This window comes from Microtus oregoni, unplaced genomic scaffold (assembly GCF_018167655.1).
Source record: "Microtus oregoni isolate MIOR12 unplaced genomic scaffold, Mior012 000008F_ref0000371, whole genome shotgun sequence".
NCBI classification, from domain to species: Eukaryota; Metazoa; Chordata; class Mammalia; order Rodentia; family Cricetidae; genus Microtus; species Microtus oregoni.
This window is the reverse complement of record NW_024543067.1, coordinates 17,414,174-17,558,352: the sequence shown is the minus strand read 5'-3', so window position 1 is coordinate 17,558,352 and position 144,179 is coordinate 17,414,174. Positions and strand designations below refer to the sequence as shown.

General features: G+C 43.1%; 3 protein-coding genes across 8 annotated transcripts; 2 read left to right on the top strand and 1 right to left on the bottom strand.

Moving 5' to 3' along the window:
* Nucleotides 1-64,567: 64,567 nt before the first annotated feature.
* Cibar1 (CBY1 interacting BAR domain containing 1) lies at nucleotides 64,568-81,717 on the top strand. Of its 2 annotated transcripts, XM_041657851.1 has the most exons (9): nucleotides 64,568-64,839; nucleotides 65,254-65,488; nucleotides 67,427-67,495; nucleotides 68,562-68,663; nucleotides 70,890-70,895; nucleotides 72,443-72,547; nucleotides 77,333-77,446; nucleotides 79,875-79,994; nucleotides 81,059-81,717. In XM_041657851.1, the coding sequence occupies exons 1-9, from the start codon at nucleotides 64,607-64,609 to the stop codon at nucleotides 81,140-81,142; spliced, it is 1,068 nt and encodes a 355-aa protein (XP_041513785.1). In that variant the 5' UTR covers nucleotides 64,568-64,606; the 3' UTR covers nucleotides 81,143-81,717. The 2 variants fall into 2 exon arrangements, with proteins under 2 accessions (XP_041513785.1, XP_041513786.1); XM_041657852.1 differs by lacking the exons at nucleotides 67,427-67,495; nucleotides 68,562-68,663; nucleotides 70,890-70,895.
* Nucleotides 81,718-84,817: 3,100 nt separating this feature from the next.
* Rbm12b (RNA binding motif protein 12B) lies at nucleotides 84,818-91,342 on the bottom strand. Of its 2 annotated transcripts, XM_041657850.1 has the most exons (3): nucleotides 91,226-91,342; nucleotides 88,410-88,459; nucleotides 84,818-87,892 (listed from the first exon to the last, which is right to left on the bottom strand). In XM_041657850.1, the coding sequence occupies exon 3, from the start codon at nucleotides 87,862-87,864 to the stop codon at nucleotides 85,390-85,392; it is 2,475 nt and encodes an 824-aa protein (XP_041513784.1). In that variant the 5' UTR covers nucleotides 87,865-87,892; nucleotides 88,410-88,459; nucleotides 91,226-91,342; the 3' UTR covers nucleotides 84,818-85,389. The 2 variants fall into 2 exon arrangements, with proteins under 2 accessions (XP_041513784.1, XP_041513783.1); XM_041657849.1 differs by having other exon boundaries at nucleotides 84,818-88,459.
* Nucleotides 91,343-101,087: 9,745 nt separating this feature from the next.
* Nucleotides 101,088-138,115, top strand: Tmem67 (transmembrane protein 67). 4 transcript variants are annotated; one of them, XR_005974741.1, is made up of 29 exons: nucleotides 101,088-101,330; nucleotides 102,764-102,852; nucleotides 104,145-104,238; nucleotides 105,475-105,574; nucleotides 107,202-107,271; nucleotides 107,365-107,439; nucleotides 110,630-110,692; nucleotides 112,816-112,970; nucleotides 113,083-113,191; nucleotides 113,925-114,002; nucleotides 114,624-114,689; nucleotides 116,180-116,336; nucleotides 117,135-117,258; nucleotides 118,290-118,395; nucleotides 120,026-120,082; nucleotides 121,733-121,831; nucleotides 124,129-124,227; nucleotides 124,455-124,541; nucleotides 125,469-125,568; nucleotides 125,657-125,796; nucleotides 126,800-126,940; nucleotides 130,567-130,647; nucleotides 131,817-131,933; nucleotides 132,331-132,447; nucleotides 132,573-132,677; nucleotides 133,231-133,333; nucleotides 134,975-135,117; nucleotides 136,356-137,334; nucleotides 138,034-138,115. XR_005974741.1 is itself a non-coding variant. In XM_041657248.1 (28 exons), the coding sequence occupies exons 1-28, from the start codon at nucleotides 101,096-101,098 to the stop codon at nucleotides 136,434-136,436; spliced, it is 2,991 nt and encodes a 996-aa protein (XP_041513182.1). In that variant the 5' UTR covers nucleotides 101,088-101,095; the 3' UTR covers nucleotides 136,437-137,695. The 4 variants fall into 4 exon arrangements, 3 of the variants coding, with proteins under 3 accessions (XP_041513182.1, XP_041513183.1, XP_041513184.1); XM_041657248.1 differs by lacking the exon at nucleotides 138,034-138,115 and having other exon boundaries at nucleotides 136,356-137,695; XM_041657249.1 differs by lacking the exons at nucleotides 130,567-130,647; nucleotides 138,034-138,115 and having other exon boundaries at nucleotides 136,356-137,695.
* Nucleotides 138,116-144,179: the final 6,064 nt, after the last annotated feature.

The following is a 144,179-nucleotide window of genomic DNA, read 5'->3' as shown; positions in this document are numbered from 1 at the left end:
CATCAGTTCAGAGATTAGAAAAATGGGGACGCTGGAGGGGCTGAAACTAGGAGAGAGAGAGAACGATAATATAGAATTGCATCTGCTTTTCATTACAGCGATTGAGCTTCAGAGATCCAAGGACATTCCTTGTGATTTTTGGAGAATGCTGGCTTCTCAGAGGTTAAATGTTGAGGTCATTTTGTTCTTAGTTCCCCATAGTCATTAGATGAAGAAAGTGGACTAAGATGATGAAGATGACAATAACGACAGGTAATACAGTTAAATGCATATCAGCATGTGTAAATTAAGAATTGTATTGCTATCTCATATAATAGAAACTGTAACATAAAGAACTTAATTAATTTGCCTATGGTTCATAATTGATTATTAGCTAATTCCAGAGCCAATGCTGCTAACCTCTCCATAGGGATGCTCCTGGGCTTCAGTTAGAGATTAAAGGAAGGAGCCAGACCAAAGGTCAAAGAAGTGTTCACCTTCAACAACTCCAGCTGACTGGCAGATTATAAAAACATAACTGGAAGACAAAGGACAAAGCTGACGAGGTGAGCCCTCCAATATGGGTAAGTCACCATCACCATACTACATTCTTTACATAAGCTGCAGTGTGATTGTTAATGATAACCAGTGGCTGGGATAAGGAAAGTCACTCTGCACTAGCGATTGCCTTTCAGTCTGAAATGCCCATTCTCTGCCGCTCAGTGTGGGGCGCGACTCTCTAGGCTGCATTTCCATGTTACCCATAACTCTAGGTTGGGCTCCAACAACTGGAACACCAGAGAAAGACTGCAGGCTCGAGGAGGAAGAAGAGTTTGGCCCTCCTTACGTCTACTCAGCTTCTCCGTGGGACTGTTTATTAGCCGTGGACGCCGCAGGTTTTTCCCGCTTACCACATCAGTTTTCCTAACTCTCCGAAGCTGTGGTTGCTCTGATAGAGTCAGCCCATCGTGCTGTGCTCAGAGAGTCCAGCCCCCTCTGCAGAAGACTGCCCCTCACCTCTACAGAGCCTTACCTCCAGTCTTCTTGGTCTCAATCACTGCCATCTTTTGTTTCCCTGGTGAGGGGGTGGTAGCTGCTCCTGGTGCATTTCCATGGCATTGAGTTATTTGTTTGATTTTTAAGCATTTCCCTCTTACCTGTTTTGGGGAAATTTTATATAAATTAATGTTTTGTAATGCTAAACTCTGTTGATATAACTTGTGTGGCTGCTATTTCCTGGCTGCAATTCCAGCAGCACAGCCCCCCATTCAGCGATGAGGGTGGGTCATTCACATTCATTCCTGAGCCAATAAGAGGCAATGCGGCTGGGCAGAGAGAGGAATATAAGGCAAGAGGAGACAAGAGCTCAGGGCAGTTTGAAGCAGTCAGTCTGAGAATGCAGCCTGGGGATTGACAGAGACAGGATCGCCCCTTCAGTCTGAGCATTGGTAGAGGTAAAAGGTCTCTCTAGTGGCTGGCTATGCTGTTCTCTGATCTCTCAGCTTTCACCCCCTAGTATCTGACTCAGAGTCTTTATTATCAAGAACGAATAGAATTCATGCTACATCGTGTTGCCCATATGAACCCATCTGAAAACACACAATGAGTGCACTCACATTTGCTGGGCAGCTCAAAAGAAGTGACAGGACATTAAGAATTTGACCGAGCTACTGACCTAAACCACAGAGAAAGGTAGAGTGGAGGAGTACAGAGAAAAACACTCTTCTTCCTCTCTTGTAATGCTTCATTCTAAATAAGCGCCCTTGGCGGCACAGAGCCCAATGTCACACACCCAAAAGATGCCCAGTAAATACTGCCTGCCTTTGCTAACAATGACAGAACACAAAGGCATTATAATGAAGAGTGGGTGATAAAATTATATATAGGTAATAGCTCAGTACTGGTTGTGTCTTTATACAGCAGTTTAGAGCAATAAAGCCTGTTATTTATTGTACTACATAATATATATATATATATATATATATAGATAACATTAAATGTGAAAACTATGACTGCCTTGTCTTATGTCACCCCAGAAGAATAGAGCTAGGAAGACAGCATGCAATTCCTTTCAGCTCCATTTAAAAAGTCACTGTGTTCAAGTGTCTATGTGCTGATTTGGCGACAAGGACTGAGAACATACAGCCAATGGAACTGAGAGTACGGAATTCAGTATTTAAGAGATTAGTAAGCTTAGTGGTGGGAAGACCTGCAGTGCCAATGCCCGATGCTAAGGGCGAGAATGTGAGAAGCACAAGGCACACCTTGGGGCTGAGAATATGGCTCAGGTGGTAACCACACAAGCGTTAGAACCCGAGTTCAAATCCCTGCCCCCATGTTAAAAGCTAGGCATGGAGGAACACCGTCATCCCAACACGGAGGATGTAGAGACGAGTGGATTTCCAGAGCTTGATGGACAGTTCGTCCTGCTAAATCAGTGAGCTCCAGGCTCAGTCTCAAAATGAGAAGGTGGAAAGTCTCTGGGGTCATGGACTATTTATAGGCTCATTGTCCTTTGCTTTACAGCTAGTATCTACTTATGAGTGAGTACATACCATATTCATCTTTCTCTGTCCCAGTTACCTCTCTACTTCCACCCATTTGCCTGCAAATTTCAAGTTGTCATTGTTTTTTACTGCTGAGAAGTACTCCATTGTGTGTAAATGTACCACATTTTCTTTATCCATTCTTCAGTCGAGGGCCATCTAGGCTGTTTCCAGGTTCTGGGTATTACGGATAATGCTACTATGAACATAGTTAAACAAATGTCCTTCTTTTATGATTGAGCATCCTTTGGGTATATGCCTAAGAGTGGTATTGCTGGATCCTGACATAGGTTGATTCCCAATTTTCTGAAAGACCACCATACTGATTTCCAGAGTGGTTTAACAAGCTTACATTTCCACCAGCAGTGAAGGAGTGTTCCCCTTACTCTGCATCCTCTCCAGCACAAGCTATTATTGGTGTTTTTGATCTTAACTATTCTGATTGGTGTAAGATGGTATCTCAGAGTCATTTTGATTTGCATTTCCCCGATGGCTAAGGATATTGAACATTTTCTTAAGTGTCTTTCAGTCATTTGAAATTTTTCTGTTGAGAGATCTCTGTTTAGATCTGTACCCTATTTTTTATTTAGATTATTTGATATTTTGATGTCTAATTTCTTGAATTCTTTATATATAATATTTTAGAGATCAGTCCTATATAGATCCCCTAGGAAGGGGAAATAGATAAAATCTCCTGTCAAAATTGGGAATAGCTGGGCAGTGGTGGCACATGCCTTCAATCCCAGCACTTGGGAGGCAGAGGCAGGTGGATCTCTGAGAGTTCGAGGCCAGCCTGGTCTACAAGAGCTAGTTCCAGGACGGGCACCAAAGCTACAGAGAAACCTTGTCTCGAAACCGCCCCCCCCAAAAAAAATTGGGAACAAAGGGATTGGGGGAAAAGGGAAGGTGGAAGTGGAAGAGGAGGAAAGGGGAGGGGGAGGAGAACTTGATTGAAGGGTTAGTCGAGATGGGGAAAGGACAGAGACGGAGGACAAGGAAAGAGTTACCTTGATTGAGGGAGCCATTATGGGACTAGCAAGAAACCTAGCACTAGAAAAATTCCCAGGAATCCACAAGGATGAACCCAGCTAAGACCCTAAGCAACAGAGGAGAGGATGCCCGAACTGGCCTTGCCCTGTAGTCAGATTGATGACTACCTTAAATGTCACCATAGAACCTTCATCCAGCAGCTGATGGAGACAGGGGAAGAGACCTGCACTGGAGCACTGGGCAGATCTCCCAAAGTACTGTTGAAGAGTGGGAGGAGTAAAAATACTAGCAAAGAGGTCAAGACCATCATGAGGACACCCACTGAAACAGTTTACCTTGAGATATTGGGAGCTCACCAACTGCAGCCGGACTGGGAAGGAACAAGCATAGGACCAGGCTAAACCCTCTGAATGTGGGTGACAGTTACATGACTGGGGCAGACTGCAGGGCCACTGGCAGTGAGACCAGGATTTGTCCCTGCTGCTTGTACTGGCTTGTTGGAACCGATTCTCTTTGTATGGATATCTTACTCAGTGTGGATATAGTGAGGAGCCTTGGTCCTTCCTCAGAGCAATGTGCCTTACCCTCTTTGGGGAGCGGATGGGGAGGGGAAGGTAGAGGGAATGGGAGAAGAGGAGGAAGTGGGAACTTGGATTGGTATGTAAAATGAAGAAATATAGTTTTTTTTTTCTTTCAAAAGAAAAAGAAAAAAGTATCATTAAGCTTAATACATAAGAAACTTAAAATTCAATAAAGGAGATTTAAATGTTCACATAGGAAAAAACAAGCAAACGTCATAAAGAAGCAGATAATAGTGGACGAATATGGATGAGGAGGCTGGAGAGTTGGCTCAGTAGTTAGGAGCCACAGTTGTTCTTCCAGAGGGCCCGGGTTTGATTCCTAGCTCCCACACAATGGTTGACATCATCCATCAATCCAGTCCCCGGGAATCTGATATCCTCTTCTAGATTCTGAAGATTGCCACGGTGTATAGATAGACACAGAGAGAAAACACCCATACACAAAGTAAATTAAATCTGTTTAAAAACAATATGAATCATATACAAGTTAACACAGAAAAGCTATTAAATATTATAAACAATAAATGAAATCAGAATAGAAAATTTGTGATCTTTCAATACAGCAGATTAATAGATCTTTTACAAATATCCGAAGCCTAATTCTGGCCAGAACCTCTGAGAAAAGTCATTTCCACACACTAATGATGTAGAGAACTGATTTTACATCCTTAGTTGAAAGTTTGACTAGAATATCAGCTTACACGAGAAAAGTATTTCCTAATATAGTTAATCAAACACAAAGCAACATTGTCGAAGAATTCACCACAGACATTTGTTTTAAAAGCAAAATTGTAGAAACAAACTAAAAGTCAAGCAATAGAAAATGGCCAAGTCATGGACAACCTTTATAACTAGGTGCTGTGTGCTGTTCAAACACTGCGAGCTGAGGGCTGGAGATGCGGCTCGGCAGGTGAAACTTTCTCAGTCAGGTGAAGCTCCTGAGGTCCTCAGGCAGCTCACAGCACCTGCCACCCCAGCCCCGGATCGAGCGTCCTTCTCCGGCCTCGGTGGGCACGACTCTCCAAGGCACAAACCCTTAGAGACATACATTTACATATACCATTTAAAGATATTTGCATATGATCAATATGTTTTACATAAAATTATGACAGCATAGCCAAGTGAAAGTCACAGGTGATGAAACTGTATAAATGTGATTGTCCTGTCGTTATAAAACTGTACGTATGTACAGCAGTTTGCATCTGTGTATGCAGCAGTATGGAAAACTGTAGGCCAAGATATTAACAATTGTCATTGAATAGTCTCATTACAATTCAGAGGTGCTCTTTTGTTTTTTTTAAGAATATTTTGTATTAAACATATTTCACTTTCATCACTGAAATGATAGACAAGAAGGATAATACTTTACAAAATGACTTTCTCATCTCCTGAGATTGTTTTCAATTAGTGCTTTTGTTACATTAGTACGTCAATTGTCTGCCCACCAAAATTCAGTAAATGTTCTCAGGGGCTGGGAAGCCTTTGCCATCGGCTGTACCCAGGGTAGAGTTGGAGCTCTAAGGTACTGGAAGTTTTCAGACGCATCCCAAGATGTCACCTGAATGAACTCATGTTTTTCTGGCCATGAAAACTCAAAGGGGCCATCATTCTGCCTTTGCATATTTTCCATCTGCCTCTACGTTATTGATTGCCGGGTGGGTTATCAGTAACAATTGTGTTGTTCAAGAAAAGTGGAAGGTGGATTTACAAGGCTCTTCTTACATCGTGGTATCTCATATTTGGAATAAAAAAAAATGAAAAATAAAAACATTTTGTGACTCTCCCAACTGCCACTAGCTACCTACCTGGTTTACCCAAATATCACTGTGTATGCCCACAGCCTTGTTGTCTCCCTTTCGGTGGTCTCAAGCAGAAAAGCCAGAAATGGCCACTGCACTCTCTGGGGCTGGATGGGGTGACCCATTCTTCCCTTAAGATCTTCGCTATCCAGCAGCTGCCCCACACCCTCCTATTGTGGTGAGGTAAGAGAGCTCCTCACACAGCCTGGCAACAGCTGTCTGAGCATCTCTTCTGCAGTCTATGAAAATGCCAAGGAAAGCTCCCGACTGTGAAGCCAGGATGATCGGGAACAAACAAAGACAATGATTAACACTTGGTTTAAAACCTTTGATCTAGCCGGGCAGTGGTGGCGCACGCCTTTAATCCCAGCACTCGGGAGGCAGAGGCAGGCGGATCTCTGTGAGTTCTAGGCCAGCCTGGTCTACAAGAGCTAGTGCCAGGACAGGCTCCAAAGCTACAGAGAAACCCTGTCTTGAAAAAAAAAAAAAAAAAAAAAAAAAACCTTTGATCTATTTTCTGTGTTTGATAGTATGATCAATCTAAAAAATAAATAGTTATATATGACTTAGTTTCCCTTTAACCTGGATATATATGCACATATATATTCAGTTTACATACCCACCAAAGTTGATTTCTCTAATATGTACTATTTATAATCTAGCTTCTTTTTATCAAATATTCCTGAGTATTTTATTATTTTGGGGTGTGTAAGTGTGTGTTGACCACAAAGTCTAGAAGAAGATACTTGAATCTGAAGTTTCAGTGAGCAGTGAGCCATCCAACCCCAGCGCTGGGAACCTAACTCAGATCTTCTGTAAAAGCAAGGACTCTTTACCCAAAGGCCTCTCTCCAGCCCATATACATAAGTATTTTAATATAGTAGAATATTCTAGATTTTTCATCACCATCAAAACTGTTTTATACATCAATGTACAAGTTACAGATTAAAGTTTTCAAGCTAAAAAAGCAAGATCAAGACATTTTGTAACATAATTCAGTTCCGGAATTAATTTTATTTTTAAAATGTCAGTTAAAAGAAAAGAAGGTTCTCTGCAATGATATCAGTGTGTCAGCTGAGGGCAGCTGAAGAGTTCAACACTCTGGGGGAGCCTGTGCATGCAAGCCATTCCCAGAGGGAAACTTCCAGGAGGCCGGCTGTTGGCTAAGAGTCTGAAGATGGCATCAATAGCAATAGAGGAAGTGCACACAAGGCCCTGCACAATGTAACAGATGATTCCTTTGTGCACAGCAGCTAAAGAGGAGAGAAAGCCTGAGAAAATGGCAGTCATTAGACTCTCTCTGCCAGCCAAGGCTGGGCAAAACCAACAGAGGTGTCAAGAACCCGGCCTTGAGACTGGGCCAGGACTGTGGGAAGGAGATCTGCGGGAATTGGAGGAATTAAACTGAAAGGAGTCTACCTGTCGTGACAGTTACCAGATTCTAATGTCCAAGGGAAGACATCTTGCTAGCTGAAAAAAGAAACTGAGTCAAAGAAGAAGGACTGACAAGGGATCCACCATTGGGATGGTGTTTTAATCTAAGAAGGGACTGACAAGGGATCCACCATCGGGATGGTGTTTTAATCTAAGAAGGGACTGACAAGGGATCCACCATCGGGATGGTGTTTTAATCTAAGAAGGGACTGACAAGGGATCCACCATCGGGATGGTGTTTTAATCTAAGAAGGGACTGACAAGGGATCCACCATCGGGATGGTGTTTTAATCTAAGAAGGGACTGACAAGGGATCCACCATCGGGATGGTGTTTAAAGCCCAAACCACCAGCTTCACGTTCTGCTTCTTTTGTGTTTTATTTGTAAATGGACCTTTAATGTCTTAATTTTCCTAGTCTGAGCCACATAATGGGATACCAATGATGACAACTCAGAGGGAAAAAACCAAACCTGTATCCTTTCTGTAGAATGGAGCATTAAAGGAATGCAACAATGAAGAAACACAATCAAAGAACTTCTGCTCACATTTTAGCAAGAAAGGCTCATGAGTAACAGTGGCAAGAATGAGAAAAGAGAACTGTTCCTGCTTAACAAGTTGAAACAGATCATCCTGAAACTCAGTTGCAGGATAATTTGGGGTGTATCAGTTTGTTTCAAATGTCTTACTGCCACAACCTCCTTTGAGAAGTCACGAAAGACTAATGACTTCAGAAAGTTCTGTCACATCTTATAAAGCCACAGGCTCTTAAAATACAACCTGAAATTGAATTGCTGGGTGTTTACCCCAGAGAGAGCAAACTTATGTTCAAACAAAAGCCTATCAATTAATGCTCATAGCAGCTTTGTTCATAATAGCTCCAAACTCAAAGCAGCCTGGATGTCCGTCAGTGGGTAAGGACTGATCAAGCAGAGTTGCCTTCCTTCCACCGGGGGATGCTACTCAATGATAAATAGAGTGAGCTACTAGGACGCTCAGCAACAACCTGGGCAACTCTGCAGAGATTTCTGCTGGAGGGAAACAAATCTCAAAATTCAACAAACAGCATGATTTCATTTCTATACCATGCCTTATATCACACAATTGCAGAGACAAAGACCTGAACAATAGCTCTCAGGGTTTAGGGGAAGAAGAGAAGTGGGTGTGGTTAAAGAACATGTAACAGGAAGGATCATGTACTTCTGAGAGTGGTTACACACATTTGCCTATGGCACAACTTCATAGAACAAACACAACACATACATACACATGCATATACACACATATGCACGCGCATGCACACATGCACCAGAATATGAAGTCTGTTTTACTAATGGTGCCGGTGTTGATTTCTTGAGTTCCATGTTGTTCCACAGTTACACAAAATGTTACAGGCAGAGGGAACACCAAATCCCCATCCAAACTGTTGTTTATGTTTTACAACCTTCCTATGCTGGCCACATGTGTGCAGTCACAGCCGCCGTGAGTTCAGTTGAACAATGCCCCTGTCACACCCAGCAAACACACTTCACTGAAGGTGTCCACCACCTCCAGCTCCTATAATTTCTCCACTTCTTCCATGCTGATCTGTGAGCCTTAGGGAAAAGCCTCTTAATCAATGACGATTTCAAAATCAAGTTTCTTAAAAGGCAGGTCAGCACATACATTCTGATATGGAAATACACACTGACGGTATTAAAGTCAAATAAAATTATGGTCTGATCCCCTGAGGGTGGAAGAAGAGAAAGGTGAAGAAAAGAGAATTCTTTTTCCTCGATATATTTCCATTCAATTGTGATTTCCACTTGATATGCTTCTATACATTTCAGATTTTAGAGAATGAATACGGCACTTTTGTCATTTAAAAAAGCAAATGAATATAAAATTATTTTCTCCGAGTCTGTGGGCCCGCTCTCCCCAGTTTATATACAGTTTTATGCAGACCTTTAGACACCTCATGGGTCTAAGGCTCTTCATCCATGGGTCTCTTGAAGTCTGTGTGCCAGCTGGTCAGGAGCCCCAGCCCTGAAAATCAGGATGCCTACACACATGGAGAAAAGTGGACTCGGGAGACTTACTAAACATGCTCAGTAATCACCCCGGTCTCTGTTCTCTGTGACTCCTAGTTGTCCTCACGTGGGAAATAAAGATCCTGTCCTTTGTTGTTTGGAAGTGACTGGATGGGACCTCTGCACTGAAACTTTAGGAGCCACACCAAGGGTGATCTCAACAAACATGAAGGAATACATTAACATATAAATGACTTATTACTAAGAGTGCTTAGAACAACATGAGGCGAGAGAATGATCCTCTGACCATGTGTTTACTAGCTACATTCCCAGGCAACACACCAGACTTTGGAAACAAGGCAGTGGGAAAGCAGACTTGTTTTCCATGCAGACACTGCACGAAGTGTGCCTGGCCTGCTTACCGGAGAGCGCCCCATCTTGCTGGAAAACTTCCAGGAGGGAACTACAAGCATAAAGTGTTCGCAAGAAGTATTGACTCAATGCCTTCAGAGATCAGTCCTTAAGGAAAATAGAACAAACAAATGTATGAAGAAATATTCGATGCACACGTGTGACTGTAGCATGTTATGTACATTTATCATACATTCATACACAATCACTCAACTGGAGCACTTTTCTACAAGACACTATATCCAATCTTCTGAACCAAACGTGGCAAGGAGAGCTAAAAGACTCACTAATCCAGCCAAATGACTCCTCTTTGTTCTTTTTGGCTGTAGGAATTCCTACAGTCAGTAGCGTTTAAATTACCCGCCCAGTTGGGCGTGGCCTCTTATAGTACACATGCCTATGTTAAGTGCGCATCCAGCCTCTCTTCTGGTGGTATGATTTGGTTCCTGTTACCCGTTGGTGCAGAGGATTGTGATCTGTGAGTCTACCCCTAAATAAATAACCCTTTATTATACTCAATTCTGAACTAGTATGGGATTTCTTTTTAGCGTTCTTCTTCACTTTTTAATGGACATCTTTATGGGAAAACTACAAGGGGACATTAGTAGCACTAATAGGAACAAGTCTAGTAAGAAAACACATGAAATATTCAAAATATTAAAATTGAGAAGCAAGAAAGCACATAACACATGCTGATAATAATACTGACTCCTAACTGACTTGGATCTGGAATCTGCCGTTTGGTAACTGTATGAACAAGGGTGTTGCCCAAGTCTCTGGAGGCTCTGTCTTCTCGCCTGTATAACTGGTGTATGATTGAGCTGAAATACAGAATGAATGAATTAAAGCATCATAAAATGTATATGAAGTTTTAGTGAGCATTTTATATTAGCCAAAGTCCTCCAGAGAGTCAGATAGAAGCAATATGATAAATAGAAAACAATGAATTTATTATGAAAAATGGTTCAGATCACTTATAGGGACTGGAAATCCAGTGGGCTGTCATCTTCAAGCTGAGACACCCAGGAACTCTGGTGGTGAACTCAGTCTCAGTTGGGAGTCCTGTGTGCCATGGAGCCAATGTGTAAGTTTCAACCCAGGGGCAGAAGACCCATGTCTTAGGTGAGTGGTCAGACAAAACAAGAGAACCCAGCCTCATGCATCTTTCAGTTGTTTTCAGGCCTTAAATAGGTTGTAATGTTCTCAGTTACGCTGAGGAGGGACATAGCCTGGTCAAACTGTTCATCTCCTCCCAAAGCTGCTCTGTAGACACACCAAGAAGTGAGGATTAGCCAGAAAGCCAGCCGTGGTGGCACACGCCTTTAATTCCATTACCAGTTATCATGGCACACGCCTTTAATTCCGTTACCAGTTATCACGGCACACGCCTTTAATCCCATTACCAGTTATCATGGCACACGCCTTTAATCCCAGTATTGGAAAGATGTAGACTAAGACTAGCTGCCCAGACCAGAATAATCAAATAGAAACCATATTAATTACAACACTGCTTGGCCTATTAGCTCAGGCTTCTTATTAACTAACTCTTACATCTTAAAGTAACCCATTTCTATTAATCCATGTATCAACACAAGGCTGTTGCTTACTGGTAAGGAACTGACGTCTGTCTCCTTTGGCAGCTACATGGCGTTTCTGACTCTTCCTACTTTCTCTCTATATTTCTGTTTGGATTTCCAGCCTGGCTTTATTCTGCCCTGCCATAGGCCCAAAGCAGCTTCTTTATTAACCAATGGTAATAAAAACATATTCACAGCATACAGAGGGGAATCTCACATCAGAAAGGCAGAGGCAGATACCAGCCTGGTATATAGACTGTGTTTCGGGACAGCCCCAGCTACCCTGGGAAGCCTTGTCTCAAAAAACTAAAATAAAATATAAAATAAAAGTATTAGCCAGATATCTGGGCATCCCACACCCAGTCAAATAGACACATGAAAATAGCTGTCACATATTTTTTGGGTTGAAGTCAAATACTATGGTATTTAGAGGAACTTTGCTTTGTTTTCTGACAGAAGAAATAGATAATAATCTACCAAATGGTAAAATCTCTCCCTTTCTCCCCATGCCACGAGAATCCAGAGGTCAAGGCACAGAGAGAAGGCAAGGCTAGGGCACAGAGCTGACGTCCGGCCCAGCTGCTTACAGACTTGTGCTTGTGCCTTAAGACAAATACCAAATTAGATCCAAGACTCGGTAAATGAGACAGCCTGCCAGCGGGGAGGTCGGACTTCACAGATAAACCCTGCTGTGCCTGTGAGGGGCTCTCAATAAAGAAGACTCATAACCAGTGCTGGGCTTTCAGAAGAATATCAGCCTGCCCCATCAGTACTCTGTGGAAAGGACTGAGGTGACAATCCTGAACCTATTGTACAGAAAGGGGCCATGATAACCAAGGCAAGGAAGGCAAAACATCATGAGCCATAACAGAGTAAGGAGACCACAGAAATGACAGGGCCATTATAAAATAAACTATGAAAATAAACATGAGAAACTATTACACATAAAATATAGTAGGCATGTTCCCTAAGTTGCTTTTATATTTGATAGGCCAAACAATCATGCAAATATATTTGTGAAAACTGTCTATCCCACAAGAAACTGAAGATCAAAGAAGTAAACCTCTTTTTAAAAAAATAAACTTACAAATCAAACATAGCGGCAGCTGCCTGTATACCCAGAACTAGAAAACATAGTATGTTCACAGCTATCTTGAGCGGGAGAGGGGACTGCATTCAGGATGTATTGTATGAGAGAAGAATAAGAAATAATAATACCGAGGACTGAGATATAACCAGCACTTGCTTAGCAATGAACAAAACGTAAAGTTTGATTTTACAAAAGCAGAAAAGAAGGAAAAGAGGGGCAGATGGGTAGAGGGACAGAGATAAAGAGTGAAATTATATGCCTGCATTACACAGTCAAAAGGGCAGGATTTGAACCCACATCTCCCTGACCACAAAGTTTATGGTCACCTCCTTAGACAACTGTGGTTGGCATGGGAGATGGCGTCTTCCTTTCTGGACACATCGGGAGGCCTCCACCCGAGCCTGTTCAAGGAGTACAAGGCACACTAAAGTTGGGCCAGGGCGTCAGCGTTAGAAAGTGGAACCTGGAAGTTTTCTGGGGGTTTTGTAAGGCTTGAGTGAAGGATCAATAACAGATCATTTCTCCTTACTGACTCTCACACTTGTGTGCTGGGATGTAGCCACGTCTGTCTGAAGAGCCAGCACAGCACTTTAAAAAGGATGCACAAACAGAAGAACGCTGCTGTTCTCTCTAGTAAGCAATATTTCCGTGGCAAAGCACCCCGTGAATGGTTTGCGAGTACAAAGCAGCCAGCGTGTGAATAGCTTGTTACAATATCACCCGCGCCTTCCACTTGGGAAGGAAGCACAATGCTACCATAAGCAGATACTAAGAGAGCACAGATGCAGGCGCTGATGTCTGCTTAAATGCTGTCCCACACCCTCCCCCCAAAAACTCCCAAAGCACTGTGCCTGCATAAATCGCGTATTTTATGAATCGCTGCCGTTCTAGCAACCTCGCAGTGAAAGCGCAAGCCTCTGATGTGAATGGATCTTTCTAAAGAGTTTCTTTCCTCTCAGATAGTCATTTATACTTGGCTGTGCATCACAGCCAAACGGGGCTTCGCTTCCCAGACTGCCCCAATGGCAGCCTGTGTTCGCTGCGGCTGAAGTCCAACTGTAATCCTGCGGGGTGGAGGGGGGTGAGGAGGCCTCCGTCGCCACACTGCGAGCATCCAGCCCCACATTCAACACTTCCACTTCCACAGCGGTTTTCTAGAGCCAACAAATATATCCAGCTATACGATTCTATGCTTTGTAAAAGGTGACCTATACTTTCTTTACAAATGCAGTTTCTCTAATGAAAATATTGTAATGTCAGTCCATGCAAAGCAAATGCATATTAATATGCGTTTACATCTGTCTCCTATTAATATTCATGCCTGAATCCACATCCCTACACAAAGCCAATTTTCTGACCATCTGTGTGATGGCTGGTGGATGCAATGAATAAATTTTATTTGTGAGGAGAGCGATAAATCATGTATCTTCAGTTTTTCACCCACAATCTTTCTTCTTAGGTGCAAGTGTTTTAATCATATTTTGGAATATTTCAGCAAATGAAACCAATTAACCCTTTAACATTCCTACAGACACTGGCAATTTTGTAAAGGTCAAAAACTGCAATCTCAATAACGCTTGCCCAAAATGCACAATGGAAGCTACAGATTTGCCCGTGTCCCTGGCTCCTCAGTGAGTTCTAACCCTTTGCAATAATTTTGTCTTGTTTAAAATGTACTCTAGCTCAGTTTTGAAATATTGCACAGATTAAAAACAAGAGCACGGCAAAAAAGTATTTTCCTGAACAGAATACTCCCAGCACCAAGTATCTTTCACGAAAACTGGCGGGGATGGAGAGATGGCTCAGCACTTGAGAGCATTGGCTACTCTTCCAAAGGACCTGGGTTTGAAACCCAGCACCCACACGGCAGCTCACAGACCTCTGTAACTGTAGTCCAAGAGATCTGATGCCTTCGCACAGCTTCTGCAGACACTACGTGGACATGGCACACAGACTTACATACATGCAGGCAAAACACCCAAACACATACAAAGAAGGGAGAGAATGAAGAGCGGCAGTCACAGGGAGGTTTTGAACAGGAAACGTCTTCCAAGGGGACCTTCTTCGTGTACTTGAACTCAGGGCTTTCCATTTTACCCAAGTGAGATGATCAGCACCTTAGCAGCCACCGCCTGTTTGCAGATTTGGTGATCTATTGGGAATATTGCGTCCAAATCTTAAAAACAATACCTTTCAGGATTTAAGACAAATGCCGTCATATAAACTGACCAACAGAGCCCACTGTAAAGACAAACTGAAGAGCTATCCCATGCTGAAAACCACACTCCCGAACACAAGAGTGCGGCCTGATGAAGATTGAGGACTGACCGGTGGGATCAAGAGTTTCTCGTCCTCTCCCAGTAATGGCTTCTATGAACTCTAGATGATTGAGCTACCAAATGGAATCCAAACTCAGACTTTCAACTTAATTTACCTTCTCCGTGTTCAGGTTTTCTGAGGTTGCCAAGGGCACTCACAGTTTCAAAAAGCATAAACCATAACTTCCAGGTCAACGCAAAAGTAAATTGGAACCTGTTGTTCTCACTCCCAATCTGCTAAGGTTTCTACTTGCTGTCATGACACCAAACTGAGTGACAAAGTCAGATGAGAACGTATGGGGCTGTTACTGCCAAAGACAGCCTGTTAGCCGAGCAGGTGGCTGTAGCAAAGTCAGGGAATTTTCATCTCAAATAAGTTTTAATTATTTACTAAATACCTGTGACTGACAAAGACTCATCCAGAGAAAGAAATCCATGGACCATACTGACCTCAGAAATAATGTCGGATTCCCCTCTGTATGCTGTGAATACCATTGGTTAATAAAGAAGTTGCTTTGGGCCTGTTGCAATGCAGAATAGGGCAAGGCAGGAATTCCAAGCAGAGAGAGGAGGCAAGAGTAGGCAGGGACGAGGAGAAGCCACATGTCTACCAAAGGGGAAAGGCACTCACAGGAGCCTGCCGGAACATTGCCTGTAAGCCACTACCTCGTGGAGATGCACAGATTAATAGAGATGAGATCATTTAAGATGTAAAAGCCAGCTAGAAATATGCATAAACTAATAGGCCAAACAGTGTTGTAATCAATACAGTTTCTGGGTGATTATTTCAGGTCTGGGCGACTGGGAATGAACAAGCTGCCTCCACCTACATAGAAACATTACCACTTACCACCTCCCACAAGAAACTTCACAAGCACTAAGTTGGTATGTGATAACTATGCACTGAGAGCCAGAAAGGCAGTATAAAACTGATGATTCTCACAGCCTTGGAAGTCAAGGAACCTCTCCAAGAGGAAGTTAGGATCAGTCATTAGGATTAGAGTGGTTCAGATAATCCAGAGAGGGTCCTATCAGATGGGAGAGGCTTTACAAAGGCTCAGGGAAAAATACTTCACAGGAAAGAATAGTAAGAAATTAGTGGATAAAACTCACTGGTTGCAGCTGTGCACTGATGCCCAAAACTAAAGGAGTGAAGAGAATTGATCTGGGGACATGCAGGTGTAGGTATCAAATCACTACTAATTGCATAGTCAGAAAAGTAGTTAGTTACTTAGTAACTTAATTGACTTGTGAAGGCAATCTGTTTGTTATCCTGTATCTTAAACATCATTGCAATACTCGCTATGCTCCTTTTCTATGTTAAAGATTTGGTTTTAAATTATGTGTATATTGTGTATCTGTGCATGATATGTGCATGAGAGTGCAGATGCCCTCAGAGACCAGAGGTGTCTGATCCCCTGAAGCTGATGGTAGGCCGCTGTGAACCACCTAACCTGGATACTGGGACCGGAGTTGGGTCCTTTGCATAAGCAGTTCATGCTATCAAACCCTTAACTATTTCTCCAGACCCAGGTCCCCTTTCTCAACTAAAGATAAAGCCAGATTTGAAATTCAAAGTCTACCATCTAAACTTGTAATACTATTTGGCTACCTGGGTTTATTGTTAGTCCTATATTTATTTTATACAAAGTAACACTCACTGCTCTTCCCTTTGTGGGGAGATGTATTCTAAACAGTTTGAATTATCTGTTTTACTGTTAGAAGGAATTAGTTTTAGTTTTACATAATACAGTAAGGTAAATTTTGGTTAGAACAATCTGGAATGTAATTTAAAATAAATGGAGGAGTATGGGAGTTACCAACAGAAATGTTTGTTTAAAGGGATACAAATGATTGTGGCCCTGATTTCACCTTTATACCTTATATACTTAGATCAAGTTATCATGCTGTGCTACTTAAAGATACTCAAATATATGTCTCAATCTAAAGACCAGAGGGAACAAATGTGTAGCCCCTCCTCTTCATCACAGAAGCTCCTTTTTTAAATAGATGGGGACTATTACAGAGATCTACAACTCGTCAAAATGTAGACATTGGACACCTAGCCTCAATCATTACATCCACAACTTAAGCTGGATGCCAAAGGTTCAGAGAAAATCGTAGAAGAGAGGGCTGAAAACCTGTAGGAGCCAGAAGACCAGAAAGCCTGATATGAAATAGTGTCCCCTAGACATGACAGGGAAGCTGTATCCATGGCATCTCTACAATCTTCAGGTATCATGGTACCTAAACAAGACCCTGATAAAGGCAACACCAGTTAGCATCCCAATATGGATGAGAGAAATTTTATATGGGCTTACCCAAGAGCTCCATGGCCATTGAGAGAAGGGGAATCAGTTTCCTCCAGAGACAAGCTCCTGGATAGATTATCTGATCCCAAGGGGCCAGTCCTAAACATGTGGACATATGAACTATACTAAATTGACTCAGTAGGTTAACATGAGTGTGTGTGTGTGTGTGTGTGTGTGTGTGTGTGAAGCAATAATAATTAAAGAATAAGAGGTCATGAATTTGAGAGGGAGATGGGTTTGACAAGGGAGGAGCTGGAGGTGACAGAACGAGGGGTAGAAATGATGTAAATGCAACACTCATATATGCAATCTTCAAAAAATAAAAATTTACGGGAAAAATAAAGGGAATAATAATATCAATAATTCTTTTAACAAAACAAGCAGATATCATCTTACAGGGAATATATATATACATATATATATTAGAATATGTATATTAGAAATTGTGAACGTGACAAGCCAACAACTTAAGGTGGAAAAACTCTAACATGACATAGAAATCGCTAGGATAAAAATCATTTTGAGCCTTGACCAGAAATACCTCAGTTTAGAAACTGAATAGGTTAAAGCCCAGTCTGGGATGTAGATTCAACCCGATAACTCTGAGTCTATGTATCCTCAAATGTGCGATCCTGAGGTCAATGTTTGTAAAATCTCTTTCAGGCCTCAAATTTAAAATAAATCTGTGTCCAAGACAATTTCATTTAAGCAAAAGGAGCATTATTGAAATTGCCACGAGGCGGAGAAAACAAATATAGTTTAGGTCACCCAAGTCCTGTACCTCAGTTACCATAAAATATATAAGCATAAAGTCATCCAGCAGGAGCAAAAGATATTACTTTCATCAGGTTGCTGAGGATTGCATGCCATACCCTCACTGTTCCTTAGCATAATATGGATGCTTGTTTATCCTCTCTCCTGCCTACTTCCCGGTGATGTTGGAAGGATTCCTGACGTAATGTTTCTAAAGACTGCTCAGCCCCTAGAAGAAAATGCATGCTGTAAAATCAAGGTGATAGTAATAGTAGTCATCTCTGCATTTTCAGACCTGGGCTCTGTGTTCATGGAGATGGGAATTAGGCTGCAGGCTAAAGCTCAGGCTTATCAGCTGGCTGGAACACAAAGACTGAGCATGGGATAATCATGATGCTTCTACAACTTCTCCATGTTGGCCTGGGGTCTGAGTTGATGCGATTTGCAACCCTGGTCAGACGCTGCTGCCTCGGCTCTGAGGCCACACTTTGAGACCTCCCCGCTCTTTCAGAGGCAAATCTAAAATATTTGTCACTCACTGTCAGAGGACTTCAGGAACTGTCTGAACGTGTCTTCACGAATCTGTCACCACCCCTGATGCCTTGCCCATGTGTGCAGTCCTCATTCTTGGTATTCTATTTCCGTTGTCCAATCTGAAATCCACATGAAGGGGATTTCTCTCATTGTCACCAAACCCCATTCCTGCCCCAGTATTAGGTCTAACCTCTGTTAAACACAGAAACCATTCTAGAAATTGACCATATGGTATGCAATTAGTTTATACTCAGAAGTATTTATTTTAGAATTCTTTGTAAAATCATAAAGTGGAAAAAGCGTGCTTCTGGTAAAATAGTTAATAACATGGAGTATGTTCATGATTCAACACTGGATTAAAAGGAAAACTAGGCCTGGAATATAGCTACGTCAGTAAAGCGTTTGCTTCACAAAACTGAGGGTCTGGGATCTATCTCCATAACCCCCATAAAAATGCTGGTTATCACTGGTGTCCGCAGGAGCCATGCCCATCTGAGTGGTCAACATGGCCACTGGGGGACAGAGTGACAACCTGGGCTGCTGTCAAAGACCATGTCTGGGTCCATGGTTCTGCCACAGCCAGGGTCTCTGCTGATGTCTGCAGAGGCATTTCATTGTATTTTAATAAAGCTTGTTTGAGGACCACAGAGTAAAACAGCCCCACTGGTCAGCCTTACAGACCAGGCAGTGGTGACACACACTTTTAATCCCAGTAGCCACTCTAGTTGCCATAGAAACCGGGTGATGCATGCCTTTAATCCCAGTGCCTTTAATCTCAGCCCTAGAGAGGATTATAAAACAGGAGACAGCTCTCAGACACTTTCATTCTGAGATTCCTGGTGGCTGTGGTCAAGGTAAGAATCAATTGCTGGCTGTTTTGCTTTGCTGACCTTCAGGTTGAACCCCAATTTTTCTCTCTGAGTTTTTATTAATTGTGCTTCACTTGGCACTCAACATGGGACTTTTTTATTCTCCAATCTTCAGGCAAGCTTTATTTATTAAAATACAAATGAAATACTGCTACCTATGCCCCGGTCCATTCTGCTGCCAAGACTTCGTGGATCCCCAGGGTCTGAGCCACAGCATGTGGCCATGCTGGTGTCTGAGGGCTATGTTGCTACCAGTGACAAGCTGATTTGCGATGTCAGTGCTGTTAACTGGGATCATAGTATTGTCTAGACCAAGACTGTGGCCGAGGGCCGTGTGTGGGTCCATGACCCTGCTGCAGATGTCTGAGGCTCCTGAGACCTCCACCACTATCTGAGAAGTACACATAATACTCATAACACTCATAGACAGGACCACAGCTAGCATGCACCCGCCCTCTTCTGTTCTGTATATATCAAGCCTTCCCGCCTGGCTGTGCTCATAAAAGAGCTGTGCTGGGAACATGGGCTGAAAGAAAAGCAAGCCCTTTCATAGCAAAGAAGGATTGTTTACGGTCTCAGAGAATATAGTACTGGCTCTGCAAGCGTGGGGACCGGAGTTCAGATCCCCAGAACATGTGTAAGTAGTCGGTGGGTACTTGGAAGGGGGAGATCAGGGGATCCCCAGAGCTGGTTCGTTAAACAAGCCAATCAGCAAGCTCTGATTAACTGAGAGACCTGGCCTCAGTAAGCCAAAGCAGAGAGCAAACAAACACACTTCACTTCATTTGGGGGTCCACACCTACGTGTGCACACTTGTGCGCAGTCAAAAACATACGTATGAGCCCATACATATGCAAACATGCGTACACACACACACACACACACACACACACACTTGTCTTCTCCATATATGTGCCCCTAACACTGAAAATGTGTGCAGTAGAATGTACCACATGCTGTAGTACTGGCAGGCTGTGCCCATGCCACCAATGGAACATGGCAAGTCTATAATCATGACTGGGAGCCTTCTCCTGGCTGCCTGCACTGAGTTCTGGGGAGGCCATAGTGATAGAATGAAACCAAGACAAGCTCCTTCCCTCTGATGTTTCCAGTCTATGAAGAACAGACAGATTTAAACTGCCGTCTAAAAAAGGAGGCAGTAGAGGAAACAGACCAGAAGGAGTAGTCAGGCTCCGTTGTGCTTAGCTCATCAAGGTCAGCACAGTGTGAGATGAGCAGGCATCAGACAAGCAAGGGTGAGAGGAAAATCTAGGGAAGACTCTGCTCATCTTTTCTAGTTATTAATTCATTAGGAGTAAAGTTCTGATATCCTAATGCCTTGGCCAAAGCACAGGAACCTCTGTTTACAATCTACATAACTCCCAGCAATTCATAAATACCATTTCTTTTCTTTTTACATAAATGGGGATGATGACCCTACATTTGATAGTTTTGCTGTGAGAGTCAGTGAACAGGACAAAATGCATAGCACATAATCTCATGCAAAGAAAATCTCAGAATACAGTTCTCTGTACTGTATTTATTAATATTATTTATACAGACAAGAGTGGGCATGATTTTCACAGGCTAGGCACCCTGCTAACCATGACATACAAAGAGGAGGGGATGGAATTCAGGCTCTGGGAGGAAATGTACAGGTGAGAGAATTCTACCCACATCAGTCAGTCACAGAAGGTGGTCTGAATGCTGACATCACTACTGTTGGGAGCAGTAGTAACACACGCGGGCAATAAAGTGTCTCTGTAGCTAGGATAACTATGAAGTAAAGACGCTATCTGGTTATGTCTTCCAGTTCTACCTGCTCCAAAGGCTCTGGTGCAGCAGCCTCCTCGTTCCTTCTCTGTCTTCGCTCCAGGTGCCCCTAGGATGTCTTTCTTTTTCCCTGAGCCAGCTACAATAGTTGACATCAAAGCCTCATCTTGTCCTGAATCCCACATAAGACCTACCTTCTACTCCAAACCTCTCTAGGTTTACTCTCACTACTCTTACTTAGTACTGAACAAGAAGGGCTCACAGAATGCACTAAATTTTCATGAGTGGGGATAGAAAGATATAGCTCTTTAAGTGTACATCATGAAGTAGAGAAGAAAATGGGTCTATGAACCCATTCCAAGCAATCAAAGAAATTATGAAGAATTCCTGTATCAAAACTGTCAATGGATCACATGGCATGAGTCCCTTTAGTGCAGTTAACTCTCCATCCTTTCTGTTTGTTAAACTAAACTTTCTCCATTCATGCCTTCACCGTTAGACCTGTTAAAAGGTGGTATCCATGGGTAAAACATGAGAACCTCTTTATAATGTGCTCCCCAGGGGATAATTAGTGAAGATGGGATAGGGGGTCCTCTGGACAAAGGATACATCCTTTCTCTTCAGCATCCTTCTCCTTAGTGATGAAAGATATACCCTTCCTCTCCTCTCAATGAAGGGAAATATATCCTTCCTCTCAGTGATGGGAGATACATCCTTTGTCCCATGGCAGGAATATCAGGATGTGGGGCCAAATATTTCAACTGCCATCTCTTGTTACAGATTTTTGTTCTTGTTGTTCACCTTATGATATATATATATAATCAAAAACCCACAAATATATAGATATATTTGATCAAGGCTATGATTCCTTAGAAGCCATCAATAGTCCTAAATGATGCCAAAACACAACACCTTCAACCTGAAAATGACCCTTTTTAATCCACCCTCTCTTCAAACCTCTTCAAGAAGATTTTAAAACCTCAATAATGTTACCATCATCATTTTAATTCACATAAAACTAACAATTAAAATCATAGTACACAGGTTACAAACTATGCCTTTGCCTCTGATATTTCCTACTTTCGGTCATTCAAAATGCTGTGATCCAAAGCCTGGAAGAGATTAAAGGAAGCATTTCCACCCGAATTCATCATGCACATATATACAATTCCTTCGGCTGGCGCCTGCCTTGTTTATGCGTTGGGACATGTTTTATTCATGTCTCTGTGTATAATTGTCCACACTTATGTCACACAATCCATTCAAATGCCTAAACATTATAAATACTCATACGATTTTACACTACTCGGGATTACATAGAAATCAGATGTGTCAAGGCTTTGTGTATTTTGATGATATGACACTGAAATAGTTAGGTCTGTGAGTTCGAATTTCGAAGCATATTAATCACTTTGTTACAGTGAAGTGCACAGATGCAGCCGAATAATAGCAGTCTGCAATTGCTCGAGCAACTTCTATTAGAAATGTGTGTGTTTTCCCCTCAAAGCCATCTTCATTTCTTTTTCTTTCCATATAAAATGGGCTCTGAGGAGGGAGGGAAAGGCTGAGATGCACTCTCGCGTTGTCAAGAATCACACTATCTAACGTGAGACGTTTTATCACATTAGTAATCATATTCAGAGAAGAAGGAGTTTTTTCTAATGTGAAATTTTCAATTCAGCTCAATGGTTACATACAACTACATCAGTGCACTGTGGCAAACACAAGCACATAGGCCCAATCACATAGTAATAGCGTTCCACACGGCTCCTCTAATTTGATACTGCTGCCCAATTTAAATTACAGAGGAATTTGAAAGAAGACTGTATAGTTGCTTTTGAATATCGCGTGTATTTTCTTCTAATTACATTCTGATCACATTTCACAGAAGAAAATACATCTGGCCCATCAGTGTTATAAAATGGTATTTCCTCGGGGGTGTTTAAAGTGCATATAAATCTCATCTCCTGCCTGAGGTTTGCACAGATTCTAATGCACAGGTCACTTGCATGCTGATTTTTCTTTGTGGTTTGGGAGCAATGCCTGTGCTCTCGGTGGTGTAATGAGACCATGGGCAGTTTGCCTTATATGCATAAAGCCCTAACCCTCTGGAATGCAGTCCCTCTGCCCTGGACATTAGATTTATGCTCTGCCTTAATAAACCACCCTCCTGTCTATTTGAGAAAAGAAAATAAAAGCACTATTTTCTTTAGTTTACTCAAATTAAAGAAAAAAATGTATATAGTTATGAGTAACATCAGTGGTCTTAAATAAATACATCATAGGGACTCTTATTTTTAATGACTCATTTTTTTTCCCCGTTTGATTGCCTTCACCAATAAAAATGTAGTCTGTGGAAAAGCACCCTTCTGGATAATCCATTGTCTCATTTTAACTCATCTTTATCAGGGAATTCCCCTTGCAGCCATCCCCACTGCCAGCCATTAGCTGTGCACATCTGCCTGCAGTAATGTCCACTCCTGTATCCATACCTGACCGCCGTCTTATTTAGACTTAGCCCGCAGGACATTAATACAACGTCTCCAGGGCTAGCTAAACTCTAGACTGTTGGTACATCACGGTTATCACTTCATTTACTCTTTGGAAATGAGTGAAGAGCACCTGAGGCCATTAATAGGTCAAATGCTTATGTCTCGGGCTTTACCTGAATCCAGTCTCATGTATGCTCGGGCAAGATGTAAGTTTTAACACAGCCTCAGATCTCTGTTGCAGTTCTGGCCAAAAGAAAATTAATTTTGATCCTTTTCCTTCCCTTGTGAAAATGCCAAATATCATGGGCATGACAATATGATCACAAAGAAATATGTATCTTATATCAAATGGAAAAATCATATACTTCATCAAAATTTCCTATACATCAATCTTATTTCTCTTTGTTTTTGTTTTGGGGCTCTTTTGTTTCTTGTTTTTTTTCTGTTTTTTTTTTGTTTTTTATTTCTTTGACTATGTACCAATTTGGGGTGGGGGAGGGATCATTTAAAACAGAGCCATGGAAATTAGAAAGCTGATTTTATCTTTTTTACTTTTTTATTTTATAAAAAACTATCTTTTCTCATTTACATATCAATCCCAGTTCCCACTCCCTTCCCTCCTTCCACTCCCTCCACCTCCCCCTACCACCACAGCCCCCACTCACTCCTCAGAGAGGGTAAGGCTTCCCATGGGACATCAACAATGTCTAGCACACTGCTTTAAGGCAGGACCAAGGTCCTCCCCCCTATATCTAGACTGAGCAAAGTATCCCTTCAAAGAGAATGGGTTCCAAAAAGCCAGTACAAGCAGTACGGATAAATCCTGGTGCCACTGCCCCAAAATATGTCCCAGCCGTACAACTGTCACCCACATTCTGAGGGCCTAGTTTTGTTCTATGCTGGTTCCTTCACTGTCAGGTCAGAGTTGGTGAGCTCCCATTAGCTCATGTAAGCTCTACTGTGAATCTCTGCCTCTGCTTCCATCAGTTGCTGGATGAAGGTTCTATGATGACATTTGAGATACTCATCAATCTGACTACAGGGCAAGGCCAGTTCAGGCACCCTCTCTACTATTGCTTAGGGTCTTAGCTGGGGTCATCTTTTGAATTCCTGGGAATTTCTCTAGTGCCAGGTTTCCTGCTAGCCCCATAATGGCTCCTTTAATCAATATATCTCTTTCCTTGCTCTCCCTCTCTGTCCTTCTCCCATCTCAACCATCCCGTTCCCTCAAGTTCTCTTCCTCCTACCCTTCTCCCTTCCTGTTCCCCTTCTCCCCTCCTTTCTCTCCTCACCCCCATGCTCCCAATTTTCTCAGGAGATCTGGACTATAGACTTGTTATCCTTTGCTCTAGAGCTAGTATCCTCTTATAGTGAGTACATACCATGCTCATCTTTCTTGGTCTGGGTTTGTAGTAATAAGGGCAGCGGGGCTGCGTCCCCAGCACCCTGGCTGCCTGGCTAGCTTATGCCCGAAATAACAACACACAAACTGTATTCATTTAATCACTGCTTGGCCCATTTCTATCTAGCCTCTTCTAGGCTAATTCTCACATATTAATTTAGCCCATTTCTAATCATCTGTGTAGCACCCCTAGGTGCGCTTACCGGGAAGATTCTAGCCTATGTCCATCCTGGGTCGGAGCTTCATCACATGCATCTGCCTGGGAGCTGGGAGCATGGCGTCTCTCTGAGGCGTCTGCTCCCGAGAGGAGAGCTGCGGAGTCTGAGCTCACTTCCTCTTCCTCCCAGCGTTCTGTTCTGTTTACTCCTCCCACCTATCTTCTAACCAATGAGAGCCAAGCAGTTTCTTTTTATTTAACCAATGACCTTCATCCATCACTAGTCCTCCGTAAGGACAGCAAGTATAGCATGAATAATAAAAAACCCAGAGTCAGATACTGAAGTTCAAGCTGAAGATCAGAAAAGCAAAGCGGCCAATAACAAGCTCTTACCTCTTCCTTTGATCAAAATAAGTGATCCTGCCTCCATGAATCCTCAGACTTCTGGAGGCATCATCATCCCTGACTTCAAACTCTATTATAGAGCTACAATAATGAAAACAGCTTGATATTATCATAAGAACAGACAGGAGGACCAATGGAATCAAATCAAAAACTTGGATATTAATCCATACACTTATGACAAAGAAGCTAAAATTATACAATGAATAAAAGAAAACATCTTTAACAAATAGTGTTGGCGTAACTGGATGTCAGCATGTAGAAGAATGCAAATAGACCCATATCTATCCCCATGCGCAAAGCTCAAGCCCAAATAGATTAAAGACCTCAATATAAATCCAACCACACTGAACCTGACAGAAGAGAAAGTGGGAGGTAGCCTTCAATGCACGGGCATAGGAGACCACTCCCAGTAGCACAGACACTGAGAGCAACAATAAATTAATGGGACCTCCTGAAACTGAAAAGTTTCTGTAAAGCAAAGCATTGTTTGTGCAAGTACAGGTGCTTAGGAACCTTGACCAGTGTGTGCAAAAACTGGCAGCTGAGGCTTCTGCTGCCCAGATGTTTCCCACCAAGACCAGCAACAGCTGCCCCTGTTCTGCACCTACTCAACAGGCTGCGCTTCCGGGCTGCTGCGGTAGATGGCGCCACCTGACCCCACATTTTCAGTCCACATTTCTGTGTGTCTGATTTCTGTATTCCCTCACTAGCCCATGTCAGTTCAGGTCCCAGTCCCACAAGACACAGTGAGCAGGTGTGTGACATGCTCCATGGTCATCATGCTCCCCCCTAGAGTTCACTTTCTCCCAGTTCAAAGTGCTGCCCCACACTTGATTCTAAATTGGGTGTATAAAGAAAGGTGGTTCAAAACCCCAAATTCCTCTAGTCTTGTTTCTGAACACCTAGCGCCCCCCCCATGCACCTTGACACATACCTGTTTATTAATATTCATGTCCACAAGCCTTGGAAGCCACCCCCAGCCTCCCAGTTGCTGGTTTGAACTAAGCAGTATTTGCTCAGCTTCCTCCACAGGCCTTATTATCTCTTTAACTTGACATGTATATAAACAAATATTGGGTCTTCACATCTTCCTTGGCTCAAGCCATTCTCTCCATGTCCCCGATTAGTTTGTCACAGCTGTGGGCACTCCCTGCAACGAGGCTATACTGTCCTTGCAGACAAAATCCAGCAGCTCCTTGCTGCCAGAGGCCGCCCTGAATCTCTGGCTTAGCTCGGCTGTCACTTTACTGATGATCAGTCTGTCAGCTGTCATTTCTCTTTTCCATCAGGATGACTTTGGCTTGCAACCTCCTCTGCCCTCTTCCAGTGTGCAACCCCTTAGCTGCCCTGGGCTGGAAGGTATGACAACTGGAGGTGCTGAGAACAGAAGATGAAACAGCAATCACTGGAGACCTCAGGATGGGTCAGGGAGCTGGCTTCACCCAGGCACAAGGAGTCTCCTACTCCACTCATTTTATCGTTCATGAGCTGTGTTCTCGGCTGGCCTCTGTATGTCCTGGAGGCATCATATGTATATAGTGTTTTCTTAAAGCAAAATAAACTCCAGCTTTTCTTGTGATACTGGCATGACCATTCAAACTACAGTGAAGTTAGAATTCACTGTTCCTAAGAATTCAGAGGTGGGAATCTGTCCTAATATATGTTTCATGCTGTATTAGCAAAATACACTCCTAAAATTTATATAAGCTGCCACAGTTTGTAAACTTCTGTTCTTCCTAAAGCCTTTGTGGTGGGAAGTAGTCCTAATTCACAAGGAACAATACAAACCAATCCAGTAGAACTGATGCCCACCTTCCAGAGGCCCCAAATTCCTGAAATCCAGAGAAAAGTTAAAAAAGCAAAAATCTATCCAGCTAATTCCCCAGGAGTGCCCCGTCTCCAAGACAGAGAGAAGTGTTTAGAAACTGCTCCATCTGTACCAATGGTCCTCATTTCCATTATAAGCCACAAATGGCAAAATCAATGGAGAGCGATGAAGCTCGAATATAAAAGACCCAAAACTGCCACAATTGCCTCACTGCCCTGGGAGGCGTGCGTAGAAATTCCTACGAGAGTCTCTCTGCAAAGGGCTCTGCTGTTCTGCAGAAGCATAAGCTTCTCCTGGGGGACTCTGTTCCCAAGTGGACAAAGAGGTTCTCGGGGCCTCCTCACCCTCCCAGGGGAGGAAGAGTCTGCAAAGTCATCCCCATCAGGACCCCATGCACAGCAGGAGAAAGCATAGCACGGACCATTATGAAGGGTTGCTTTACATGATATGGAAATCCTAGAACCTTCTGAAGAAACGGAAAAGTCAGTGGAATGGTTCCAGTTCAAGGCCAGATGACTGAGAACAAGGAAGCCGGTGGCATTAATCTCAGTTCAAACCAAAAGACCAAACAGCCAGGAATGCCATTGTCCAAAAGGTGGATGGAAGGGATGTGGGCAGCCCAGCTCAGGCAGAGGGAACGAATCACCCTCTGTCTTTAAATAAACCTGATTATTTTGTATTTATTTTGTGTGTGCATAGAGGGTACCAGAGGCTACCTTGTAGGAGCCGGTTCTCTTCTTCCACCATGTGGCTCCTGGCAGTGCAACTCCGGTCATAAAGCTTGTGCTTTTACCAGATAAGCCATCTTGTTAGCCCTTTCTCTGCCTTTCTATTATGATCCTGAATTGAGTGGACCATGCCTGCTCATCCAGGTAAGGGCAACCTCTACCCAGTCTGCCAATCAGCCTTGAATTCCCTTCCAGAAACATCCTCACAAACACACTCAAAAATAATGTTTACTCACTGCTCCGCCCACTCAAGTTGGCACATAAAATCAATCATCATTCCTCATCTCAACAAAGAAATCAGATCAGCACCTCTGTTGGGACTCTTGTGAACGCTAAAGAAGAGATCGGTGCATGCGCCACACCCAGCACGGTGCATGCGCCACACTCAGCACAGTGCATGCGCCACACCCAGCACGGTGCATGTGCAACACTCAGCACAGTGCATGTGCCACACCCAGCACGGTGCATGTGCAACACCCAGCACAGTGCATGCGTCACACCCAGCACGGTGCATGTGCAACACCCAGCACGGTGCATGCACCACACCCAGCACGGTGCATGTGCAACACTCAGCACAGTGCATGTGTCATACCCAGCACGGTGTCCGGGCACACATAGTTTATATCATTTTCTCACTGAATACAGATAATGAGATTATGCCAAGTGGATCAGAAAGCCAAAGCTATGACAAACAATTTATTGCTGGCTACCAGCCTTTCTTAAAGCAATGAAAAAAGACTTCTATAAACCTCCCCCCCAAAAAAGCACCAAAAGAAAGGAGAATAAAGACATCTTTTAGGCCACAGTAAATATTGGATATTTTCCCATTGCAATTGCATGTGTATAATCTCATTTTTGTTTCTTTTTGTAGCTTGCAAGATATGGAACGATAATTTAGCTAACAGAGAGCGTTGTATGAATCTCCAGCCTCCAGATTCAGAAGTTTGAGGGACAGAGTTTCCAACAGCCGCATTCTCCTCAGAAGGCTTAGTGAGGGCAGAACTATCCAGATTGCTGGTACCTAGTGGTTTCTGTCGCAGGTATGTGATGGAGGAGGGTCATCTTTCTATCTGTTGATTTCATTGGTTAAGCAATAAAGAAATTGCTTGGCCTTCATAGGTTAAAACATAGGTGGGAGGAGTAAACAGAACAGAATGCTGGGAGAAAGAAGCTGAGTCAAGGAGTCGCCATGATTCTCCCACTCCAGGCAGATGCAGGTTAAGATCATTCCTGGTAAGCCAGCTCTTGGGCTACATAGATTATAAGAAATGGGCTAGTCCGGGTGCGAGAGTTAGCCGAGAAAAGGCTAGATATAATGGGCCAAGCGGTGTTTAAAAGAATACAGTTTCCGTGTAATTATTTCGGGTAAAGCTAGCCGTGCAGGCGGCTGGGTGCCAGGGACGCAGCCCACCGCTCTTATTTCAACAGGTATGCAGCTAAGCGTGCCAGCAATGGAGAAGATTGCATGGTGGGCGTAAGTAAAGCATGCTCTGGCCAGCTGCAGTCCACACATGCTAATGTTGCACACCACTGCATCTGTGCCATGTTCTTGGCAAAGTTTCCAGATGTTCTGAACTTGTGTGACCCGAAGGCCTGTTGCGAAACCCAATGAAAAGTTGTTTAAGAAAAAAAGAATTTAAAATATCAAATACTTTACAACTTGAAGTGTTTCTGTTTAGCGAACATAATTTAAAGTAAAAACAAAGGCCTTTTCCCTTCACTGTGACAGGCCCTGGGGAAATTTTCAAGCAGAAAATATAAAGCAACCCCAAGTAAAAATCTAAAAGGAAACGGAGGCCGTGGAAACACTGGCCAGAAGGTGAAGGGAGAGAGAACCTTGAAAGACCAGCAGTGAGATTTTTAAATGGCCTTATTTGGAAGAAAGCTGTTTGAAACCCTTTGTTATGTCTTTCTATGATAACAATTTTAAAATGCACCTATTACATTCCTAGGATTATCTTGAAGATCTTGGAGACCCAACCTTGTGGCGCAGACGGTAGACAAGCGGTTCTAAGGCAGAAGAAAATCGTGCACTAAGGAAAGTGAAAATCACCTAATGTTTGAGTTGAGGAGGGTGTCTGTCTGTGTGCAGTCAGAGGAGGACGAAGATTAGCCTGGGAAAGTGGGTGACCAAGAAGAACAGCAGGCACCTCCAGCCGCGCGCCCATTTATTGGCAGGCATTCGCCCGAGGCAAACCCCGCCCCCTAAAGGGGCTGTCTTAACCCTACAGGAGGGTGTCTGTCTGTGTGCAGTCAGAGGAGGAGGAAGATTAGCCTGGGAAAGTAGGTGACCAAGAAGAACAGCAGGCACCTCCTGAACCAGGTGTGGTCACGCCTTACCACCAGGACCTGGAGAAAGCCAATTCTCCATCCTTAAAGAATGGCCTTGGACCGTGTTGTGCCGCTAGAGAGCAAATGCTCATCCTCGTCTGCTCTCATTCTTCATGCTTCACTTCCAGTCTGTGCTGTAAATGTCTTCTGGTGCAGGTTCTGTCCGCCTCTGACTCCCGCTGTCTATCCTTACAGGGCCAGGGACTACATCACTTCTCATCTGGATAGAATCGATGGCCTCCTAGCGTGCCTCCTTCTGTCCTCCACTCTCAGTCCGAGAGAGTGGCCCTTCACAGGATAGATTTGCCAATCTCTGTGCCAGACCACCGCAGTGCCAGACCCAGAAGACGGCAAGGTTTCCTCTCAGGCATGCACCACCATCTCACCAACGCTTACTCTGCACCAGGTCCACAACAGGCACCGAATGTGCAGCAACAGCTGCAGCAGCTGACAGAAAGCACCACCTGCAGGACACTTACCTAAACCATCGCTTACTTTTGTAAAGCTCACAGTAACCTGATGATAGAACCTAGTCCTGATTCTGTACACGGAAAAACAAACGCAAAGAGATTAAGCTGCCGGTTGGCAGATTGGAAAACACTGAGACCCAGCACCCTAGCCACTCAGTACACCAGCTTAACCCCTTCTGCCAACTGCCTCTCAGTTAGCCAGTCGCTCTTTTTCTCATCCGTGTTTTCTCCATGGGCCTGGCTGAGAGAAGGACCTATGGATTTCTTTTTATGAGAACCATTGAGTTCAATCTAACTCAACTATTTTCCAGTTTAGCGGTCTAAAATCTGTTTCTAGTAAGAAACACTTTTTTACTAGAACGCTTTAAAACACAAAGGTGGTTTTTTTTGGGGGGTGGGGGTTCTTTTTAAGAAAAAAATGCCACCTGAATCGGTGACATTCTCCTTTTCACGTCCCAAAAGACTAAAGACGGCCTTACCCAAGTTCACTCCAACTGCAAGCAACAGGGAAGCTAATTGCTTCTGCGAGAAAGAGTAACAAAGACTCAAGTGTCTTTCTGTCTGTTTGTGCTCCCCCAAAACAGGGTAGAGCTGAACCAAAGACCTCAGAGTCTTATTTCACTTTTAATTCTCCGCTGGCTGCAAGTGTGCGGGCTGAGCTGGACAGACACACAGCACCTGTAGAATCCCAAACACCAAATCTCCAGCTAGCACAACCTCAGACAGGGTGAAATCCACTCCAAAGCCACAGCGCCCGTCCCTGGCTCCTCTGATTTTTCAGCGTGTGAGCACTCACTTTCCAGCATGGGGATATCAATAAGTCAGGCGGAGGATAATCTCAGGCCATTAATTAAACCCTGTGTACAGGCGTGCACACGATATTATCACACGTAGCATACGGAGCCACGAATGCTACGTGAAACCAGCAACTATAAATCAGGGCCATATAATCCCCTTGAGTTTCATAAACCATAAAAATGAAACTCAAGTGGTTTGTGTAGTCATTGCAGTCCCAGAAGGAAACACAGCGTTGTGATTCAAAAGTTGCTTATTGTTTATTTCTCAGTAATGGATAGATCCTACTTCTCAATTCACGAGTGCCTGCCTCCCAGTGGGGCTGTCCATCTACACACTGCAGTCCCCCATCAGCCAGCCCCTCTCCACCTGACTCCCGGCAAAGCTTTCCCCTCCAACAAGAACCCCCTCCCCTCTCCTGGCAGTGACACAAACAGGGGCGTGTTAGAACTTCGTCTTGTTTTGTTAGCAAATTGCAATCATTCACAAGAGCAGTGTAATTCTCATGAGCACTCAAATTTTTAACATATAATGGAGCATGTTTTAACAGGCTTCCCATGTAGTATAACAGTCTTACAGATTCAAAACAAAGAGATGGTAACTAGGCACTAGTACTTTTCACTAAAATTCTGTTTTCTGTTGTTTCTTTGCTTTTGAGACAATGTTGCTATGCTGCCCGTGCTGGCCCCAAGCTAACTTTGTAGCCAGGCTTGTCTTTGCTCTCACTGGAAGCTCTCCTACCCTATTGCTGTTGGTGCTATTGCTGAGGCATTACTTTGCAGATATGAGAAGCCAGCTTCTTGAAGCTTCCTATATGGACTGAAAAACACTAACTCTCCAAGAATCCTCCAGGCTCCCAATTGTTGGAAGCACAGCCGGAAGGTCCTTGTGCCCACAGATCTCCAGTGAGACCAAGAATGCCAAGCATAGAAGATTGTCTTTCCAAGGGAAAAGACTTAAAACTTATTCTTACACACAGAAAGTTGGGAACTGGAAGTGATTAACAGCCTGATGGTTTGCTTTGTCTATTGGTCCAGGCTGTATCAAGTTCCTACAACCAGGGCTGGAGGTAGCTAGTAACCTAAAGGAGTCTAAGACAGGAGCACCCCCAAGCTCCCACAACCAGTCCCAAAAGACCTCTACAATATCTGTATGGCTGAGACCAGGCCAGGTCCTTCCCCAGACCCTTAGGCTAGCACAGGAAGCCCATCTCTAGAACCCATCTTCTTGGGAGAAATAACTTGTACCCTGAGTTGAGTTTCAGTGCAATCACGATTATATTACACCAGAAAACCTTTTTCCAAAGTATTCTGGGTTTATATATTCTGGCAATAAACCAGCCGGCATCAGACCCCCAGAAGTTAATAAACACCTTTTAATGTGTATTTATCCTATCAATTGCATTCCTCTAGAGAGCCTGTATACATCAAGGAAGGAGGCACCAAAGGTATCAGGGTCTGAATAGAGAAATTAAGACGCGAATGGAGAGAGAGGCTTAGAAAAAGTTCTATTATGTTTACTAAATGATGAGCTGTGGGAAGTCAAAAACATATATTTTTATTTGGGGAGTACTGAGATGTCACGTAGCTTCGGCTGGCCACAAACTTGCTATGTGGCTGAGGATGAGCCTGAACTCCTGCTCACATTACAGTTGTCCACCATCTTGCCTGCTTGAAAAACCTTTAATGGGTTATAATTTTTGCTAAAAGTGGCTAATATTACATTGTCTCGTTAGCTGAGATGTAGAGATTGGAAAAACGAAGATATTTAATGGACAGACTTCTGATCTGAATGTCTAGAATGAGCCTTGGTTTACAGGAAGAACAGCCCACAGTACCTTAGGCTGGTACACTTAGCTAGCTTTCAGATGACCCCTATCTATGGTTTCTCAACTTTAAAGGGCCCTTATTATCATAAAATAAATAACAAGACTGGACCTAAAAAAGAAAAAGAGAAAAACAGTTCAATTGTGTGTATATTCAAATGGGGCAAGGCAAATGAAACGTCCACCTAATAAATTTAGCATCCTTCTCTGAGGGAAGGGATCACCTGGTATAAACATTAGAGGGGCATCTTGGAAGGGCCCTGTGTGACTTTAATTAAGGGAAGACATGTCCCTTACCCAGCTTCTCCCTGTTGTGTTGTGCTGTTGGGCCAAGACTAACTTTGGCCTCTTGCCTGGCAAAACAGACCGACCAAGCAAAGGGGAAAGCTTCAAGAATTCACCTGTGTGGATGTAACCCACAGTGCTCCCCAGCTTCCTCATGAATAACATGTATGGCTATACCAGCATGTGTACCAGAGCTTTGCATTGGAAGTTTGGGTCACGCTAATAGAAGTTGCACTATTAATGTACGTCGGTAGTGAGCCCCGCTGCATTAGAGAACACAATAGAGCAGAAGGAAATTCTCCAGATTATCTTCCTGTGCATCGCCGTCCACCGAAACACAGAGGAGAAACTGAGTTCCAGGATGCAGGCTTTCACCCGTTCATGTAAATTCACTCTCAGTTCAATGCTGTTGAGCAGTCTCAGAACATGGAAGGCTATACGAGGTCAAAAGCTATAAGGAAAAAAAGCAAAATTGTTCAACAATTAAATCAGTACTGTTTCATTGCTGGACTTCCTTGGGGGAAAATTAGCTCTCAGACAATCAAGAAATAATTTTAGATGGGTGGGCTACCCGCTGACTGATGTAAGAGACTTCCACACAGCTCAAGTCATAAAACTCCAGGAAATGAAATCAGAAAGCAAGGTAAATCACCTTCCGTTTATTTATGTTATTCATGTTATGCTAATTGTAAAACCTGATCTGGAGATGATGCTCTCAGCGGGGCTACAAAAGCCCAATCACAGTGTCCCCCACTGCTCCCGAGGCCGATATGCTGGTCATACAGCCCCTCCATCTACCAGAGCAGAACAAAAGGCTGATTCCCAGATCTGCCCCAGTTCCTGCAGCACCCATGGACATCAGGTATGGAACTTTAAACAAGTCTAGGAGAGTGTGCACCAAACAGTTCTCTCCCTACGAATACAAACAAAAGTCACAGAATGCTTTCTGGAAAAGGATTGCTGCTTCCTGATGCATGCTGGTCAATCACTCTACCACTGAACTATACACCCAGTTCTTTCACATTTATCCGTGTGTGTGTGTGTGTGTGTGTGTGTGTGTGTGCATGTGTGTACATAGGTACTGTCCCTTCCTGCTATGTGGGTACTAAGGGTGAACTTGGGTCGTTAGTCTTGGTGAAAGCACCTTTGCCTACTAAGCTATCCCACCAGCGTTTCCTTCCCAAGGCTCAGGAATCATTGTGGAAATAGGGACAAAAAGATTACAAGAACCAGAGGCTATAAATGACTGCAGAGAAATAATGTTTTCTAGACACAGCAGGATACTTACACATATGAACTCATACAATGTGTGACAGCACACACAAAAGCCACACACATTCAAGCAAGACCAAGTCTCAGCATGGTGAGAAGGTGGACAAGATGTCCCACTTGGCTAAGCAGCTACTGGTGACTGATGGCTGCTGGTGGAAGGACAGTCATTCTTCTTTAAGGTGTGTGCTCCATACAGAGGTCATGCTCCAAAGGAAGAGCACACACCCAAAAGTCAATGGGTTGGCAGTCAGCCTCTCATAAGGAGATCTCATCTCAAGAAAAACAGAGAGAAAGAACACAAAGTCTGATGGGTAACAAGGGAAGATAGATCACAGAAGAGCTAGGGGATGATATCAAAATACACTGAATAAAATTCTCCAAAAAATTTAAACTAATGAAAAAAGAGTGACTATAAAAAAATGGTTTTTTTCACTTTCCTAAATGAAAACACATGTATACATATTGTAAAAATATGTGTAAGGATAAAGTCAACTACCCATTCATAAAAATTCATATAGCATGCCAAAACTTAAACTCTATTCTGAGTCTATCTGTTTCTGGATGTTTCTATTGGACTGAGACATCGGTTGCCTTGGACAATGTGAGACACTAAAGGTGAGAAGAGGTCAGGAGATGAGCCAGCAGGAACTTGAGTTCCGTTCCTGGAGCCCACATAAAGGTGGAACGAGAAAACTAAGTCCACAGTTGCTCTCTGACTTTGTGGCACCTGTGTGCATGGACTCACACACATACCTCCACGGTGATGATCAAATGCATCACTTTTCCTTGAGAGGTTGGTCAGTGTCGCACATCTGTAAGAGCCGCCTCCCATGAGAAGACAGTGAGCACATCTGTAAGAGCCGCCTCCCATTACTTGGTCGACATAAACTCCTTCACAGGCCTCAGGGGTGGTTTGTAGAACAATGAGACGTACTAGAAGCATGATAATCTAGATGTGGTCTAGGAGGCCCTAGCTCACTCTTCCATCCAAGCCTTCCCTAGCCTCTCCTTCCCAGGTCCAAAAGAGAATGCAATTTCCTAGCTCCATCACTCAAGTCATTTCGCCTTCAGCACCGCCCATGAGTCAGGATCTATGCAGTCTCCCCACGGCATGGCCTGCCGAAGCCAAATCTTTTCCACACCTACTTTAGGATTCAGAAAATGATTGTTTCTAGACTACATCTCCAAAACATGTTGTTACTCCCAAATATACATCACAGAATACTTTTATCACCTATGTAAAAACACTATCAAGCACTATCTCCTCATGCATGCCCTTGGTCTGCAGAAAACCAGCCTTCAGTGAGAGGCTCCCTGTCTCATTAGCTGTAGCACTGAACCTCTGCTTACATTTTTAGGGAAAAGTAGGGAAAGAGCTCACTCTTGACTTGGAGAACCCAGGTTTAAACAGACACCACTCCAAGGCCAGGTACAGTTCTATTATCTAGCAGAGACCAGCAAGATTGCACAAAGTCAGTGAAGCCAAGGACAACCCTAACAGCTCTGACTGTCCTCTTTGGACAATTTTGAAGTTCTTTACTTCAGCACTCCTTGGGTGAAATGCATGCCAAGGTGCATGTTCTCCAGTCAGCAGCCCGAGGTGCACACTGTACTGTTTGTTTCAGCAGCGGTGGTATTTACCTTCTAAGAACAGCTTCCCCACTGTATGAAGTAAAGATGCCCTTGGTTTTAACTATTTGCACCCATGGCATTCCAGATTTCTGGCTTTTACAAACCACCTTCTCGATGGGACTATCCATCTACTTAACTAGTTATTTATTAAGTCCCTCTTTCTTTGTCTTTTCTTAAACCTTATTTAATTCTGGGTGCTTTTGTCTCTTACATGCTGCTTGCACTGTATTTGTACAGCCTAAATCTTCAGACGCAGTACTTTACATCTCGAGGACAAAATGATGTCAAAGTGGGCACCTTTCATAACTTTCTCTAGAACTTCATTAGTTTACTAAGACCACACAAGTCCTGGGCTGGTCTGTACACCAGTGAAAACCCCATCTTTGTGATTGTTTGGTGTATTAGAAGGAAAGAGGGAGGAAAAACACACAGAACAAATTTGGTTATAAATAAAAATGTGTCACAGAAGATAAGTATCAAATTCAGAGCATTAAAAGTAAAATTAGTTTGATGATTTAAAATTTTATTTAAAGATAAAATTTGATATATCAAAAATTTTAATCTAGATGTGACGGCACATGCCTATAGTCTCAATACTCAGGAGACCAAGACCATGAGATTGGAAATTCCCAGTTCCAGTCCCAACTACACACAGGGCTCAAAGCCAGGTGGAAGCAGGAGAATTGCTTTGAGTTTGAGGCCAGATTGGGTCACCTAGAGAATTAGAAGACAGTTTGAGCTATAGAATGTGACCAAGTATCACATGAAATAAAGTTGTCTTCTTCCTAAAATTTGTTCTGTTCTGAGGAAATTAGATTAGCATTGAGCTTAGTGTCTAAAAGTATTGAAATAAATGGAGTAACTATTATAGGAGACTATACTGAAAGGTTAATTATAATTAGGAAATGTTTAATTATAGCTGACGTTTTTAAAACTATTCTCTCCAGTATCGTCTCACCTATCCCTCCAGGGATCCTAAAGTCACTACACGATATTCACCTGAGCTGCCCCTCACTCTTCCAGGCTCCTTTTCTTCTCCCATGTCTATGTTAGCATCAACAAACTTGACATTAGAGGAAACCACAGGCCCAGCACTTAGCAGAAGTACAGTTGTCTGGAGAGTCACTGTCCCTACTTCTCTGACTCTGCGTCCACTTTTCAACAGTCACAGCAAAATGACTGTCTTAGTTAGTTTTTACTGACTAGACTGAAGAATTGCCTTTATCAGATTGGCCTGTAGGATGGTAGGCCTATCCTACTGTGGGGGGCATCATCCCCACTAGGTGGATCTGGGTTGTACAAGAAAGCTAGCCAGAGAATGAATCAGAAAACAATCTAGCAAGCATCATTCCTCGAATATTTGTTTCAGTCTCCTCCCTTGAATCCTTTCCTGATTTGCCTTAATGACAGATTGTAGCGGGGAAAGGTAAACCAAGTAAACCTTTTCTCCCCAGGTTGCTTTTGCTCAGAGTGTTTTATCACAAAAACAAATGAAGCTAGAATACTGACCAGCCTTGGGCAGACAGCTACTAGGCTTAAGAATCAATGAACAAAAGACAGGGCTGGAGAGGAGCAGGATGACAGAGCATGGAACGGGATGAGAGGAATGGGCTGTGGTGGGATGAGGGGCGATGGGATGAATGGGATGATGAGCTGCACGGGCAGGAAAGACAGGACGGGAAGGGATGAGATGGGCGGAATGGAAGGGGATGGGAGACTAATGGGATAAAATAGAGTGGATTGCGTAGAATAGTTCTTCATCCATCTTTGGACTATAGGCCTTTTTGGTTGAGCAGAAATAAATTCAATTAAAACAGAGCCTCATAAAAAATGAACCCCTTCCCATCATCATCATCCAGGTTACGAACAGAATACCTTAAAATGGCATGTAACTCGAATATTGTAAAAAAAAATCAATGATTCTCCCTAAAAAAAGATAAATGAATAATGAAAAATAGTTGTAGGTACAGAGGAGACACAGGAAAGAAGGAGTGAGAGACAAAGACACGGCGAGTCCGCGGTGACCCGCGCATCCAGCATTGCACAGGCTGGGGTAATGTGATTGCCCACTCTCCAATCAGCCGGCAGATGTGCTGCTGCATTCTGCATGAGCAGTGAGAGAAAAGCCCTGTTGGAAGCCCTACGAGAAGAGAATTACAATAATCAGGCCTGTGCTTAGCTGGGACATGCGTTACTGCCATGGAATTAAATACAGACGCGCACCCTGCCTCCAGCCTGAAAGGCACAAACCATCACCTTAACCTTCCACACGTTGCTCAGTAAAAGAAAAGGCACAGTTTAAAAAATAAAATTAAATTAAAAGTCCAAGAACATGATTGTGCTGCTGTTAAGTCATTGCCTCTACCCATCTTTTCCCTTTCTACTGATGGCCTTCGCCACTGTTTATGCTGTCTCTCAATCTTGACTTTTAATTGCAAGATGTCAATCAGGAGACTACAAGGATTTAAAAATTATTCCCTCCATAGAACTCTTTAAATAAAACATGGCAAGCAGTCTGTATATGCCTTGACAAATGGATTTCTATTGTCAGAAGCTGTCATATAACAACTGAATATGAAAAACTAGAATCTTAACTTCAAAGAAACCACAGGCCCAGCCTCTAACTAATGCAATCAGTTCATTCAGATGATTGCTATATGACTGAAATTTTCTTAAGCCATAATTTACTTTGTGCATAGTAAGACAATTTACAAATTAAATAACACTATAACAAAATGATCTAATTTTAAGTAGAAGAAAGAAATGGAAGGTTTTCAGGTTGCAAACTGAAACCTCCCCCCAAAATGAATTTTATAATCACTTTTTCTAAATCTGTCAATGTGACAAATGTATCCAGCAATCAATCTTGTCTGATTCTTACTACACCGACCGGTCCATACAATGAAAAGACTAGCCCAGCTTTCACAATTGCGGCCCCAAGAAGAAGAAAGCGCGTTAGAGTCCTTTGGAATGCAAAAACCATCTTGCTGCACAGAAAATTCAATTCACATTATCAACCACATCATAAATTTATTTTTTGCCCTCTATAAATTAGTGGTTTTCAAACTGTGTACCCAGAGTAGAGGGCTCCCCACAGTCCGAGTAAAGACCAACAGAAGAGCACCCACACTCTAGCCTGCCTGTTGTTGGCTCAACAATCGGCTCCATCTCCAACTACTGGCTGCCTTCCAGCCCGACACAAGGCATCGAGCTGTCTCCAGGACCGGGGCGGAAGTCTCCCTCCATTCTCTTTGCTGCCTGTCTTGTTCACCTCCGTCTGTTCCCCACAACAGCCTAGCATAGCCCAGCATCTCCAAACACAAGCCTGCTCCTACGGCTTTTCATTCCACCTAAAGAAAACCCAACCAACTCCTTGCCTCGGCTGAGAAGACCCAGCCTCCACAATCTAACACTTACTTTGCCAGTTTTTCTGATATTCTCTCCCTTCCTTCAGACGCGCGAGAAAATTGGTTTCTTTCTCTACCCTGAAAACACCAGGTTCCTTCACACCTTGAAGACTCTCCACCTCAAGGTTTAGGTTCTTCTCCGCTGGGCTCCTTCTTTTCATGGTGGCTGCTCTTCGCGGTGTGAGCTTCACTGTCCTCCTAGGGGAGCCATCCAGGAGCACTTGGTGTTAGCATCTAGTCTTGAGTCCTACAGAACAGTCTCTATAAGTGTACACTAATAAAGGTATTTTCTTTAATAATTTACCAACTCTGTTTTCGACGAGACTGAATTTTACAAATCATGGGTATCGTACAAATCATAGGTCCTGGGGAAATGGCAGTGTCATTAATGTTTGATAGTAAAAGAATGAAGAGGTGGAGGGGAGGGAAAGGGATGTGGGCGGGAAAGGAAGGGGATGGGTGTTCTAGTATGCTGTTTTGCTACTTTGTTAAAACATGTGACACCTGGTCTAAGAAACCACTTATTTTGGATTTATATGCTACGGTTCATCCTCAAGGGAAGCCAGAACAGAAACTCAGGCAGGAAACTGAAGCAGACACCACAGAGGATGCTTTTATTGCCTTACTCCCATGCTTGCTTAGTTTTCTTCTTTTATTTGATTTTTGAGATTATAATTGTGACATTCCTCCCTCCAAACCCTCCCACATTCCCCCTCTATCCTTCAAATCCATGGCCTCTTTTTTCATTAAGTGTTATTGTATGTGTATATATTTTATTGTATGCATATATAATATAACCTGTTTAGTTTGTATAACGTTATTAGTATGTATGTTTGCAGGGCTGACAGTTCGCTCTCTTATACAGTCTAGGACCACCTGTCCAGGAGGGGCACAGCCTACTGTGGGCTGGCCCTCCCACATCAATCATTAATCAAGGAAAATCTTGCCTTGAGGCCAATCTGATGGAAGCGATTCATCGATGAAGGTTTCCTCTTTGCTGGTGACTCTGGTTTGTGTGGAGTTGACACAAACAAGCAGCACAAGTAAGAAGAGAAGCAGGAAAGAAGGGAGAGGGGAAAGAAGGAGAGGGAAGCAGAGGAAGCAAGGGGCAGAGAGGAGAGGAAGAGAGGCTGAGGGGAAGCAAAGGGAGGGAGGGGAGAGAGAAAGGATGAAGACATGGATTAACATGGGCCCAACCATTTGTTTATGTCTGTTACATGGAAATGTCAGTTGAATTCCATGCTATTTGAACTGTGTTCTTGAAAGTTTTTTCCTATAGCCTCATAGAGGAGACTCCAAAATTCAGGAGCTGGAATAAGTTTTGAATGAAGCTGCCCCCACCCCAGCTTGCCCTGCATCCCCTTTGATGGGGCAAATGCCTGGCAGCCATAGGATAGGCTCCTGACCCTCCTCTTCCCACAGCTTTCCTGGATTTACATTAACACAGCAATCCTTCCTTATTGGCCAACAGCCGCTTCTTGTCTGTAGCTCAGGCAGCATATTCCACCCAACTCTGCAAGGTCTCCAGGAACACACCTAACCTAACATCTGACCTTAAGTCACACGTGCGGATGCTGCAAAGGTGGTTCCCTAAATTACCCTCCGGCTCCTGAGGGAGGCACGTTATTTCCAGCTGAAATCACTTTCCATTTCTCCAGTTCACAGGAAGTTCACCCTCCCTGTTCAGTCTTCCTCAGTCAGGCTTCTAAATTTTGTCACATTTTAAAGCGAACTATTTTTAAATGTACTGGCTTATGTAGTATGTCTCTAGAAGTAAGGGCATGTGTTTGACTCTAATTTATAAGGAAAAACCACACAGAAAAAATAAGTCATAACTTAAATTCTAATTCACCAGGTAAGGCCAATTGTTTTCCCCAAAATATAATTTATCAGTTTATGTACTATTTCTTCACCTCAAAAATATTAATACAAATCTGCCCTCATATTGGACAAAAACTCTATTACCAGATTTTTTTAATTCAGTACCCAATGAGAAAGCATCCACTTTTCATAAAATTTCTAGATCAGGGGACATGGCAATGTTTACCAGTTATTGAATTTTGTTTGGGTTTTTCATTTTTTAATTGTACAAATTTATGGGGTGCTGTGCAGTGACCAATGCATGTTTCTGTAGGTATTGACCATGTCAGACTAGGTAATATCTCCATTATCCTAACCTTGTTGGATTAACAGGCAGTAATTTCACATGTAGAGGTTGTTGTGGCTACTTCAACACACACATACAATATGCCCTGGTAAAGTCAAGGTATTAATTCCGTGTCTCAGCATTACCTTGTGTTTGTAATCTATTTTATGCTATTGTGAATTGGCCTTGCCCCTCTGATAGAACGCTAGATGTCACTGCTTCTCACAACCTCTCAGACCCTGGTGCTCTGATGTCCTGCCTGCCCTCTCCCAAGCCTCTAATCAGTACATGATACACTGTGACCCAGGGTAGGAACCACATATAAGAGAGAGCATGCAGAAGTTGTCTCTTTGAACCTGACTGACTTCACCTAACACAGTGTCTTCCAGCTCCAGGAGTTTTACTACTAATAAAATAATAGGTTATTATTCTTTATAGCCTACCGACTAATATGTTATCAGTACAGTACATACAACCAGTATATGCTAGATTGCATAATTACTTGTTGCTATGTCATTGAAATATAAATATATGTATAGATACCGCTTTCCTGATGTTAATGGCACATCTTAGCCCTTGTGACTTGGAGCAGTCAGGAATGCATCTGTGATGTATTGTCCTTTCCTGGGGTTTCCCAGGTGACTGGATAACTGTATCATATGGTAGATACAGTTTCTGTTTCCTGAAGAGCCTCCACCCACACAGTTCTTTCTAATGGCTGGATAACCGAATCCTATGGTAGATACAGTTTCTGTTTCTTAAAGAGCCTCCATCCACACCGTTCTTTCCAATGGCGGGGCTGATGCACATTCCCACCAAGAGAATACGAGAGTCCCCTTTTCTTCACACCCTCAACAATGTTTGTTACATTTTTATCTTTTTAATGAAAGACTTTCTAACCAGGGGAAATGAAATTTCATTGTGATTTTGACAGCATTTACCTGACGGCTGACAAAGTTAAACATTTTTTTCATACATCTGTTGACCACTTGAGTTTCTTCATTTAGAGAAGAATCTATTCATATTTTTTTTCTCATTTTTCATCATTATTTGGAGGACTTTTGTCATTGCATTTTAAAGTTGGTTTTTATTCTGGATATTAGCTCTTGGTCACACAATTAGTTTATAAATATTTTTCTATTTATACTTTGCCTCTTCAACTGCTTTAGTTAGTTTACTGTGCCAAAGTTTCCAGACTTGATACCATCCTATTTGTTTATTTCTGGTCTTTCCCCTGACTTGATACAATCCATTGTGTTTATTTCTGGTCTTTTCCATGACTTGATATAATCCTATGTGTTTATTTCTGGTCTTTCCCCTGACTTGATATAATCCTATTTGTTTATTTCTGATCTTTCCCCTGTGTTTTTGGGTATCTTATTCCAAGAGTCATTGCCGATATCGGTGTGCTAATGTTGCTTCTCCTATACTTTCTTCTGGGAGTTTCACAATTTCAGTTCTCATGGTTGGGTCTTTGACACATTTTTTTGTTTGATTTTTATACAAACTGAAAGACAGGGTTCAAATTTCAGTCTTCTGCAGGCAAATACGCAGTTTCTCCAGAACCATTTATTAAAGCAGCTCCCTTCTCTCCATGCGTTTTTATGCCTGTGTCAAAAGCCAGCTTGCAGCAAATGCATGGTTATGGCTATGCGCTCTATTCGGCCCCGTTGGTCTGTGTGTCTATTCTTATGCTCTTATGCCAATATTGTATGAGCTATGTGATATATTTTTAAGTCAGGGAGTGTGTTTTTTCTTTCTATATATTGCATTTAATTTGTTTTAATATTTCTGTATTTATTTACCCAGTTCTCCAACTGTCGAGCATGCAATTTTTCATGATAATCTCTAATGACTCTATTTCTGTAGCCACCATTATAAGCTGTTCTTTTTCAACCCGATTTTATATGAGTCTCCTCTTTTTAAAATTAGTCTAGCTAAAGGTTTTCATTTAAAACAAACAAAAACCTCTGTGTTATTGATTCTTTGTATTGTTTGCATTTTCTTTTGTTTGCTTCTGCTTGGATCTTTGTCACTTTTCTTCTACTGGATTTTGGGTTGCTCTGCTTTTGCCTTACTAGTTGGTTTACATAAATTTATGTAGGTTTTTATTGCTACAAACTTCGGTGTTTACTGCTTTCGCTGTATCCTTTAAGCTTTCGTATGTTTCATTGCTATTTTCATTTGTTTGAAGAAAATTCTGTAATTTCATTTTTTTACTTCTTTTTTGTTTGTTTGTTTGTTTGTATTTTTTATTTTCTGAGACAGGGATTCCTGTGTAGCCCTGGCTGTCCTGATCTCACTCTGTAGACCAGGCTGGCCTCAAATTCACAGATTCTTCTGCCTTTGCCGCCTCCCAAGTGCTGGGATTCAAGGCCTGTGCCACCAAGCCCTGCTCCTTTTCACCTCTGTGATGACGCTGTGGTCCTTTTCACCTCTGTGATGACGCTGTGGTCCTTTTCACCTCTGTGATGACGCTGTGGTCCTCTTCACCTCTGTGATGACGCTGTGGTCCTCTTCACCTCTGTGATGACGCTGTGGTCCTCTTCACCTCTGTGATGACGCTGTGGTCCTCTTCACCTCTGTGATGACGCTGTGGTCCTCTTCACCTCTGTGATGACGCTGTGGTCCTCTTCACCTCTGTGATGACGCTGTGGTCCTCTTCACCTCTGTGATGACGCTGTGGTCCTCTTCACCTCTGTGATGACGCTGTGGTCCTCTTCACCTCTGTGATGACGCTGTGGTCCTCTTCACCTCTGTGATGACGCTGTGGTCCTCTTCACCTCTGTGATGACGCTGTGGTCCTCTTCACCTCTGTGATGACGCTGTGGTCCTCTTCACCTCTGTGATGACGCTGTGGTCCTCTTCACCTCTGTGATGACGCTGTGGTCCTCTTCACCTCTGTGATGACGCTGTGGTCCTCTTCACCTCTGTGATGACGCTGTGGTCCTCTTCACCTCTGTGATGACGCTGTGGTCCTCTTCACCTCTGTGATGACGCTGTGGTCCTCTTCACCTCTGTGATGACGCTGTGGTCCTCTTCACCTCTGTGATGACGCTGTGGTCCTCTTCACCTCTGTGATGACGCTGTGGTCCTCTTCACCTCTGTGATGACGCTGGGGTCCTCTTCACCTCTGTGATGACGCTGGGGTCCTCTTCACCTCTGTGATGACGCTGTGGTCCTCTTCACCTCTGTGATGACGCTGTGGTCCTTTTCACCTCTGTGATGACGCTGTGGTCCTCTTCACCTCTGTGATGACGCTGTGGTCCTCTTCACCTCTGTGATGACGCTGTGGTCCTCTTCACCTCTGTGATGACGCTGTGGTCCTCTTCACCTCTGTGATGACGCTGTGGTCCTCTTCACCTCTGTGATGACGCTGTGGTCCTCTTCACCTCTGTGATGACGCTGTGGTCCTCTTCACCTCTGTGATGACGCTGTGGTCCTCTTCACCTCTGTGATGACGCTGTGGTCCTCTTCACCTCTGTGATGACGCTGTGGTCCTCTTCACCTCTGTGATGACGCTGTGGTCCTCTTCACCTCTGTGATGACGCTGTGGTCCTTTTCACCTCTGTGATGACGCTGTGGTCCTTTTCACCTCTGTGATGACGCTGTGGTCCTTTTCACCTCTGTGATGACGCTGTGGTCCTCTTGCACCTCTGTGATGACGCTGTGGTCCTTTTCACCTCTGTGATGACGCTGTGGTCCTTTTCACCTCTGTGATGACGCTGTGGTCCTTTTCACCTCTGTGATGACGCTGTGGTCCTTTTCACCTCTGTGATGGCGCTGTGGTCCTTTTCACCTCTGTGATGACGCTGTGGTCCTCTTGCACCGCGTTCTTCCTTGCCAGGCTCATGCTGCACCAGTGAGTTTGTTCTGGTTCTGAAATTCCAACTGTCATCTACTTCTGTTTTTAGCTCAGGTAGTCAAAAAAGAGACAATGTGAGTTCAGGTTTTTTCTAATTTTTTTAAGGTATACTTTGGCATGTGCTAATGTAAAGATTAGACATTCTTGCCAGGCAGTGGTGGCGCATGCCTTTATTCCCAGCATATGAGAGGCAGATGCAGGAGGGTCTCTGTGAGATTGAGGCCAGCCTGGTGAACAGAGAGAGTTCCAGGACAGCCAGGGCTGTTACACAGAGAAACCCTGTGTCGAGAAAAAAAAAAAGAAAGTAAAAGGAATATGCATTCTATGGATTTTGCATGAAATGGTGTAGAAGCGTCTATTGTCTAATTTGCCTACAGTATAATTGACTCCTGGTGTTGCTTGCTGATTTGTTATCTAGATGATCTGTCATTTGTGTGTTGATGTCTCCTGCTTTTATACTAGAGTCCACCATCCGCCTTTTTTTTTAAGATTTATTTATTACATTCTGCCTCCATGTATGCCCACATGCCAGAAGAAGGTGCCAGATCTCATTACAGATGTTTGTGAGCCACCATGTGGTTGCTGGGAATTGAACTCAGGACCTCTAGAAGAGCAACCAGTGCTCTTAACCACTGAGCCATCTTTCCAGCTCTCCACCATCCGCCTTTTAAATAGACTACTTCCTTTATAAAATTGAGCATTACGGTATTAGATGTAAAAGTATTTACAATTTCAGCATCTTATTTTACTGATCCTTTATTGAAGACTTCTTTATTTCTTCATGTGGTTTTTCTTTCTCCCCGTAAGGTTACTGCTTCTCATCCAAACCTAGCTTCTCTTGCTCGTGTTCCTTTTCTATTTTCTCGGGCATATCACTTTTCCTAATTCTGCTTTCCATGCGTGTGTCTCTGCAGTAGAGAAGAGAGTTTCCCGTAAACATATATTCTCCCTCTTCATGTTGCACCCACTTACCGCATCCATATCTTGTAACTGGGGGTCTAATGGGTTGACAGTCAAGGTTATTTGGGGTGTGTAAAGACTTCCGTTGTGTTGTTAAATTTGTTTTAAGTATTCCTTATTATTTTCCTCCCTTCCTCCCCTTCCTAGCTCTCATGATGTCCACAGCTTTGCTCTACATGAGCTCTCTGATGTGGTGGCTCAGCCCAGACTCCAAAGCAGGGCAAACAAACAGCCATGGGCTGAAAGCTCTGAAGGACTGGGCCAAAATAACCCAGTTCCACTTACGAGCCGCTCAGCCCAAGTGTTTTGCTACAGTGATGGGATGCTGACCGATATAGCTAAGCTCTACCGAGTGTCTAATGAGAGAAGACTTCAAATGTGGCTTGCAAGTTTTATCTTCGAGTTCTGAAATTTTTCTCTTTGGCTTGTCTGTGTGTGTGTGTGTGTGTGTGTGTGTGTGTGTGTGTCTGTGTGTGTCTCTCTGTGTGTCTGTGTGTGTCTCTCTATATGTGTATCTGTGTGTGTGTGTCTGTGTGTGTCTGTCTGTGTGTATCTGTGTGCATGTGTCTGTGTGTCTGTGTGTGTTCACATCCTACCGCCATGGATATAGAGGTTAGAGGTCAGCCTCAGGTCTCAGCCCTGCCTTACACTTTACTTCACACAGGGTCTCCTGTTTCTCACTGCTGTGCATGCTGGCTGATCCTCGTGCTCGTGGGGATTCTTCTGGCTTCGTTTTCCTTCTCCAACAAGGGTATGCTAGGCTCAGAGTCACATGGGATTCTGAGGCTCCAAACCACACCTTTTCCCTTCTGAGCTATCTCTTTGACCCGGTTTTGTACTTATAAAAGCTGGGCTAATATATATTGTGGCACAGACCTCTCTGGCCTTGTCTACTTAACATCCTAAAAGCCTCCTACATCTGGGTGGTCTTATCTTACCAGGATTAGGGAGATTGTTTGTTATTATTGTATCTATTCTTTTCTTTCCCTTTGGAGACACCAAAGATACAATGTTTATTCCAGTTAAAGATATCCAAAAAAATCTCAGGTGCTTTCTTCAATATTTTCTCCCCTGACCCCGAACAGTGTGTGTGTGTGTGTGTGTGTGTGTGTGTGTGTGTCACTGATACATTCCAAAAGACACACCATCAAGTGCAGCCTTCTTCTGTCTGCTCACCACATCTGTCACTGAGACTTCCAGCTGCGGCTTTTGGTCTTACCAAGCTGATTTCCGAGGCTTCTATTTGTTTCTTTTTCAGGATCACCATTGCTTTGCTGAATTTCTCATTCATCTCATGCATTGTTTCCCTAGCCCTGTTCAATCGTCTTCTTCCCTTTGAATCTCTGAGCTCTCTCATAATTATTCCTTTGACTCTTATCAAGCACTTCATCAATACCATCTTATTTAGGATCTGTTGCAAGAGTGTTATTATGCTCGCTTGGAGCATGAGATAGCCTCATTTTTTCATATTTCTAATGTTGCTACATTGTGACTTATGCACATGGTGGATCAATTATCCATGCTGCTTTTGTAAGCCAGTTTACACACATGCGCACGCACACACACACACACACACACACACACACATGCGCACATGCAGGCTTTCTCCTGAAGATGTCTTGTGAGTTAGCTTAGTGTGCAAACCCATCTTTGTGTCCTGCTGAGCTCTATAATGTTATACACTATATATATATATAAGGCCAACAGCTTCTTTATGATTAATAGGTGAGGTGCAGTGTGTTCCACTGTGATACCTTATTAGTTACTTTTGTTGCAGTCACCAAGATGCCTCACATACATATCTTAGGCTCACAACATCCAAGGATTCGGCCCATGCGCTTGAGCTGAACATCACGGCAATGGGCACACAGGACAAAGAGAATTCTTCACACCATGTCAGACAACAAGCAGAAGAATGTCACATAGAAAGATACCAAGACAAAATACAGTCCCTGGTGGCTTACACCCCCCAGCTGGGTTCCACCTTCTGTCTTTCGCCATCTTCCAGTCGTGACATCATGCTGTGCTTCATCAAAGGATTGCTTCCATCAGAGAAGTTGTAGACTAATTGTCTCTGGAGATTAGTCACAGATGTACCCAAAGGTATGCTTCACTGATCTATCCAAGCAGGTTGAAAAGCGCAGAGGTCAAAGGAACCCACTGTCTCTGGTGGTCACATAGAGCCAGGAACACTCTAGCAGGCCACAGGGGATAAGTGCACAGCAGTGGGTGTGAAGCACCCACTCTGTGCACGAGACAGTTGTGGGAATGTTGACAGCAGGCAAGTGATGAGATTTCCTCGGTCCTGCAGGAGTGAGCTCTGCTGCTGGCAGTCGCCTCTAGCCCTGGCAGACTCCTGTCCTCAATCCAGCACTGGTTAGTGCCCAGCATGGTGGAGGCTACTTCAAGAACCTGATTTGATCCTAGTCCTGGCAATAGTGGCAGCCCACATACAGCCGTCCAAGGGGAGAGGTGGCGACAAACAAGCTTGGTGTCCCTCTGCTTGCACCCTCTACTCTCAGGAGTAGTTCCCACCTCCACACAACTTTCACAAATCTCATTAGTTGCAAAAATTGAAAAAATCTTGGCCTAAATTTACAGACTGGCAAATAAAATTATATGCCAACCTATCACTTCTATATGCTAGTCAAATTACTAAACATTGTCACTATTTAAAAGAAACATAGATTTTTCTATTTCTATTTCAATAATTTCATTAAAGGTTAATAAAATGTGACTTGATATAGCTTGAACATTCCCAAAACAGAGTTTAAGATTAATCCTGTTTTATCCGGGCAGTGGTGGCACACATCTTTAATCCCAGCACTCAGGCAGCAGAGACAGGCAGATCTCTGTGAGTTTGAGGCCAGCCTCGTCTACAAGAGCTAGTTCCAGGACAGGCAGGCCTGTTACACAGAGAAACCCTGTCTTGAAAAACAAAAACAAAACAAAACAAAAACAAGATCAATTCTGTTTTAAGGGATTAATAGGCTAGAAACCAGGAGATGATGGTGCACGCCTTTAATCACAGCCATCGAGAAGCAGAGGCAGGTGGACCTCTGAGTTTGAGGTTAGCCTGGTCTACAGACAGCTAGAATAACACATAGAAACCGTGTCACACACACACACACACACACACACACACACACAAAAGAGGTTGGAAACATAAACCAGGTTCTTTGGAATGTGCTTAGGACTAGATGAGGTCATCAGAACTGAGGAACTGAGCGTCATAACTAACTACTGGTGGTTTCATAAAGAGAGGCAGATATGCAGTACACACACGCAGACACGCACACACCATAGTCTCTCGCCAAGTGGTGTGCAGCTATCTGAAGACTCTGCCAGCAAGATGGCTATCATCAGACATCAGTCTTAGACTGTGAGCTTCTGACCATGAGGTAAAGTGGGCTCCTAGGTCTCTTTAGTGTACCCAGTCTGTGGTATTGTGCTATTAGGAACTGAAGACGGACAAAGAAAGGACCTGAAAAAAATGCAAGAGAATGAGGATTGCGAGGCTTTTAAATATTAAAGGCAAAATCAAGTCAAATGGATTTTCTTGAAAAGTAGTTCACGAGATGTATAATTTAAGGTCCTAAAATAGTTTGAAATAAATAATTTCCAAGAAGCTCTGATGTCTGCACAGAAAACTATCAACTGAGCAACCTCTCTTGCAACTGGTTTTGTAATCTACTTTATTTCTCTGAGAATTCATACATATGTTTTCTTAATTTTAATTTCTCTTGAGATATAATTTCTCTGTTTTTAACATTCAAATTTCTTTCTAGGAGGAAAAACCATCCTTAGAGGCAGAGGAGGGTCTCCTCTACACATAGTTTCCTGGTCAGACAATGCACAATAGGTACCAAATATTTTCCACCGGGGCGTGGGCACACTTCCTTGGCAGACAGTCTCCCTTCTTGGAGTCCTCTTCGCAGTCTTAGGGTGTTTGTTTTCCTCCCTCCAGCAAACACAGGCAACCACCTCCTTCCTACCAGACACTCACACCTCAGGAACAATCCAGGCAGTCCTTGGAGCTACTCCACCAATCCAGCCTGGGTGTGGCCTGGCTTCAAGTCCACCCTTTCCAAGTGCTGCCTGGTTAGAGCTGCGCACACTCCCGTCTTCACCCACTTTCCTTCAGAGATCTGAGACTAGGAGGACGAGGCAAGGACTTTGGAGCCGGACGCCACTGAATTCGAGTTGCAGACAAATCATAGCTATGTGACTTTAGGCAGTGTGGTTAACCTCTCTGAAACCTAATCTTCCTGGACATTAAAGCCAAATAATAATTTCTTGTGAATTTGTTTCAGCATAACAAATAAAGGCTAGAATATAGTAACTACTAATGAATGAAAAGTGATAATTCTGTAATATTGATGTTTTTCTGTAACTTGGAAAAGATCAATCAGTCAATAAGTGTAGACATCTATGTAGAGGGTTAGTAACAGCTTTACACTAATACCACCTAGACACATTTTTGGTCCATGGCTAATATGGTTCATCTAGTAAGTGCCACACGGCAGTGACATCATGGCTTGGGACTGTAATCCCAGCACTCAGAAGTCTGAGGCACAAAGATAGTGAGTTCAAGGCCTGCCTAAGGTATGTAGTGAGATGTTTACAGAGAGAGAAATACCAAAGAGAGCTTTAGCTACTATTTGGGTTTGTATGTATACATGGATACCTGGGGTGTGGGGACATGTGTCTATGCATGTATGGAGGCCAGTGGAGACATCAGGTGGCCTTCTCCGTCACACTCCAGTTTACTGTCTGAGACAGGGTCTCTCCCTGCATGTGGAGACAACAATCGGCTGGACTGGCTGACCAGCTTCCGGGACTGTCCAGCCTCCATCTCTCTGCTGCGCTTACAGCTGCCCGACACTGTGCCCAGCTCTTAACCCACGGGCTAGAGAGCAACGCTTCATGCTTGTGAAGCAAGCACGTCCCCCATACCTATTGCTCACCAGTCTTCCCACGGGTTTACTCTCTTCAGCACAGGCTACTGGATTTTATCTCAAGATCAGACCTGATTCGCCTCTATACATGCTGTAAAAATGCACTTCATCCCTGTAACACTCTAGAAAGGCGTTGATTGTGAGTGAGTGACAAAACTGAGCTGATCAAAGATGTGCGGAGCTTAGCAGAAATGCATGCACAAAAAACTCCAAACGTGATTCAGAAAGCAATAAATGTTGTTGCTGATTCAATCAAGTTCCATTCTAGTTATCAGAAAATCTATACAAAATATCTTTTACAGGGGCTGGAGAGATGGCTCTGCAGTTAAGAGTTGAGTTCCTGCATCGACACGATGGCTCAAAACCATCTGTTACTCCAGTCCCAGGGGATCTGATGCCCTCTTCTGACCTCCACAGGCTCCATGCATGCATGTGGTGCAGATACATACATGCAGGTAAAATATCCTTGCATATAAAATATAGATAAATAAACTTTAAAAATATATATATCCTACCTACAAGATACTGGAAATACAGAGATGATCCAGACATGATCACTACTGTCCAGGCATCTCACACCAAAGTATAATTCCTACCCAAATTAATTAAGATGAGTAACATGATGTGTAGCATGAATTATAATTGGTCTTAATAATAAAAACCCCACCACAGATATAGTGGTAAATGCTGAAAGATCAGAGAAACAGAGCAGCCAGTCACTAGTTCTTACCTCTACTGAATCCCGAGACTGAATGGGTAATCCTGTCTCTAGGAATTCTCAGACCGAATGCTGTCTCTATGAAACCTCAGACTGAATTCTGAGCTCCTATCTCCTCCCACCTTATATTCCTCTCTCCACCCAGCCATATCTGTTGTCTGAATTTTCTGTCCTGCCGGGTTTCCTCAGTTGTTAAGTCCCAAAGAAATCAGAGGTCTACATTACTTATAATCTGATTGGTCCATTAGCTCAGGCTTCTTATTAACTCATAACTTACATTAGCCCATTATTCTTGTCTCTGTTAGCCACATGGCTCGGTACCTTATTCAGCGAGGCAGTCACATCTTGCTTCTTCTGTGGCTGGATCAGGACCACAGACTAGGACTTCCTTCTTCCCAGAATTCTCCTGTTCTCATTGCCCCACCTCTACTTCCTACCTGTCTGCCCTGCCTATACTTCCTGCCTTGCTACTGGCCAATCAGTATTTATTTAAAATATAATTGACAGGATACAGACCATTGTCCCACAGCACATATCACTCCCCATCTCCACATCCCCAGTGCTGGGATTAAAGGTGTGAGCCACAACCGGTTGGCTGTTTGTCTTTTAGACTAATTCAATCTTGGGTAGTCCAGTGTGGCCTGGAACTCACAAAGATACGTCTGCCCTGTCTCCCTAGTGCTGGGATTAGAGGTGTTAATTGGATACTGTTAACTTGGTAAGGAGATCAATAGTAGTAAAATGTGTGTGTGTGTGTGTGTGTGTGTGTATGTGTGTGTGTGTGTGTGTGTGTGTGTGTGTGTGTGTAAGAGAGAGAGAAAGAAAGAGAGAGATGAGGGGACACACCATGGCACATGTGTAGAGGTCAGAAGTTAATGTCAGATGTTTTCCTCAGTCACTCTGTGTGTGTATGTGTGTGTGCGTGTGTGTGTGTGTGTGTGTGTGTGAGAGAGAGAGAGAGAGAGAGAGAGAGAGAGATGAGGGGACTCACTATGGCACAGGTGTAGCAAAGAACAATGTAGCAAAGTTGGCTCTCTCCTTCCACCTTCCATGGGCACTGGGAAATAAACTCGATTTGTTGGGTATGTGTAGTGATGAGGCGAGCAGGCCTGCTTTTCATATAGCTTAGCCCTGGAAATAATAACACAGAAACTGTATTCTTTTAAACACTGCCTGGCCAGTTAGTTCTAGCCTCTTATTGGCTAATTCTCACACCTTGATTAACCCATTTCTAATAATCTGTGAAGCACCACGAGGTGGTGGCTTACCAGGAAAGATTTAGCATGTCTGACCTGGCAGCTGGCTCCATGGCATCTGCCTCACTTCCCTTCTTCCCAGAATTCTGTTCTGTCTACTCCACCCTAATTTTCTGCCCTATTAAAAGGCAAGGCAGTCTCTTCATTAACCAATGAAAGTAACACATAGACAGTGTTGAGACAGGAGCGGCGACTGCGTCCCACCACCCAGCTAGCTTTACCCGAAATAATTACAAGGAAACTGTATTCTTTTAAACACTGCTTGGCCCATTAGTTCCAGCCTCTTATTGGCTAGCTCTTACATATTGATCTAACCCATTTCTAATAATCTGTGTAGCCCACGAGGTGGCTTACCAGGGGAGATCTTAACCTGTGTCTGTCTGGAGTGGGAGAATCATGGCGACTCTGACTTGGCTTCTTTCTCTCAGCATTCTGTTCTGTTTACTCCACCTATCTAAAGTCTACCCTATCCGAGGGCCAAGCAGTTTTCTTTATTACTTAACCAATGAAAGCAACAGATAAGCTACAACACCCCCCTCCATCAAGACAGAAGGCCACCTACATAAGGTTTGCATGGCAACTACTTCACCACTGAGCCATTTGCTGACTCTGCACCTTCGTTTTTGAGACAGCGTCTCTCACTGGACCTGAAGCTGACCAGTTTGGCTGGACTAGCTGGCCAGAGAGCTGAGTGAGCCTCCTGTATCTGTCTCCCTGTACAGATTACAGACACACACCTCTACATGTGCCATCTGCTCATGTGTTCTGGGATGCACACCCACCCTCCACTGACCAGGCCATCTCCTTAGCCTTTGACGATTCTACACAAGGAGGGCAGACCTTTTGGAAGGCGGTACATTCCGTTTGCCATGGAAACAGGTGTGTCTGCTGCACAATGTTCCCCTTGGGTAACTGAGACATTAGGGAAAAAGAGCAAACTGTTTTCAGGGAAAACCAATTCTTGGCTGTACTCACTTTCCAAAGACTAAAGGATAGCTTCTGGTTTAAAGGGAAATAGAAATATTCAAAGGCATAAAAATCAAAGGAGTGGTTTAATTTTATGTTTCTTTGAAGAAACGACTAAAGTTTAGCCAGAAGATATTGTCATTTTTACACTCTCTCTAAAATTCCCTTTTCCAGAAGACAGCTTCTCAATGCCTCGTGGAGGATGGCATGATTTAAGGAAAATCCTTAAGACAGGGAGATAGCTTTTTCACCAGTGACATCAAAATCAGGAAGAAAAAGAAAAATGATTTTTAAAAAAATAAAGAAAAGAAAAAAACTCATCAATAGAAACATCTAAACTGGGAAAGCGCTGTTTGAGCGTGTTACATAAATTAGTGAAATCTCTGCCTAGAAGATGTGATCACAAGTAAAAGCCAAACATCCCTGCTTCTGAGGGGTTCAGTACAGATTGGAGGCAGAGACCTGCAATTATGTTGCTAGGCACACTCTTCCGACAGAAAGCCAGCGACATCTACTGTCTGAAAGTGAAATAGCAGCGACACTGCTCCGCGCCCCGTGTGGAGGCTCCGGGGAAGGTGTGAGCTGTCAGAGGCGCAGCTGAGGCTGGGAACTGGGTCCTCGCCTGAGTTCTCTGCAGAAAGGTGGGGGAGGGGAAGACAGCACACCTGTAAAATAGCAGGCGGAGAAGGGAAGGCAGGATGCTGGGCGCGTCACCAGCGACAGCCATTGTTTCCCTGGGTACCAGGTCTTCTCAGAGGAAAATCTCTCCCACTTTATAGTCTCTGCAGGTTTTCTGCCAGCCTCCGCCAAATGTAAAAGCCTTCCTTTCGACCTATACCCAACTTTTGGAGAACATTGGTGGCACAGTATTTAAATTCCTTCGTGAGTCTAGGAATTTCCGGCATTGGGAAGATTAAGTGGATGCAGCTACACTGGCCATTAAGTTCCACCTGCGTATCTTTAAGAGAAGAGGAAGCTGAAGTTAGGAACATTGGGCTGATCTTGGGGTCACCCACCCGTTAAGTGCCCAAACGGTTACTAAGTTTCCTCAGCGATGAGTCTCAGTAAGGATGAATTTTCCCACACTGCTACAGAGTTTCCCTGTCCCTAGTCCACTTCTTTTTGGTTTTGATGTGTTTTAAAGTTTCAGAGGTCTGAATGCAAGTACATGTTTTCACCTGGAGAGATATTCTAGGGAAAACCAGATTCAGCTGTGAATGCTCAGCTGAAGGAAAAAACAAACCAACAACTCTTCAAGCTGCTGTGCTCAACGCAATTGTTTCTTAAGTAAATAAATAAGTTGATTTACTATGAACTTTATGCTTTCTGAACTTTTAGTACAATATAAAAATAAATCACCTGATGTTTTATCCTAATTCTTTGTATATTTTTCAACTTTCTTGTCTTACCTTTTTCCTTCATTTAGAAAGAACTTCTCAAAGGTTCAGTAAATAGTCTTCCATTTTCCTACAGAGGAAATAGCTTAAGGTGAGCAAGACAAATGCCTTTAAAGAAAGACTTTCTGATTACTAATTTTTGTTGATCAGTAATCCAAAGATTTCTTTTCTCCTACCCTTCATGTTCTTATTTTAAATATGTACTTCCCTGGGCGCCAGCTGACATACAAACCAACAGCAAGTTGCATGTCTAATTGTGTTCTTTATCTCAAAGATTCCCTTCTATGGTCATGATTTTATTTTTAAATAATTTACATACCACACACACACACACACACACACACACACACACACCCTGAAGAGAAAATTTCAAATGTCAAAATTAATGACCATCAAATTGTTATTTTAAATCCCTTTGTAAAAGAAAAAGGCTAGGATATTTTTCAAAACCCATTTTAAAGTGAGCAAATTTTACCTGAGCTGTGTGTTGGAAGACACTAGAGATTAAAGTAGCCTCCCTGCTATTTTCTGGGGTCTGCAGCTTAGCTTGCTACAAGGACCCCCCTTGTCCATCAAGTTTTTGCTCCATGTGTCGCCTCTGCTCTGACAAGGCCATGGACCCTCTGCACTGCTGTTCTTTGCTCTGGCTCAAGTCTCTACTTTCCCTCGTGCCTCTCTGTCAACCCACATCCCATGCCAGTTTTTTGTTGCCTGATTCATTTCTTAGAAAGGAAATCCCTTCTCTCCCATGATGAGAGTGCTCCCCAGTCCTGCGGTCGCAGCATCCTCTCTCCTGCAATGTTCTGCTCCCCATCCTCTGTCCTGCAATGTTCTGCTCCCCACCCTCTCTCCTGCAATGTTCTGCTCCCCATCCTCTCTCCTGCAATGTTCTGCTCCCCATCCTCTCTCCTGCATCCTTTCTCCTGCAATGTTCTGCTCCCCATCCTCTCTCCTGCAATGTTCCACTCCCCATCCTCTCTCCTGCAATGTTCCACTCCCCATCCTCTCTCCTGCAATGTTCCACTCCCCATCCTCTCTCCTGCAATGTTCTACTTCCCATCCTCTCTCCTGCACTCCCCATCCTCTCTCCTGCACTCCCCATCCTCTCTCCTGCAATGCTCCACTCCCCATCCTCTCTCCTGCAATGTTCTGCTCTCCATCCTCTCTCCTGCATTGTTCCACTCTCCATTTGCAATAATCCTGTCAAACACAGTCCTGCCTACAGAGACATCCAGATTTCTGCTTTATTTAACAAAACTAATAACTCTAGCTAAAGTTTTGGGAATCTGACTAAGTAAAATAACCAGAATTACTAAGAAGCGTCTCCCTGCTCTGAAAGCAAAGCCAGGCAGTTTTCTGAAGAGCATCTGCAGGGCTCTTGGGCACTTTGCTTTACGTGAAAGCAAAATCGAGACACTTTACAAGAGTCTGACTTTCTGGAAATTATTTGCGCTCGGGCAAATTGAAACTGATAGTTTTTTGTACTTCCGTAAATTCTACTACAAGGTTGAACATCTTCCCCATTTTGTCCTAAGTATCAAATTTCCCCAAATTTATCCAAATCTGAGCTTGTTTTTTTTTTTTTTTTTTTTTTTTTTTTTTTTTTTTTTTTTTTGGTTTTTCGAGACAGGGTTTCTCTGTGGCTTTGGAGCCTGTCCTGGAACTAGCTCTGTAGACCAGGCTGGTCTCGAACTCACAGAGATCCGCCTGCCTCTGCCTCCCGAGTGCTGAGTGCTGGGATTAAAGGCGTGCGCCACCAACGCCCGGCTTGAGCTTGTTTTTCTTGAGTGAAGAAGGTACTTTAGCCTTAGCCCAATAAGTGCCTTTGAAACCCATTCGTTTGCAACAGGATGCAAACTCTGAACATCTTCGTTCAAAATTCCTGTCCAAATGTTCAGCACTAAGCTATTAGAAAAAAAGAAATCAAATTTTCAGTGGCAAACACCACATAGTAAGGCCTAGTGCCACTGTAAATCTTCAGGACATGGCTGGGGCCAGAATGACCAATGCCATATGCCACACCATGTAAACAAACATGTAACAATGGACTCAGTTGTACAAACCACAGGTGACAGCGGCGAGGAGCTGAGCAGATGTCTTTGAGGCATAATCACTGTTCTGGCGCGTAAGGAGACCAAGGCCCACTGACGTGTAGGAACAGATTGGAATTCTTAGATACCGACTTCTTAACACAGAAGCTTGCTAACACCAGTGAAACAATTAGTTGGTTTTTTTTCATAAAATGCATCTAGGTAAATGTGATCTAATTTTGCTAGTGCCTTTCCACATATGTTGGGGGAAACCCATTCATCTCCCTTGACATTAGTTCTAGGCTCAGATCCAATGCATATACACCGTGGCTCATTGGTGCTGTGTTTACTGAAGGTTGCTATCTGTTTATTTATTCCTTAAATATGTATTGATCTCCTACTTTGTACTAAGAACTATGGATAGAGTTGCAAACTGAATTGACAAAAATCTCTATCCTAGTGTAACTTGCAATCTAGGCAACAAATAAACAAGAAAAATGAGTAAAATCTACACGATGTGTTATGTATTTTGTGCTAAGAAAAAATAATATTGCAGGAATAGGCAACCCACAATGACATAAAGCAGGAGGATTCAGACACTGAGAATGTAAACTCTGAGTGTAGAACCCACACGAGAGAGGGGATCAGCCACGCAGGTATCAGAGCAAATCACTCCTAGCAAAGGGCACAGCAATGAAAGGTCCAGAGAAAGAAACCTACTCCATGCAAGACTAAGTACGCAGGGCAGGGGCTCCAAATCTGAGGAAGTTCAGAGTTTGTAATCCAATGAAGTGGCTCAGGATAAACTCTACCTGATTGTGTATGGGGGTGTTTAATTAGAAGGGCGATAGAAACACGATTCTATCGTGACTCAGAAGAGAAAGCAGCATTGTAGGGTAGCATGGAAGGCTGAGCAAGTTGGACAGAACATTAGCAGAGATGGAGGAGAGGGTGCCAGCCCCCAAACCCTACTGGGGAGCTATTTGCAGCTGATGCTGCTGGGAAGGGAGAATCATTCTTCTTTGAGGGTGTGGCTACTAGATTTCCAGTGCTCCAGGCGATGGTCCCACATCCATGGCTGCAGTAACTGGATATATTGGGCTATCAGTAAAAGAAAGGAAGACGTAAAGTTATCATGGAGGGGCTGGAGAGGCTGTGGAGGATTGGAGGGAAATGAGATGAAGTGTATATGGCCATATTTCATTATATACATGTATGAAGTCTCCAATTAATAAAAAGTATATATAAAACATAACTACAGCTGGGCGGTGGTGGCGCACGCCTTTAATCCCAGCACTCGGGAGGCAGAGGCAGGCGGATCTCTGTGAGTTCAAGGCCAGCCTGGTCTATAAGAGCTAGTTCCAGGACAGAAACCAAAAGCTACGGAGAAACCCTGTCTTGAAAAATCAGGAAAAAAAAAAAACCCGTAACTACACATCAACTTTATTCCTTCTTCTAATTCTGCTAATTTAAAATACATTATATATATTCCAATAGATTTTTTAAAAAATATAGGACATGAAAGTAGAGGAAGACTATGTGGGGGAAGAGGTTTAAAGAGAGGAAGTAGGGAGAGGGAGAAAGAAGAGAAATTAATAGGGGAAGAAGAATAAAGCTAGTTTTCTCTCAGATGCAGAATATAAATGTATACATACACACAAGTACATCTACACAACATGAAAGCAGAATGGGGGTACTGAGAGAGAGGAGGGGGTCAGTGGGAGGAGGAGGGAGAGGAAGATGACAGGGCAGAGATGATCTGAGCAGAAAGCAAAGATAAAGTCACAAGGACATGACCTAATGGAAGCCATCATTTTTTGTGTTAACCAAACATTACTGAAATTTTAAAAAATGATTCTGGCAACTTCTCTTGGGCTCTTTTCCTTCTGTTGGTTTGCCCTGTCCAGTCTCGATGAGACGCTTTCTGTTTTATTTTATTATATCTTATTTTGCTAGGTTTGGTTGTTACCTCTTAGAGACCTGTTCTTTTCTAAGGAGAAACAGAAGAGGAGTGGATCCATAGGGCAGGGGTGATGGGAAGGAGCTGGGAAGAGGAAACTGTAAACAGAATATATTTAAAAAGAAAAAAAGTGACAATGTAATTTTTAAAAACAAAGTAGAAAGAGAAGAATGTACACAGCCTGTCATCTTAAAATAATATACAACCAAAGCGTAAGGTGTTCGTAATGTTGATATTGAGATTAAGATTGAGTTGATATGCAAATCTATGGCTTTAAATGTTTCTATTAGCAGGAAAGAAATGAATGCCACTCTAAATGAATAAGGAAGACGTGTACTGCGTCTCATTTAGGGCCATTATTTACTATAATTAAACAGGTTTTTGTGGGGTTGTTTTGGTTTTCATAAGTCATTCTGTGTGAACCGTTCCCGCTCAAAACCAATCATTTGCTGCCCCCTGCCTGTGGAAGGAGTCTTTACTCTTTTCAATGAGTTTGCTTTTAAAGGAAAAGATTACTACACCAGATATTTAAAAACCGAAGGAGAATTTGGGGGAGTTAACACATCCTATAAACAACAAAGTACTAATTAAGAACCTATACTTTTAGGTTAAACTACCTGGGTTCAAATCCAAACCCAAGTACAGGTGTGGGCCCGTTTTCTCGTCAACGTAGATAACGTTTGTTTTCATTTCCTGTCTATTTAAGATGCTAAGAAGAATCTTCCTCCTGTTAAGGAGCTGGCCTCAGACTGACATGTGTTTGTCTGTAGAGTAACTGGCTCAGACCTGGGTGTCATTAATGAGAAGGCTGGACATTGTCCCTCCTGACACCAGCACTCCTGGCTTCTTTCACTCCGCCCTACTTTTCTGTTTGCCTTTGTAAAAACTTACAGTTTCTAGGACGGTAGAAACGGAAGGGATGCCTACATTCGTCTATGGTTCTCTGCCTGTATCTCTTCACTAAATAGATTACAGAGATTTTGGGTTTGTTTTTTAATGTTTGCCAATGTATGCAGGGGATCATGTCAGATCTGGCATATAGGAGATAGTAAACATGTGCTATTGGATTAATTTACTGCCATAATTTCCTCAACACTTACAGAACTCAACTTTAAACTCCTAAGGGCCAGAACCTTCATTTAGTGGAGATTCGCCCTGAGGTTGCTGCTCTTCAAAACATATGGGGCTCCACATAACTTAGGTGCAATTGTGACCAAGGGGCAAGTGCAGCACAAAGAGAATCACTTGAAAATAAACACTGATAGATGCCAGAATCAAACGTTGAGCACTGATCCCTCCAGGCAGTCACAGACAAGGGTGGAGGAGTAGGAGGTGCTTGCTGAGCTGCAAGGGTTGGGTGCACTCAAGGCCAGAGCAGCAGGAAGCAGAGCCTTGGAAGAGCAGCGTGTCTGGCATTACAGGGGGGGCGTGGAGAGCTCCTGGTGGGAAAGATTTACTGCTGTAATTACCAAAGGAAGCACCCTACCATATGTGAGGAGTGAGGACCCTGTCTGTGAGTGTGGATGTTGCTGTGTGCCCTTTGATGTGGTGTGGTTTTAGGCAGGCATAGCTGAGCACTAAAAAGAGGTTCTAGAAGGAGACTTGTGGAGACCAAGAGATTATCAGATCATCCGGGATCCCAGAGAGTAAGGTGTTAGTCAGTATGATACAGGGTGAGAGGACAGATGTCAAGGAGTGAAATATGACTGTATTTTTTTTAAGAGTCAAAGTTTTATCAAAAGGGAATTTGTTGTGGTTGTCACTGTTGGTAAATGAAGAAGAAAACTTTGCCAGGTCACTGTATCAGAACAAACAGCACCAGATCTAGAGTGTGGCTGGCTGGAGCTGGGCTTCAAAAGGAAGAAGGGTCCTCACCCTTGGGCAGAAGACACCTTAGCTTCGTCACCTCACAAGAACAACCACACTAAGAGGGATGTCCTATTAATCCAGAGTTGCCACATGTGCCATGTTCAGTATTATTACAGATGCTGCACACACACACACACACACACACACACATACACACACACACACACGTACACACACACACATACACACACACATACACACACACATACACACACACACACATACACACACACATACACACACACACACACACACACACACACACACACGTTACCTGATGATCTAAGTCTAAACTGTTCCATAGACAGGAGCCTGAGCTTGGTAAATGTAACCAGCATGATCCTAGAGTCCAGAGAGTGACTCAGCAAACTCCAAATAGATTCTTCCTGCTTGCGTGTGCACCCCCAAAAGCCTGGGAATGCATTCAAAGCCAGCTCTGATAGCTCAGTAACAAACAGGGGTAGAGTTTTCTCCATCCCAGTGTAAGCACTGGCTTTAGCACCCTCAACAGGACCTGTCCTATAAACCATGGACTTCTGCTCAGCCTCCCTCCTCCATGCAGCACAATTGTCAGTTCGTAACTAGAAAAGGAACTATCTATTTACTATACAGAATAATGAATCCATTGATTGAATTTTCCAATTTTACAATTCATTTTTTGGTGTGATACAGAACCAGCCGTAGAAAAAAGAAATCATCATGTTTTAAAATCATATAGAAGTGTCGTGCCTTGTTTTCTATTGTGGTGATAAACAGCACAAACCAAAGAAACTTCTGTAGAAGAAAGGACTTATATCTGTTCACAGTTTATAGTTCATCAGGAGGGGAATCAAGGCAGGAACCTGTGTCAATGCGTTGAAGGGTATTCCCCGCCTTCTCTTCTATCAGGGTCAGTGTAACTGATTTAATGCTGAGGTCTTTGATCCACTTGGGCTTGGATTTTGTACAGAGTGATGAGTCTGGACCTACTCCCATTCTTCTAAAATTATAGACACTCAATTTGACCAGCCCAGGTTTACCCTGATAATTGAAGTTCTCTGCTGGATCGCAGACTCTAACTTCCTCTGAAGCAGGGGACTCTAAAGGAGAAGTATTAATATAGGGGGCTCTGAAACAGAAGTTACAACATGGGAGAAGAGGGGACTTTAAAGCAGACATTACAGAAGGCTAGGATAGCCATTTGTGCAAAATAACCCTTCATGGAATTGTAGAAGGCACTGATGAGCACAAGAAAAAAAATCACGTTTCCTCTGTTTCCAGGAAACAACATCAAATCAGGAGTGTGTTAGCCAAGCATGGGTGAAACTCAGGGAAGCACATAAGCCTTGAATTTGGACGCTGAGTTCATTCGAAAGAGAAGTTTCTCTTTCTCCTCTCCCCTTCCCTTTCTCATGCCCCCCCCCCCACATTCTTGTACGCAAAGTCTAGGCCATGCGTGCCCAGAAGTTAAAGGAAAAGCTCTGGGTTATTCGTGTCTCCTCAAACTATGGACCCTTGATTCTTTTCTTAGACGTATTTCCTGGGTCTAATATAATCTTTTTCATAAAGTAGAAGCTGCATGGGGGGGGGGGGTAAAATTAAAGATGAGGCAGTTTGAACGGACTCTGGGTTTTTGGGTTTTTGTCAATTTGATACAAGCTAGACTTCTCTGAGAAGGCAGAACCTAGATTCAGAAAAGGCCCCCGTTAGAAGGGCCTGTAGGCAAACTTGTATGGCGGTTTTCTTGATTGATGAACGAGGTAGAAGGGCCCAGCCCACTGTGGACAGTGCCACCCCTGGGCAGGAGGTCCCGGTGGGAAAGATTTACTGCTGTAATTACCAAAGGAAGCACCCTACCATATGTGAGGAGTGAGGACCCTGTCTGTGAGTGTGGATGTTGCTGTGTGCCCTTTGATGTGGTGTGGTTTTAGGCAGGCATAGCTGAGCACTAAAAAGAGGTTCTAGAAGGAGACATGTGGAGACCAAGAGATTATCAGATCATCCGGGATCCCAGAGAGTAAGGTGTTAGTCAGTACGATACAGGGTGAGAGGACAGATGTCAAGGAGAGAAATATGACTGAACAAGCCAGCAAGCAGTGTTCCTCTGCGGCCACTGTTTCAGTCCCTGTCTCCAGGTTCAGGCCCTGAGTTCCTCAATGAACAGTGTGTGACTTGGGATGTGTCAGCCAAAAAACAAAAACAAAACAAAAACCCACCTTTCCCCCCCAACTTGTTTTCCATCATGGTCTTATCCCAGCAATAGAAATCTAACTAATACAGATCTCTCTTCCAAAGGCGGCTTCTAAAAGCCCACATTGTCACGTTCAGCAGAGAAGTACCGGGACAAGTTCACATCCTGAAGCAGAGCGCGGACCCCGTTCACCTTTGCTTTCACGTCCCCCTTCCGGTTACGGGTGGGCTGGTTTTCTTCTTCGCTTCCAGCGGCCGGGGAGGCCTGAGAGCAGCCCCAAAGGGGGTTGCTCAGTGGTCCCTCCCTCCAATGCCCTCTGGTCTCCCTTGCCCTGCTCTTGACCGCCGGGGCGCGCGCCGCGTTGCCACGGAAACGTCGGGCAGGCGCGGCGGCGCGCACGGCGCGCTCTCGCCTCCCGGTCGAAGTGGCGGCGGCTCCCTTTCCCGCGCGCCCTGGCGCCCCGGAGCCGCGCTCGTTGGGCTCCCACCCCTGGTCCTCGGCGGGGCGCAAGGCAAGATGTTGAGGCGCAACCTGGAAGACCGGTAACCGCCCGGGGCCTCGTCCTGCAGGCGCCCGAGGGAGAGGGCCGGGTGGGCGGGTGAGGGGAGCGGGGCCCAGGCCGCACGGTCCCCGCAGTCTGCAGCCGGTCCTCCGTGCTGCAGCGAGAGCGGGGCCGAGAGAGTCTCCGGACCGACCATCCCGCTGAGGTGGGCCCGGCGCCGCCGAGGTACAGAGCCCGGGAGGCCGCTGGGCCCGGGCCATGGCTCGCAGCTGCCGCCCCTTCACGGCAGGCCCAGCCAGGGCCTAATCCCGGGCCTGCGCGGGCCAAGGCAGGACCAGACCCCGAGTCGGGTCCTAGAGAAGGGCCGGGCCTCCAGGAGAGTTGGGGAGGCTGCTAAAATAAAATGAACGGGACACCTTCTTAATGTTTTAAGAGCAGCGTTTCCTTTTTCTAGAGATGCTCAGACCAAACAGCTGCAGGATGCTGTCACAAACGTGGAGAAGCATTTTGGAGAGCTTTGCCAAATCTTTGCTGCTTATGTACGGAAAACTGCCAGGCTGAGAGACAAAGCCGACCTCCTGGTGAATGAAATCAACCTGTATGCCTCTACCGAGACCCCCAATTTAAAGCAGGGTCTGAAAAACTTTGCCGATGAGTTTGCCAAACTTCAAGATTACCGCCAAGCCGAGGTATGAAGTGCGGTCACGGTGTCATTATGATAAAAGTCCAGGAAGTAATGTATAGGAATCGTGGACACTTTTTCTCTGTGCTGTATCTTTACAGCAGTAAATGCACATTTGATAATGCGTTTCCTTTCTGTAACACCGTGAGTCCACTCTAGGGAGCCTTTCAAACTAAACTTTAGGTGTGATGGAAGTCTTGAATTTCCCAATTTGAATATTTGCCAACTTTGGTGGCAGGGCGCAAGTATTCGGAAAAGGGATAGGATCTAAGTTGTGTGGTGGCTCCAAGTAAGCAGAGTCTTCTCTTGTGGATTCTTTCTTAAAAGAACAAACAACAGCAACACCCCCCAGTATTTTTCCTGCCTTTGGTACTGCATTGGCACCTTCACGTGCTTCTTTGAATACTACTTCACTTACAAAAGTCGCCACGTTCAAACTCCATTGCCTTTTTACTTTTGTGACAAGTGCCGTTGTTCTTTTTCGTACCTAAAACAAATTTTCAGTTACCCCAAATTTTTGAACTTATCATCATTATGCATACACAATTTGAGTACTAATCACTTCTGGAAAATTTTGTGTTCTTGGCTTACACTTCTGCAATAACAATCAATACTGAATTATACATGGTAGTGGAGACTTAGTGTTTCAAAAGTAGTTTTTATGCACAGATAATCCTAAAGCCCTATTTCGCCAGTTATTTCCCCTTCCTAGAAAGATCTTATGCTACTTATGAACTAGCAAAGTGAACTGATTTGCATTCGCTCCGCTCTGTTTCACTGCTGGCCCAATGGTGGAGATGCTAATGGCCATGACACAGGTAGGCAAGGGAAGGACCGGGAAGCTTAGAGCAGGCGTGGATGATCCCCACGGTGTATGGAATTAGACGTGGGGTGAACTGTCCTGGACATTCGTAATCTGATTTTAGAATTCAGAATATTTAAATGATTGGTGGGAACCTAAGTTTTACATTTCCCTAAACTCTTGTAAAATGAAACAGCCATATAACATCAATTCCAGAAACTAAAGTGTAAATATGAAATGAAACTCCATTGATTAGGTATGCAAGGGGAAGGCATTGACTGGGTAAACATGTATCATTTTGAAAAGCGGTGTATTTGCTGGGAAAATGCTCGTTTGAAGAAATAGATGTCATCCGCTTGCCTGCCCTCCCAAAGTTGCAGTTCCCCATCATTTTCTTGTGTTTGTTTTTGTGAAAAGACACTGCTTAGGTTCCTTTTCCTAGTGTGGGTAAGAGAATTGCTTCTTATTGTTCTTTGATAAAATTTTAAATGAGTATGAGAAAGTGTTTACTACAAGATGAAAAGAGATCCACTGGGCAGTTTGCAGCTCAGCAGCACAAAGTTCACTTGTTCTAGGCTTGGATAAGTCATAAATGGTCTAAAAATGCAGCTAATGCAATAATCCCCGAGCTGTCTGCTTTGGAGAGTTGTGTTTCTTTAAACGTTCCTAGCAACACTGTTTCTTTCAGGTTTAGTTTTTCTGAAACTTTGAGCTATAAGAATTAGGAGACACTTCTGTAATATCTGGCAGTGTCTGCTTGAACCCATGAAAATGGTAGCTGTCCTAAAACTGCAGAAGTCTTAAAACTGCCCGGAAGCTACAGCTGTAAGGTAAACACTGAGCTTGCCCAAGGATGAGAGCTGTGAGGTGCCAGACGCATTCCTGCCAGGCTGTGTTCCCGTGCTGTGTCCTGGGCTGTTGCCGTGTGGTTTATGTTTCTAATGTTTGAGTGGAGATTCTGAGTGTCAGCAAATCCAGGTGATTACCTTTTATAAAATTGCCGTAGAGGATCATCTTAAAATTTCAAAATTGTTAATCTTTACAACATTTATTTTAGATTAAACAGTATAGATTTTATTTCAATATTTAAATTTTGACATTTCTATGTTTCTTTTCAGTTATATTTTATATAATTTTCAATAGGTTGAAAGGCTTGAAGCCAAAGTAGTTGAACCTTTGAAAGCTTATGGAACAATTGTAAAAATGAAACGGGTAAGCAAATCCATTCTCTTATCCATTTGGTAGTCTCACGAGGTATGAGGTTTTTTGTCTTTTTTATAACAAATGAAAAGTAACATGCAGTTATTCTTTTTACATACTTTAGAAAAAATTCGGATCTTTAAAACTAATAAAGCACATTTACCAAACTTGCTAAGTATACTAATATTCCACATAGCAGTAAAAACCACTATTATGGAAAAGTCTCTAAGTATGTAATGAATACATGTTTATATATTTTGTTTTAAAACAGGTGGCTTGTATTCTTAAAATCTGACAAACTGGCTTTAAAATCAAACTGGAGTAAAAATTGCACACAATAAAATTATTTTTCAGTGTTTGGTTTTCATGGTTACATATGGTCTTGTGAGCATCACCACAGACAAAATGATAGTTGTGTATTTGTATGGTTTATTTTCTACTCATATTGCGTCTGACTTTGAGAAAATGTAGTGAGATACATGTTCTCGTGTGCACACACATGGTGTACAGTAAGAAATGTAGTGAGATACATGTTCTCGTGTGCACACACATGGTGTACAGTAAGAAATGTAGTGAGATACATGTTCTCGTGTGCACACGCACGGTGTACAGTAAGAAATGTAGTGAGATACATGTTCTCGTGTGCACACACATGGTGTACAGTAAGAAATGTAGTGAGATACATGTTCTCGTGTGCACACACATGGTGTACAGTAAGAAATGTAGTGAGATACATGTTCTCGTGTGCACACACACGGTGTACAGTAAGAAATGTAGTGAGATACATGTTCTCGTGTGCACACACACGGTGTACAGTAAGAAATGTAGTGAGATACATGTTCTCGTGTGCACACACACGGTGTACAGTAAGAAATGTAGTGAGATACATGTTCTCGTGTGCACACACACGGTGTACAGTAAGAAATGTAGTGAGATACATGTTCTCGTGTGCACACACACACACATTGTGAAGTACTAATAACTCTGCTCATGGTGCCCGTATCACACAAGCAACACTAGCAAAGAGTGTTTTATTCTTAAGTTAGAAAGTTTTACTAACAAAAGGGCTTATTTACAGGATGATCTCAAAGCAACATTAACAGCCAGGAATCGAGAAGCCAAGCAGTTATCTCAGTTAGAAAGGACGCGCCAGCGAAACCCATCCGATCGACATGTAATTGTATCCTTTGGATTTTGATGTAAAATTTTAAGAAACAGTTTGTGAGTTATGCAGTACTGAAGTAAGTGTATGTGGAAGTTTGCACCTCTGGACCTAAGTGTGTGGGAATCCTCGGCCCCTATAGAGGCCCCCACAGGAGGAACTAGCCGGCTGAAAGCAGTTTGTTTCTGACCAGGTCTTTCGTTTCTCAGATAGGCTGTCCCCCAATCCACTCAGAAATGTGTGTGTTTTCAGGGTAAATTAAAAAGTAAATGTTAATGTCTCAGTGCTCTGCCTGCCATACTTTTAAGGAAGAAGGAAAAAGTCCCACAATGGCCTTCATCAAATTAAAAAAAGAATTACACAAAACCATGACTATAACTTTCAGTCAAACCTTCAGGAGATTTGAGTATAATTAAGGTCATCGCAAGATACTGCAGTATCTAAATCGGAGTGTTTGCTGTAAAATGGAAACAATTACTTCCTGAACTAGGATGTGTCTCCTTCATGACCAACAACACATACATTGCCAGCACTAACATCCCCTCCTGCCTCTCCCCATTCTCCTGCCCAGGGTTGGTACTAGCCAGACACCACATAGAGAGTGGCTCTCTGTGGGCACTGTGCAGTGAAGAACAAATGCCTCCGTTCCTGAAGGGAGCCCCTGTGCAGTGATTCGGGGCTGCACTAGTTACCTGGTCCGTCTCCCTCGGGACCAAAGGTGCATAAGCCCAACCTTCTACTTTAAACAAGAAAAGGCAGAGAGCAGTTGAGTTGGTCTGGTGCAGAAGAACATTTGCAGAACATTTATTGCGGCTTCAGATTTCCAGCTGGCGTCTGTCTTAAGCAAGCTGGACAAACCAGAGAATGCTTCAAGTTCATGCCTGACAACTCTGAGGGAGACTAGGGCATCGCCAATGTTTAAGAATTAAGTCTGTTTTGTTCTTAGGGAAGAGAGTCTCTGAAGACGACGTAACATCCAGAATCCTGAATAGTTGTTGATTGAGTCATAAGCATTCACATTGACCTTTAACACAAAAATGGATATACTGCTAAGTCCCACTTGTCTGATCTACACGTGATCCATTAACATTGCTGCAGAGGAAGGAGGAAGCCCATGGCACACCTAAAACAAGATAGAAAAAAAAAAAAAAAAACAATGTAAGTTAGTCACAGGGGAATTGTGTTGCTCACTAGATAGAGCGACTGAAGGATTCTGACAACCTGGAACTAGCACATACATGTCAGTATACGTGTAAATGTATTCAGTGTAACAGTAAAACTGTCCAGTTGAGAGCATCATGGTGTTTTTACCGGGGAGGCCCTCACAGCTCAGCTGTTTGCTCAGAGGCCTGCTCAAGTGCAGTATGGGAGTGAGTGGAGTCCCTTTCGGTGATGACAATCCTAGGGGCCACCTCTCCACCCCAAGGCTGCAGATGATTTCTGAGCAGTTCAGAAGCCATAATAACTCTGCTGGAAACACTGGTAACTTCATGGAATTGTATCTTAACATTTCCTTCTTGAGATTGGTCCACTGTAGAATTTTGAGCAATTTTTAGTGAATATAATAATTATCACCAATGTGGATTTTCTTTGTAAAGACTGGCTCTGGGTGAGTTCTGTGCTCAGAAGGAGGATTTCAGACTTAGAAAGGGATCGCAATTCCTAGAGGCCGGATCACAAAGATCCCAGCCATTGCTTCTGCTTCCCCGTGCTTTCCTTTAAACAGTCTGCAGAGATTCCCTATTTTTAAACTAAAATATCAGAAAATGAAAAGGGCAAAGACAAGATACAAAATAAAAGTAATAAGAACTGTATGTTACATACAAAAAAGTCATAGGAACTGGATGTTACATGCAATAATCCTTAGGAATCAGCCTGTGTATTCTCAGAAGAAAATGATCAGACACCAAGTAACTGACAGCAGCTGTTTTCAGAGCAGCTCTTCAAAGGGACTCAACTTTACATTTGAATTTTCTGTTTTTTTGAAAGCCCGGGAATGTGCAGAAATGTTTTTAAATACTTTTTATATTTTAAATAGCTTTAATACTAGTTAGGATTAAGGTGAAAGCCTTTGTTTTTTAAAAACTATATATGGTAAATATAAACAAATACAGATGCAAATTGATACTCCCTTAAGTGCTTAGTATCTTAAAGCTGTAGAGCAATTCTATAAAGGCATATGATTTTATTTTAAAAATATACAATTCTTCTTGAAATGTTTTTTTCCTTTATGAAAATTCTCAGTCACAGGTGGGCAATAAAATGGTGTGCCAAGAAATGGACCTGAGAGTAAACCCTTTTACCTGTTTCATTTCTATATTCTTTGAAAAGAAAGCAATGTCAGAATGTTACACCTCACAACTTTGATGACAAATGCCAAATTTTCCTACAGTTAATATTAAACTATATATGACTTTAGAGAAAATATAACTTTAGTTTTATGCACAGAAATTTATTAGGTATAATGTAATCTTAAGATTGAGGTATGTCTTTTTAATTGTTGGCGCTGCTTAACATTTAATGTGTTGGAGCATCTTGTCCTAAAGGCAAAGATGCTTAAAGAGAAATGACATGATTGATAGTCCCATTGCTTCAGGATGCCCTGCATTCTTGATCTGCAGCTAGAGGAACTTAGGAAACAGTTTTTTAAAAACCTCTGTAGCTGCAGTTCACAAGTAAATGGCAGTATTCAGATAGTAGCCACAATAATTTGTTTTAAAACACAGATCTAGACTGTATGGGTATATGTCTCCATGTATAAAGCAATGCATTAAAACTTGCCATTTAATATATTAGTTACTTTATACATAGTATATAATGACCATAAACCAAACCAAAGCAATGCATTGTTGTTAGCTCGTAAGAATCTGATTGATCTGATTAAGCTGAGCTTGATGGTACATGCCTGTAATCCCATTTCTTGGAAGGTAAAAAGGATCAGAAGTTTAAGGTTATTTTCTACCAGATAGTAAGCTTACAGCTAACCCAGACCATCATATATATATATTCCAAAACTATATAGATAAGAGATATGGTGACATATACCTGTAATCACAGCAGCCAAGAGTCAGAGGCAGGAGAACATGAGTTCACGATCAGAGAATCCTAGGACAGCTCAGGCTATACAGGGAGACTCTAATGCATTTGGGGAACTCATAAAAGTGAATAGTGATAAGACACTTGAGTCTCAGCCATGTGGTGGTGCACACCTTTAGTCCCAGCACTCAGGAGGCAGAGGCAGGCAGATTTTGGCCTTCACAATGATTTATTTAGTTCACTTAATCTAGAAAATAGTCTTATGGATAATCTTTATTGTACAGAGAATACAACGGGAGAGCATGGAAATACCAGCAGATTACAAGTCTTGTCTTTGGGGCGGAGGGTGAAGGAGAGAGGAGCAGTGTGAAAAAGGACAGTGTGAGGACTGGTACAGACTGAGATGGGACAGCGGTAGGACACGGAAAAGAGACAGCATTTTTGTTTGGGGATTGAAGGTCATTTAACAAACTTGAAGTTGTGCATTGTGCACGCTGTCTAATAGAGGCCTTCCCTTGTCTGTCTGTCCTTCCCTTGTCTATCTGTCCTTCCTTTGTCTGTCTGTCCTTCCCTTGTCTGTCTGTCCTTCCCTTGTCTGTCTGTCCTTCCCTTGTCTGTCTGTCCTTCCCTTGTCTGTCTGTCCTTCCCTTGTCTGTCTGTGGTAAAGCTAAGCGTGGGCAGTCACTGCGAGGCCAGGAAAGGCCGGCGCCGAATGGTAACTTTCCTGATCCACATCTTTCCCTTTGGGGGATTCACTCTAGGCGGAAACCGAATTACAGAGGGCCACAATTGATGCTACCCGAACAAGTCGTCATTTGGAGGAAACTATTGACAATTTTGAAAAGCAGAAAATAAAGGACATAAAGGTAATTAACTTAATGCAGAATGTTTCCTAATGTTGCTTAAAGTCAGGGGGGAAAGTTGCTAAAATGATTTTTAGCCCAGAGTCCTTAAATTTTTTTAAAAAATTATAGACCAAAATGTATCAAGTGTTATTATGACATAATATAGGGACCATATTTTTTTTTACATTCTGTTTGCAGTGTCTCCTTCCTCCTTTCCTCCTATTCTCCTCTCCAGACCCCCATCTATCCCTCCTCCCTTTTCCTTCAGGAAAGGGCAAGCTTCCCATGGATGTCAATCAGCCACAGCATAGCAAGTTGCAGCGAGACTAGGCACATTCTCTCCTATAAAGGCTGGAAGAGACAACCCAGTAGGAGAAAAGGGTTCTAAAAATAGACAACAGAATCAGAGATAGCCCCTGCTCCCATTCTTAGAAGAGTCTGAAAAAAAATCAAGCTATACAACTCTCACATATAGGCAGCAGGCCTAGCTCAGTCCCATACAGGCTCCCTGGTTGTTGGTTCAGTGTCTGTGAGCCCCTGTGAGCCCAGGTGAGTGCATTCTGTGGATTTTCTTGTGATGTCCTTGACCTCTCTGGCTCCTACAATCCTTCCTCCTCCTCTTCTGCAGGATTCTCCAAGCTCAGCCTGATGTATGGCTGTGGATCTGCCTCTGTGTCCATCAGTTGCTGGGTGAAGCCTCTCTGGTGATTGTTGGGCTAGGGCACCAGTCTATGAGTGTAGCAGAATAGCGTTAAAAATCATCTCATAGATTTTTTAGCCAGGCGATGGTGGTGCACGCCTTTAATCCCAGCACTCGGGAGGCAGAGGCAGGCAGATCTCTGTGAGTTCGAGACCAGCCTGGTCTACAGAGCTAGTTCCAGGACAGGCTCCAAAGCCACAGAGATTTTGTTTGTTTGGTTGTTTTTGATTTTTGGGTTTTTTTTTTTTTTTTTTTTTTTTTTTTTTTTTTGCCAGTCATGTTTGGCTCTACCCTAGGTCTCTAGGCTGTCTGGGCCTCTGGGTCCTGGCGCTTCAGGCAGTGTCAGGGGTGGGCTTGGGGCAAGGAGTGAGGAGATGTGGAGGTAGTGATAGACTCCGGAAGATTCCAACACAGAAGCTCTTTGCTGTAAAACGGGGGCGGGGGTTCTGATGGTGCCGTATCACCCTGGCTGTTGATTGTGTTCTTACACTGGCCTCTAGTCATCTGGGTTTGGGGTGGGTTATTATAGGTTTAAGTGCTGATTTCTGAGGTTATCTTTGTTAGATGGATTTTCCCCCATGGTTTCTATTTCCTCTCTGGTCTTCTGGTGAGTGGCCAAGGATTCTGGTGACCAGTGAGTATTCAGATCCAGTAGAGTGTCTGCACTGAGGTTTCTGCGACCTGCATAGCCTCTGGGGTTTTGGGTGTCAGTGTTGCTTCTGGGGTTCTGGTTACCTGCTTGGTCTCTGGGGTTCTTCATATGTTGTGGCCTCCAGTAAGGCAGAGGTGTTCTGCTGAAGTTGTGGGATATGGAGGACAGGGGGTGGGGTGCTGTTTGGGGCTGTTTGGTGGGCTTATAGGAGTGTTAGCAGGCGGTGGGCCGTGTCTTACCTGCGGTCCCTAGTGCCAGCATGGCCTTTGATAAAGCAGAAGTCCTCTGCTGCAGTTAGGGCCTGGAATCAAGGGGCTGTATTTCTAACAAGAGCTAGCAGATATATTTATGTATCAGATACCATTGTTGACACTTTAAACAAGTGTTCCATTTATACCAACTGGACTTTAAGGTAGTTACTAAAAATAAGGAACTACACAGAGCAATTTATTCAGGTAACTACAACCAAAAATACACCTGTAAACCAGTTGTGTTTTAAAATCTATAGTAGACTGCTATTAATACCTAGGGCATAAAATAACAGCAACAGTACTTTCAAAGCTGTAAAAAGATCGTGCTGGCTAATTTTACGTCGGCTTGACCCAAGCTAGTCATTGGAAAGTTTCTCACACTCAACTGAGAAAAATGCCTTCATAAGATCCAGGTGCACAGCATCTTCTTAGTGATCGATGGAGGAGGTCCCAGCCCGTGGTGGGTGATAGTCCTGGGTTCTCTAAGAAAGCAGGCTGAGCAAGTCATGATGAGCAAGCCAACAAGCAGCTCCTCCCATCAGCTCCTGCCTCCAGCTGAGCTCCTGTCCTGCCGTCCTTCAGTGGTGGACTATGAGTGAAATAACCCTGTCCTCCCCAACTTGCTTCTGGTCAGGGTGTTCATCACAGCCACAGTACCCTAATTAGGACAGTCACATAAACTGTAGCCACAGTGATAAACTGGTTTGGTTCCAGATATTCAAAATTGTCTTTATTGTGTGACAGACCTGCAGATTTGACTTTTCAGTGGGTCTTTGATGACAGTGTTTTAGGCGTTGTTGAAAGATCTTAAATATTGCTTAATGATCATTTTATATGCCATTAAAAATTAAGGATTTTTTTGACTCACTGCAAATTTTCCTGTAATGGCTGTTATTTTGCTATATTGCCAATGAAATAAGAATTATCTGACATGTACATAATTCATCTCTGAAATCAACGCTTTTGGATATTTCCTGATGATAGTTTCCGAGCTTTGGCCTCTAAATTCAGTCACAGTCTACACCGTGCTATGTCAAAGCAGGTTATTGCTCAGAGGATCCAAAGAGGATGGTCTGAAATAGGCATCTTTTCCAAGTTTAGAGAATACAGGTCTGCATGGAGGTCATCTGCCAACAGTCTTGGTAAAATTTCAGGTTAAGAATTCTAAGAGAAGTAGCATTGACCTGAACGATGAGAGCAAACAATGATTCCCTTTCCACTTAGCCCTTCCTTGTGCCTGTGAATATTTTTCACATGTGATCTGTGATCTTTGGGTTCGATTTCATTTCCCACCAACAGGCAAGCTGCCTCTACAGGGATTATAAATCCCTACTCAATACTGAGTGCCAAACCGTTCCAAGACAGGCCTGTCACTATGCGATGGTCCCTGATGCTGTTGACTCCTCAGTGCTGCTTAGAGATTTTATCGTAGCCATACTAATGTCACACTGTAGTTTTGATAATCCTCAGTAACTTTTGTTTTGTTTTGGAGACAGGGTTTTCCTGTGTAACCCTGGCTGTCCTGGAACTCACTCTGTAGTCCAGGCTGTCCTTGAACTCAGTGCTGGGATTGAAGGTGGACACTACTACCTCCTGGCCTTCAGTAATGTTTACTGACCATTTGTATATATTTTCCTTGGAGAAATGCCTACTCAGGACTTTGTCCATAATTCCATTGGTTATCTTTACTATCAGATTAAAAGGTTGTTTTTGTCATAATCTGGATACAAATCACTGATTAAATAACAGGTGTCATTATTTTGTCCCATTCTGTCAGCTGTCTTTGCTTTCTTGATGGTATCATATGAACACACATTTCCAGTTTTAGTGACCTCAATTCAGATTCTCTGTTGCTTGTGGTTTAGTGTCCCAGCTAAGAATCCACTGTCAAGTTGGGTGGTGACTTCTCCCAGCTGAGAATCCACTGTCAGTTGGGTGGTGACTTCTCCTCCCAGCTGAGAATCCACTGTCAGTTGGGTGGTGACTTCTCCTCCCAGCTGAGAATCCACTGTCAGTTGGGTGGTGACTTCTCCTCCCAACTCTCCTCTAGTTTTTGTCATTCTCATTCATGTAATTCTGTGACGTACTTACTGTTGCATTGAATGAGCTCAGGGCTGTCAGTGACATTTCATTTGTATTTCAATAAAGCTTGCCTGAAGATCAGAAAAGCAAAGCAGCCACAGGCCAGCCTTACTGACCAGGCAGTGGTGAGACACCCTTAAGCCCAGCAGCCATACTAGTTTGCCATGGAAACCAGGCAGTAGTGGTGCAATGCCCTTAATCCCAGCACTAGAGAGGAATGTAAATGGGAGGAGACAGCTCTCAGTCCCAGGCTCATTCTGAGATTCCTGGAGGCAGGATCGTCATTTTAAGACTGAGGTGGAGGTAAGAGACAGTGGTTAGCTGTTTTGTTTTGGTGGTCTTCAGGTTGAACCCCAATATCTCTCCCTGAGTTTTTATTAATCATGCTACACAGGGTTTTTCATTCTTCTTGTATACACCTTTGTTGAAAATGCTTCATTGTTCTGGAGTCTTACTGATGTGACCCTGCCCTTACACAGTAGAACAAGGTCATGTCATTCTTGTGTGGTTTTTAACCTTATCTTAGGGACTCTAACAAAGAATTAATTCCTAGTCAGAAGTCACTCAGTCTCTTAAGGTGACCCTGTATCTCTCTGAAGATGCTCGGGATGAAATCGCAAGTGGTATCTAAACATAGTGCTGTTCATTATGATACTCAGTTGTACAGTCAAGTACACGACAGCCCTCCAGGGCCTGCATCATAGAGTAGAAATTATTGTTGGTCATAGTTCCATGCCTTATCTCAGAGGCCAGTCTTATATAGATTTTAAAAATATACTTCAAATTTTTACCATGAATATTTATAGGATGCAGGAGTATATAGTGGTGTACATTTTAGTCATCTTTTTTCATCTAAATGTCAATTATCATGTAAAAAGAAATATTTTTTTAAAAAAAGTGAGTGTAACAAAGGCACACTTTGCAGAGTTCATGTTTCTGCTGTGAGGTTTTCACATTTACTTCAGCTGTGTTTGTCCTGCACAAAAACTGACACTGTATTCTTTTATAAAATACTAAGACTATAGTGGAGAATGTAAAACCCTATGGTTCCATACAATACACTCTTAAATGCATAAAAACAATTGAAATGACTTTAAGATTCCAATGTTGGTGTTTTTCAGAACATATTTTCAGAGTTTATCACAATTGAAATGTTATTTCATGGCAAAGCTTTGGAGGTCTTCACTGCCGCATACCAAAACATACAGAAGATCGACGAGGACGAGGACCTGGAGGTAGGGCCTGCATCCAGAATCAGTTCTCCCATTAGCGTGGAAATGTTTGAGAGCTTTAGTGTGTATGGGTAATAATCTACATTACTGTGTGTAACCTAAACAGCCCTTTGTACTTTAAGAAGACCACCACTCCCTCAAGTACTCTAACCAACATTTCATCTTCGCCCTTTCCGTGTTTTCTTCTTTAAAAGATTATCAGACTCTTACATGACAGTTATAAAATAGTAGCAAATATTTATGCATTTGTCGCTTTGAACAGATCTGTGTATTTTAACTCTGCTAATTAATCCACCAATTAAAAAAAATTATTGTCCTTACTCCAAGGATGAGAAACACTGTAACAGGGAATTTCTCAGAGGCCGATAGCTAGTTTAGTAGCAGAACTGGGTGTCGACTCAAAGTCTGTCCCATGCTGCTCGTAAGGCTTTTGCTAAGGCTACAGCTAGAGTTGATGGTGACTCGTGTCGTTTCCTGCTGCAGACCTGGAGCCCCCTTTTCCAATACCAGTCTCCGTTGGCTAACATTCCTGATAGTAAACTGATATTCAGGTTAAGTTCAGCTGACCCTTCAAGTCCTTCTCCCCATTCCAGAGGCCCTAGTAGGTCCCTCTGCGCCCTTTATAACCTACCGCTGCTCTTAATCAGCCAGCTAAGTAGACTGTGTAGAGACCGATGAAAAACTAAGGCTTCAAGGTTCTGTAGTAGATGTGTTTTTGAACAACTTCCTTCACATTTCAGTGGAATAATACTGAATAACTTCTTATCTTTATGGTAAAATACAAATTATGTCACTTACCGCCTAAGATGTCCAAGCAACAACTGGTTTGTTCAGCGCCTGTTATGCCAAGCACCATTCTTAGTACTAGGATCATGAATAAGAATAGTCTACATTACCAGTGATATCAAGAAAGACAAAAATTCTATGTAGCCATTAAAATTTTATAATGCAACCAATCTCACAGTGTGGGGTGTGAGAGATGGATGGTTCCATAGCCTTGAAGCCAAAGGAGCTTGAGATGGGGGCTCCTGGCCAAAATCTTCTGACGGCATAGATAATGCAAAGGTCCTTACACTGTTGTGAATGAAGAGCCATGTACTTTAAACACTGAGCACGGAATGAATGGAAACATAGCCCTCAACCTCTATATACCTACCATAACCTGAGGTTAAATGGGCTGTGAAGAAAGGTCTATCATCAGTATGTAGAAGTGCTTCAGGTATTAATTAAGTATAATGCCCATGCTGCTAGGTATAAAGCCTTTCGTTATAAAATTGAGTCTACACCCAATGTAGTAGGACTAATTTTATGTGGCTACCTTAATATTTTTTTAAAAAAATCAGAAATCAAAATCTCACAGAAACCCTTCCTAGTGTTAGCAGCCACACATGGCCAGGAGTCTTTTTGGACATCAAACATTTTTTCATCTCAGATCATGTTATTGGACATTATTCGTCTATAATAAAAGGTATATGAAGTATACAAAGAATTCATTAGTTGATAAGACATTAAATACTGCAGAGAAAAAATTGGGTGACCAAAAGCCTTAAAACATATTTAAGATGTAAGCCATAGAAGAGAGGCATTTTCTAGATGACGCTGCTGTAAACAGATGAAGCAGAAGAGGCAAGCCGGCAGTGGCATGTGATGGCGGGCGTGGGCAGAGGAAAGGTTGGGTCAGGGAAGATAACTGTATAGGGAATCTGATATTTGCTGTGGGGCGAATAACCAGTTCTGGTCAGGGGCGTGAAGTAACTGATCAGCGTTTTAAAAGTTACACCTTGAAGTAATAATAATAAAAAGGAGTAGATACTTGTTTCTAGAGCAGTGGTTCTAAACCTCTGGGTCACAACCCCTATGTGGGGGTCAATTGACCCTTTCACAGGGGTCACCTAAGACCATTATTAGAAAACACAGATATTAATGATTCATAACAGTAGCAAGATTTCAGGAATGAAGTAGCAACAAAAAATAATTTTATGATTGGGACCATTGCTGCTTTTATTTTTAATAAAAAATGTGGAATAAAGAGTTTGGAAGGAGGTATTTGAAATTCACATTGACCTTGACTCTTCATGTGTGTTAGAAACGTGGGTATAAAGTATAAAAGACGGAAGACTTGAGAAGCACGGACAGGTTCCAATTCTAATGTGTTAGGGCTCGGGTGGCGCCAATGAAAACTGTGCAGTGACACCCCTTCAATGAAGGTAGGCAAAGCAGAAAGAACCAGATAAGTGTCTAACACACCTGTGTGCGCCTCGACCAAATGAATTTATGACGGCCGTACATCTTCTATCAACTTGCATGATTCTAGGAGAATTTTTTGTAATTTCCCCTTTTAAGCTTACATAACTCAAATTTAAGAATGTAAGTGGATTATCTAGATGTTCATATAGCATCGACTTTATAATGTTGTTTTACATTGCAATAGGTTTTCCGAAATTCTCTGTATCTACCAGATTATCCATCTCGTTTAGATATTGTAAGAGCAAATTCAAAGTCACCTCTTCAGAGATCAGTATCAACTAAGTGCGCATCTGGAACTGGACAGGTGAGCAAAAAAATGGTAAAGAAATTTGAGTTCTTGCCTTTGGAACTGTTGGGTACTAACTACAAGGGCTGCCCCCTTGCTACGTTCCCCCCATGCTGTCTCCTCTGGAATGGTGGAAATGTCTGTGATTATGCTCTCCTTACTCAGTGAGGCAGCACACTGAAGAGATGGCTGCAAAGACAGAAAATGAAAATGTAGATTTGCTGTGTCTAGTATCAATACAAATTCAGTGAACATCTGTGTAGAAAATACACCTGAAAGTGGTTTTTCCTAGGCATAATTCATGACCCATAGCTCTTTAGATCAACAGTCAAAACCATAACTGTAATGTGCCAAATCTGATATTGCCTCAGAATTTTAAAATTAAACAATCTCAAAATATAATTTTAGGCAAAATTGCCAAAGATAAAACTTCTGTCATTGGAGTCCGTGCATTGTTCCTGCTTTATGTCATCTCTGCCCCAGCCAAATGGCATTTCTATTATCTCAGCCTTGACACATGCAACTCCATAAATTGTCTTTATATTCCATATAAAAATTTATTTACAACTAAATCGTGTATAGTAGGGTATTTTTAATACGCAGCCTTCCTAACTTGAGATCAGGGACCTGGGGGTCTGTATACTGTAAGGTGTTGAGCATCATCGGTCAGTAGCAATGCATCACAGTGTGACCACCGCTGGTGTTCAGACGTGGCCCCGCGTCTCCTGGGTGGCACAGATCACCCTCAGAGGTTTTAGTGAGACAGCTGAGGAAGAAAAAGATGTGCAGCTGGTGAGCTGGTTCTCAGCTCACCCCACATTTCCACCATCAGTATTGCTGCCGAATTGACATCTGGTTTCCATCCACTTGACGGCTCTCATTCAGACACAGCATTCACGGCCCAGTGATGGTTCCTGAAGTCACTGCTGGATCAAACACGGTCACCCTCACATACACTGATAAAGGGAGACTTCAGCCTTGCTGAAATAGTTGTTCTATACACCCTTTCCTAGAAGGACATGTAAGATGCGAAATGTGGAAAAGCATTTTTTTTTATTCTTTCATGTGTTAATTCTTAACAGATAACCACCTGTCGAACAAGAAAGGACCAACAAGTCGAAGATGAAGATGACGAAGAGTTAGATGTGACAGAAGATGAAAACTAATCTTAGAAACTCACATTTCTGTTTCATGTTAAGTGGCGGAATCTGGGATCACATCACACTCACTGACAGGTTAAACTTCAAATGAAGTACTGCTATGAAATGGGGGGCGGGATTAAAGAAAATTATGCTCACACAAAAAATGAAACACAAAAAATGATGTTTCTTTAATGTTACATACCAGTCTTTTTTTTTTGAAGGGGGGTGTTTTGTTTTTCAGAACAGTTTCTCTGTGTATCCTGGCTGCCTGGAATTCACAGAGCTCTGCCTGCCTCTGCCACCTGAGTGCTGGGATTAAAGGTGTGCGCCACCACCGCCCAGCTCATACCAGTCTTTCAACATGCTATCTATAGTAGCATATCTTTCTGTATATGTACTATTAAAACTGGACTATGTATTTCATGGATTTCAGATGTAATGCAGTTTATGTAACCTATTGAAGATGTGAAAGGGAGGCAGGTGACAGAGGTTGGATAGTTTCTTTTAGGTTCAAACTTGAGGTTTGAAATAGCAAGAGGTCAGTTAATAACTGTATGCCATAATGCCTTAAGTAAAAAGATTGTTTCTTTTAATTACAACCTTGTTTCATCATTTGGTGTGTAAATTTAGTGTTTTCAGCGAAAATGTAGCTAAATAAAGGTATAAGACATACCTTTATAAATGTACATAACACTTAAATTTCCAGCTAAAAAGGCCACAGTCAGCCATACTGGCTTTAAAAACAAACCTGCTCTCACTCTGAAGCCCTGTGCATTGTACAAGTTTGACACTTGGAAGACAAGCGATGTGCTAGAATCTTGCCTCCCTCATCACAGCGTGCTGCAAACCTCTGAGCGCGCTCTGCCTAGGCCACCGTAGTCAGGAAACATGCAGACACTTTATTCCTAAATCCAGATTTTCCTTACATCTGACATTTCTTTTTCTTTGGGTAAACAATTATGATTTTATGAATCTCAAAGCAATTATTCAAAACAGAAAAATTTGAAGTGTTTCTTCCTGAGAATACTTATAAGATTGCTTTGGTACTTTTTCTCAGAGTACTTTTAAAGCTCTAGATTGTTACTTGGTTTTTATATTCTTGGTCAGTATTCAGATCTGATGTTAGAGCGGAGAGGGGAAACAGCTATGGTATTCCTGTGCTGCTCAGTAGATAGGGACTTCTCTCAGGCAGCACCTGCCCCATCTGCCAAGTCAGCACCTAACACAGAAACAGGTGTGCTTTGACAGCTGTGCTTTCAGAAACTGCCCCCACACATGCGGGGCGCAAGCCTGTTAGCCAGCTATTTAGAAGGCAGTGGCAGGAGGATCAGCTGTTCACGGTCATCCTTGGCTTCCGCTGAGTTCAGGACCAGCATGGGCTACATGAGACCAAAAAAAAAAAAAAAAAAAAAAAGGTGAGGAGGAGGTGGTAGTGGTGCACTGTAGTAATATGAGTGTGGCGGGGCTGCATCCCCAGCACCCCGCTCGGCTAGCTTATGCTCCGAAATAACAACACACAACTGTATTCATTTAAACACTGCTTGGCCCTTTAGCTCTAGCCCTTACAGGCTAATTCTCACATCCCGATCAACCCATCTCTAATAATCTGTGAGCACCGGTCTTACCGGGAAAGGTTCAGCATGTCTAACCTGGCGGCTTGCTTCATCACGTGCGTCTGCCCGGGAGAGCAGAGCATGGCATCTCTCTGAGGCATCTGCTCCCGAGAGGAGAGCTGTGGTGTCTGAGCTCACTTCCTCTTCCTCCCAGCGTTCTGTTCTGTTTACTCCTCCCACCTATCTTCTAACCAATGAGGGCCAAGCAGTTTCTTTTTATTTAACCAATGACCTTTCTCCATCAGTGCACACCTTTAATCCCAGCACTCAGGAGGCAGAGACAGGTGAATCTCTGTGAATTCAAGGCCAGCCTGATCTACAGAGTGAGTCCCAGAATAGTCAGGGCTGTTACACAAAGAAACCCCGTCTCAAAAACACAACAACAAAAAATTATAAACAAACATGTATATAAAAACAAAAGGAATATTAGACCAAATTTTACTTTTTGTGGGCAACGAGGCAAAATCAGCCATGTACTTAGGATCTAAGTACACTTAAGAATGCGGAAACTGGGCTGGGAGTTAGCACTAGCCTAGCATGCATGATGAGGCCCTGACAACAAAAGCTAAACGTGTTAAATAGCCCATAATTTGGCATCTCTAGTGAAAATTAAGATTCAGTGGCAAGGCTTAGTAGTAATGATAGCCAGTGTTTTTTTGCATTCAAGTCATACTTTTTTCTGTTCAGAATGTATATAAAAATAGTAAAACATGTCTAGAGAGGAAACTTACTCCTACAAGATATGAAAAACAGTCCCAGAAGTGTTTGTTCATCTACCAGGCAGCTGAGGATGCTGTTAAGAAGCTTTATCTTAGTTGTATCTCCATGTACTCATCTAGAAAGTGTATTTACAGTCTGGCAGATCTCATCAAATAAACCAGCTATGTAATCACTGTGCTTGGCTTAGGTTTTCAAGTTTTAGGACTCAGAATGTGCTTTTTTAACATAATTTATCAATTCTATTTAATTATTAACTATTAAAAACAAAAACTTAGGCAGGCTTCTCTTAGATTTCTTTATATCACCAAATGTTAATTCAAAATACTTAAAGTATTCTACTTCTGTAGTAGCTAAATAATACACCATATTTAAAAAAAAGATTTATTCACAATTACTCTGTGGGAAATGTCTGGATGAAGGAAGTAGGTAAAACTTTGTTTCATATTAAACTATAAAAATCATGAATTATAAAAAATGAACTTTGACTTGGAAATATATATATATATATTCCAAGAGAAACTAAATTCTTAAGTCATTTTTCTCTTTAATTTCGCTAACAATGTTTAAGTGTCATACTTTAAATGTAACTTTAAAAATAAATCAAAGAAAGGAAATAGAATTTACAACTGAAAATACTTTTTTATCATGATCTTACTAAAGTAGAAATACCACGTAACCGAGTGACACAGGAAGATATTTGTGGACATGGTATGATCAGAAATCTCCTTACGGGGTTAAGATCGGTTCCTTGACTTCGTGTTAACTTCAGGCAACTGGCTTAACCTCTCTAAACTTCATTTCTTATTTGTGAAGAATAACATTAAAAAGATAATAGAAACCATACATATAAAGCATTTACTGCCTAATAAATTATGTGTCCATTGTCAGCTACTTCTATTTAAGGTAAGGAAAATCTAGTTGAGTATAAGCAAAATATAAACATTTGAGTATCAAAGTCAAAATTCACACCCAGACATCTTATATTTAGTGAGTCTGAACGAATACAAAATTTTGAATCTAAAAAGGAAACCTAATGAGTCACCAGTAGATTGCCTGGAAAAACTAGATTCATTTGCCATATCTTGCCAGCCTGAGAGTTCCCCTCTAGCCCTAAACAAATTATTTTACTGACTTCTGAACATTTTGTGTTAATCTTAGCAGTTTAGTTAGGATAAGCCCTAGGCCTCCAGTGCTTAAGATAAAATAATATTGGAGAAACTATAGACCTGTGTGTATTATAGATTATTTGGTCCCGTTTACCATATAATTTTAAGACAACTGTTGAAAATTTTTTATAATACCCAGACGCAATTCTGTCTTTGCTTTTGTTATACAAATACAAGTTAATAAGTATTTCAGTTGCAATTTTATTTTTATAAAACTTTTCAAAGTTATGAACACAAATTTTGAGAATTTCCTAAGCCTTTCATATAAGTAAATTTCAAGTTCACAGTATGTTCATTTTCTGAACTATTTAGAGTTAAGAGGAGACTTTAACACAATATCTCACACAAAAGGGAGTTCTGCAGCTGGTAGCAATGAAAGTGCCAACCTGAACAACCAGTCATCCGTCATTTCCTTAGACAGTCTGAGTAAAAAATGGTGAAAACAAAATTAAAGATAAATTTACCTTCCCCAAACATAACCCCACATTTCACAAGACTGGGGTTTATCCATAACATCAATGAAACTAATGAATTCAGGAAATTTGTTTTCTCTGCCCTAGCAAAGAAAAAGAGAGCATATGTAATTTTAAATTATGGAGAAGAATGCCCATTTGTAAGCAAAGGAAAACCAGATTTACATAACACATTTTCTCTAGTCACAGGTTAAAACTAAAATAGTTAATTATGTAATTAAAAATAAACTTTTTAAAAGGCTGTATTTTTACTGTATCAATACTGTGGAAGAAAACTACGAACTGAGATGAGAGGCTCTCTATAGCAAAATGAGCTTAGCTTTCCGGGGACCGACTGGTCTACCATTCAGTTCTTTAACAGCAGCTACAGCTTCATTATAATTAATCAGAGCAACAATGGCTTCTCCTATAGGTAACCCTTGCTCGTTATACTGTATTGAAACTGAATCAGGTATGACTTTATAACCATGGAAAAAGTCTAAAATTTCATTAGCATTAGCTTTAAATGGAAGATTCGTGATCTTAACAGGAGTTATTCTACCTGAACCACAATTTAATTTTAGATCAGGCATAAATCTTCCCTCAGGAAAACATCCCATATTATGCTTTCCAAAATCAAATTTGCCACCGTCTAGGTGACCAAAGTTCATAAAAGGACGATGACCCCTGAAATCAGGTGAGGTCCAAAAATCCTCACCAGGAGGTCTAAAACTATCAGGAAATCTAGGGTCCTCCTCTGGTACATCCCTGAGGTCTTCCCCAGAGAGCTGCCTGAAGTCCTCATCAGTGGGACATCTCAAATCTTCTTCTTGGGAGGTCCTGAAGTCCTCATCAGAAGGGTGTCTAAAGCCTTCATCTGCCACATGCCTGAAATACTCCTCTCGGGAAAGCCTGAAATGTTCTTGGGGTGGCCGTCGGAAGTGCTCCTGGGATGGCCTCCTGAAGTGCTCCTGAGGTGGCCGTATGAAGTCCTCCTCTGGCAGCTGCCTAAAGTCTTTTTCATAAGAGTGCCTGAAATCATCTTCCGACGACCATCTCCAGTCCTCCAGAGGCCGTCTCCAGTCTTCCTCCCTAGAGCGCCTCATGTGTTCCTCCCGGGAGTGTCTATAGTCTTCCGGGGAGTGCCGGAAGTCCTCAGGAGAGTGCAGGAAGTCTTCTGGAGGGTGCCTGTCAGATTGCTGGAAATACCTGTGGGGATGCCTTAAGTCTTCCAGCTGATAATCAACCCTTTCGGACCAGCCAAGTGAGCATACTGGTGAGTCATTTAGGGCAAACAGATGGGAACGGTCATCTCTGTTGTGTGACTGGGAACGGGCTTGTGTTTTCTCACTGCACATAAAGGAAAAATTGACACCAAACTCCTGCATCTGTACCTCAGATATAAGTCTTAACAGCACCTCTGTCCCTAAGAATTTTCTTCGGTTTAAACGTTCAGCTTTCATGGCCTGTTCTTCTGATTTAAATCTCACCAGTGCTTCCCCCAAACCAGCTCCCTTGTCATCATAAAGCAAATAAATATCATCCTCAACAAGGGGGAAGTCTGCAAAGAACTTCTGCACCTCGCCCTTCGTGACATCAAATGGAAAATTTCTTATATATATGTACAGTTTCTGACCAGAGTAGCCGTCTTCAAAGTCTTTCTGTGACCCTGGTCTCTTCTTTTCATAGCATTCAATGAATTTCATCATTTGCTTTCTAGAAATTGGGTCAATAAAAACTGGACGATATTGTAACACAGTCTTATGCAGACTCAAGGCAGTATTATAGTCTTTCAGGTTCTTAAACATCACAAAGGCAAACCGTGTTCTTCGTTCATCTTTATATAAAAATTTAATCTGCTTATTAGTCAGGTCAGTGTCTTTAAAGAAATTCCTTAGATCTCTCTTGTCAATACTTAAGGACAGATTTTTTAAGTGAAGATAAAATCCAAGAGGAGAGCGAGAACGTGTTCTTCTAGGAGATTCTGAATGAGATGGCTTTCGGCAATGTCTGTCGTTCATACCTCTTGAAGGAGAATGTTCTTCAGATCGCAGACAAGGAATGTCACCACCCTTAGTCGCACTGCCTCCAAATTCAATCCACTGTTGTTCCGAGCCCTGCATTACTTCTATAAATCTTGAACCCATGAAACTCCTATGGCATTTAAGACCTTCTGAGGCATCAATACATGAAGCAAACTTCACTACAGCATCACCATTATTTCGGCCATCGTGATGTTTTAAGAAAATTACTCCATCCACACACAAACCAGAGAAAAAGACACGGACATCATCTTCATTTACTAAGTAAGGCAAACCTCGTAGAAACAAGTACGGGTTCTCAGCCTTCAATGGCCTGGTCTTTCTTGGCCTTACATCAAGTCCTGCACCGTTAGAGTGAAACCCAGCATCTTGGTTAACTGAAGAGCCATATCCAGAATGACTCTCCTCTTTCTTCACAGCATCAATAAAATGACACAGGTTGCTGACCCCTGATGCCCCCAATCCCAGTCGCCCTCGTCCTCCACGAACACTTCTCTTCATTTCTATGGTCTTCTGCATCTCTGCCTTGCTACTGAGAAAAAGCTCTACAGGTGAATCCTTGATAAACCCTCCTGAACGGCTTATGGCACGTCTCGCATCTTCATCTGTTGCAAAAATAATAAAAGCCTCCCCAACTTTCCCTCCAATTATATGCACTCCTCCATCAGGAATAGCCAATCCCTTGAAGAAGTGACGGATATCCACAGGCCCCGCAATAAAGGGGAGCCCCAGTAAACGGATGACTACAGCCATGCTGGGCTCAAACCACAGCAATAATGACCTGCAGACAGAAAGGTACACATAATAGCAAGACTTACTTTTGCAGCACCTTAGCGCAAACTAGCTTAATAATTACCTGGTTCCTGCTTCCTTCAGCATTAGTAAGTGGAAGCAAGATACTAGTTTGCAAAAAACTGATCTTAGCTAATTCTTAAAGAAAACAAATACGCTTTCTCCTGTCTAGACATACAGATAAACCAACTGCCTTAAAGTAACACTTCACGTCACCTATCCTATTCAATAGGAACATCAAAAGTACCAACTTTTCCCTTGTAAGTCTGCCAAATGCTGTTTTACAACAAAATCAAACTACTTTCAGACTCTTTAGAAACATGCCTCCTCCTGGCCCGTAAGTAACCATAATAAAGTTTACATATTCAGAAAAGCCAGCTATGGTCAATGTTCGTTTCTGCTCAGGATACTCAGCAGCTACGGAAAGAGAAACAAGGTACAAAGACACACTGATCTATCTGATGCTGTCACGGTTCTGTGCAAAGCCGTAAGCTCTGAAGTCTTACCTTTTCCTTTTATTTCTTGGAGACCTGTTAATTCTGTAAAAGCAACTTAACTGTGGAAAGAAAATGAAATATAATTAATCTTTGAACTCTGTAATTGATCTCAATGCCTGATATCCATTTCAGAATTACCTAGTAGAGTGAAACACTATAAATCATGAAAATTGTGGGCATTACAAAATGATTTGTCCAAAAAGGGAACTTGATTATACTTCTTCAAAAAAGAAGTATAAAACCAGAGCAGACAGCTGGGAAGTATTAAAAACTAAAAATGTATGCTGAAAATTATACTACATGATTGGAATTTGCATGAAAATGTATGAATAGATATTTTGAGTGTAGTAATGGTTACATGAGTGTATAAAATATAACAAAACTCACTGAATTCCATCATTAAGTAAACTCTGGGTTTATCACATGCTGATATAGAAGTTGTAGAAAAAAATCTGTTTTATAGGTAAAACATCGACTTGAAAATCATTTATTTTTAAAGACCTTCCATCATTTTACCTAATGATGACCCAAGCATGTAGTTCAGACTTATGTCCAACTCCCTTGCCATTCTCCACCCTTCCAAGACACACTACTAAGTCAGACAAAGCAACAATTCAAAATGATATACTGGATAAAAAATATCAAAGCTCAGAAACTGGCAATTATGCAAGAAAGCCAAGTCAATGGCTACCATTTGGATACAAATTCCACATATCACAAATACAGAAACAAGCATTATTACAATGTAATTAAGGCAAACATGATAGCATCCCTAAATGTAAAAAAAATCAATGTCACTTCTCCGATATGCTTACAACAGTAGACTGTTAAAACTCATCTCAAGCACAGACACGAAGAAAACAAAAAACAAAAACTATATCAACTTTGAAATTTTATTATGCCAATAACCACTTCAAAAAACTACCCTACACACTTACATTACAGAAACCTTAATAATAATATAGAAAAGTAAACAAGAATAAAGACCAATTTGGAATCTTGGGATTGCCAACATTCATTACTGAAAAAAAATTCAACTTAGTATTATTTAAGGATACTAGTGTGTAGCACTTTTACAGACACCCATTTTTTCCCAAATAACTTTTCAAATGTGCCACATTAATCATAATTAATATTAATGTGCAAATAAAGTTTTGTTCCCTTAAACTTAAGTACCTCTGTACATAAATATATTCCTTCAAGTTTGAAAGATTGTCTTTAAAGGGGGAGCTGGCTTATAGATTAAACTTCTTAAACTAGAAGTTAATAAAAATAATGGCACACACTACATTTTAAAATTGAGATTTACTATTAAAATCTTTGCAGTACAAACAAAAGTGTAAGCCTGATTTCAACAAATTAATATTTACACCCAACATTTCAACAAAAACTATAAAAACGCTCCTTGAAACACCTGTCCACATTCAAATTCCAAGAGGCCTATGTCAACTGACTTGGCTACGTTTTAAGTCTTTAAATATTTTGGGGAGCAAATGGTAAGCACCACTTTCTCTGTCCTTAAACTTTTTAAATTCAAGAGGGATGGAATCCGAGGACATAAATTCAACTACAAGTACATGAATTCGAAGACATTTCAAGGCAATAAGTACCCGCCAAATTAAAAATGCCTCTCACAACACATCCTAGCTTAAAACCACCTTACCTAAGTGTCTTAACTAAAGGCAGCTTCACAGGCACGAGGCCATTGCATTCCAATCCAAGAGACCTAGTTTGTGCTAATGTGCCAAGTAAAAGTTAATGTTTAGACTTCTTTGCCCTTGCCACAGCAGGTCAATGTCATTATCTGTCCAAGGACAGTAACATCAGACTATCTCTAGGAGACTCAAAGTACTTCTCACAATACACTATTTCCTCAGGATCTCCACAGTCTACTGGCACAACAGACTGCACTAAAGTCGAAACACAAATTATCCTGTTCTGGTTTCGAATGCCACTGCGCAAAAATCAAAACACACACTAACCCCGGTTCAGATATGAATGCCAAAGTGATTAGTGACTGTGTTGATGTCAGGAAGCCAATCCCTAAAAATTCATTTAATGATAAACACATTTTAAACAAGCTGGCTAATTTAACCACGTCATCCTTCCGTTTATATCACCGTCTTAATTAAATGACCGCAAGTGTGTATCTTTTAATTAAGAGTCGGAGAAAAACGGGACACTGAACTTAAGAGCCCTAATTTCTAATCCACTTGATTTTAACTATCAAATAAAGGCATTTTCCAGACATGATAATGGAGGCAGTTTTCTATATGCCTCCAACTATGTCTTAGTGGCCAGATATGAAGAACGTTAAAATTGTAAATTTGAATTTTCCTGCAGACCATCTACCCCAGTCCACAAATAGTCTCTGATATAATCTGCCTTTTATAATGCAGGTGACTAAAATTAAAAAAAAAAATGCATGACCACATTGAGTCACAGTCCCGGGTCAGGAACTGTTAAGTCGAATCCACAGAGCACCGACTTCTCACGCCATCAATCATCAATGGGGAATCCTTCGAAGGCATCGATTCCTCAGCCCGACGCCTTTGTCCACGCTCCCGAAGATCAGAGTTTCCTTCTTTTACCGCCAGGCCAACTTGCTAGGTCGGATCCGAGGCTGTCGCCAGAGTCCGCGCCCGAATTGGCTGTCAGATTAACCGGGACCGCTGTCCCGAGCGCAAACGCTCCACCCCAGCTCGCCCAAGGGGACCGGCTTCCAACCTCACTGCACCGCTCTGCCCCCCTCCAGCCCGGGGACACCGGCCTGCCGAGCTCTCCCGCGCCGCTACCCACGCGGACGCGGCCGAGAAAAGCAATACCTAGGCGAGGCTCCGAGATCTTCGACGTCGGGACCCCGCTCGGGGAGGCGGACGGAGGGCGTCGGAGTCAGAGAGCGCGCGGGGCTCTAACCGCACAGGCCGCGCACGCCCCGGCCCCGCCTGCCCGGCCTTCGATTCACACCCTCCCCGCCTTGCGCCCCGGGACCAGTCTGAGCGCCCGCCACACGCCCAGCCGGCCGAGCCCCCCCGGCAGCCCCCAGGAAGATGGCGCCCACGCTGCCCTCCCGTCGGGACAAACCGACGGACAGTTTGCCCATGCGCTCTCCGGGCAGCACCCACAACCCAGGCTCCGGGTGGCGCATGCGCACACGCCCCGCGCCGCTTGCAGTAGTAACCTGGGTGTGTGGGGCTTCTCTGCTCATGCCCTGCGCCTGGCCAATCTGGGGACCAGGAGCTGCGCCCGCCAAATTCCCATCTGAGGAGACGACTGCAGAAATACACGAACGGGTTTCTTCTGTCTGTCTGTCTTTCTTTTTTTTCTTTTCAAGTTAAGGGAAAAGATGCGAAGGAGGGAAGCCGGAGATTTCTTCCTTCATGGCTGTGGTTTCTGTTAGACCTGAGGAAAAAACCAGTTCTGCGAAGGTCTGATTAAAGCAAGCTGTATTTAGAACTGGCCTGCTAGCCGCCTCTCCTAGAGCTTTCAGAGAGCCGCCCCGCACTGGCTTCTGAGGTCCCTTTTATGGGGAAGGGATAGTCTTGATAGAAAACAGCTGTGGAGATTGTTATCCTTGTGCTAACCTTCCCTGTCACCTGGGTACCAAGCTGATCTCTGCCCTCTCTGCATTCTCTCTCCCTCTCCCCCCACCTTCTTAAGAGGTAACTAGGGCCTCTCTCCCTTCTTCTCTTACCCCCTTCTTTCTTCTTCCTCCCCTCTCTCTTTCCTCTTTCTCTGTCACCCCTGGTCTCTCTCCCCTTCTCCCACCCCCTCCATAATCCCTTACTCTTATATCGTTTCCAATACACACTAAATAAACTCTATACCCAAACTCTCACCTCGCGGCGTATCTGTCTCCCACCCTCAGGGGTCCTGCCAGTGTAGCTCCTCGGAAAATGTTTCAGAGATAATCGACCCTCAGCACCTGGACAGAAGAGTGGCGGCTCAAGGCTGACTGTGGGGTAGATAAGTGCAAGATTGCATCAAGTGGAAGGGAAGTCATCAAGATACCTGGGAAGACACATTTTCCCTAGGCAAAAGGCCAACCGTATATCACAGGTTCAGAAGCTTACCAAGGCAAGGAGGTGGGCATACATCATGGGGTCACGAATTCAGCACAGGTTGAAAAACATGGTTTGCAGAATTCATTAGGCTTTGGAAACAGAATCTCATTCTTGTGAGGTATGGAAACTTAATAACAATGGATAATGTGGCTCCTGTTTTGGCTCCACATTTCCACGGGTGGAGGCTCTTCCAAAAGGCTCCTCGACACTCGGGAAAGCCACAGCAATGTTCATCTTACTGCTGTAGAGTGTGCATAAGTACAAGGTCAATAGCTAAGGGCTTAATAAATAATGCTTAATCTAACATCAGTAATGTTGGTAAGTACCTTTATCAACTTGCTTTCTTCTGGAGATTTTAAAACAAAGTAGATAGATCACTTCTGAAGGTTGAGAAATGAAAAATATAATCACAAGCATGTTCTGTGATGCCTGCTTTGTTTTTGGTTTTCTGGAATTACTTGAAAATAACCGTAAGATGTAGTTATGAGTGGTTTCAAAGCCCACTAAGAAAACAGAAACACTCTTAAATCTTAGAAGAAAATGAGTTTAATTTAGGTCACTGTAAAATAATGTCCAAAATAATGTGTAGTAAGAAATGAGAGACACTCTAAGAAGTGAATAAGAGATGCTTCTGGGCCATCTTCTGTTTGTTATCCCAAAATAGGAATAATACTAGAACCTGACTCTTAGGTTTGAGAGGAAAGATGATGACGTAAAACAGTATTAAAAGTGCTTTGACTTCTTTGAGATGTCAAGTTGATCCAAACAGAAGCAGAGAAGGTCATGAGAAGCATGATTCTTGGATTAAGTATCAAATAGTTTAATCCTGGCTTTGGCCCTGCCAAAATTGTGGGTTCAGGACCCTGCTCTCAAAAGCTTACTAACATTTTTTTGAGGTTTTTGTTGTTGTTGTTGTTGTTGTTGTTGTTCCAGGCCTTGTATTATCTCATTTTTATAGGGAGCCTCAGAAGTGGGTCTGCTCCATCTTGACTGAAGTTCAGAGAGTTTAAGCTAACTCTTGCTCATTCTAGGTTGGTGACAGGAGATAAGACTTAAGGAATGTCTACAGACAAGACATCCTGACCTAAGGTGTAAATACTTGGTGTTTGGGGCATTAAGATAGCTTGCAGAAGTGGATCCATTTCACCCTTACCAAAGGTCAGAGAATTCAAGCCTATTCCTGCTCCTTCAAGGAGATGACAGGAGGTTTAACCCAGGGAGTGGCTGCCTACAGGATGCTTGGTCTAAGGTGTGGTCACTGCATGTCCTGCCTAAACAACAGAATACTTAACTCAGGATATAGTGGCTTGATATTTCAGGTATTGAAGAGGTCATTTCTCTGTTTGTTCTTTGTGTTATGTTAAAGCAATCTTTTGCCTTCTCTTTAGATTAGAATATAAGCATATGGAAAATCACACAGGCCAATCATTAATCACTAGATTGCCCTCCTGGTTCTACTCTGCATCTCCGTTCCTTTTCTTTCAAAGCTCTGTTCCTCATATCTAATATTTCTAATCCACACACCCCTACCCTGGAACGTGTGAACCCCATCAAGGCTGGACCCCGACAGATGTCACCCCAGTGTGAGACTCCGACATTTAATTTCAGAATTTTGTTCAAATGTAACTACTATAATTTTCTTATTTTATAAATGGAAATGGAACATAGGTAATTACACAGCTCCACAAGGTAAACTGTCTTAGGGTTTTATTGCTGTGAATTAATAAATTGTCATGACCACAGCAACTCTTATAAAGGAAAATGTTTAATTGGAGCTGGTTTGCAGTTCAGAGATTTTCTATCATATGGCAGGAAGCATGGTGGCTTGCAGGCAGACAAGGTGCTGGAGGAGCTGAGAGTTCTGCATCCTTATCTGCCAGAAGTGAGCTGTTACACTGGTTGTGGCTTGAGACCTCAAAGCTCACCCCCCAGTGACCTCTTCCTCCAACATGCCTATGGGGCACATTTCCATTCTCTCTCAAACCACCACAATAATATAGATGATAAAAGATAAATCCAGGAGTTGATCCCTAGAGATCTACTTCAGAGAGATCTACTTTAGAGAACTCTAAAGGCATGTTCCCTTAGAACAAGCACGGACAATTGGTGGTCCAGGTGGCGATGCTCAGTAAAAAGAAGAAACACAGGCAAAACGAAGCTGAGATCAGCTGTATGCTTTCTGTGTTTTCTGCATGAAGTCAGTGTTTGAAGATAATGTATCTGTTTAAATATATCTTTGTCTGACCTTGAAAACATTCTTAATGTGGCTACAAGTTTAATTATATTAGGTGATTAACTACTAACTTGCATTTCCTTATTATTCAAAACAGTTGGTAAGAATAATTTTCAAGGACTAGATATTTGCATTACATTTTTAAATACGTACAATACCTTGAGCAAGAGTAGAAATATAGTACAGTTTGTTCTAACTAAATTAATCTCAAATTTGTATCAATATACAAAATTTGTATACAATATATAAAAATCCAATCCAATGTAAAACATTTAAAACTAGTAGTTGCTTTTTAAAGGTAGATTCAATAATCTACCCTTTTATTCTATCATATCTATATCCCCCTTTTTTTCTTTTCAAAACAAGAAACTTGAATCTAATTTCCTTTGTTTAGCTTTTTTCATGACCATTATCAATAACAACTTATAACAAATCCTGTAGTGGAATTTCAATTGTATTTTGATAAATAAAGTTTGCCTGAAGATCTGAGAGTAAAACAGTCCTACTGGTCAGCCCTACAGACCAGGTTATAGTAACACACACCTTTCATCCCAGTAGCCACACTAGATGACATAGAAATTGGGTGGTACATGCCTTTAATCCCAGGGTACATGCCTTTAATCCCAGCCCTAGAGAGGATTATAAAATGGGAGGAAACAGCTCTCAACAGTCTCATTCTGAGATTCCTGGAGGCAGGATTGCCATTTCAGACTGAGGTCAAGGTAAGAGCTAGTGGCTGGCTGTTTTGCTTTTCAGATCTTCAGGTTAAACACCAATTTGTCTCTCTCTCTGAGCTTTTATAAATCGTGCTTCACAATCCCCATAAACACTGACAGATATCCATAACCCACTGAATGACCAAAAACCACCCACCCCACCTCTTGGAAATGTGGGCATTGTATTCTTAAATTTACTTCCTGCTGTCTGGGAGCGACAATATCTTTAGGGAATCCTAAAAAGAAAACTTTGGGTTAATTATTAAATCCTGGGAGGGGTAGCTGTATCATTTGTTGTCCAGGCTTTCTGTAATGGGAAAGTGTTCTCCTTACTCCACATCCTCTCCAGCATAAGTGACCATCAGTGTTTTTTATCTTAGCTGTTCTGACTGGTATAAGGTGCATTTCCTTGATGGCTAAGGATGTTGAGCAGTTCCTTGAGATTCCTCTGTTGAGAATTCTCTATTTATATCTACCCCATTTTTAATTGTAGTATTTGATATTTTGATATCTGGTTTCTTGAGTTCTTTGTATATTTTGGAGACTAGCCCTCTGTCCAATGTAGAGCTGATGAAGATTTTTTTTCCCATTCTGTAGATTGCCATTTTGTCTTATTACCCGTGTCCTTTGCCTTACAGAAGATTCTCAGTTTCAGGATGTCTCATTTATTAATTATCGATCTCAGTGTCTGTGCTGCTGGGGTTATATTCAGGAAGCGCCTGTGCCAATGCAGTCAATGCTACTTTCTATTCTATGAGATTCAGTGTGTCTGAATTGTTATTGAGGTCTTTGACTTGAGTTTTGTGCACAGGGATAGATATGGCTCTATTTGCATATGCCCAAAGAATGAAGACCCATACAAGAGAGACATTTATTTGCTCATCTATGTTCATAGTCGTATTATTCATAATTGCCAGGACCTGGAAACATCCTCAATGCCCCTCAACCAAAGGATGATTAAAGAAAATGTGGTACATTTACACAAGGAGTACTCAGCAGTAGAAAACAATGACATCTTGGAATTTACAGGCAAATGGATGGAACTAGAAAAAAAATCAACCTGAGTGAGGTAACCCAGACACAGACAAACATGGTATGTACTCACCCATAAGTGGATATTAGTTATAAAGCAAAAGATAACAAACCTACAGTCCACAACCCCAGAGAAGACAGGAAACAAGGAAAACCTAAAGAAAGTCATTCATGGATTCCCCTGGGAAGGGGAAGTAGACAAGATCTCTTTAGTAATGTAGCAGTCTGGAGGGACAGGGAGGTGGTAAGGAAGTGGTGAGGGAGAAGGGAAGCAGGGAGGAGAACATGAGAGATCAGAAAGATTGAGTTGGGTGAAGGACAGAGAGGGAGAGCAAGGTAAGTGATACCTTAAAAGAGGGAGCCATTATGGGGTTAGCAAGAAACCAGGCACAATGGAAATTCCCAGGAACCCACAAGGATGACCCCAGCTAAAAATCTAGTGGAGAGTGTACCTAAAATGCCCTTCACCTATAATCAGGTTGATGACTACCTTAATTGTCATCATAGCACCTTCATCCAGTATCTGATGAAAGCAGATGCAGAGATCCACAGCTAATCACTGGCCCGAACTCCTGGAGTCCAGTCATAGAGAGGGAGGAGCAATATTACAAGCAAAGGAGCCAAGACTATGATGGGGAAACCCACAAAAACAGCTGACCTGAGCAAGTGGGACTGACAGCTGGGGAACCTGCATAAGACCGAACTAGGCCCTCTGAATATGGTGACAGTTGTGTGGCTTGGGCATTTTGTGGGGCCACTGGCAGTGGAACCATTTCTTATCCCTAGTGTATGAACTGTCTCTCTGGAGCCCATCCCTATGGAGAGACACCTTGCTCAGCCTAGATACAGGGGGAGGGCCTTGACCCTGCCTCAAGTGTTGGGACAGATTTTGTTGACTCCCCATGGGAGGCCTCACTCTCTCTGAGGAGTGAATGGTGGTGGGTTGGGGAGTAGATAGGGGGAGCAGATGGAAGGGAGGGAGAGGAAATTGCAGCTGGCATGTAAAACAAGATTGTTTTAAAAATAAAATTAAAAAGAGTCTATAATCAATCTTTTCTAATTTGTGCATTTTGGGGTCTAATTTTTTGCAAACCTATTTATAGCCTAAATAATTAATAGAATCTCCTCTCTGTATTTTTTCAGAAATAATTTGTAATCCCCAACAAGGTAAATTTTCTTCACTTCTTCCAACATTTTTTATAAAGTATCTACATTTGAATCAGATAACAAAATGTCATTCATATAATGATAAACTATAGATTCAGGAAATTGTTTATGTATCATTTCCAATGGCTGACTTACAAAATATTGGCACAGGGTGAGGCTTTTTAACATTCCCTGTGGGAGAACCTCCCATTGATATCTTCTAGCAGGCTGATAATTATTATAAATAGGCATTGTGAAGGCAAAATTTTCTGTCTTTTTCTTGCAAAGGTATATTAAAGAAACAATCTTTTAAATCAATAACTGTAAGAGGCTATTCTTTAGACAATAGAGAAAGCAAAAAAATGCCAGACTGTAGAGAACCCATTGGCTGAATCACCTTATTAACAGCTCTTAGATCTGTTACCATTCTCCATTTTCCAGATTTTTTTTTAACAATAAATACAGGAGAATTCCAAGGGTTTGTTGACTCCTCATTATGGTGAGCATCTAGTTGTTGCTGTATCAGCTGTTCTAAAGCCTGCAGTTTCTCTAGTGTTAAAGGTCATTGTCTAACCCATACAGATTTGTTTGTCACCCATTTTAAAGGTAAAGCTGTTGGTGCCTTTGAAATATCAGCAGCTGTTGGCCCTGTTCTTGTACAACCTGACTGGTTGGTAACTGTTCTTTATAAAACGTTCTAAATTTTTTCCCATAAACATACATTAATCTATGGTTTGTTTCTAAGATTGGGGGAATTTTAACCTGAGTAGTCGATTGCTGTAACAAATCACATCCCACAGATTCTTGCAATGTTAGCCACATATGGCTTTAATTTTCCTCTCTGTCATTCTGGTCCTATATATTTGACCCATCTTGTGTTCTGCTTTACCCAAGATAAAGTTCTGAGCCCTAAAAACTGAACATTTATATTCTGAAGAGGCCAATTTGAATGCCAAGATTCTGATGAAATTACTGCTACATATGCACCTGTGTCTAGCAAGAAAGGCACATCAGCCAACAATAATCGGGCTGCTTTGTTCTTGTTCCCTGACCTTAACAAAATTCTCATTCAACTCTGTGCCTTTCTAAAACTGTAGGTTGTCTTCTTGGGTTTTTTCACCCCAAAGCTATTTAACAAAAACATCTCAGTCTGACTTGGCTATTGTCAAAGCTTTGTTTCAGCTGTTTTGCCCAAGACCCGTGAACCGTATCTGATGCAAACGCACTGGGGTTTGTTGATTACAAATTGGCTGGCTCAGCCTGGGACCCCACACTCTGACACAGCCTATGGGGTAGATTGCCCCAAGGCTTCAGGGTAAGGGGCTTTTACAGGTAAACCCACAAGCAGGTGGCACAAGCCTTGATGTTTCAGGATTGGGTAAAATATACAACTTTTGAATTCGTTGGTTGGAGTATAGAGAAATTTCAAAACAGCAACTGTCAGCAAATAAGAATTTCAAAACATTGGTTAATCAGATAACTACATTTGAAGCAAGCAGCTGTTGTTTGGATACCCTGGTGAGCCACTTTGACCAGGGCAGGCACAGTTTCTAGGGAATATTTATGACTTGCTGGACTACATGCACCACCACCCCCCTTAGTTAGGTCCTGGTTAAAATGAAGTTTTTTCTCAAAATGGAGTTTCTACTGCTCTTCAAACTCATACTCTTTGAGGAAACACATGACCATTCAGTTTCTAGTTTCAAAGACTAGTTTCTCTATTTTAATCCCCTTTGCAGCATGTATGTTGTTAGGGGGCACAACATTTTGGTTAAATAACTCCTGAAATTAAACTTATAGAATTCAAAGTTTGTTTCTGCAAATTGCAAGCAGAGAATTTGTTTTAAATCTCTCATTCTTGTCTACATTTAATAGAGAGATGATGATTCCCAGAAAGATATAACAGATTAATATTAACTATATTAATAACATTAGTATTATAAAGAGAGCATAGTTTGGCTCCTACACCACAGTCAATATTCTCTCCAAATCCAGTCTTTTTCTGATATATTTCTCTCTAAGTTGTCATTAAGTCACATTCCCCTAGTTTCTGACACTTTCATGAACAACATCTATATCTTTCCTGGGTAATGTTGGGCATGCCTCTAAACCTTGTAAACGAAGATAATTGCACTGCTTGCTCAGGTGGCTTAAAAAAGATTGAAAGATTATATGACCACGTGATTTTAAATGTATCCAGATAAGCTATTTCCAGGTCAATAAAATAATGACCCAAAAGCTTTTTTAAAAAGATTTTTCTCTTTGGGGAACTGCTTAGGAGAACACAACTCTTTTGTCATACATTCTAGAAACCAGATCCATGTTAGTCTTTTGAGAAAGACACAATGGTAACTTAAAAGTTATCTAGCTTCCTTAGACGCATCTCCCATAGGCATTGAGAATATAAATACCCTCCTTATAAGGGCACAACACCTCTTCTGTTTGCTTGTTTTTGTTTTTCGAGACAGGGTTTCTCTGTGGCTTTGGAGCCTGTCCTGGAACTCCCTCTGTAGACCAGGCAGGCCTCAAACTCAGAGAGATCTGCCTGCCTCTACCTCCTGAGCGCTGGGATTAAAGGTGTGAACCTTGACCGTCAGGTCAGACACCATTTTCATTACAAAACTTTACCTTTTCTGGAAAAACACAAAGCAAGGAAAGCTTCCACTGCTTAAAAAAAAAAAAAAAAAAAAAAAAAGTTTACCAGATGACTTTATTAGGGAGATCAGGATAAACAGATAAAATACACAAAAAGTACAGCAAAATAGAATTAAAATTTATCAAGAACCATTTTTGTCTTGGAACCCAAAAATGAGCTGTAAATGTAATTCCAAAATATCTTTGAACTATCAGTCCACAAGGGTGTTTACTTTGAAAGACACAAGTATGCCTAAATTTGATTTTCAGAACAACTAAGATGAGCTTTACATGAATGGTCCTCTGTGTACAAAACAGGAAAAGTACAAAACCAAGATTTAGTCGGCAAGGATTTTCTCCAGTCCTTTGTCATAGCGATATTCTCGTGCCGCATAGGAAATCAATAAGGATTTTGCTCAACATCAAGACCATGCCCTGAAAAAAACCACTACCTCAGTGAGATTTTAAAAATACGTGCCATATCTCCTCTATTGTTAAAAGTATATTGCCTGAATAAATTCTTGTGTGTGTGTGTGTCTGTGTGTGTCATTGCCAACTTCATGAAACAATACTTACTTTTAAGTGTTGTAACCAGGTATTTTCTGTCGCTGTCGTATTTTTTTCCTAACAGCCCAAATTAACTGTGCCCCATAATACATTTTAAATGCAGTTTACATTGTTATTATGTTTAATTAATACATGCATTAATTAAATACATTCGAAATAGCCGCCTCCACTTCAGTTTGTGCCCGATCCCTCCTTCCGCGCGCTTGCGTGGTAACCTAGCAACCAGGCGGGGCCCGGTCGTCCAATCAGCTCAGCGGACGCGCTAGCGTCCTCGCAGAGGCTGCTGGGAGCCGGCGCCTGCGGATGGCGGGTGCCATGGTGATGCGTGCCGGGCCTGCGGTGGCCATGGCGGCCAAACCTGGCTCTCCAGTCAAGGCCGGCGCCGCGTTCCTTCTCTTGGTCCTCGGCGAAGTCTCGTGGGCCCAGATCTTCTCCTTCCCTTTCCGGCGGCCTGAGTCGTGCGGCCTCCATCAGTACTTCGACATCTCTGCGCTCTCCTGCGAGCCCTGTGGCGCCAACCAGAGGCGGGACGCCCTAGGTGAGGCGCTTTGGGGTGGAGGACCCTGACCTAAGTGACACACTTAGAGAGTTCCGAACACTCACAGCCGCCACGCCTAAGGAAAGGGTTCCTGGGACTGGCCCCGGAATGAGATCGGGAACCCCGGACCCCTTCTGAACCAGGAGCTCATTTCCAGGGGTCAGTCCCTCCCAGGGAATCCTCAGAATAGTACCCGGAAAGCCGCCCAAAAAGAGCAGAGTAGAAATAGTGAAGGTGTAACCGGGGGTGACGAGGAAAGTACCCTGGCAGGAAAGAAAGGGAGAAAACGCGAGTTTCTTTTGTAACCCTACTCCCAAATTCAAAAGATTGAGAGCTGGAGGCTACCTAAACTATGATCAGATTCTGTGCGCTGTGCACATAAGGAAATTGAAGCCCAGATGTGACATCCGTATGACGTACCATGGAAGCTAAGTGTACGTCTGTTTGCCCCCAACCTGCACCTATGCGTCTGTTACAGATTTCCTTAAGACCTACCCCATTTATTGTTGATTGTTACTGTTTGCTCCTGATGTCTCTTTAGATTTAGGTGAATTTTTTTCCCTAAATTGCATTAATGGGTCTAGTTCTAACTGAAGCTACCCAAACTAAGTCTTTTTCTGTTTTCTAAGCTCTAAATGCTTTGCATCTCCGTTTGGTTAACTCCGTCGTCTTTAGATTCCACTTCAGTCAGTGAGCAGTGCCGATCAGGGTGTCCAGGAAAGGAAGCGTGAGAGAAAACGTGTTTACGTTGTATTTGTTCTGTGGTTATAAAGGACGGTGTGTGTGTTGCATGTAGGCTCCTGCAGGTGTTGTTTCTACTTAAGGCCTTAGAGTTGATTATCCAGCAGCGTTGCATAGTAAGAACCATGCAGCATTTATTGTCTTTCTACACAGTGATGTGTTGGCTGAAAGGAATTTTCAAGAAGATATTAGCAAAATTCATTAAACACACACATGGTTTAGTACAAGAAAATAGTTTTCATAGTTTAGTAATAGTTACAGTTTAAATAGCAGCAACATAAGACCAGACATTTCTAAGTCTTCACCTTATTAGGTCAGTACTGTTACTTTCTCTGTTTTACTAAACGAGAAGCCAGGGTATATAAAGTTCAGTGATGTGCACGCGAATGTCACACACACACATACGCACACACACACGCACATACACACACACATACACACACGCGCACACACACACACGCACACACACACACACACACGCATACACACACACGATGCCCAGGCTGGCCTCCCACTCCCTATGTCGGCGAGGGTAACCTTGAACTCCTGCCTGATCTTCCTGCCTCTTCCTCCCAGGTGTTGGGGTCCCAAGAGTACACCACCACTCCCAGCTTCCAGATCGTAAGAAGTGTTGGGTTTCCCTGTCTTGAAATTATATTCACTAAGACAGAAATCGGCTCTTGTCTTTTCAGGAACTTCCTGTGTGTGTCTGCCAGGATATCACATGATCTCTAACAATGGAGGGCCGTCCATCATTTGTAAAAAGTGTCCAGAAAACATGGTATGAAGAACTTAGTTTGAAATAACTTTGGAGGGAAAAGTAATGAATGTCTCTCTCTCAAACTTTAATATAATCTTTCCCATTTCTTCACAAGCTTTAAAGTTATTAAGCTAACTTTATTATTGTCCATTTTGAGAGATCACTAAAACTGCATGAGAACTTGGGGGGAAAACAGAAATCCATTTTGTTATGAAAGTGTTTAATTTAGATATCTTAGAGTCGGTGCTGTGAAAATTGTTTCTATTTTCCTCACAGAGTAACTCAGGTATCAGGAAGGGAAGGTGCGCATTACATGTGTAAAACATCCCAGGGCAGATACTGTATGAGACAGGTGGACCTACGGGGTCAGTGGTCTCACACGATGATCGATACTCATAGCGCCCTGTAAAGTGCAATGCGTTTATCCAATGCCCATTGCATCAATAAAAATTTGCTACAGTTTATTAGTCTCTTCATTCCATACAGGTTTAAGGAAATGTAATCGATTAGTAGTTGCTACATAGGCTAATTTTCAGTGGATAGAAATCTAATTTCCCTTTCAGTCAGTTTGCTCTGAGTTTTATGAGTTTTGTGGCATGTTTCCTATTCTGTTAATCTGAGAATCTGTTATTCTCTGAACTATGCATCCTGTAGTTCTGGTTGCCATGTTTATATTTCGTTCATGTTCTGGAAGAACCAGTCGTAGCTGAACAGCTGATGATGAGAGCTGTGGACAGAACATAGTTTCGGGGGCAAGTTTATTTTCCAGAGATATTATTAAAGCTATTGTAGGTTTTTGTGTTGCACGGCGGGCCTTACGTAGAAGCATTTACTAATAAGTCCAGTCTTTTCAACAAAGCCTAGTTTGTGTCTGTTTGTTGTTGTTTTTAACATTGGTCTCTGCTGAGTTTGGCCCTAACTGTATTTCCATGACTGTCATTTCAGGTTTGCCCTAAACCATGTGACATGAGAAGGTGTCCTCACAATGTCAAACTCTATTAAACCTCTGCCAGTTCACCTCACTAGATCAGTATTCCAGTGAATTCTCTTAAATCAAATTAATAACTGTATAATTCATAGGACATAAACCCGCTTAGAATCAGAACAAATTTTAAAATCCTATAAACTTGGATATTTAAACAGGTTATTGTAGAACAGGCAATAAGATAATAAGAGTAAACTGATAACTAGATTTTTTTATTAAATTCTCTTGAGTGTTGTTGTGTTTTATATTTGTGAATGCAAAGCTTACAGTTAATTTTGAATTGTCAATTAAGAAGAAAATCTCTTATTTTTTTTTTTTTAAACTGTAGAAAGGTGTTACCAAAGATGGCTGGGACTGTATTTCTTGCCCTGGTAGCTTAACAGCTGAAGGAAAATGCCACTGTCCCACTGGTCATATATTAGGTAAGAACAGTATTTATAAAATAATGGTTGCTACCATTTATAAAGCAGTAGTGGGGAACTGGTCCCATGAGTGTGGCGGAGGGTTACCTGAGGTCTCTGTGGGAGTCAGACATACAGATATACCATGCAGAGAGAGTTTGGGTATAGAGTTTATTTAGTGGATTATGGAAGGGAAAGGGAAAGAGAAGGGGAGGAGGGGGAAAAAAGAGAGAGCCAGAAGCTGCCTTTCCAGAAGAAGAGCAAAGAGAGAGGGAAGGAGGGAAGGGAGGAGGGAGGGAGAGAGGGAAAAAGGGAGTGAGGGAGGGAGGGACAGTGGGATGGAGGGGGAGAACTGGAGAGGAGGTGGGAGATCCACTTATCTAAGTGAAAGGCGGTAGTGGTGCACACCGTTAATCCCAGCCCTAGAGAGGATTATAAAATGGGAGGAAGGAGACAGCTCTCAGTCACAGTCTCATTCTGAGATTCCTGGAGGCAGGATCGCCATTTCAGACTGAGGTAGAGTTAGAGCCAGTGGCTGGCTGTTTTGCTTTTCTGACCTTCAGGTTGAACCCCAATTTCTGTCTCTGAGTTTTTATTAATTGTGCTACACCAGGCTGGCAGACTCACTGTGTAGTCAGAGATGTCCTGAATTCCTGATGCCCCGGCCTTCACTTCCCAAGTGCTGGCATGATAGGCATGTGCCGTCTTGCCTGTGGTTTATAATTTTTAAAATAGTTAAGACCCACAAAATTCATAGGTTAAATTTGTTGTACCTTGAAAAAAGTTAACCATAGGTATATCACCATTCTGCTATTTTAGACGTTTTGATTCGGCTCTATCAAATACCATATAACCCAGTATGTTTCGGTGCAGGTGCTTCTGTAGTTCTGTGTCTACAAATGAAGGTTAGTGCTGGCTGGGGTGTTTGAGTTTGGAGGTTATTAAAAGCCCTCCCATTTGTGGAAACTGGCCAGCAATCTATGAAGATAATATGTTTCCTCGTCCCAGTATGACAGGAAAGACATTAAAAAATTTTATTTAGTAGAATGCTGATTTACTGTTATAATCACTTATAAAACTTGTTTCTATATGTTTTCAGTTGGGAGGAAAAGATTTTTCTTATATACTTCATTATATAGGTTGTTGACATGCCCTTTAACCAAATGATGCTGCCTTGAGAATTGTTATAATTGTACTTACATACGTATTTCAGAGTATATAGTTCAGCATTCACTGTTTTGCTTGTGTCTTGCTCAGTGGAAAGAAATGTTAATGGATCTCTGTTATCCCAAGCCACTTGCGAACTCTGTGATGGAAATGAAAACTCGTTCACAAAAGCCAATGCTTTAGGAACCAGGTCAGTGGTATACTAACAGCTAGCTTCATTAATATCACCCTATTTTTATGTCCCTCAGTATTTCCCAAGAGAGAATATGTGTAAACAGTAAAGGAGCTGAGTCCCAGAATCCATGAAAAAGTGTGTTCAAGTCTTCTATTAGCCTTCTCCTATTTGACATAAGGTAGTCACAATCCCTTGTGTTTAGAATGGAAATGTATTCTTCCCTTCATAGGTTTCATAAGCTGTCCTGCCTCAAAATAAACATGCAAAGGTCTTAACATAGTGTTGTAGTAATTGCTTAGCAAAAGGCAGCTATCTTTGTTCATTATTATGCAAGTTGTACATAAGCTATAGAATAGTATATAGAGTGTATGATTCGGAAACCATTTTATATTACAATGTCACATACAAGGTAGCTTACGTACATTTTTTTTTCTGTGATAGTACTCATAAAAGAAAGCACGTAATTGGGGGCTTACTTGCAGTTTTAGAGGCTTAGCCCATGTTCTTCACAGTGGGGGAAGACAGGCATGGCACTAGGTAAGAGCTGGGAGCTTTATATCCAAATCTTCAGGCAGCAGGCAAAGAACGATACTGGGCCTGGCATGGGATTTTGAAACTTTACCCCAGTGACACACCTTCTCCAACAGGGCCACACCTCTAATCCTTCCCAGACAGTTCCACTCCCTGACGACTGAGCATTCAAATATATGAGCCTATGGGGGCCATTCTCATTCAAACCAACACAAGGGCACATTAATAAATGTTGTCCTAACACAAGTGCACTGATTGGTAGCCCAATTTTATATTGCTTCTGCTCCCTTTTCATGTATGCATTCAATACCCACTCATAAATTCATAACTACCCCCCCTTCTTCACACATGTCTCTGGTGTAAACAGATCCTACCGAGCCCCGCATTTTCAGTGTCTCTGCAAGTGTACGTTGATCACTTGCCTGTTTGCACTGCTTTTCTCTTCCCTTTCTGAGTTTATTAATGAAAATAACACATTTCCCTGTGAAACTTAGCAGCACAGTATTTCCTCTCTCGGACTGAGTCGAGCTAAAACTTCCAGAATCTGCTCCTGGCTGATTTATAAGTTTTCCCTCTGATGCTTCCCCAGCCTGTCTGAGTTACATGGTGTGCTGTAGCATCTCAACCTGTCTATCTCAGAGATAACTGATGTCCATGTTGATCCCCACTAGTCCAGACCACCTCTCCATCTTTTTCCTTAATAACAGAGGTGATCAACTAAACGTGTTCTTGCAGATTTGGCAAAAGGCTACACATGCTTGTGTTCTCAATTCACTGAAAAGATGTACTTGTGCAAATTGATTTAGGACAATTGATATGAGTTTGTTGGGCTCCATGTTGATAGTCCATGATTTTATAATATTTACTGTTTAGTGTTACTCATGCTATATATTTTCATGTATGTAGTTAAGAGAATGGTCCTGTATGATTAGCCGATTTCACTTATACTTTGCCTTATAATAATGACGTAAAACCCTTTCAAGGCTTATGTAATTAATCACTTGGTTGACTTACTGTGTTCTAATGTACCATTTAGGGAAGATTTCTGAGTTAAATTAGGCTCAGTGTCATTCGTTAACACTTTAAAAATGATTTTTATTATCTTTACCAGGTGTGTCCGCTGTGAACCAACATTTGTGAATACCAGCAAGTCTTGTACATGCTCAGAACCTCACATTTTGGTAAAGACAATCGAGAGGGTGAAATACATATTTTTAATTCAATAGATAATACCTTTATGTAATTTGACACTTTTCTCTGATTAATTTGTGAAGACAGGTGGGCTGTGTTTCAGCAAAACAGTGAATTTCCATCAGCGTGTAATTTCCACGGCACGCTATGGAGAGCTTGTGAGTATTTTTGATTCTTTTTTTGCTTGTTTGAGAAAGGTTGTCCTGCATTTCTCCCTTTGCTTAATTTCAGACACACTGAGAAAGTTTTATGTGTAAACCCCTTTAAAATGCAAACAGCTAAGACAGGATCTGACAGCTCGGCGCTGTGTTCTGAAAGTGTCCCTCCTGCTGTACCTTAGCTCGTCCCTTTAATATACATGCATATACCTTTTACACAATTAAAACTGAAATTGCCAGGAGGTGGTGGTGCACACCTTTAATCCTAGCACTTAGAAGGCAGAGGCAGGAGGATCTCTGTGAGTTTGAGGCCAGCCTGGTCTACACAGTGAGTTCCAGACAGCCAGGACTACACAGAGAAACCCTGTCTTGGAGGGAAAGCAAAGAAAATAATATTTCTAAAAAGTCACAACGATGTCTTTTTTCCTGAAATGCCAGGCTTTAGCAGTTATGCCCTCTTTCGTTTTCTAGCGTGAGACAGTCCTCAGTCTCTCCCTGTCCCTCATGGACTTGACAGTTCAGATCCCAGGGCTTACCGTCTGTGGGGTAACTCAGCCTGCATCTGTCTATCTTGTCATAGTCAATGTATGCTTGCTAGAAAGCCGTTAAAGAGAAAATGGTGTGCTCATCTCAGTACTTTACGTCTGTCACACATGGTGTCTGTCTGCCTGTCCTGTCATGTCAGAGCGCGTACGATGTCTGTCTGCCTGTCCCGTCATGTCAGAGCACATACAGTTTCTGTCTGCCTGTCCCGTCATGTCAGAGCGCGTACGATGTCTGTCTGCCTGTCCCGTCATGTCAGAGCGCGTACGATGTCTGTCTGCCTGTCCCGTCATGTCAGAGTGCGTACGGTGTCTGTCTGCCTGTCCCATCATGTCAAAGCGCATGCGGTGTCTGTCTGCCTGTCCCATCGCTGCTGATATTGTTCATTATAAACGCCTGCCATGAGGTTGCCATGAGCACCTTACACTCAGCAGTTGAAGACTGCTGTTTTGAGGAGAACCCCCATCTAAGAACTGTCTCGGCCCAGCCCTGCTTAGCTTCTGAGATGAGACACAGTCAGAGTGGTGTGGCTATAGAGGTGTGGGGAGAATTTTTAGCATACTAGCTAATCTCCCTTTGTGATTTCTCCTTTAGCAGCCTTCCACGTTTGTTCATGGGCACTGTTTATCATAAAGAACATTGCGCATGTGTGGATGTGTGTGTGTCACTGTGCATGTGTGTGTGTTCTTCAACCTTATTCAAGGCATTTCTTCTTTTGCCTTTTGAAGGGCTCCCACAGTGCCTCCCAGTTGTGTTTTGATGGATCTGGTGGTTGTGAGACGTTCTAGGTGGTTTGGTTGGAGCTCCTCTGTTAATCTGTAACTCACTTTGTGTCCTCAGAGTCTGAGCTTTCGACCTGAGCTTTATACCTGTCCTTCTCAGGATTGAGTTACGAAATGGGATGGATGAGGCGCTTCTGTGGTCCTGGCACTTGAAAGTGGTGGCAGAGAGATCAGGAGTTCAAGGTCACAGTTGACTGTACAGCTAGCGAGTTTGAGACCAGTCTGGGCTTCATGAAACCAGTCTGAATAAAATAACAACAGCAGCAAAAATGCCCTGGTCTCCTGGTGGTTCTGGTTGCCTTTGGTTAAATCAGGTACCTTTGGTTTTAGGACATTCCAGAGGTTATTCTGATGTCCTTTGTTGTTTACAAAACACCGTTTAGGAGATGTCAGATCTTACTCTGTAGATTCCAACTTTCCCATTGTGTAGCAATGGTTCTCATTCCTTAGTGCTCATCAATTTGATACACTTAAAATAATCCTAAATCAACACTTATTGGCCATCCGATACTTAGGCGCTATCATTTTCCTTTTTGCCACTTTGTTTTGCATTAGTAAAATTAGCATCAGTGTTTTAGGAGTGTGTACATAATCTGTCATCTCTTGTCTCAGTGTTTCAGGAGTGTGTACACATTGTGTCATCTCTTGTCTCAGTGTTTCAGGAGTGTGTACACATTCTGTCATCCTTTGTCTCGGTGTTTTAGGAGTGTGTACACATTCTGTCATCCCTTGTCTCGGTGTTTTAGGAGTGTGTACACATTCTGTCATCCTTTGTCTCGGTGTTTTAGGAGTGTGTACACATTCTGTCATCCCTTGTCTCGGTGTTTTAGGAGTGTGTACACATTCTGTCATCCTTTGTCTCAGTGTTTCAGGAGTGTGTACACATTCTGTCATCCTTTGTCTCGGTGTTTCAGGAGTGTGTACACATTCTGTCATCCCTTGTCTCTGTGTTTTAGGAGTGTGTACACATTCTGTCATCCTTTGTCTCGGTGTTTTAGGAGTGTGTACACATTCTGTCATCCCTTGTCTCAGTGTTTCAGGAGTGTGTACACATTCTGTCATCCCTTGTCTCAGTGTTTCAGGAGTGTGTACACATTCTGTCATCCCTTGTCTCAGTGTTTTAGGAGTGTGTACACATTCTGTCATCCTTTGTCTCGGTGTTTTAGGAGTGTGTACACATTCTGTCATTCCTTTGTCTCTGTGTTTCAGGAGTTTGTACACATTCTGTCATCCTTTGTCTCGGTGTTTTAGGAGTGTGTACACATTCTGTCATCCTTTGTCTCGGTGTTTTAGGAGTGTGTACACATTCTGTCATCCCTTGTCTCGGTGTTTTAGGAGTGTGTACACATTCTGTCATCCTTTGTCTTGGTGTTTCAGGAGTGTGTACACATTCTATCATCCTTTGTCTCGGTGTTTTAGGAGTGTGTACACATTCTGTCATCCCTTGTCTTGGTGTTTCAGGAGTGTGTACACATTCTGTCATCCCTTGTCTTGGTGTTTCAGGAGTGTGTACACATTCTGTCATGCTTTGTCTCGGTGTTTCAGGAGTGTGTACACATTCTGTCATCCCTTGTCTCGGTGTTTTAGGAGTGTGTACACATTCTGTCATCCTTTGTCTCGGTGTTTTAGGAGTGTGTACACATTCTGTCATGCTTTGTCTCGGTGTCATTGTTTGGTCACACAGCTTCAGTTCTAGAAGGCACTCATCAGCTTTTCTAAAAATTCCAGTAGACTATTTTTATAATAACAGTAAGAAAATAGCGTTGTTCGTTTCTCAGTTAATATATGTATTAATGTCTTCCTAAGACATAGGATTAAGGAATCTTCCTTTGAATTTAAACCTGTCTTCATCTTTCTGTTTATAGGGTATGTCATTAAACTCAGAATGGTTTGCCAGGCACTTGCAGGCGGCAGCAGATGCATGCTGGGTGAGTTTAAAGTTCTCTGAGTGGATCATCTCTTTAGTCATATGCTCTGAAAAGAATGAAGTCTTTCTGTTGGGTTGAAGTAGAGTCTGTAGACTATTGTGCAGTTCACACATATGGTGTCCCCAGGGTTATTTGGTGGTTTCTTAGTCACTGTTCAGTTGCTGTGACAACCACCAGGACAAGGCAGCCTATAGAAGAGAGCTCACAGTTCAGAGGGTGAGAGTCCCCAATTGCTGGGCTCACAGTTTAGAAGGTCAGTGTCCCTGACTGCAGAACAGCTGTGGTGGCAGGGACAACAGAGAACTCACAACCTAATCTGCAATAGGAGAAGGAGAGGGAACACTTGGGGAATATCAAGGAGTATTTTGAAACCTCAAGGCACCCACACCTCCTCCTAACCCTGCCCAAGCAGTTCTACCCACTGGGCCCAAGTGGTCAAACATATGAATCTGTGAGGATGATTCTTATTCAGACCACCACAGTTGTGGTTTGGTGTCTAGAGAAACTGAATGTCACTTACGCAGAGTCTCACGGTGATACGGTATGTGCTAGGCCTGTTCTCAGCTTCCATATTCAGAAGACAGGAAAAACCTCCCTCCTGTAATTGTAAGTAATCAAAATGTACTTATCATCCCTCCTTACACTTGGTCTAAATAAATGCCAGGTTGTTAATAGTGTATGAAGGCAATAAGTCAGAATAGAGAACAGAGAAAGTAACTGTGTGTGTGTGTGTGTGTGCTCGGGATTTTAGTAACTGTGTGACTGTGTGTGCTCAGGATTTTAGTAACTGTGTGTGTGTGTGTGTGTGTGTGTGCTCGGGATTTTAGGAACTGTGTGTGTCTGTGTGTGCTCGGGATTAACTGTGTGTCTGTGTGTGTCTGTGTGTGCTCGGGATTTTAGTGACTGAGTGTGTGTGTGCTCAGGATTTTAGTAACTGTGTGTGTGTGTGTGCTTGGGATTTTAGTAAGTGTGTGTGTGTGTGTGTGTGTGTGTGTGTGTGTGTGCTCGGGATTTTAGTAACTGAGTGTCTGTGTATGTGCTCGGGATTTTAGTAACTGTGTGTGTGTGTGTGTGTGTGTGTGTACGCGCGCGTGTGCGCGCGCTCGGGATTTTAGTGACTGAGTGTCTGTGTGTGTGCTCAGGATTTTAGTAACTGTGTGTGTGTGTGCTCGGGATTTTAGTAACTGTGTGTGTGTGTGTGTGTGTGTGTGTGTGTGCGCGCGCTCGGGATTTTAGTAACTGTGTGTCTGTGCTCGGGATTTTAGGGTTTGTTTGCTTGGTTTTTGTTTTTTTTTTAATTGTTTTGTTGTAGTAGTTGTTAAGACAGGATCTCATTATGAAGCCTTGACTGGTGTGAAACTCATTATGCAAACCAGACTGGCCCAAACTGACAGAGATCCACCTGTCTCTGCCTCCTGGGTACTGAGAAAGGAAGCTGAGAGATTAAACTCAGCTAATAATTTGATTTTGTTGTTCATAAAAATAAATTACTCAAGCAAAGTGGAATAAATCAAAGTGGAATAAACCATGGTATTCCTTAAAACTATTCTGTTTAATGGTTTTATTTTAAATATTCTCTGTATTTTCACTTCTTTCAGGTACTCGTGCTAATATTTTGCCCAAAATTTATAATTAAATTATTATTATTATTATTCATCTTCATGTATTAAGAATTTATTTTCTTGGGCTGGGAATATGGCTCAGCAATTAGCAGCACTTGCTGCTCCTGCAAAGGACTCAGGTTCAGTTCCAGGCACCCGCATCGTGGCTCACGACCGTCTATAGCACCAGCCCCAGGAAAACCCAAGCCATCTTCCGGTCTCTGATGGCATGAGACATGCACGTGGTGCAGACACCCATACAGGCAAATCCACAGACACACGAGTAAAAGTGATGAAAAGTTCATTGTCCACCCAATTGTCCACATAACTTTCCTGTCACCTTTTGTTTGCCCTGCTGCTGTTGTTCCCTCCCTTCTGCAGGTTCATGCTAACCTGATGTCTCTACTGTTGCCCCCTTCCTTCTGCAGGTTCATGCTAACCTGATGTCTCTACTGTTGCCCCCTTCCTTCTGCAGGTTCATGCTAACCTGATGTCTCTACTGTTGCCCCCTTCCTTCTGCAGGTTCATGCTAACCTGACATCTTGCCAGGCTCTTGGAAATATATGTGTGATGAACATGAACTCCTATGACTCTACCACCTTTGATGCGTGCCGCCTGTTCCATTACATCTTTGAAAGCACTGCAGGACTGAGCAGCATTCATTCTGTCCCATTCTGGTAAGGCGATTTCGGTTGTTGAAGCACTCTGAGATGAACTCAGTGCAGATGTTTTCACAGATGTTAGTAAATCACTACTTCTTTTCATTAAGACTAGTCTGACTGTTCACAGGAGGCAGAACCTTCCTTGGTTGTTCTATGGAGACCAGCCAGGATTGGCCCCGCAAGTTCTCAGTACCACCCCTCTTCCTACAAACTTCAGTTTTAAAGGACAACACCAGGTACGGGTCTCCACATCTCTAGAGGAGGAGCTGCATGGGAGCTGCTGGCTTGAGATAAGAAGTGACTGAAGGGGGGTGCAGCTCGGGGGTGATATGCTTAGTTGACATGCACAAGGCCCTGCCTTCAGAAGAGACAGTTACAGATTAGCTGTATAGATACCAGCTGCTGTGGACACGGCAGTGTGGAGCTGGGCTGTCTGACGTGATGTCTGCATTCTGTGGACTGGCGGCACTTGGAGGGCCGAGAAGTGTGGTGTCATCACCAAATGCAGACTCGTGCCCTCACTTAAGACAGCGGCAGAACTGCCCCACACACAGCTCCTAATTCCCACCTCCAGGTGTTGAACTTTCCAGAATGATACACTGTACCCTCCCTCCACACTCCACTCAGGTAACAGGTGTGATACACTGTACCCTCCCTCCACACTCCACTCAGGTAACAGGTGTGATACACTGTACCCTCCCTCCACACTCCACTCAGGTAACAGGTGTGAGAGGAAGGCACCTGCATGCTGTTCTCCTCAGTTCTGAAGTAACCTCTGCAAAATACCAGTCCTGCCTTACGGTGTGCTTAAATGTACCGACAGTGGGAGTAATTCACGTTCAAATAAATTTCGTTGAATTTATTTTTTCAGCAAAAATAGTGTTAACATTGAAAAGATAGTAATAAAAATACTCTTCATAAAGTATTTGACATTCTTTTACTATCGTTTTCTTTAACCAAAACATCAAGCTGAAGTTTGTTGCTGCTTCCTATGACATAAGAGGAAATTTTATCAAATGGCAAAGTTTAGAAGGTGGTGTTTTACAGGTAAGTGTGATTCTAGCTAAAACAATACTGTATACTTCATTTTTGTCTGAGGCAAGGACAAAAGGAATAGACTAGAGTGTTTTTGGAAGAGAATCTGTTACAGGGTGTGCATGTTAAATCAGAATTTTTAAATTCCATTGTGTGTGTGTGTGTGTGTTCATGATCACCAGAAAGGCTGTGGGAATCAATTTCCTTCCTTCCACCGTGGTGGCATCTACTGGGGCTGAAGCCTGGTGGGGAGTGCCTTTACCTGCTGAGCCATCTTGCCAGCACCAAGTTGGACTTTCTTAAAACTGCTTTTCAAGTTATAACTTTAATTTATAACAAAAAAAAAAGTCCTTTAACTTTTTGTTTTCTTTTGTTTTTCAAGACAGGGTTTCTCTGTGTAGCTCTGGCTGTCCTGGCTCACTCTGTAGACCAGGCTGGCCTTGAACTCACAGAGATCCACCTGCCTCTGCTTCACAAGTGCTGGGATTAAAGGCATGTGCCACCACTGCCCAGCCTCTCTTAACTTTTTATGGCCTTCACATATTAAATTAGTAGAAAATAGAACATATGTTCATATGGGAGCAAAGAAATCATTTGCGAGAGATGCTCATGAGTTGTATTCTTCTGCTGAAGCTTTGTCCAAACACAGAGACAAGACTGGATGCAGCTTATTCTTTCGGAACAACCTACCAGCAAAACGTGAGTGTCTCTGTCTTAGTTATACAGTCTCTAGTTTCACTTTGATCTCTAGTGACTGAATATTTTTTATTGGAAATTCATTTAATGGTAATGAACAGTTTCATTACTTAATAAATCTTGTATTATCTAGGCACAAGACATGTTAATCATCAAGACGAAGATATATTGTTGTCTACAGTTTTAAGTATCTATAATATCAGATTTCCATAGTCAGTTGTTTATCTGCATCTAGGCTTATGTTGGAGTAGCTTATATTGCTATCCTGAACACTGTATAATGAAGTTAGTGACCACTGTCATTTCCTGTTCACTTTACCTCCCAACAGCATATCAATGCTTCCTTCCCTTCCTTTTGATATCTCTCTCTCTCTCCACACTTCGTCCTCCTTCCTGGTATGACTTTCTTTACCTTGACATTGCAGTGTGGCACGGAGGAGCATTGTGAGCCATTGCTGTTTGACAGGTCTCAGTAGCACATAGAAATGTTTCTTAGCTTGTGGGTGTGCACATGTAGAACAAAACCACAGTGAACACGGCCAGCATGGGTGACCAATTGGGAGAAGACAGACAGTTTTATTGATCAGTTTGGGCAGTTGTGCGAGAGATGATTTTTGTTTTATTTCTTATATTTTCCAAATTTTCTACTATAAACCTGAGTTTATTTTATGCTAAGAAGTGACTTATAAGGTGTTATGTCATCATCCTTTTATAACAACATGGACCACAGTGAGCAGGGAGAGTCGACAGCTAGTAGGAGTCTGATGCTGAGCCGTTCAGTCCTAAACAAGGATCAGAAGTTCACACAGTTCAGTAAACAAATACCTATGTAGACAGAGAATGTCCAAGTGATATTGTAGATATGTGTATATATGTGTGTGGGGGTGGGGGTGTGTAGATACCAGTTCCCAGGGAAACACGGGAAGAATGGAGAGGCAGTGATGCTCAAGTTATTCTGTAACCTAAGCTGGACGGAGCATGGCCAGAAGGGAATTAATGCAGAACCCACATTCGCAATGTTGGGAAGACAGGATGGCCTGGCGTGTAGATGGCGAGGGACTGGTACAAATGAGCGTAAAGGGATGAGCGTACGGATGAGCACAGACCATAGGGAACAGTGAGGGATGCGCTTAGCCTTCCTGAGGGGAGCCGGTCAGTCGTATGTGTCATTGTACGTCAGGAGAAAGAATTGTCCTTCGTCCTGTAGGACGTGTGGGACAGCAGCAGTTGTCAGGCCTCTTCTTTGATGTGCACTTAGTGTTCAAAGACAAAGCTGATCTTCTCCTCGTGTTGTAGACTAAAAACAGTTCTTAACCGAGTGGATTTTTTTTGGGGGGGGGGGCCTTTAAGAATTCCCAATTCCCTTTTGGAACTCTCCTGGAAGTGCATGCAAATACTGTTTTTAAAGACTCTTCACAAAATTATAAAATGTTTAATGGTAATATCCTTTCTAATTCTGAGTCATGACACTTTTATTTTTATTTTGCTTTCTAGTGTGAAATCTCTCTCTCTAAAATCCTGGCTGACTTTCCCAGTCCTATATTTTATGATGTCTATCTAGAGTACACAGACAAAGACGAGCACCGTTATGTGTGGGCTGTCCCCGTGTTAAACCTAAATCTCCAGCACAATAAGATGTTTGTGAACCAAGGTAAGACCTTCTCCTCTGTTCTCTCGTGGCTGAACTCAGTAGGTGTAGACCAGTGATGGTAGTGACGGGTTCCTAGGATATGGTTTATATAGTGTGAACTCAGTAGGTGTAGACCAGTGATGGTAGTGACGGGTCCTCCTAGGATAAATATAGTGTGAACTCAGTAGGTGTAGGTGTAAACAAGTGACGGTAGTGACTGGTCCTCCTAGGATAAATATAGTGTGAACTCGGTAGGTGTAGACCAGTGATGGTAGTGATGGGTCCTCCAAGGATATGGTTTATATACTATGCCCCAAGGCGCGATGAAGGGGTAGTGTGGCTGCTGTGTTTGGGCCTATTTACAAATTTCATTTTTGAAACTTTATGAATCATACCCTTACTTAACGAATGTCCTGAGGAAAATGACTGGAACTGCAAGCTGACTCTTTCCCCACTGTTCTCCCCTCCTGGGGACAAGCTAACTTCTTTTTCTCCACTGCTCTCCCCTCCTGGAGACAAGCTAACTTCTTTTCCCCCACTGCTCTCCCCTCCTGGAGACAAGCTAACTTCTTTATCCCCACTGTTCTCCCCTCCTGAGGACAAGCTAACTTCTTTTGTTGCTGTCCATGCTTTAAAATGTGACTCAGGCGGGGAGCAGAGAAGACTGACAATTTCTGACGGGAGCAGCTCTTTGTGGCCGTCTCACTCAGAATAAATACTAAGCATTAATCTTGATTTGTCAGTAAGTGTTGTGAGGGCCATCTTAAGCCATTTGAAAGCAGTTTTCCCAATGCCCTTTTTCCCCTTTTTATAATAAAGACAGCAGCTCCAGCAAGTGGCTTCTTACTCGGCGCATCTTCTTAGTGGATGCAGTCAGTGGACGAGAAAATGACCTCGGAAGTCAGCCAAGAGTAGTTCGAATTGCTACCCAGATATCACTGAGGTAAGCAAATTACTAGGGAAGACTTGGGAGTGTCTGAGACCATGCCATGAGGTGTGTACCAGGAATGACCAGACTGAAACAGTAAGGAGACCTGAACGGAAATGATACACTAGGTTTTCTTAGATATGTCTAGGTTGACATAGACCAATAGAGGTTAAGGGATAAAGGGGGGAACTGATACCAGAAGGATCTCAGGAGTTTGCCCAGATGTACGTTCTAAGTCACTCTGTACCTGACGAGTTGCAGTAGGTTGGAAGAGGAAGAGGAAGGAAGTTAATACCGGTCGCTAAGATAGGTCTTGAATAAGAACCAAGAGCCAACTGCGAGTTCAGCCTCCTCGTCCCCGTTTCCTTCCATGGCAGATCTCATTCTCCCTGCTTAGAGTGCTGCCATGCAGCCTGCCATTTTCCCTCTATTTGTTTGGATTCTCGTGGCAGTTTATGAATTGGGCACTGTGAGAGTTTTCTCATACGTCGTGCTGACATTCATGTGGACTGTGTTCTAGCATCTGCTTGACCTGCCAGTGTGGAATTTCTAAAAAAATTAAATCAAACCTAATTAGGGTAGACTTGTTGGTTAGGCCATGCTGGCATTTTTCTTTTTGGGCTCACTAATTATATGATACTTATACATTATACTTGCCAAACGATGCCTAAAGCAAACTCGATGTAACAAGTGTTGTAGTGAAACTTCCTCTTCCTTATCTGAAGATGCACATTTTGTCTGCCAGTCTGTAGGTGTCAGGTAGCGCAGCTCTTCTGGCTGTCCTTAAAGATTGCTCACAGTGCTTCAGTGATCTCACTGTATGTCAGTACCTACGTCAGCAGAGCTTCAAGCTCCTCTCCTGCAGAGCACATCAGTGTTGAAGGGTTTAGCAGTGAAGATGAGCTGCGGTTTAGCCCCTAGTTTATAGTGAGCCTCCTTAGCCTGTACTGAGTGTAAAATACAAGGACAGTCTATATAAAATTCAAAAAGATAAATAAATGCTTAAGGGGTTAAATATATTTATAATTTTGAGTATATTTTAACAGCATACGCCTTGTACCCAACACAAAGAATGGAAACATATATACTCCCTTACTGACCATTGCCTACAGTGACGTTGACATGAGAAACGCTAACAGCCAGTTTGTGAAGGTGGGTCCTTTATCATCAGTGCCCCCATCATTGTACATATTGATACCATGCTGACATCGCCTATCCAAATCTCTATATATTCAAATCTTAATCAAGAGTGGCTAATAGAAGAAACTGAGCTCTTATGGAGCCTGAGTATTAAAAGGCAGGGAAGAATGAAATTATTGTTTTTAATCATGTGTATTGTGTAGTGGGATGGAGCAGCTATGTACCTGTGAGCTCCCAAGGAGGACAGAGCCATCAGATCCCCTGGAACTGAGCTGCAGTTGAGCTGGAACTAAGGATGGCTCACACACTGGGAACTGGGAACTGAACTCAGCTCAGGTCCTGTGTAAGACCAGTCTGGACTCCTGATCACTGACCCATCCTTCCAGCCCCAAGAGTGGGTGAGGATTGTCAGTGGCTAAGTACGCGGAGACACACAGCTCCTGGATCTGTCTTTTCTGACTTTTCGTTTCCTTACCTGGTTAAACCAGGTACTCAGAAATAGTAGATCTACGTGGGTTCATTACCGGATGCTAAATAACAAGAGAAAAGGCTGCCTGGCCTTAAACCTCCTAGAGCCTCTCATTCTAATGCAGGCATTCCTTTCTTTAAGTATTATTCTTGTCCACAATTTGCAAACCAAGTGTGGAGAAACCAAAGCATAAGAAAGAAAGGAGCAGCGCAGCTGGTTACACAGCGGTGAGAGTGCCCGGCAGGAGCCAGCAGCAGGGCCTCCATCCTGGAACCTCCTGACTGTACAGCAGGGCCTCCATCCTGGAGCCTCCTGACTGTGCAGCAGGGCCTCCATCCTGGAGCCTCCTGACTGTGCAGCAGGGCCTCCATCCTGGAACCTCCTGACTGTGCAGCAGGGCCTCCATCCTGGAACCTCCTGACTGTACAGCAGGGCCTCCATCCTGGAACCTCCTGACTATACAGCAGGGCCTCCATCCTGGAACCTCCTGACTATGCAGCAGGGCCTCCATCCTGGAGCCTCCTGACTGTGCAGCAGGGCCTCCATCCTGGAACCTCCTGACTGTGCAGCAGGGCCTCCATCCTGGAACCTCCTGACTATGCAGCAGGGCCTCCATCCTGGAACCTCCTGACTGTGCAGCAGGGCCTCCATCCTGGAGCCTCCTGACTGTGCAGCAGGGCCTCCATCCTGGAACCTCCTGACTGTGCGGAGCTCTCCTCTGGCCTTCACACGGGTGCCGTGACATGTGTGTGCCTTGATACTCTGATGTCCCTAGGTGTCCTGTTCAGATGTGTGCATATTCTGCCTTCTTAGGATATGGTTGTGTACCTAATTAATCATTTTGATACAAAGACAATCATCTTTCTCAGTGACAGAAATCTATCTGAAGATAAAATAGGATTGGTTTGGCTTGAACTGCTGTCAACGACTTTAGTTCCTAACAAGCCCTCTTTCCTTCCGTGCATGTTTGAGAGGGACTTAATACAGTATAGAGTTCTCAGACAGCACCTTCTGGGAGTAAAGGCCAGTGTCCGTGACAGTGTTTGCTCAAAGACAGCGCACAGCACAATCCAGACACGCAAATTACTCTTATGGAAGTAGATGTAAGGTGTCTAGTTTTAGTGTTAGACTAACTACTAAATCCATGACGGAATGTTCTCTTTTAAATACTAGATTTCCTTCTCGGTCAAATACGAGATGAATCAAGGAGACGCATTTGTCCAGACAGATGTGAGTATCTTTTGACTTGTTAAAATATTTACACTACTCTTGATTTAAAATTTTGGGGTGTAGATAGAGCTGTGAAAATAAATGGGCCCTGTACTCTTGCACTGGCCCACGGCACAGCGATGGTCACCGGAACCGAGTGTGGGTGCAGTGCTCTCAGCTGACCTGCGTCCTGTTCGGGTAGTGCAGGGTTTCTCCATCACTTTTCAGATTCCGGATTGCTTCCAGTTGTCACATCTTCTATGTGCGCACCAGTCTGTGTCAGTGTCCAGTATTTCCTTGTCTTTCATGGCCTGATCCTTTGCTAGTGTTTGTTGGGTAGCTTTTTTGGCCATCAACTTGGGTTTCTCTGCAGGTTTTCAATGTTTAAATTGAGTTTGTGTTCTTTTTATTAGAGATTGACACAGGAGTGCACCAGGCCCTTCTCAGTGCATGGGATCAGGAGTGTGTGTATGTGTGCATGTGTGAGTGTGTGCGTGTGCACCTGTGTGCACACGCATGTGTATGAGAGTGTGTGAGTGTGTACGTGCGTATGAGTGTGTGTTGGAGGGGGCTGCTTATTTGTCCTGGCTGCCCAGAACCAAAATAATCACACAGAAACTGTATTATTTATATCACTGCTTGGCCCATTAGCTCTAGCTTCTTATTGGCTAACTCTTACATATTAATTTAACCCGTTTCTATTACTCTTTGTATCGCCACATGGCTGTGGCTTACCAGCTAAAGTTCTAACATCCATCTCTGGTGGGGCTACAAGGCTTCTCTCTGAGTCCAACTTCCTTCTCCCCAGCCTTCAGTTTAGTGTTGTCCCCTCAACACCCCCAATCCTCTCCCCCACCTAAGTTTATTTCCCTATAGCTCTGCTATAGGCTCAAAGCAGTTCCTTTATTAACCAGTGGTATTCACAGCATACAGAGGGGAATCCCACATCGTGTGTGTGTGTGTGTATGTGTGAGTGTGTATACATATACATTCACAGACATCAACTTTAGATATCTTCCTCTATATATTTCTACCTAATTTTTTTTAAGACAGTGTCTCTCGCTAAGCTCACAGATTTGGCTGGTCAGCAAGCTTCAGAGACCCTCAGCCTCTACCTCTGCATCCTTGGGATTGCAGGCACATGGGTCATGCTTTTTATGTGGGTGGGTATTACATGTGTTCTGGGGATCCAGCTAACATCCTCGTGATGTGCAGCAAGTGCTTGCTGCCTGAACGGTCTCCGCAGCCGCTGTCCTCTGGTGCTGCTGCCCACTGGTGCTGCTGTCTGCAGCAAGTACCACTCTGGTGTTTGCCTGATGTTGGTTTTTAATTATTATTTCCTTCTTTTCTTCTGAATTTATAAATTGGAACTTTATTATAAGGCCAAGCTTTCCCTTTTGCCCTCATCAATATTTATTCAGTTATTTATTTAAGTCACTATGACCTCATGGATATTTAACTTAGGTGATTTTGTAATTCATTCTGTTCATTTTCTTGCTCAATTTTCCCCTAATTTAGCCCCTGAGATTTCTCACTGCTCAGCTCCCATGTCCTCTCAACTGCTTCCCACCAATTTTTGAGTAATTTCACTTTCATGGTGGATGTTAGGAACAGTGAGAGGAATTATGTTTGTTCTAAACTGTTTTCTGTTCTGTTCTGTTCCTTTTCCAGATTGCACTGGGTGTGTTGGGTGGGCTGGCTGTGTTGTCATCTCTTTTGAAGACAGCAGGGTGGAAAAGGCGCATTGGGAGTCCCATGATTGATTTACAGGTACACGCAGTTCTTAAATGAGGTTTTTCGTGTTTGGCTGTTCTGAATCTTTTCCATAAGATACAGCTAGAAGATGAGTAAGAACGTTGTCTGATTTCTGGAGTATAAGTCAGGAAGCTTATTTTGAGGTCATAGAACATATGCAGCTTCACTTTCTTCCTAGGACCCCGTCTGCCCACATTCCCACCACTGCTTTAATCTTGTCTTTGCCAGTACTTGATACTTTGCTACATTAGCATGTCTGTACCATAGAGTGGCATATGCTAAGATGTCATTGTGGGTTTTATTTTGTTTTGTTTTATTATTCATATACTTTAAAAGTTCTATTTTACATGCCTGGTGTTTTGTCCCATGTATTCCTCTGCACCACGTACTTGCCTGCTGCCCACAGAAACCAGAAGAGGCGTCTGATCCCCTGGAACTAGAGTTACAGATTGTTGTGGAGGCCATGTGGAAGAACAGATGTGTTCTTAACCACTAAGCCATCTCTCCAGCCCTTTATATACTTTTTAAATGTTTAGGCTCCCTTTTTTGTGAACTGTTAAATCTCTCTTGCTCACTTTTCTATTTAGGGTCCTTGTTTTCCATGGTGTCTGACCCACTGCCTTCTTCCTCCCAGCATTCTGTTCTGTTTACTCCGCCTACCTAATTTTCTGTCCTATCAAAGGACCAAGGCAGTTTCTTTATCAACCAATGAAAATAACAATAGACAGATGACCCACCTACATCACTTGCCCATCTCAACACCAAAGAAGGTTTTACTCCATTAGCTTTATAGTTTACTTCTTATTTAGTCTTTAAAAGTTTTAACATTTTGACTCACGTTATTGAATATTTTCTATGCACCGGCACATTTTTAAGCTTTGTATGTGTAGTTTACCTAATCTTCACACAGCTCCATGTAGTAGAGTATATTATTCCAATTTTATATATGATAGAAGGGAAATAGAGCTTAGATTTTTTGCTTAATGTCTGTAGTAACTCAACAAAAAGTGTTATTTCTTTGCAAACCAAGAGCCTGAGAAAGGTTCTGTAGTAATTTGTATATCCAGGGTCTCCTCCTGATTCCAAAGCCAGTGTGTGACAGCGAGTCAGGGAAAAGGGCTTGTGCTCCTGTTTGGAACAAAGAAGGCCTTTCCTACAGGTGAAAGTTAAGATGTTCATTCCACAGGGGTCGCCGAGGGTCTGTTGTGGAGGGCCAAGTGCTGGGGAACACGCTAGGCATGAATCCAGCAGAGCAGCCTGCCCTCAGAGTTCCTGACAGGGAGAGGGAAGAGTGGTTGACAAAACTACGGCCATTGCTTCCCACAAAGCACTGAGATGGGCCTGTGCAGTGGGCAACATCGGCGTGCTTGGAACTAGCTCAGGAGCCAAGTAGGAAGCTGCCTTTGGTCTGTACTGGGAGGACCTTGTGAGTCCGCAATTTAGTGAGTAGTCATTGTAGGTTTCTAAGAACAAAAGTGACGTAAACTAATTTACATTCGAGAAAGCTCACTAGGGTCCAGAGATCCCTAGTATGAGCAAGTGTCAGTTTTTTTGCATGGCAAATAATAACACTACATAATAACTCTGAAAATATATAAGATAGATTTGGGTAGCCATTCCCAACTTAGGGAACCTGGAAGCAGCTTCCACTTTCTCATAAAGCGAAAGGTGAGATGAATGGAAGAGGAATGGAATGAGGAGGAGTCAGGAGGCATAGAGCAGGCGAGCTCAGTGGGCCTTTGTAGTGTGTGGATACAGATGGCCAGTATATTAATATTATTAGAAGTGATACTCGGTGGCTAGAGAGGGCTGGTGATTAAGAGTGTACTTGCCTTGTTCAAGACCCAACCTCAGTTCCCAGCACCCGTGTCTGACAGCTCACAGCACCAGTAACTCCACTTGCAGGGGATCTGCCCTCTTCTGCACTCACAAGTGGGTGTTTGCATGCACATGTGCACAATTCTAAAACAGTAAATGAAAAAGACAGCTCAAATAAAGTAAAGGCACGTGCCACACCCTGGGTTCTATCCCTGAAACCCAAATAAAGATAGAAGGAGAAGTCCAGCTCCACAAAATCATCCTCTGACCTTTAAATGCCTTCCATGGCAGTCAGCACCTGCGCACCCAGACCATGCGGACACAGTGAGAAGAAAGTGTTTTTATACTTTACATTCTTAAAATAGAAGTATCACTTTTGTATTTCCATTTTACATATGATAAAAGTAAAGTAAAGCAAACCCTCAGCAGAAATAAATATATTAAAGAGCTAATAAACGGAATCTCTAACAATTGTAATTCTTTTTAAATTGCAGACAGTTATGAAATTCTTGGTGTACTATGCTGGTGATCTGGCCAATGTGTTCTTTATCATCACAGTGGGAACTGGTCTCTATTGGCTTATTTTCTTCAAAGTGAGTCAATTTCTGAATTTCACCTGAATGCCAGCTCTGAATAACTAGAAACTGCTTTAATAATAGAACTACTTTTGTTAGGGGACATTTCTGCTCAAGCTCCTCGCGGCAGCTACTGAGCTCCCCACCCGTTGGTGAGCCGTTGGTTGAGGATGCTCCTGTTTCCAGAGGATGCTTCCTCTGGCTTGTAACTGTGTCCTGAAAACCTTGTGTGATTGTTGTTTTAGGCACAGAAGTCTGTCTCTGTTTTGCTGCCGATGCCAGCTCAGGAAGAACGTTTTGTTACCTATGTGGGGTGTGCCTTTGCTATGAAGGTATGTGTCCAGGACAGGCTCCTCAGTCTCAGAAGCCTGCTAAGAAGCTAGTGCATCTTGCAAATTCAGATGCTTTTATGATTTTTGGCAGAAATTTTGTTTGGTTTTGAAAGAAAGCATCCTTCTTTTTATTTTACATAGGAGATGTGACTTTACTTATTCCTTTTGAAGTTATGACTTAAATCATATGCCTGAGAAATCATAAGTTGTAGCTAATTTGATAAAATGATATTTCAATATTGAACTTTTCCTTTAAAATCTGGAATGTGTTCACAATGGGACAAACAACTTCCATCATGGATGTTATCTCTGTCGATGAAGAGTGACAGCCAGCACCGGCAAGAGCTGGGATTGTAGACGCTGTTGTCAGTCCTTCCTCCTCCTCTTGCTGTGGTAGCTGCCCCTCAGCATGTCCTTCTCCCTTGTCCTCCTCCGGGGCTTCACCCCACCTGCCTTACCCATGAGAAGTGACTCTTCCGGACGCTACCGCCCTTGCTTGGCTTTGCCCTTCCATCGGTAGTGCCCAGGAATGAGACTGGGTCTAAACTGACCGGGCGCCTGCAAGGGAGAGGATTGTGTCAGCGACAGTCTGCTTCCCATCTCAGCCCCAGAGAGAAGACATGGGGCATCCGCTGCTTTCACCCAGCTTTGCAGCCACCCTGCTCACAGAGAAGTCAGAGAATGTAGAGCCTGGAGGAAGGGTGCCATTTAAGCAAGGGCCTGTAGGGAGGGGCGGAAGGCCAGCTCAGCTTTTTCATGCTCCTATTTTAAGGACAGAAGGAAAAGAGGTGAATGGATGGGTGTGTGACAGCTCTGTACCCTTGGTGACTCTCGTGATTGCACTGCGCTTTGAAAAGAACTATGTTGTTTTTATGATCAGTCTTAAATACTGATATTTTCAGGTGTTTTGTTTTGTGTTATTTTTAGGCTCTACAATTTTTGCACAAGCTCATCTCCCAGATTACCATAGATATATTCTTTATTGATTGGGAGCGGCCCAAAGGAAAAGTTCTCAAAGCTGTCGAAGGTAACTGAAGTCAGTGTTTGTGCCCGAGTCCTGCTGCTGCCTTGCGGGGTGAAGGAGAACAGTGTTTACTCGTTTCCTCTCCCCCCAGGTGAGGGCGGTGTCCGGAGTGCCACTGTTCCTGTGAGCATCTGGAGGACATACTTTGTAGCAAATGAATGGAATGAGATTCAGACCGTGAGGAAAACCAATCCTCTCTTCCAAGTGCTCAGCACACTCTTCTTTTTGGAGGTATAAACTGTGTACTGTGGGCATTTGATGCGGCTGAGTGCAGCTTATTAGCCCTGCACAGTGTTACTCTGATTGCAAGTAAGTTCCCAGACGGTGGAGCTTGTTCTGTGGCTTGTCCTTATTTCCCCTTGATCCTTCCTATAAAACAAAAGTTGTGACGAGTCCCTGGAAGGTGCACCGTCTGGAGCTCTGAGTGCACAGGGCAGTGCTGTGGGATGGACTCACCACGTCTGCCTCCTGAGCTCCTCGTCTGCAAAGCTCAGACTTTTCATTCTGCTGCAGCCATCATTGGTCCTGCAGTCAATCGCTCGCTCCTTGTCCCTGCAGCCCCTGGGTCCCCACCACTCCTCTTCGTGGCTCGTGGATTTGAACACTCTGGGTTTCTAGGGAGTAGCTTTTGTACCAGTGGTCTGCAGCAGACTCTCTGAAGGTGGAAGTAGATGAGACTCAAGATCATGTGCACAGCAAGTTCCAACCTCACCTAAGCCAAGGAGAGCATACTTCAAACCCCAAAATAGTAAAAAGGGTTTGAATATTTGATGAACTTGAAAAGGTATTACATGTTTCCGCAGTTAGCTTTGCAAAACACTAGAGAACATAGAATTGTATAGAAACCTTGCTGTAAAATCCTTAGGGCCTTGTTTTCCAAGGAGAAGAGCCGTGGCAGTCAGTGTGATAGACCCGTCAAACCTCCCCAACTGTGGCTTCGTTTCGTCTAAGAAGGGACATACATTCCTTGGAAGACATTTTGGAATATATTGTTTTGAAATACAGAAAGTATTTAGCGTACTAAAGGGTACATGTTAAATACTTATAAATTGCTAGTTATTTGTTTAACTATTTGGTAGTTTTAGGTTTGTAATTTGTGTCTTGGTTTTCCTGCTGTTTATAACCTTGGGCGTTTTAGTTTTTCAAGGTGAATAGAGAAGAATATTTCATTTTTAGTCTGGAAGGGTGTTCTTTACCTATGTCTGTAAATTCTCACCTTTTTTTTTTGCTTCAGGTTGTGGGATTCAAAAACTTAGCGTTGATGGATTCGTCTTCCAGCCTTTCTAGAAACCCGTCTGACTACGTGGCACCTTACAGCCGCATTTTGAGATATGCTGTGGCCTCTGCTATCTGGCTGGTGATCGGGATAATACAGGTAACAAGACTGTGCGTAGGTACAATACCAGTTTATAGCCCTGCCTGTATACCAGCGTCTCTCCAAATGCTGAGTACTACAGCAGAAAGAAGGTGACAAAGGCAATAACAATAACTATTTGTATTGTATCCTGATCCAGGCACTGGGAGATCCGTGGCTTTACACACACTGACTACTTAGTCTGTACTTTAGCCTTCAGAGATGGGGTAGGGCAGTGTCCTCATGTAACAAGCAAGGAGACCTGAGGCTCTGGAGAGTTAAATGATTGCTTTAAGTCTCACAGTTAGAGTTTGCAGCGCTGGGATTAACCTAGGCAGTTTAGTTTCACGGTTACTTTCTATTCATTGTGGACTCTGAAGTGTCTTTTGGAGACTCAGATCTAGGGCAGACTCTGGTTTAAATGTAACTAAGGGGCCAGATATGCTTGTATACTTCAGGTGTTTTCTTTTTCTTGTTGTTTATCTTTATTTAGATAGTGTTTTTTTTACCTGTGTCTGTTAAAATTGTCGTTTTCCTTTCAATTGGATTCAAGTGGCATTCCATAACTGAGAATGGGCTTTCCCCAGGGCTGGGAACTGAACACAGGGCCTTGCATACGCCAGCAAGCGCTCTGCTCTGAACCATGCTCCCAGCTGAGCACTGGCTTGAGGAATGCACGCTTTGCATTGGTAGCACTGCTCAGAGTGGAAGCTGCAGAGCTGGGCTGGTGAGAGCTAGTGAATGCCACCAGGAGAGGCTGACACCCAGGAGATAGAGTTTGAAATAAGATCTTTGATGAGTGTGCTGTGTCTTGTGAATGTACCTACTCCATCTGATCTTAAAGTAGCCTTGTTGGAGAGAAATTCACAGAATACCATCTGAAAATTGCCATTTAATTAAATTTAACAACAAAGCAAAACAGGAAGGGGGGGGGGGCAAGCCGTTCCCTTCCATCTTCTCCTGGTGAAAAAGAAGAGCAGAGTTTGGAAATACAGGCTGAAGAGGTGACTTGGTGTCGTCAGGACCCAGAAACCTGTTCTTCTCTGTCGGGTGGAATCCCTGAGTTCATCTCCTGGCCCATGATGACTGATGGTTTGCAGGAGGAAGCCAGGAGTCTGGTTTCCTGGTCCCTTGTTAAGTCTTGGGGCTAGAGAAATGGCTGCTCAGGAGTGCACCACTCTCCTTTGGTCATTCTGACGTATACAGCTAGGGGTCACAGGTGAGCATGAGGGTGTCGGGGCAGAAAATCCATCAGGAAGCTGAGTCTTCCCGTTGAGCAAGGCTGCTCGCTGGATTGGCTACAGCTCATGCTTCACTAGGCTTCTCGTACAGCACAGGACCCACAGAGTGCTGTTGCCCACAGGAAACTGGGCTCGCCTGCATCAATAATAATCAAGATGGTCCCCAACAGACATGCCCGAAGGCCAGGCTGACCTGGGAAGTCCCCAGACTGAAACTCCTTTCTCAGGTGACTAGGCCATATCATAGTTTGACTTAGTGATTTAAACCAGCTTGAACAGCACGGGGCACTCTTGCAGGGGACCAGAATTTAGTTCCAAGCCCTCAACCTCTGTGCTCACAGCTGTAACTCTGGCTCTGGAGGACTCAGTGGCCTCTCTGCCTCTGTACACATTTGCATGCACATATATGTACTCATTAGCAGACACACACACTTCAAACTAAAGCTTTTTTAAAGAAAAAAAAAGAGTCTTTGTGAGGTACCATTTGGTATCTCTGGACTCGAACACCTAACTGTGCTGATGTCCTTTGGCGAGGCATCTGTGTGCCCTGCCCAAAGCACAGGTCCGTGGCTAAGAAGAAAGGGACAGTCATTGGCAGTCTTGCCACCACCTAACCTCTTTCTGTGCTCTCGTTCTGCCTTCAGACCGGTCAGAAATCTTTCTCTGCATTGTGACAGCGAGGTGCTAGTGCCCACGCCTTCCACGTGTTCAGACCGTGGCTGTTGTCATTTTCATGTTCTGTGTGTGTGTGTGTGTGTGTGTGTGTGTGTGTGTGTGTGTATGTGTGTGTGTGTGTGTATGGGTGTGTGTGTGTGTGTGTGTGTGTGTGTTGTTGACATTGCTGCCATTATTGTTTGGTCAGTACTAGGAGTCAGCTGCTATAGGGTCAAGTTCATTCTTAGACTTCAACATGGTTTATATAATAGACCTTGTGTTGAAGTCATGGGGATGCTCCCACAAGAGCTACCGACGGTGTGTGGTGTTGCTATGACGATATCTGACAGGATATGAGATAGTCAACAGAGACGAGCTCTGCATGAGGGAGCAGTGGGTAGCTCTAAGTAGGGCAGTTAGGAAATAGGTTTCTCTGGAACATCTAGAAAGGTCTATAATTGAAACTTTTTTATTTTTATTTTATTTTTTTATTTTTTTTTGGTTTTTCGAGACAGGGTTTCTCTGTGGTTTTGGAGCCTGTCCTGGAACTAGCTCTTGTAGACCAGACTGGCCTCGAACTCACAGAGATCCGCCTGCCTCTGCCTCCCGAGTACTAGGATTAAAGGCGTGCGCCACCACCGCCCGGCTATAATTGAAACTTTAATTCATAAAATTTCCTTACGTATTATTGCTATTAAGCCTATACAATTAAACACTTAAAAGTATTTCATTTAAAAGAAATGTATTACCAATAGTTAAAATTTAATGTTAAATATGTTTTTATATGCTATTCTGTTCAGAATTAATTTGAAATTCATAAAGTTTTTAATGGCTTTTGAAATTCACAATTTCTCAAAAAATTTGAGAAAAATTGGGAAAGTAAACTTTTATCTTGACCAGCAATACACTGACTTATTCAAATGTGTGAGTGGGTGGTATGCAGACCTGTTTGTATAAGCGTGTGTACGTAGATGTACATCATTTGTATGTGTGAGTGGGTGGTATACATACCTGTTTGTATAAGCGTGCGCACGTAGGTGTACATCATGTATATGTGTGAGTGGGTGGTATACAGACCTGTTTGTATAAGCATGCACACGTAGGTGTACATCTGTATGTGTACATGTGTGAGCCGAATATCAAAATCCAGTGTCTCCTTCAGCTACTACTTCTTGAGGGTCTCTCAGTGAGTGGGGACCCGCCTCTCTCCACCGTTGTGCTGAGGTTAGCTGCTTGCCTCCACACCAGCCTTCTGCTGTGGCTGCTGGGGATCCTGACTCAGGCCTCTTTTTTTTTTTTTAGATTTATTTATTTATTATTTATACAGTATTCTCAGTACTCTGCCTGCAGGCCAGAAGAGGGCACCAGATCTCATTACAGATGGTTGTGAGCCACCATGTGGTTGCTGGGAATTGAACTCAGGACCTTTGGAAGAGCAGGCGGTGCTCTTAACCACTGAGCCATCTCTCCAGCCCCCTCAGGGCCTCTTATATACTGAGCCCTCTCCCCAGCACTAATATATGCTAACTTTGTAAGTCACTCTCTTCCTACCCTTGTCTGTCCTTGTTTCGTTAGCAAGAGAAGTTTTGAAAATTCAAACTGGACTCACTCAGTAACTCCTAGCGTAGTTCTGAATCTCCCTTCCTTTGAGGTTAGAGTCAGAACTGACAAGTGGGATGTTATCCTGTGGAAACCTTTAGAGCCACTGTATGCTTGGCTGGCAGACACTCATGGCCTGACTGACTGTTTCAGGTTTTCTTCTTTGGGGCCTTTTATGAGCGATTTGTAGAAGACAAAATCCGGCAGTTCGTCGACCTGTGCTCCATGAGCAATGTGAGTACCTTCCGACCGTCTGCAGCTGTGGGTGTCTATCTGCAAAGACGCGGTGTGTTTACAGATGACCGCAGTGTGTGCACACCTGACAGACGCGGTGTGTTTACAGATGACTGCAGTGTGTGCACACCTGACAGACGCGGTGTGTTTACAGATGACTGCAGTGTGTGCACACCTGACAGACGCAGTGTGTTTACAGATGACTGCAGTGTGTGCACACCTGACAGACGCGGTGTGTTTACAGATGACTGCAGTGTGTGCACACCTGACAGACGTGGTGTGTTTACAGATGACTGCAGTGTGTGCACACCTGACAGACGTGGTGTGTTTACAGATGACTGCAGTGTGCGCACCTGACAGACGCGGTGTGTTTACAGATGACTGCAGTGTGCGCACCTGACAGACGCGGTGTGTTTACAGATGACTGCAGTGTGCGCACCTGACAGACACGGTGTGTTTACAGATGACTGCAGTGTGCACACCTGACAGACGCAGTGTGTTTACAGATGACTGCAGTGTGTGCACACCTGACAGACGCGGTGTGTTTACAGATGACCGCAGTGTGTGCACACCTGACAGACGCGGTGTGTTTACAGATGACTGCAGTGTGCACACCTGACAGACGCGGTGTGTTTACAGATGACTGCAGTGTGTGCACACCTGACAGACGCGGTGTGTTTACAGATGACTGCAGTGTGCACACCTGACAGACGCGGTGTGTTTACAGATGACTGCAGTGTGTGCACATCTGACAGAACGGTGCTATTGCAGTTTATCAAGTTGGTCTGTGATGATTGGGTTATTAATCTAATTTTCAACCAGCTTTTAATCTGAAGAACAGATACAATGTTCCACAAGTTAATATTCCTACTTTAGCTTTTCTCTTCTTTATCCACATTTCTTAATTATGAATAATTAATAATTTATTCATCCTACAGCCCCTGAAATGTATATATATTTCAGAATGTCTTCCTTTTTTAGAAAACCTGTCTTCTTTCCATCTATAAAAACAAAACAAAACAAAACCTTTATTATCATCACTACCCTGGTTTCCATTTTATGTACTTCCTAAACAGTCAGACTTAATTCTTTTGGAGGGGGGAATGATTTGAACAAAAACTTGGTTTGGAGTTTTGTGGATGAGCCTCTGATTTCTTCTCCTTCTGTAGGTGTCCGTGTTTCTGCTGTCGCACCGGTGTTTCGGGTATTACATCCACGGGAGATCAGTGCACGGACACGCAGACACGAACATGGAGGAGATGAACATGAACCTCAAAAGAGAAGCGGTAGGAATACAGTTCATGTCTTCCCCATGTTAAAGTGAACCTGAAATGCTCACAGGTGTTTTGAGAGCTGCAGGGATACCAGTTCAAGACCCTGAATACAGGAGTCTGGCCAAATACACAGTGAACCGGGCAGTGTAGGTAGCAGAGTAGAGGAGTCACCGTGGAGACCTATAGGGGAGCTGAGGTAAGAGTGCAGGGAACATGGCCAAATCTGGAGGGATGGGGGGACCTTGAGTGACATTAGAATCTTTGTCTCAAGTTAGCATCAGCCAAATTCCACCAGGTTAATCAGTCTCGTAACATGTGACACCAGCTAAAGAAAATGGTGTACTTCTCTTTCTAAGAGAGGCCTTTTGCAGTTGTTTTTATCTTAATGTAAATTCTTTAAATTTTTCAGGAAAATTTGTGCAGCCAAAGAGGTTTGGTACCCAACACGGACGGGCAGACTTTCCAGATTGCAGTTTCTGATCAGATGAGACAGCACTATGACAGAATCCATGAAACACTAACAAGGGTTTGTAAAGGATTGTTCGCGCGTGTTTCCACAGTGTGTATGTGTGTGTGTGTGTGTGTGTGTGTGTGTGTGTGTGTATAGCAAAGTGTGATGTTATAGTTATACATTTCTCTTTTTCATATTAGAGAAATGGCCCCGCCAGGTTACTGAGTTCATCAGCAAGCACTTTCGAACAAAGTGTAAAAGCGTACCACGCAATGAATAAGTTCCTTGGCTCTTTCATTGATCACGTATGTATGCTGGTGTGTCTGTAAGCAAGGGTCGTCTGTTGCTTTTGAGAAGTTAAATGGGGTCCAGTTATAGTTTCAGCTGTGTCAGCTGTGTGGTTTTGCTTTCTGTCTCATTTAATACTTACAAATAATATTTTAAGACATTTACAGTCACTAACAATGTATGGTTTCAAGAGAAAGTTAGAGTGTATAAAAGATGTGAATTTAATGTGCCCATTAGCAAATTATGGTCCTCTTAAATATGTCTGTACTAGAATTTTATGTCACCAAAATGTTATTTATTACTCATTGAAATGCTTACACTATGATTGTATTCTTAAAGGCATCTATAAATCAATTTCCAGTATCTCTAACCTTCAATATATTCACAGAATTTAAGATTTAAAACTTTTCTAAAAATATTTTTATTATAAATATTAGTGTAGTGATTCATTTTACGGAAGTTTCTCTTATATATTATTCATTCCTCATTTTTTTTCTGCTTCTCATTTTGCGTTCATTGGAAAACACTTATTTCATTACAGTTTTTTACATGACTGTCGTCTCAAACCAGGTTCATAAGGAAATGGATTACTTTATAAAAGATAAGCTGCTTCTGGAGCGGGTCCTGGGGATGGAGTTCATGGAACCCATGGAGAGGAGCATCTTCTACAACGGTGACTCCTCAACCCTTGCACATTTGGGGAGGCGGGGGGAGCTTAAGTCGTTTTCTTATTGATTTTTGTAATTTTATAGAAACAAGAGAACTTTGTTAACTCAGCCTCATGGGACTATAGTCGTTCCTGTGTTCCATTTTATTTTGGTGAGGCACATGGTGAAAGCAGTTTAGAAGCCACTGCTCGTGAGCACGGCTACTGATGTCTGTAACGCATTATACTCTGGAGCATGGTGCAGGCTGAGTTAAAGAAATGAGCCAGGCATTAAGAATACAGCTTCAGAGTCTTCTGCCCTGAGGTTAAAGCCCAACTCGACACCTGCTAGAGACACACTTTGTGAACTTCAAAGTGTTGTTTAACCTTTCTGAATATTTAAATCCCCTTCACTCTAAACTTGGTATGACCTTCTAAAGGGTTTTCAGAATTTTCACATATAAAGAACCTAAAGCAGAATATGAGTAGGTGACAGGAGAGGGGTGTTATGGGTAGGTGCCAGGAGAGGGGTGTTGTGGGTAGGTGCCAGGAGAGGGATGTTATGGATAGAGGCCAGGAGAGGAGAATTATGGGTAAGTGACTGGAGAGGGGTGTTATGGGTAGGTGACAGGAGAAGGGCGTTATGAGTAGGTGACAGGAGAGGGGTGTTATGAGTAGGTGACAGGAGAGGGGTGTTATGGGTAGGTGACAGGAGAGGGGTGTTATGGGTAGGTGACAGGAGAGGGGTGTTATGGGTAGGTGCCAGGAGAGGGGTGTTGTGGATAGGTGCCCGGGATGTTATGGATAGAGGCCAGGAGAGGGGTGTTATGGGTAGGTGCCAGAAGAGGGGAGTTATGGGTAGGTGCCAGGAGAGGGGTGTTGTGGGTAGGGTGACAGGAGAGGGGAGTTATGGGTAGGTGCCAGGAGAGGGGTGTTATGGGTAGGTGCCAGGAGAGGGGTGTTATGAGTAGATGTCAGGAGAGGAGATTAGGGGTTTACCAGAAATGTTGGTGGAAAGGCAATAGCAAAGAAAAATTAAACAAAGCTGGGCCTGGCACCCTGTAATTCCATCTCCTCAAGTCTCAGGTCAGCCTGAGTGCCATGATGAGATCTCATCAACAAAGAAGAAAGGAGCCTGTGTGTATGTAGAGACGTGCATACATTGTAAGGGTCTTGCTAACAGCTCAGTGACTTTCCACAAGCTGGATCATTCTCGTTCCTAGCTCCTGCAGTGTGACAGATGGCGCCAGTTCTGACGTCACCACCTGTATTAAACAGGCCCAGTTCCCTGACGTCACCACCTGTATTAAACAGGCCCAGTTCTGACGTCACCACCTTGTATTAAACAGGCCCAGTTCCCGACGTCACCACCTTATACTAAACAGGCCCTTGCTGGACTTCCCTGGCAGTGTTGGTTCTCTGAACCCCTAAATTGTGGATAGCACTTGTGCCTGTCTGTTGATAGTTTTCCCATGGTAACGGGGTCTGCAGCACTGATCAGGTGTTTGACAGGGTGTTCCCATCCCACAAAGGACAGGGTTGTGTGTGCAGTGCAGTGCAGTACAAAGAGAGACAAAACTGTAGGAAACTGAGGCAGAAACTCTAGAACCCTTGTGCCAGCCTTGCAGGACTTTAACCTGACTCTGGATCTTATGCGTGGTTTTGCAGACGAAGGCCATTCTTTCAGCAGCGTGCTGTATTATGGAAACGAGGCCACGCTCCTTATCTTTGATCTGTTGTTCTTCTGTGTTGTGGACTTGGCTTGCCAGAATTTTGTTTTAGCGTCCTTCCTCACGTACCTGCAGCAAGAGGTAAATCTCCACACATATTCTGGGTTCCTCTAAAGCAGAGTGTTAGAAGTGTGGGTATTTTTCTTTTCTATTTTATTTAAAATTTTTTTTTCATTTTACATACCAACCACAGTTCTCCCTTCTTCCCCTCATCCTGCTCTCCCAGTCAACCTCCCATCCACTCCTCAGAAAGGGTAAGGCCTTCCATGGGGAGTCAACAAAGTCTGGCATATCAGATTGAGGCAGGACCAAGCTCCCCCTCACTGTATCAGGGCTGAGCAAGGTGTCACTCCGCAGGGAATGGGCTCCAAAGAGCCAGTTCATGCACTAGGGTAAATCCTGGTTCTACTGCCACACAACTGTCCCCCACATTCAGAGGGCCCAGTTCAGTCTCATGCAGGTTCCCCAGCTGTCAGTCCAGAGTCCGTGAACTCCCACTAGCTCGGGTCAGCTGTCTCTGTGGCTTTTCCCATCATGGTCTTGACCCCTTTGCCCATATAATCCCTCCTCCCTCTGGTATTTATATTCTTAAAGAATGTATGACCAGGTTTCGGGCATGTTTGGAATATGATCAACCCTGCCAAGAAAAGGAGGAGCCATTCAGGAGATCACACTCTGCACTCTGTCCCTGGGGACAGTAAAATGCCAGGATCCACTTGAGGGCAGAAGTTCCTTGAGCAACCAGGAAGATACTTAGCTACCAGTCTCCTACATGCCAAAAGTGAGCGCTAGTTATTATGAGTCCCATTCACACAAAAACAGAAAGCCCTAGAGACGCCATTCAGGGCTGTACACCACCAGCTCACACAACCTCACCTATGTGCATAGTAAAGAACTGTGTGGGTAAAACCTCTGAGAAGGAAAGTTCACGAGATGGCAGCTGCTCCTGAAATACCACCTGCATGAAGGAAGGCGTGCCTTAGGGCCTGCTTTATTATTCCTGGATAGATGTCTAGAATCAGGCACAAATTCTGTCTTTACCAAGGACATGCTTTTGATGATTCTTTAGTTTTAGACAGTTAAAAAATTTCCTTAAGTATTTAAAAGTATGTTCTTGTGAATATGAGGGGTATATATTAATTCATAAAAGTATTTCCTAATATTTTATAGTTTAAAAATGATTGCATCAAGTAATTAAAATACTCATTCGTGACAAGAAAGGGTTGAGAAAATTGACTAATTTAGATATTTAAAATTGAATTGCATATTTAATTTTTTATGAATCTTTAATTTCCTTCTCAACTGTTTTATTTTTCCAGATTTTTCGATTTATCCGCAATATAGTAGGACAAAAGAATTTGGCAACCAAAACGCTAGTGGATGAGAGATTTCTTATCTGACCTGTGCCTACAGAACTTACGGACTGGGTATAATTGTGGCACGAGCCATGATGTCAGTTATACTTTTTAAAACTTGTAAGCCGGGCGGTGGTGGCGCCTTTAATCCCAGCACTCGGGAGGCAGAGGCAGGCGGATCTCTGTGAGTTCGAGGCCAGCCTGGTCTACAAAGGGAGTTCTAGGACAGGCTCCAAAGCTACGGAGAAACCCTGTCTCGAAAAACCAAAAAACTTGTAATACATATTATTCTTTCATTTTTTTATATACAGAAAAACTTATTTTTATAGCTTGTAAATATGAAATATAGTAGAGAGTACTATTTCCCCATTATGTATTGTATTTAATTTACTAAGTATTACATTGGCACTGACCATAGGACAGATAAAGGGAAGGAAGGAGGAAAGAGAAGTGTGCGGCTTTCTGTGGTCGGACGTGATGACAAGCTCGCCGCCGTCACTTGTTATCATCAGGACACTGGTCGGCCTACGTTTTCTCAGAGTGACAAATCTAGTTGATTCTAGGTTCAGAGCTAGTGTTTAGTGCAGTATTTGCATGTTTTACTTATATTTATAATAAAATAAACATTTAAAGATACTTTCAAATTTACTTAACATTTCTGGCTTGTATTATTACTGCTGCAGTCACCCCTGTTTGTGGGTGGGCGGGTTTCTATTGGACAGAATGATATGGTGCATTACAGCCTGGTACGAGCGTGCTCTCTCGTGTTATTTACATTTATTGATGCTGTAGGAAATCCTACAGCCAGTAGTAGCCTTTAAGTTGTCCGCCCACTAGGGCGTGACCTCTTCTACTATTTATGCCCACGTAAAGGGTGCGTCCAGCCTCTCTTCTGGTGCGGGATTCGGTTGCTGTTCTCCATTCAAGCAGAGGATATTCATTTGTGAGTCTACCCCTAAATAAATAACCATCTATTATTCTCAGTTCTGAGCTAGTGTGGGATTTCTTTTAAGCATCCTTCTTCATATTTTAAACTGCGTGATTTTTTTTCCCAATGTAGAATTTTTCACACATTTTAATATTTTAAGAGTACTCTTCCAAAGTGCTGCTTTTCAGTTATGAATGAATACTATAAATAACAGACTATAAATATTCCTTGTTATATTGACCAGTTTATTGAAGGCAAATTTACGCTTCATAAGTCAGTAGCTTATTTTTTGGTTTTTTTGTTTTGTTTAGTTTTGTTTCATTTTTGGAGACAGAGTTTCCTGTGTAACCCTGGAACTCACGCTGTAGACCAGGCTAGCCTCAAACTCAGAGATTTGCCCGCCTCTCCCTCCCGAGTGCTGGGATTAAAGGTGTGTGGGCACCACCACCTAGCCTACTATCTTATTTTTAATAAGGAAATAAATGGATTCAAAATACCAGTAGCCTGACAGTGGTGGTGCACACCTTTAACCCCAGCACTCACAAGGCAGAGACAGAGGGATCTCTGGGTTCAAGGCCAGCCTAAACAGAGTGAGTTCTAGGACAGCTGGGGGTATACAGAAAAATCCTGTCTCAAAAAACAAAATAAATACAGTTAAAATAAGTTCTAAACCATATAGTTAGTCATTTTCTCTTTTCTGTTTTTCTCCTCAAGATACTCTTAAGTAGTCTGTCTGTGTCCTGCCATAACGTAGAGGAGCCTGGTACTGTAAGATAATTCCACATTCCAGAGCCGGCATCTTGACTACTCTCTACAGTGGTGCAATACTGTGTGTGCTGTATCTAGTTACTAATTGAAAATGTGTAATAAATCATTTACACTTCTATTTCCTTTTTGACTTATGTACTCAGAAGACCTAGCATTCAAGAATGCCGTGTGTCAGGGCAGGGGATCCAGCCGCCGCCCAAGCTGGATCTTTCATTTTCCCTTAGTTTTTGGATGACTGAGCAGAGAAAAAAAGGAATAAAAAGCTGGGTCACTGGAACTGTGGTTTCTGAAGGACCCCATGGCAGGATATCTTTATAAAAGCCACAGAGGTGCTACATGAGGCAGCGAAGAGTTTTAAAACGACCTACAGCACAGAGTCAGCCCCCACTCCACACCCACAGCACAGAGTCAGCCCCCACTCCACACCCACAGCACAGAGTCAGCCCCCACTCCACACCCACAGAGTCAGCCCCCACTCCACACCCACAGTGTCAGCCCCCACTCCACACCCACAGCACAGAGTCAGCCCCCACTCCACACCCACAGAGTCAGCCCCCACTCCACACCCACAGTGTCAGCCCCCACTCCACACCTACAGCACAGAGTCAGCCCCCACTCCACACCCACAGCACAGAGTCAGCCCCCACTCCACACCCACAGCACAGAGTCAGCCCCCACTCCACACCCACAGTGTCAGCCCCCACTCCACACCTACAGCACAGAGTCAGCCCCCACTCCACACCCACAGTGTCAGCCCCAACTCCACACCTACAGCACAGAGTCAGCCCCCACTCCACACCCACAGCACAGAGTCAGCCCCCACTCCACACTCACAGCACAGAGTCAGCCCCCACTCCACACCCACAGCACAGAGTCAGCACCCACTCCACACCCACAGTGTCAGCCCCCACTCCACACCCACAGCACAGAGTCAGCCCCCACTCCACACCCACAGTGTCAGCCCCCACTCCACACCCACAGCACAGAGTCAGCCCCCACTCCACACCCACAGCACAGAGTCAGCCCCCACTCCACACCCACAGCACAGAGTCAGCCCCCACTCCACACTCACAGCACAGAGTCAGCCCCCACTCCACAGTAAATAGTTACTGCTAAGTAAATGTCAGCATACAGGGTCTGGTTCTGCACTGCTGAGAATGGAAAGGGGAAAACCCTTAAAATCCACTCTGAATTAGTGTTGTGTGTTTCTTCATCCCTTGCTTAGATCCTGTGTTCCTGTTGCAGTGTGGCAGCCGCTGGTGCTAGGGCCTGCTTCAACTGTTTCCTTTCCTTTTGTACATTTCTGTAGCACAGTAACAGTTTCGCTCTGTCCGCTCATGGGGAAACAGCCCTAGGGGCTCCTTTAAGCTGTTGTGTACTTGTGTGCTTCTCAGAGATAGGCAATCCCCCAAAACCCTGTGTAAACAGGCTGCTGCTGTTGGAGGAGGCCAGGCTGGGAACCCGAGTGGGGATGCTTTCACTTTAACTGAAGTGCTTTCAAGCAGGAAGCCTGTGTCTTTCTCCTGTGTGTAAATATCAACCAGTATCGTCTGAGGGGAAATAAATCCAAGTCACAGAGCCGTAAGCTGAGTGGCTTAATGAAGATGTGCTGGATACCAGAAGCAGCTGCGAACTCTCCAGGAAGTTACTACATCTTTACCAGAGATGGTAGCCTTTCCTCACCACTCGGGGTGTCCCAGAGATTAGTACCCTTCCCTCCCCTCACCACTCGGGGGGGGGGGGGGGCAGAGATTAGTACCCTTCCCTTCCCTCACCACTCGGGGGGGGGGGCAGATATTAGTACCCTTCCCTTCCCTCACCACTCAGGGGAGCAGATATTAGTACCCTTCCCTTCCCTCACCACTCGGGGGGGGGGGCAGATATTAGTACCCTTCCCTTCCCTCACCACTCGGGGGGGCAGATATTAGTACCCTTCCCTTCCCTCACCACTCGGGGGGGGGCAGATATTAGTACCGTTCCCTTCCCTCACCACTCGGGGGGGCCCAGAGATTAGTACCCTTCCGTTCCCTCACCACTTGGGGTGTCCCAGAGATTAGTACCCTTCCCTTCCCTCACCACTTGGGGGGGGGGGCAGAGATTAGTACCCTTCCCTTCCCTCACCACTCGGGGTGTCCCAGAGATTAGTACCCTTCCCTTCCCTCACCACTCGGGGGGGCAGAGATTAGTACCCTTCCCTTCCCTCACCACTTGGGGTGTCCCAGAGATTAGTACCCTTCCCTTCCCTCACCACTCGGGGGGGCCCAGAGATTAGTACCCTTCCCTTCCCTCACCACTCGGGGGGGCCCAGAGATTAGTACCCTTCCCTTCCCTCACCACTTGGGGTGTCCCAGAGATTAGTACCCTTCCCTTCCCTCACCACTCGGGGGGCAGAGATTAGTACCCTTCCCTTCCCTCACCACTCGGGGGGTCCCAGAGATTAGCATATTAAGATACTGGTTTATATCAAGATACCCTTACAACAGGAGACTGGGGTATAGCTCAGTGGTAGAACACTTGCCTGGTGTGATAGGGTTCTCCAGAGGAACGGGACTTACGGAATGATATGTATGTATTGAATAGACAGAGGAGGGATATTAGAATGGCTCACAGATGTTGGTCCAGCTGGTCCAGCAATGGCTGCCCACCAGGAAATGGTCCAAGAACCCAGTGTTATTCTTTACACAATCTGGATGTCTTAGCTGGTCTTAGTAAGGAATTAGGCTCTAATGCCAGCTTCGTTGTCCCACGTCCTTTATACAGGCCGCCAGCCGAAGGTGTGGTCCAGATTACAGGGGGATCTTCCCATCTCAGAGATCCACGTTACAAGTGGGGCTTCACACTTGAACTGATTAAGGAAAAGCCTCACAGGTGTGCACAACCGCGTAGGGTTTACTTACCCCAGATGTAGTCAAGTTGGCAATCTAGAAGAGCAATCACACCTAACATACCTGATGTCCTGGGTCTGATCTGCAGCACCACACACACAAAAGTAAGCAAAATGCTTAAACTAGTAAGTAACCTAGGAGTCTTGATGGTCTTAATTTTTAGCCCTAAATTATTATATTAGCTTAAAATCTCAAAATTTATATTCTGTTTTGCTAATGAATTAATTTCATAAAATATTTATAATGGTCTCAGTAAGTGACTGTCGCAGATCCTGGGCCCCTTCGGCTCTTCCAGCCTCACCACAAGGCCCCAGTAGTGGTCACAGCACAGTAGTGGTGGCAAGGAAGGAGCTGTGGCCACCCCGTGCTGGAGATTTGGTTCTTGATGCAGAGTAAAGAAAGAGGGGGTGTGGGTACTGTCTCTGGAATAGGGAGGATTTCTTTCATTTGTTCCTTCCTTCATTCATTCATTCAAGCACCTCTTCTCGCTTCCTGGCCTTCAAAGTGTCTTGTCACGTAGAGGAGAGGGAGAGATTAACCAGCTTAAGATTAAGTACAGCTTAAGTCAGATTAAGTACAGCTGTAGTCACAAGCTTATGACTTCAGAAAACCTATTAACTCTGCATCATCAGGGCTTCAGACTCGGAAAAGATGAGTTTGATGTGAGGTTTTAAGATAAGTCAAAAATCAAGTACATCCAAGACAAAGAAACTAAGTTACTAAGAAGCCCATAGCAGTTTAGGGTGCACAGATAATTAACCTTTCTTGCTTCTCCTGGAGTCAGTTCTTAGAACTGGTGAGGTTTGGCTGAAGCTTGCCCACGTCATACAGACTAATTCATCCTGAGCCACACCTCAGGGAAACTTCTCTGCCTTCATCATCCCTGGGCCAGGAAACAAGATCACCAACTGGCATAGATCTCTGAAATTTCTCAAACTATGCTTTCCTAAAGCAGTTGCCCTGCCCCACATCGTCTGTTCATTGGACATCCCGGATAAAGCCCTCGTCCCTGCCAGTGCATCCTTCTGATGGTGTTTTGGCTGCACTCCCTTCTGTTTCTAGATCCCAATAGGATGCCCATGTGTTGTTGCTGTATTAGTACGTTTTCTGTTGCTGTGGAGACACCATGACCACAACAATTCTAATAAAGGGAACATCTAATTAGGGTGGCTCACTTATAGTTCAGAGGTTTAGTTCATTATTGTCATGGTTAGTAAGAAGCCTGGGCTAATGTACCAAGCAGTGTTATAATTAATATAGTTTCTGTGTGATTATTCGGATCTTAGCACCCAGGAACGAATGAGCAGTCTCTGACTACAGTCCCCCCAGAACTAATAGGGAAAGGCACTGTTAGGAAGTGGCTTTGTTGGAGGAAGTGTATCACTGTAGGGGTGGGCTTTGAGGTAGCCTATGCTCAAGCTACTGCCCAGTCACACAGTTCACTTCCTGTTGCCTTTGGATCAAGATGTAGGACTCTCAGCGCCTTCTCCAGCACCGTGTCTGCCTGTACACTGTCATGTCCTATCAGGATGATGATATCTGATTTCCTGAACGATACAGCATAACAACTATTTATATGACATGTGAGTTGTAGGTATTATAAGTAAGCCAGTGAAGATTTGAAGCCTATGGGAAGATATGCATAGGTTGTATGCAAGCCCTGTGCATAAGGGCTTGGATAGGGATTCACCCTTGTTAGTGAACTGAGTGCAGAATATAGCCAGAAGGTACCTCCAGGATGCCACCAAGATGGCACCATGTGCTGACAGAGCCGTGTAGAACAAATGAACTTTCATATTATTTTCATGACTAAAGTCATCTTAATCTGACCCTTGTGAAACTTCCCCAGAGACAACAGCAGGTGGCAGTAGAGAGCACACTGAGCTTTTCCCGGTTGCATGGAACGTGTGCTTGCTGAACTACAGAGTCTACAGAAGTCTGCCTCCAGCTCAAAATCAAGTCCAACGCTCCTCCTCCATACTCCCCCTCCTCACTAACCTGCTCACAAGGGGTTTTGTCTATTTGCTGTTGCATTATATCTGAATCCAGTGCCTAGAATTCTATTACTTCCTTAAAGCATCTCAATCCACAGCTTGTCTTGTGTATAAACAAGATTACTGGGCACTTTTTTATTTCCTGCATCTCTCATTTGAATACATACATATATTGCATAACTACCTCTTAATGTTAGCAAATATTAAACACATCTTTCAATGTTGTTCCTTTTTCTTGTTTGCTATTCTAAACTCTTAGCTGTATACTAACCATTTAAAAGAAAAGTACAGTCCCTAAGAACAAAAAATTTTATTTGCTGCATTTATACATAACGCTCAGAAGGTGGCGCAAGAGAGTCTCCTCGGAATGCTGGAATCTGCCTACTCAGATTCCGCTACCTTTGCCTGGACTGCCTTTCTCACCTTCTGCCTTTTTACCCCTCTTAACTCCCCTCATTTTCTCCCTATCCGAGTTATTCTTCAGATCACTGACTCAAATTATGAGATGTCCTACTGACTCTAGTTTGACCTATAACAAAGCTGGGAAGGATGCAGGAAAGTGGTCTTAACTGAAGCACTTCCCCGAAGGTGTTTGCGCATCTCTGGTCAATGGTAAACGGAGGCACACACTGTTTAGAGAGCAGTAGTCCTAAGTATCTTAAGCTTTAGTTGAGAAATGCTACTTCATTCGATTCACAGATATGTTTCAGTGCACCTGCGTGTGTGAATGTATAAACATGCACTTACAGGTGTGTTGCATGGTATTTGTGTGCACGTGTGTGTGCCTGTGTGTGGTGGCTAGTGTCTTCCTCAATTGCTCCCCATCTTGTATTTCAGACAGACACTCACTGAACTGGGAACTTACTGAGTTATACTGGGCAGGCTTACAAGACCGCATACACCCTCCTGTCTCCTCAGGGCTGGGATTACAGCCACGTGGTGCCGTACTTCTCCTTTTCTTCCTCATCTTTTTTTTTTTAGTATTTTTTTTATTTTTTTTATTTTTATTTTTTAAATTTATTTATTTATTAAGGATTTCTGCCTCGTCCCCACAACCGCTTCCCATTTCCCTCCCCCTCCCCCGATCAAGTCCCCCTCCCTCATCTGCTCGAAGAGCAATCATCTTATAAACCCTTATCAACCGAGCCGTTTTCCTAGTTCCCAGTCCACAACCCTGTGATGAGTTTGTACCCTCTTCTAAATTCCTAGGACT

Coding starts and splice junctions, on each gene's coding strand:
- Rbm12b (XM_041657849.1), bottom strand. CDS start 87,864: ATGGCTGTAGTCATCCGTTTACTGGGGCTCCCCTTTATTGCGGGGCCT.
- Tmem67 (XM_041657248.1), top strand. CDS start 101,096: ATGGCGGGTGCCATGGTGATGCGTGCCGGGCCTGCGGTGGCCATGGCG. Junction 107,440..110,629: donor CGGCACGCTATGGAGAGCTT/GTGAGTATTTTT, acceptor TTCTGTTTATAG/GGTATGTCATTAAACTCAGA. Junction 133,334..134,974: donor GAGGAGCATCTTCTACAACG/GTGACTCCTCAA, acceptor GTGGTTTTGCAG/ACGAAGGCCATTCTTTCAGC.
- Cibar1 (XM_041657851.1), top strand. CDS start 64,607: ATGCCCTCTGGTCTCCCTTGCCCTGCTCTTGACCGCCGGGGCGCGCGC. Junction 64,840..65,253: donor AGGCGCAACCTGGAAGACCG/GTAACCGCCCGG, acceptor TCCTTTTTCTAG/AGATGCTCAGACCAAACAGC. Junction 79,995..81,058: donor GCGCATCTGGAACTGGACAG/GTGAGCAAAAAA, acceptor AATTCTTAACAG/ATAACCACCTGTCGAACAAG.